This window comes from Pleurodeles waltl, chromosome 6 (assembly GCF_031143425.1).
Source record: "Pleurodeles waltl isolate 20211129_DDA chromosome 6, aPleWal1.hap1.20221129, whole genome shotgun sequence".
Taxonomy (NCBI): Eukaryota; Metazoa; Chordata; class Amphibia; order Caudata; family Salamandridae; genus Pleurodeles; species Pleurodeles waltl.
The window spans coordinates 460,494,004-460,638,182 of NC_090445.1; positions in this window are offsets into that span (position 1 = coordinate 460,494,004).

The following is a 144,179-nucleotide window of genomic DNA, read 5'->3' on the forward strand; positions in this document are numbered from 1 at the left end:
CCCAATTCTTCTGTTTGCAGATGATTCCCTCATTATTTCCAAATCACCAATGGGCCTGCAAATTCTTATTAATAGATTTAATTCCTTCTGCCACAAGTTCGGCCTAGAGCTGAACCACAAGAAAACTAAGCTAATGGCACTCCGTTTTGGAGCGTGGAAGAAATGCACTATCAGTCTGGAAGGCGAACTCTTGGATAAGGTCAGCTCTATCGATTATTTGGGCGTGAGGATTTCTGATAATTTGCATTGGGCAGATCAGGTTAACAAAAGTGCTGCCCGCTTGCAACATGACGCAGCGTCCATCGTCCGTTTTTTTCGAGGTACAACAACAAAAACTGTCTCCCCGGCAATAAAGATCTATATTGCCAGAGCACAAGGAGCCGCTGTCTATGGAGCGGAGGTCTGGGGCTTCTTCGATTGCAATAGGTTAACTATTGGAGAGAATAACTTTGCAAGGGCTTTATGTGCCTGCCCATCTAGTACTCCGCTGATTCCATTGTTTTTAGATCTGGGCCTGAGACGGATAGCAGACCTAATTATTTTAAGACCACTCCTTTATTGGGTTAGGCTATGGACTGTACCTGAATTAGGTGTTTACAAGTCCTCTCTTTGAGACCTGTTAAAATGCCCCAATTCCACCTCTATTCCTTGGGTAAAACATGTTTCCAAATGGTTTAACAACTTAGGCCTTGGAGACTTTTGGGAAAAACCACATAAACTTGTGAAAGTTCATTCTAAAGTGTTGAAACTAGTATATTGGTCCTATGTATGGAACGATTACATTATTCATAGATCTCATGGTTGTCTAACAAATCTTTTTGTAGACTTTAAATGGTATCCGCAATTTGAACTGTACTTAGATACTATACCAGATATCTTAGGCAAAAGTTTATATGCCAGATTTCGTTTCGGGTCGTTGCCATTGAAGTCTTTGACGTGCAGATGGGGTACAAAAACAATATCTGATAAATGTCCTGTATGTGGCACAACATCTGAAACAGTTGAACATTTTATGTTTTTTTGTCCCGCATATTCTTCTCCCAGGTCAAAGTGGATTTGTATCATGTGCCGGGAACTGGGGATTAGAGACTGCGCTTCTGCTTTGAGGGTCTTAAAAAGTCATCATTCTAAGGCCTTAATACAAGCCCTTAGCAAGTATTTGATAGCAGCATGGCGTATACGAAACTTTGCTATTAGCAATGAGCTTTGAACTTGAGTCGATAAGATTTTTACTGTGTATTTCTGTATGGGTTTTATTAAATCATATTTTATACTTTTCTGATTTTATATTTCTCTATTTATTATTGTACGTTGCTTTGATGATCTATTCGATCGAATAAAGCTTGTGTATTAGAAAACCTAGACAAATCCAGAAGTCCTCATAGGTAAGGCTGGGTATATTTTCTCAGGTAAGCTGAATTGATTCAAGGGCAAGGCTGCCTTTTCAGGTTTACCTTTCTATTTTATGGACAAATAAAATAGTGAACAGCTAAAGGTATACTATGGTGATCCATGAACTGTTAAGGGAATGCCTGCCTATCCCTCTAATCATAATCTGTGACAGGTCGAGCAAGGACAGTGCTAGGGTGAATGACTTATTACAAGCCAATCAAAAGGCTCTGAGCACAGCCTTCTCTTAAATGAATTCTATTCTGAATTGTAGCTTTCAAGCAATCAGAATAGCTCCCTGTGGTTAGACCCTTCTGATTGTAAGATGTGTACTCTTTCAGAGTAACAATGGACAGCACATGCCTCCATAAAAGAGTAATTTCTTCTATTCAGACAAGGAATCCAATTTCTTTTTGGGAGGCAGCCCATGAAGCAGTTATTTGTATACATTTTGTAGCTGTGATCTGCTCTGCAGATAAAATTAAATAAAGGTGGAATACTTCCGCACTTTGTCAAACGCGGTTTGCCCATTACTACTCAAGATCATCAAAAAGTAATACATCCCCATCCTGAAATTATCATGCAGTAAAACAAGCAGATGCCATCTTGGGGTAATACATCCCCATCATGACATTATCATCGTCTAGTAGAGCCCCATAGTAAAGTTATTCTGGGATCATCCTTGAGTAACACAGCACCATTGTGAAGTCATCAGAAGATAACTCTGTAGTAATACAGCCCTATCATGAAATACTCCAGGATCATCCTGGAGTAATGCAGCTCAATCTTGAAATCATCATGAGATCATATTGTAGTAGTAAATTATCATCATGTTTTCCACCAAAGTAATCTGGAACCCGCCCTGGAGTTATCCAGCCTAATCTTGAAATCAACATTGGAACATCATCTAGTAGTAAGTGATCATCACACTTTTTCCACTGAAGTAATCAGGATCCCATTCTGGAGTAGTTATTGTGATGACTCTTGAGTCATTTCATTTAAATACTTCATTCTATACACATTCTTCGATTGGCTTGGGATGACTTCCCCAGATAATTACAGGATTAGCCCAGCTGAAGTCATCGGATGAAGTCAGAATGACTCTAGGATGATCCTCCTTTTTGACTTGGGCTCAAGTGATGGTGACAACCTTCATGTCAGCAGATGGGGAGTGTCACTGCAAAGCGTTCGCACTGCAATGTCATTGTTCCATGCCTCTCCTCATCGCTATCATCTTCATTTGGATTCCCACCCAGTGGCACTGTATGCTCCCCCTCCTCTGGGATGTAAGGGATGTTCCTTCTCAGGGCAATGTTATGGAGCATGCAGCATGCCACGGTGATCTGACACACCTTCAGGGGTAAGTAGAGCAGGGCTCCCCCAGTCTTGCCCAGAAAGTGAAATCTGGCCTTCAAGAGCCCAGAAGCCCGCTCAATTGGCCCCGTGTTCTTCCATTGGCATCATTGACGCAGACTTTGCCTGGTGTTGTTAGATTCCTCAGCAGTGTTAACAATCAAGGATGGTTTGGATATCCTGAGTCTCCTGTTGTGTAATGAGACATAAGTGCCACAACAAGTCACACACTTCCTGATTGTAGCACCTGACATTGCACACACAAGATCACAACAGATGTAACTTACCAACAAGCTAGGCCCTTTCTGGTTGTAGTTTTGACATCAGCTGGGGCATGGTGCTGTTCCGCATAACAAAGTAATCATGGGCTGAAACAAGGAACTGGACACAGACGTATGAAATATAGAGCTCTCACTAGCAGACAACATGTACATTGATTGAATGGAAGTGCTTCTTGTTGCGATAGACTTGTTCACTGACATTCAGTGGCACAAATGCAATATGGGTGCCATCAATGGCTCCCACCGCATGTGGGGGGAGACCGAATCCATAGCAGTTAACTTTTACATTGGCTAAATCTTCACATCTGGGTAACCTGATATAGATGTCAATGTGTTTCATCATTGCTGATAGCAAGTATCTTAAAACACCACTGGACATAGGTTGTGACATACCACCAGATATAGCCACTGTATATTGAAATGACCCTATGGCCAGGAAATGTAATATGACCATTAGTCTCACAACGGGTGATATACAGGTTGGATAAGTCATTTGAGGCATAAGGTCTGGCTCCCACTGCCGAAATAGATCTTGGATTGTTTGCTTATTCTGACAGAACTGCTTTATTATGTCACATTCTTCCATGGTCTGAAGGTCTGGAAATAGATGTTAGACGGGAGATTGTCACATCCTCACTCTTGCAGGGCACCTAATTGTGGAATTAAATGATTTGGAGCATTAGTCACTGTATCCAGAAAAACAATTCTGATGAGTGACAACAAAGTCATGTGTCAAAACATCACTGACAGAAAAAACATTAACCCCTTCGCTGCCAGGCCTTTTCCCCCTCCTGTGCCGAGCCTTTTTTTACTATTTGGGGCAGTTTGCACTTAGGCCCTCATAACTTCCACATAAGCTAGCCAAGCCAAATTTGCGTCCTTTTTTTCCAACATCCTAGGGATTCTAGAGGTACCCAGACTTTGTGGGTTCCCCTGAAGGAGGCCAAGAAATTAGGCAAAATACAGTGAACATTTTGTTGTTTTTTAAAAAATGGGAAAAAGGGGCTGCAGAAGAAGGCTTGTGGTTTTTTCCTTGAAAATGGCATCAACAAAGAGTTTGCGGTGCTAAAATCACCAGCTTCCCAGCTTTCAGGAACAGGCAGACTTGAAACAGAAAACCCAATTTTTCAACACAATTTTGGCTTTTTACTGGGACATACCCAATTTTTACGATTTTTTGTGCTTTCAGCCTCCTTCCAGTTAGTGACAGAAATTGGCATGAAACCAATGCTGGATCCCAGAAACCGCAACATTTCTGAAAAGTAGATAAAATTCTGAATTCAGCAAGGGGTAATTTGTGTAGATCCTACAAGGGTTTCCTACAGAAAATGACAATTGAAAAAGAAAAATATTGAATTTGAGGTGAAAAAAACATCAATTTGTCTCTACGTTTTACTCTGTAACTTTTTCCTGCAATGTTAGATTTTCGAAAGCAATATACCGTTACGTCTGCTGGACTCCTCTGGTTGCGGGGATATATAGGGCTTGTAGGTTCATCAAGAACCCTAGGTACCCAGAGCCAATAAATGAGCTGCACCCTGCAGTGCGTTTTCATTCTATACCGGGTATACAGCAATTCATTTGCTGAAATATAAAGAGTGAAAAATAGCTATCAAGAAAACCTTTGTATTTCCAAAAAGGGCACAAGATAAGGTGTTGAGGAGCAGTGGTTATTTGCACATCTCTGAATTCCGGGGTGACCATACTAGCATGTGAATTACAGGGCATTTCTCAAATAGATGTTTTTTTTACACACTCTCTTATATTTGGAAGGAAAAAATGTAGAGAAAGACAAAGGGCAATAACTCTTGTTTTGCTAATCTATGTTCCCCCAAGTCTCCCAATAAAAATGATACCTCACTTGTGTGGGTAGGCCTAGCGCCCGCGACAGGAAACGCCCCAAAATGCAACGTGGACACATCACATTTTTTTAAAGAAAACAGAGGTGTTTTTTGCAAAGTGCCTACCTGTAGATTTTGGCCTTTAGCTCAGCCGGCACCTAGGGAAACCTACCAAACCTGAGCATTTTCTAAAACTAGAGACCTAGGGGAATCCAAACTGGGGTGACTTGTGGGGCTCTGACCAGGTTCTGTTACCCTAAATCCTTTGCAAACCTCAAACTTTGGCTAAAAAAACACATTTTCCTCAAATTTTGGTGACAGAAAGTTCTGGAATCTGAGAGGAGCCACAAATTTCCCTCCTCCCAGCGTTCCCCCAAGTCTCCCGATAAAAATGATACCTCACATGTGTGAGTAGGCCTAGCGCCCGTGACAGGAAATGCCCCAAAACGCAACGTGGACACATCACATTTTTTTAAAGAAAACAGAGGTGTTTTTTGCAAAGAGCCTACCTGTAGATTTTGGCCTCTAGCTCATCCGAAACCTAGGGAAACCTACTAAACCTGTGCATTTTTGATAACTAGAGACCTAGGGGAATCCAAGATGGGGTGACTTGTGGGGCTCTGACCAGGTTCTGTTACCCAGAATCCTTTGCAAACTTCAAACTTTGGCTAAAAAAACACATTTTCCTCAAATTTTGGTGACAGAAAGTTCTGGAATCAGTGAGGAGCCACCAATTTCCTTCCACCCAGCGTTCCCCCAAGTCTCCCGATAAAAATGATACCTCACTTGTGTGGGTAGGCCTAGCGCCCGCGACAGGAAATGCCCCAAAACGCAACGTGGACACATCACATTTTTTGAAAGAAAACAGAGGTGTTTTTTGCAAAGTGCCTACCTGTAGATTTTGGCCTCTAGCTCAGCCGGCACCTAGGGAAACCTACCAAACCTGTGCATTTTTGAAAACTAGAGACCTAGGGGAATCCAATATGGGGTGACTTGTGGGGCTCTGACCAGGTTCTGTTACCCAGAGTCCTTTGCAAACCTCACAATTTGGCTAAAAAAACACGTTTTCCTCACATTTCAGTGACAGAAAGTTCTGGAATCTGAGAGGAGCCACAAATTTCCTTCCACCTAGCGTTCCCCCACGTCTCCCGACAAAAATGATACCTCACTTGTGTGGGTAGGCCTAGCGCCCGTGACAGGAAACGCCCCAAAACCCAACGTGGACACATCACATTTTTTTAAAGAAAACAGAGGTGTTTTTTGCAAAGTGCCTACCTGTAGATTTTGCCCTCTAGCTCAGCCGGCACCTAGGGAAACCTACCAAACCTGTGCATTTTTGAAAACTAGAGACCTAGGGGAATCCAAGATGGGGTGACTTGTGGGGCTCTGACCAGGTTCTGTTACCCAGAATCCTTTGCAAACCTCAAATTTTGGCGAAAAAACACGTTTTGCTCACATTTCGGTGGCAGAAAGTTCTGGAATCTGAGAGGAGCCACAAATTTCCTTCCACTCAGCGTTCCCCCAAGTCTCCCGATAAAAATGATACCTCACTTGTGTGGGTAGGCCTAGCACCCATGACAGGAAATGCCCCAAAACACAAAGTGGACACATCAAATTTTTTTAAAGAAAACAGAGGTGTTTTTTGCAAAGTGCCTACCTGTAGATTTTGGCCTCTAGCTCAGCCTGCACCTAGGGAAACCTACCAAACCTATGCATTTTTTAAAACTAGAGACCTAGGGGAATCCAAGATGGGGTGACTTGTGGGGCTCTGACCAGGTTCTGTTACCCAGAATCCTTTGCAAACCTCAAAATTTGGCTACAAAAACACGTTTTACTCACATTTCAGGGACAGAAAGTTCTGGAATCTGAGAAGAGCCACAAATTTCCTTCCACCCAGCGTTCCCCCAAGTCTACCAATAAAAATGATACTTCACTTGTGTGGGTAGGCCTAGCGCCCGTGACAGGAAATGCCCCAAAACACAACGTGGACACATCAAATTTTTTGAAAGAAAACAGAGGTGTTTTTTGCAAAGTGCTTACCTGTAGATTTTGGCCTCTAGCTCAGCCGGCACCTAGAGAAACCTACCAAACCTGTGCATTTTTGAAAACTAGAGACCTAGGGGAATCCAAGATGGGGTGACTTGTGGGGCTCTGACCAGGTTCTGTTACCCAGAATCCTTTGCAAACCTCAAAATTTGGCGAAAAAAACACGTTTTCCTCATATTTCGGTGACAGAAAGTTCTGGAATCTGAGAGGAGCCACAAATTTCCTTCCACCCAGCGTTCCCCCAAGTCTCCCGATAAAAATGATACCTCACTTGTGTGGGTAGGCCTAGCGCCCGCGACAGGAAATGGCCCAAAACACAACGTGGACACATCACATTTTTTCATAGAAAACAGTGCCTACCTGTGGATTTTGGCCTCTAGCTCAGCCGGCCCCAGGGGGGGCAGAAATGGCCTAAAATAAATTTGTCCCCCACCCCCCAAACCCCTACCCCAGGAGCGACCCTTGCCTACGGGGTCGCTCCCCCTGCGTGACATTGGCGCCAAAAAAAAAATCCCCGGTACCTAGTGGTTTCTGCCCCCTTGGGGGCAGATTGACCTACAATCGGCCAATCTGCCCCTAAGGGGGGCAGAAATTGTCTAAATACAATTTGCCCACCAGTGGAGCGATCCTTGCCTAATGGGTCGCTCCCCATCTCTAAAAAAACAAACAGACAAAAAAAAAAAAAAATAACAATAGGCCGATCTGCCTTCAGGGGGGGCAGAAATTGCCTAAAATAAATTGGCCCCCCATCCCCCCCGGGGAGCGACCCTTGCTTACAAGGTCGCTCCCCTTGCGTGACGGCGCAAAAAAAAGATCCCTGGTGCCTAGTGGTTGGGGCAGATTGACCTAAAATCGGCCTAAATACAATTTGCCCCTCCAGGGGAGCGACCCTTGTCCAAGGGGTCGCTCCGCATCTGTAAAACCAAAAAAACCAAAACATTCCTGGTGCCTAGTGGTTTCTGTCCCCCTTGGGGGAAGATCAGCCTAATCAAAACAGGCTGATCTACCCCCCAGGGGGGCAGAAATGGCCTAAAATAATTCCCCTCCCCACAGGGAGCGACCATTGCCTAAGGGGTCGCTCCCCTTGCGTGAAATTCACGTAAAAAAAAACAACTCCCTGGTGTCTAGTGGTTTCTGCCCCCCTTGGGGGCAGATTGGCCTCATCAAAATAGGCCAATCTGCCCCCAAAGGGGGCAGAGATGGCCTAAATATAATTTGCCCCCTAGGGGAGCGACCCTTGCCTATCGGGTTGCTCCCCACCTAAAACAGACCCAAAAAAAAAACAAAAAAAAAGATCCCTGGTGCCTAGAGGTTTCTGCCCCCCCTGGGGGCAGATCGGCCTATGACCCTTGCCTAAGGGGTCGCTCCCTTATGTCAATTTCCCCCCCCCCCAAAAAAAAATCCCTGGTGTCTAGTGGGGTTTCAAAAGCCGGATTGCAAGCAATCCGGCTTTTGAAACCCTAGGAGAGACTTCAAAGGGAAGGAAATACATTTCCTTCCCTTTGAAGCCTCTCCGGGCCTCCCCCACGTGACTGAAAGAGAAATGCTGAGCATTTCTCTTTCAATCCAGCGCGATGGGGGAGACCCTGTGACTAATCAGCGCACGCTCACGCGCTGACGTCACGGGGGTGGTCGGGGAGGGTCGGGGGTGGAAGAGGAAGGGCTTCCCCTTCCATCCCTGACTTTGGGGGGTGTGGGAAGCACACAGAGGGAGCGAGAGCGCTCCCTCTGGGCTGTGTGCCGAGGACGTAGTGGTTACGTCCTCAGCACAGCAGCACTGTGCCGAAGGACGTAACCACTACGTCCTCGGCACAGAAGGGGTTAAACCCATTACAAATGAAAACAGTCTGATACTCAAGGTCCAGCTATGATCCTCGTGGTGTCCAGACATGTGTCTACAACATATATGTGGAAACAACACACCCATCTGCTCCTTTTGTGCCCCTTGATATTGTAAAGTAATTTCTAACCACCAAAAATACTGTCAACGGCAGGTTACAATGCACTGCAGTATTATGGTACCTGTGACCAGCAACACACTACACTGATAATTTTGTAGGAGAATATAAATATCAAGGGATGTTGACATATTTAGAGATGTTAATGTATATTTCTACATGTTGTCTTCATTTTCCAATCTTCCAAACTGTAGTTTTCACGCCCCAAATGGTTGATGCCTGACCTCATTCATTAGACAATAACAACCTCCCCCTGCCGACTGAAGTCAACTCTGTGTATTTCAAATGATTATTGTGTAGTGTGATGTGTGATGAGCCCTAGATCCTCATTGTTTTGACTTCATATGTCTGTGCAAGTGAACTTTATAGACAAACAGTGATATATGTGTTGATCTGATGATGGTAAATGACACAGTAAATGTACTGGCATTGCAGCATGAGCTGTGTAAGAATACTGTGTATGAATACTGTTTGAGTCAGTTGAGGATGTTGGTAGCAATGTGGAAAGTACCATTGATCACTCAGCCCACATCTGGCCTTGGCAAACTGTGGTATGACAGCAAAGCAAATCTCATGGAGCCTTCAGAGTGCCACAACCCACCCTGAACTCACATATAGGAAGGCCACAGGATGTGCTGTCATGCATGGAAGTAATGAAAATATGATGGTCATTTAGGTTCAGTGTGCTTATCCTGCAGAGGGCAAGGCCTGTCAAAGTCTTTTCACAGTATGGGACGTAGCCCAAGCTGGTGCACAGTAAATGTGGTCATGTAACTGAGGCACCGGGGCCACTCGCTGTAGACTTTCAGATCCTCGGATGTGGCCAAAATATGAGTCTTAATAAGCAAGATTTGGCCAAAATGCTTTTACATTGACTACATTAGGAATTGTGATTGAGGTACCCACCTGACCTGGTACTCATTTCCCTTGACCCTCATTGTCAACATGTGATGATGGAATATGAAAGGCCCCTTAACCCACAGATATGTTGTCAGCTTTGCATTAGTCATGTTTGTGCAGTGCAGGCCTAGTGCACAAGTGACAAACACACAGGGGGTCATAATGAGTTTAGCGGTTGGAAAAGGCCGTCCTCCAACTCCAGCGGTCAGGTTACAGCCAGTGCGGTCCTCTATCTGCAGGCCCAATTATAAGCATTCTGCTGGGTCAGTGGATGGTAACAGAGTTTCCTCCCACTAGCCCAGCGGGAAACGGCCTACAACATTGACGCCGGCTCATAATAGAGCCAGCGGCAATGCTGTAGTGCATAGGGTGCACCAGCACCTGTCGCGATTTTCCCAGTCTGTTAATATTTGAAAACACATAAAGATAATTAAAAAACTATATTTTTACAACTATATCATTCAAAACCATATTAATAACAACATTTTTTAAAACAATTTTACTTACCTGAAAAACCGATATCCGTGACAATGATATTTCTGCATCACGATATTTGTGTATCACAATATTTTTAGTTCAATATTTTGTCCAAACACCAAAATAGTATCATAAAGAACCTAGTTCCAATTGAGATTATTTGGTAGTCCCAGACTTTGAAAAAGTCACAAGTTCAGGCTGACCATGATGGCACCCTGGCCCGTTACAGGGACCCAGTTTGGCCCGCTGAACAACACTACCTTGAATCCTGGTTGCGGGCGATGCAAATTCCTTGCGTTGAGTTGCTTTGGTTGGCGTGGAGAAACCGTTAGCATGGAGCTTGTGATGTGAAATCCTGCGCCAGGATGCCTCGCACCACAAAGTCAGTGACCGTCGAAGGGATCCTGCAATGGGAGGTCCTGCATTGTCATTGAGGAAGCACCTGGGGCTTTTGGACACTTGCACAGCTATGTGTCAGCACTGAAGTCAGGGTGCATCCAACTGAGTGGTGAAGCTGAAGGGACTTGCAAGGAATTGCGTTGAGATGCGTAGCGCTGCATTGAGCTGAGTGGGTTCTTGGCATCGAGATGTGTTTCCATGGGTCAGTCTCGCAACGCTACCTAGGTGATTTGTGGTCCTTTGTCAGAGCTGCGAGGATCTTGTGTCCACAGGGCAGATTGTCAGCATCAGGATCTGTCTTGCTGGATTAAGCTGGATGAGCTGTCGAGGTGATGCGCGATCCTACATCGAAGATGTGTGGCATAGAGAAACCTGTTGTGTCCTGGTGGCTTGAGAACAGGAGCTCAGTCAACTGACCCTTAGAGATCTTGGATTACTGGGACACTGGCAGGGTGGTTTCTGCAGGGCACCTCAAATTAATAAGTAATAATGAATTTTAAAAATTGTCATTTATTTATTACTTAATTCAATTACCTCACTATACTCCCATAAACCCACCAGCTGATAAAGTATAACTAAAATAAATACATTTAACACGATCAATGCAATTATTAAATCAAATATTGTTAAATATTTTAATGATGAATTATTAATATGTTATTTAATAACTAACTTTCCACGATATACCACTACAAACTCAGCAGCCTGCACCTAATATATAACTTAAAAATTGCAATTATTACACAATTTACATATTTACGAATCAAATAGATAATTATTAATGAATTAATTCATTATTCATTAATCATTACTTAACAAGCTTCCCACCATATACCACTACAACCCCAACAGTCCGTACCTAATATATACATGTTTATTAATCAATTCAAAAATGAAAAATAAATTCATTGTCATTATTGTTAATTAATCATTACTTAATTACCTTCCCACACTATACCCCAAAAAAACCAAGCTCTTGGCACCTAATATGGGCAAATATTACACATTTGACATAATTGACAATCAATTAATTAATTAAAATATGTTATCAATTAATTGTAGGTTGATTATTACTTAATTAACTTCCTATTCTACACCCCTACATACCTAGCAAACCGCTATGACAGTATAAATTACTCACAGCAGAAAAGTTATGCTGAAGCAACAGCAGTCCTTGGGCAGCAGAGCTATTTTTGGGCAACAAAGCAGGTTAGCAGGGGCAGACTTCACAGCTACACAGTTATTCCTGTTAGAGTCTAGAGGTCCATAAAAGACCTGAAGAGTTGAATATTTGTAGCTTTTGCCTTCTTTGAAGTGGGAGAAGCTCCTAGAGGATTCCCTTTGAAGTGCACAGGTTTCCTGCTTTCCCTGGCCTGGCTCCAGACAAATTATAAGGGGTATGTAGGTGAAAGAGGGGCTGTGCCTAGCTCCATTTCTTCATCCTGTCAATGATGATCCATCCAGGCATGCCTAAGCTCTGTATTGTATGTGCGGCTGTCTCAGAATAATACACAAGGACCAACTGCAAACTACTCATAGTCATGTGACCTAGAGACAGGTGTTTTCAAACACTTCATTGGAATCATAGAAGATTCCAGTTCATAGCTCTCTCATTAGTCTCTTGTCCACCCCTTCGTGCTTTACAAAACTTCTAAAGCCAGTGGTTTAGATATTAGGAGATTCGAACAATAGTGCACCTGTATGACATGTTGATTATGTGTCAAAGCAAAAGCAGGTTCAGATTTTTTGGTACTTTTACTAAGGTTTGTGATAAATCTGAAGAAGACTTTGTTGTTTCTGACTCACATGATTCAAATTCTAGGGTTTGTAATAGCCTCTTCAGTGTCTCAAGATACTCCATTTGAGAAAAGGGACGTCCATTCTCCGCTTTAGTTTCCATATCAGGAGATGCAAATAGGAGTTGGACTAGTGGCACATCGAAATGAAGGATTGGATAGGAAGTTCTCCTTTTGCCCTGTTCCCAATATCACATTAAAGTCAGACACAAGCAAGTCAAGTTTAGAGGCTTGTTATAGGGAGGTTGTTACTGGAAAAAAATGGCCACAAGAGGTGATTTGACACAATATACATGCTTTAGAGTTTCTCACAGGTTACTTTGACATAAATAGTTTAGTTCAAAGCTGGACCAACTGTTGTGTGCATTTATGAATGGAAAACATATCAGCAGTATGTTACATAAACAAACTGAGAGGACCTCATTGAAAAAGGCTAGCAGCTGTGGCAATAGATATTTTGGCATTGTCATCTAGACAGGAACATAATGGTTAATGCAGAGTATCTCCCGGGTATGGTGAAATCAGTAGCAGATTACAGATCTCAATATCTGCAGGACAGGAGTGACTGATCACTCCAAAGATCTACATCTTCATCGTCTCTGGAGCACTTACAGGTAGATCTGTTTGCATCTTGTCTAACTTTTAATTTCCTTGATTTTTTGGATTCTTTCCTTCAGTCCTGGTTCACATCTCAAAGAGTATGATTGTCTGCCTTTTGCAATGATTCTCTAAACATTAGTTCAGGTCAGGAGAAACATGGTTACCCTGGTCCTAGGTACACTTTTCTGCATTTTGCAGGTTTAGTATCCTCAACTTCTTGAACTCTCTGTAGACTTTCCTAGGCTTCTCTTGTGAAATCCACACTACCCACCCACATCATCTAATGACATGGAAGCTTTCAGGGGATCTTTAAGTGTCTTCTATCAAAGATTCCTGTGCTCCACTTACTAGAACATGTAGAAATATGCATGGTCAGTGTGGGTTCACTGATGTTTGGTTTGTAAGGTTGAGCCCATTTCAGCTCCTCCAGCTCAGTAGTTACATTTCTAACAGTCCTTTTTCTCTGAGAAAATCATCTAGAATGATTACCATATACCTTGCACTAAATCATTACCTGCTGATATAGCTATATCAGCAGGTAATGATTTAGTGCAAGGAAACCAATTGGCAAGCAATTTTTGTTTCTGATCTAAAGGTGTCATTTACTAAGATTTGGCATAGGACAGCGCTGCAAGTATTTTTGCTGCACTGCACTATGCCAAACCAAAAGGACACGATACGGTGCATTCCTGTCCATTCAGCCAGTGCTGGCACACAATTTGGTGCCTAGCGCCAACACAGTCACCCTTGCACCATGGTGCAAGGATGTCTGAGGTGTTGGCAGGATTGTTTTTATTCAGGAAGGGACACCTTCCCACCAAAAATAATCCATGGAGGTGTGTTTCTCATTTTTTGTGTGTTGAAGTATTCAGCACACTTGGCAAGAGGAAAGAACAAGGAGAAATTAAAACATTCCTCCTCATTACGCTTGCTCTGGGGGAGGTGTAAGGTTTTGACAAAGTACTAGGTTTATGTGATTTTGTAAATCTGGGGCAGTGTCAAAATCCATGGGTGTTGTGTGGGAACACCCACTGCAACACCCATGGGACGCCTCCTTGGTGCAGAGTAAGGCCAGGCAGAGCTTCCCATTGCCTTACCTTATTTCATATCTATGAGGTCATGCAAAGGCACGCAGGTTGGCTTTGCGTCACCTCATAGATATGATTGAGAGCCTTGCGCCACTAGAGCATCTGAATGTGATGCTCTGGTGGCACAGGTCTCTAGTAAATAACCCCCTGATTGTTTACGGTTCCTCCTAAACTCAGGTATTCTCTTAATGGGATGGTAAAAGGTTTTTGGATAATCATTTTAGTGGGTGATAACATTGATTTTTCATAAACACAGCTTGCAGCAAAGCAATCTATGCTCTTATGTTTAATTTCTATTGGAAAAATATCAGATAGTAAAGCCTGGGCTGTGTCTATGGATCTTATTTCATACAGGGTGTAATATTTTATATCATTAGAAGTGCTAAAGCTGTGTTAACGTTGGCTTTTATCCTTCCTTTCTGGACTGTGAAAAGGTGGGTGTAGAAATGTTCGAAATGCTACAAGAACCAAATTTTCACTTAGGCCCTCATTACGACCCTGGGTTCACTGATGTTTGGGTTGTAAGGTTGAGCCCATTTCAGCTCCTCCAGCTCAGTAGTTACATTTCTAACAGTCCTTTTTCTCAGGGAAAATCATATAGAATGATTACCATATATTGATCAGCTATATCAGCAGGTAATGATTTAGTGCAAAGAAACCAGTTGGCAAGCAATTTTTGTTTCTGATCTAAAGTTGTAATTTACAAAGATTTTGCATAGGGCAGCGCCGCAAGTCTTTTTGCTACACTGCACTAAGCCAAACCAAAAGGACAAGATACAGTGCATTCCTGTCCATTCAGCAAGCGCCGGCACACAATTTGGTGCCTATCGCCAACACAGTCACAAGACAGTGATAAAGTGGCGGTAATACTGCCAACAGGCCGGTGGTAACTACCAGCAAATTATGACTATGGCAGTAAGATCTCCGAAAGAAAGCCAATGTACCACACCGACCGCCAGAGTGGAAACGACAGTCACCACAGCGGCAGCGGCCTACAGCCAGGCGGAAGTCAAAGTTCTACCCTCCATATTATGATGACCAAATCCACCACCTTTTCTGGGGTGGTACCAACACAAGCCTGGTGGTACCATCAAAAGCCTGGCGGAAACAGAGCTCAGAAGTCAAAGGACTCACCATTGGAGACAAAGGGAAGGACCACGCTGCCATGGAATTCGAACTGCAAGTATTTTCCGATGATTTCTATGTTATGCTCCACCACAAACACCAACACCGGCGAGACAACGACGGTGAGTACAGCTGCCTAGCACACAAGGGAGGAGGGGGGGAACGAGAGTGATGCACACGTGCTCCATACACACCTCAGACACACACACCATACACACAACCAGCTGCACCAATAAACAATGTAACCCTATAAATAGGCTGAATAATGCAAGGACAAAAGTTATTGTAATAAGATCAACAAAAAATTAATAATACGATTTGCCAATGAAACAGATATGTACAAATGTACAAAAAAGGGACACTGACCAGTCTTCCTTTCACAGGGGTCACATGGCCACAGGGCTAAGTCCAAGGTCCCACTCGTTACCTGCACCAATACGGAGAGAACACTGCAGGGGCATCAGTTAGCAAATAGGCAAGCACCTCGGGGGGCACCTCAGCCGGATGTGGAAACAAGACCACTGGTTCTGGAGGAGGCAACATGCCCATTGCTGTGTCCTGGGGAGTGCAAGGCCACAGTCTCTCAAGTTGGTGACTTGTCACTGGTTCTGGAGGGGAGAGGCCGCACAGCAGCCCATGGAGGCTGGATCACATGGGGTCCACCAGAAGTGATGGCTGCACTGTGGTGGTGGTAGTGGGAGCCTCCTGCTCAGACCCTGCACCCTGCGATGGCTGCACTGTAATGGTGGTGGTGGTAGTGGGAGCCTCCTGCTCAGCTCCTGCACTCTGCGATTGCTGCACTGTGGTGGTGGTAGTGGGAGCCTCCTGTTCATCCCCTGCACCCTGCGATGACTGCACTATGGGGGTTGTCGTGGTAGTCGAAGCCTCCTGCTCAGACCCTGCATCCTGCGATGACTGCACTGTGGTATTGGTGGAGGTAGTGGGAGCCTCCTGCTCAGCCCCTGAACTCACTGATGGCTGCACAACCACGGCTGGGGGCTCTGTGACAGCTGCTGCTGCAGGCTCCTTCTCCTTCTTGCCTGCTGGTGCAGGTTCCTTCCCCTTCTTGCTGCCTGGTGCAGGCTCCTTCCCCTTTCTGCTGCCTGGTGCAGGCTCCTTCCCCTTTCTGCTACCTGGTACAGGCTCCGTTCCCTTTCTGCTGCCTGGTGCAGGCTCCTTCCCCTTTCTGCTGCCTGGTGCAGGCTCCTTCACCTTTCTGCTGCCTGGTGCAGGCTCCTTCCCCTTTCTGCTGCCTGGTGTAGGCTCCTTCCCCTTCAGTATTTGTGGCTTGGAATCCTTTCCATCATGAGTTGGTGCTGATGGAACTGGGCCTGTGGACTCTTTGGCTGAGGTGCTTGGCTTGGTTCTTGATACCCTGGCCATATGTGCAGGACGGGGGGGAGGGGTAGGGAAGAGGTCACTGGTGGAAAGGAAAAGCTTTTCAGGGACATTGGGGCAGGAAGAGGGAGAAGTAATTGGAGTAGAGGATGATGGAGTGGCTATTGGAGGTGTTTGTCTGCTGGATTTGGGTGCAAGTGCATGGGTTGTGTGCTGCTGTGAGGTGGATGGCTGTTGGGTGTCTGAGTGCTTGCATTTGTGCACCTTAGGAGGGGGGGGCAGACACGGTGGGAGAGGACACAGGGGACGTGTGTATGGATGTTGTGGAGGTGTCTGCCAGTGAGGTGTATGTTCTGCTTGGTGTGGTGATTATGCAGGTAGTGGATGATGATGTAGTGCATGCAGGTGTAAGTGTGAAAGTAACCGGGTGGGAGGTGGAGGAGGAGGAGACAGTGGAAATAGTGGATTTTGTTGTGTCTACAACTAAATGGTGTTTGTGTGAGTGTCTGTGGAATGACGTGCGGTGCTTGTGTTTGCCTGTGACATTCTTGGGTGTTGTCTTGTGTGCATGCTCGTCTGGCTGTGTGCTTGGAATGGGTGGGGGCTGAGGAGAATGGGACTGTAAAATGGAAGATGGAGAGGGGACAGTTGAAACAGGTACAATGGTTGCCATCAGAGAGGAGGCCAGAGCCTGGATCAATCTCTGTTGGGCTACCAATCCAGTGTTAATGCCCTCAAGGAATGCATTAGTTTGTTGCATCTGGGCTGCCAGCCCCTGGATGGTATTCACAATGGTTGATTGACCAACAGAGATGGATCTCAGAAGGTCAATAGCCTCCTCACTCAGGTCAGCAGAGCTCGCTGGGGCATGGCATGAGGTGCCTGGGGCGAAGGAGATGCCCACCCTCCTTGGTGAGCGGGCACGGGCAACTTGCTCAGTGGCAGCTAGGAGGGATGTGCTGGTATGGGGTGGCGGCTGTACCTGTAGCTGGGGTGGCCACAGAGGTGTCCGCCACCACCAGGGAGCTCCCATCGGAGGAGGTATCAGAGTCTGTATTGTCCCCTCCAGTCTCCGCCATGGTGCTCCCCTTGCCCTCTGTCCCACTGGTGCCCTCAGCATCAGTGGACTCTGCCTCCGGGGTCCTGTTGGATGCAGCTCCCTCCGCCGCTGGTGCCTCTGCTCCTCCGCCAGATGATGCCAATACACATAAGGACAGGATGACAAAACAAGAAAGGGGGGAGAGAGACAAAGGATACACTGGGTCAATGACTGCACCAACACCACAGTTGGCGTACACAGCACCCTCACACACAGGGGACAGGCCTACGCAGTGAGCATTGCACTACCAGTGATATTGCTAGCAACCAAGGCATGAGGAGGAGCACACACCGCCAACTGCAGCCCACCTGGGATCCACGCAGCCCTGGCCAGTAGTGAATGTTAACAAGCTATGTAGGCAGTATTATTCCTTCAGACCCTTAGCCACCAGAGGTCCTATGCTGCTCTGTCTGGCCTGGCCTAGGGGCACCCAAGGACACACAACCACCACCCAGATACCACCCCACTAGACGTACATTGCAATGATACCCACTGTGCTCACCCCCTTGTGGCTGCTGTGTTGCCCTGAAGCGCTCATCCGGCTCTGGATAGGCCACCGCCAGGGCTCAACGGACACCCCTTCCGTGTTGGGAGGCCATCCCCAGCTGGGCCTCCACTGTCTTCCGTGCCCAGCATCCAAGGTCCTCCCACCGTTTCCGGCAGTGGATGCTCCGCCTGCCATAGACCCTCAGTTTCTGCACCTACCTGGCGATGGCTTGCCATATACCCTTCTTTTGATGGGCACTGACCTGCAGAGGCAATGCAGACAGGAGAACACCATTAGACAAACAGTCCAGCCAGTTACACAAATGGCCCACCATACCCGTTTACAGCACTATTGGCACACAAATAGCCGAACATGTGTACTTAGCCAGGGGGACATCCCTCCCCCTTACACAATGCCTTCACACACACCTCCATTCATGCATTCCACATGCACTGTGCCCACAGTGTACTCACCTGTTGGTCTGGAGGCCCAAACAGCAGTCTGTATTGGGGTAGGACCCCATCCACCAGTCTCTCCAACTCCTCCGAAGTGAAGGCTGGAGCCCTTTCCCCAGTCACTCAAGCCATAGTAGTTTCCAGACACAGGTCACAGCAGCACATGCAGTGTAGGTCCTCTCCTATGGAAGGTCAGGAAACAAGTGAGGAATTTGATAGAAAATGGCGGTCACGTCCGCGGCGGTGCATACCGTCACCGCTAGCGTAGATCACCATCGGCAGCAGAAGTGGAAGGCTGTTCAGATGACAGGCTAGTGGTAGGGGCCCACTGGTGTGAGACTGCCTCTCTCCCTGGTACTGTCCCTCCTGCATCCGCCTGTTCTCCTGAACGTTGTCCAGGATCTGGCTCATCGTGTCCTGGGAATGCTGGTAGGCTCCCAGGATCTCAGAGAGTGCTTCCTGAAGAGTCGGTTCCCTTGGCCTGTCCTCCCCCCTGGCGCACACAGCAGTTCTCCCAGTGTCCCTGTTGGCCTGTGCCTCTGTCCTCTGAAGCCTGTGCTCACTGCCACTGACCCCAGGTCCCTGATTGTCTTAGGTGCGAGGTGTTGCCTGGGGTCCCTGTACAGGTGGGCACAGTGCTGATTGACATATCATGGGGACAGAGGTTTGGGTACACTGAGTGGGTGCTGTGATGTTGTTTCCTGATGGGTGAGGCTCTGTGGTGGTCTATGATTGGGCTTGGGTAACCGGCTGTCCAGTGGTCCCTGATAGGCCAGGTAGATCGTCCAGATCCTGAAGACCAGAGTTACTGTCATCACTGTGGGTCTCTTCTGTTGGGGGACTGGATGGTGCTGGCACCTCCTCTCCGGTGACATTGGCAGGGGAAACAGTGGGGATGTAAATGATGTTTTATGGTTAATGTGTATGACATATTGTACATCCCTGGCTTCCCCTCTATGGTTTGTGTTGCCCTTGTAGCTTTTACTTGTGTATGTTGGTGTGTGGTGGGAATGTTAGTTTCCCTATGCTGTACATGTGTTAGTGATAAGTGTCCATGCAGGGTTGTGAGGGGTGTCCATGCATTGGTACAGCATGCAGGGCTTGGCATTGGGATTAGTGAGATGTGATGGTGGAGTGTGTGGGATGGAGTGAAGTGATGGGAGTGAGGGTGAGGGTATGTGATGGCATGCAGGTATGGGGGGTGATAATTATTAAAGTTGACTTACCAGAGTCCAGTCCTCCTTCAACTCCAGCCAGGCCCTCAGGATGCAGTATTGCCAAGACTTGCTCCTCCCATGCTCTGAGTTGTTGGGGAGGAGGTGGGGGTCCACCGCCAGTCCTCTGTATAGCGAGCCCGTGTCTTGCTGTTATGGAACATACTTTCCCCTATAGGTCGTTCCTCCTCTTCCTGATGTCATCCCTTGTTCTTGTGTGCTGTCCCACGGCATTGACGCTTTCTGCGATTCTCCGCCATAGCTCCATCTTCCTTGCTATTGATATCTGCTGCATCTGCACTCCAAATAGCTGTGGCTCTAGCCTGACAATTTCCTCCACCATAACCCTTATCTCCTCCTCTGTGAAATGGGGGTGTCTTTGTGGTGCCATGGGTGTTATGTGAGGTGTGTTGATGAGGGGGTGTTGGGTAATGTTTTGGCCTGTGATGTGTAGTGCGTGAGTGGTGTATGGGTGTGGGTGGTGTGTGGCTCTAGTGGCTAAGTGGTCTTGGTGTCAGTCTCGTGCCAATGAATTGTATTCATAAGAGGTTGTGGGTAATGTGGGTGTGTGTTTTATAGTGGTGTGGGTGTGGTATGTGTATGGGTGCTAGGTGTGTGTTGTTTGAATTGTCCAATGTGTTTTTTTTTTTCTGGTTGTCCATTGTGAGCTCTGCAGTATGTACTGCCAATGGTTTACCGCCAATGAATGCCCTCTGTAGTGATTCGTGGGTCATAATGTGGAGGGCGTTGTTGTGTTGGCGTAACGGTGTGGGTTTTGATACCACCACCACTTTATCACTGAACTTTCGTCTGGTGGATTTGTGTCTGTGGCTGCATTCTGTCTAATTGGTGTGTGTGTGTGTCATAATATGGTGAACGGATATCGGCCGCCGCGGCGGTAAGTTGGCGGGATTTACCACAGGGTCATAATGAGGGCTTCCTTCAGCTTCACATTTGTTTATACCTATAAAAACACATTTCCTCCTTGTCACTTTATTTACTGTTGCCAGATAGTTTAAATGGATGATGGGAGGGACTGGGATAGACACCTGTATCTTTGGAGCCCATTCCTCAAGGGAGGCTATGTAATCTAAGGCATATTTGTCCGCGAGGCTTTTGAAAGATATCATGGGTGCGGTACTTTGGAGTAATGAGTCAATTTTTGTAACAAATTTTGTAAAACCTATTGCCAGAGTTTCGTGTTGCATTGTAGATGGACATTAAGCATGTTACAATTGAGCCTATGGTCTTGTAATAGAATGGGAAATCGTCCCCACTATTGTGACAAGAGGTTTAGATTGTTTTAAAGACACAAAGGTAAAGATTATCCAAACATACCTCTACCTTAATTCACTTTGGCGTGTTTTGTTTCCTGCCTGCAGTGAAAAAGACATCTGGATTAATCGAGAGAGGATTTAGAAGTGAATAACCCTAGGTGCATATTTGTTCAGGGTTCATGAGAACCTAATTTATGTTTGCTACATGGTTTCACTTATCGTTTTTGTTTGTTGTTCACTGGTGTTGTGATATTTTGCATCGGAATGAAATGCAGACAAATAAGCGTGCCCACAGCCAGGACAGTGTATTAAAGGGACACTGTAGTTACTGGTCCTTTATGATGTAATGTAGTTCTAAATGCCTAGTATGTTAACCTGTTTAACTTTATTGGATATAAAAGATCCAATGTTGTATTCATGATAAGCTTTTCATATTACTTTATCAACTTTGCTACTCCAAGTTTAAGTAAAGGTGTATCATAATGTTTTCATAGAATCCAAACCTCCTATCACTACAGTGGAGAAGATTTTATGTTAACAGAAATGAACTCTGACTGTGCAGTTCTGAGCCTAAGTTCATCTGGAGAGATGCTTGGTGGAAACTATATTATGACATAATGCTGGTTTCTAAAAGGCTGTTGTGTTCATCACTGGCTGCAACAATAGTGTGGAGTTTTCAGAGAGCTACATTGACACAGAACAATATGTATCAAGGCCCTTTTGAAATGACTCTGAGGTGGAATCGTTGTGGTATACAAAACAAAACCTTGGAGTAAAATAATACATCATCATCTTGTATGTTAATTCCATTGAAGAGACCAAGAATGTTACTGTCAAAGGTTGGATTTGTTAAATGAAAACCCACAAGTAGATGAATGACATTTAGGGGGTTATTCTAACTTTGGAGGAGTGTTAATCCGTCACAAAAGTGACGGTAAAGTGACGGATATACCACCAGCCGTATTACGAGTTCCATAGGATATAATGGACTCGTAATACGGCTGGTGGTAAATCCGTCACTTTTCCGTCACTTTTGGGACGGATTAACACCTCCTCCAAAGTTAGAATAACCCCCTTAATGTAGATAGAACAATCTTGCACAGTTTTAAGGTGTTTAAAAACTCTGCACAGGGTAAAAAGCCAGAATGGTTTGTTATGAATGTTGCTATGTTATATTATGTGTATTTGCAAAGTGCATTATCACCCCAACAGTATCCTGGGTCTGGTCAGGTGTGTGTGCCTATCCCTGCCTATAGTATGGTTAAATGAAAAAGCCAGGTCTTCAGCTTCTTATGGAATGCAAGAAGAGGGGAAGAGGCTGTATTGTATAATGGGAGACCGTGCAATGCTTTAGGAGCAATACAAAGGAACACCATCATCCTGAGTTGGTTTTGTGAATTTGTGAGATGTGTGCGAGCTTGTGTCCTGTGGAGTGTAGGTGTCTACGTGTAATGCATTCTAACTTTCACACACTACTGCAAACTAATGACACACATTGTAGCGTGAGTCATCAATGTGATGTAAATGGGTTATGTTTACTTTTGTGCTATGTTCCATGATCTCAATTGGAACGACAGTTAATGACGGTTCACAAGACTCTGCGCAGTGACATTCAGTTGCAGTCATGGCTTGTGCAAAATACTCTGCCCATTTTTTGCAAGGTTATGAACAAACTGTGGAACCTTTGAGTGCTTTGCTAAGAAAAGGTTCCAAATTCAATTATACAGATGAGATGCCTAGTGCCTTTGGCCGGATTAAAAAAATAATTGAAGATTCACCAGCCTTGCATTCAATTCATGATGGGCAAAAGTGTTTTGTGAGCGTGTGTTGGACTTTTGCTTTTGCAGGGTCATCCCCAGACTTTTTTGCCTCCTGCCTCCTATATTTTTCTGACATGTTGCTGTTGGCTTTTCAACTCTGAGCACTTTACCACTGCTAACCAGTGCTAAAGTGCATATGCTCTCCTGTTTAAATTGTATGTAAGTGGTTTATCCATGATTGGCATATTTGATTTACTAGTAAGTCCCTAGTAAGGTGCACTAGAGGTGCCAGGGCCTGTAAATCAAATGCTACTAGTGGGCCTGCAGCACTGGTTGTGCCACCCACATAAGTAGCTCTGTAATCATGTCTCAGACCTGCCACTGCAGTGTCTGTATGTGTATTTTTACACTGTAAATTCGACTTGGCAAGTGTACCCACTTGCCAGGCCTAAACCTTCCCTTTCCTTACATGTAAGGCACCCCTAAGGTATGCCCTAGGTAGCCCCAAGGGCAGGGTGCAGTGTATGGATAAGGTAGGACATATAGTAATGTGGTTTATATGTCCTGACAGTGAAATACTGCCAATTTCGTTTTCACTGTTGCAAGGTCTGTCTCTCTCTCATAGGATAATATGGGGGCTACCTTTAAATATGATTAAAGTGTAGATTCCCCTAGAGAGTAGATGGACATGTGGAGTTTGGGATCCCTGAACTCACAATTTAAAAATACATCTTTTAGTAAAGTTGATTTTAAGATTGTGCGTTTGGAAATGCCACTTTTAGAAAGTGAGCATTTTCTTGCTTAAACCATTCTGTGACTCTGCCTGGTTTGTGGATTCCCTGTCTGGGTCAGTTTGACAGTTGGGTTGTTTTTCACCTCCCACCAGACAGTGACACAAAGGGAGCTGGGGTGTGATCTGCATTTCCTGATTAGCCATCTCTGCTAGGAGGGAGGGGTGGAGTGGTCACTCTCATCTGAAAGGACTGTGCCTGCCTCTGACAATGCTGTCTCCAGCCCCCTGGTGTGTGTCTGAGGCCTTGCCTGGGCAAGGCAGGATTTCACAAGAAGGTGTGAGTCCCCTTTGAAGAAAGGTGACTTCAAAGACTAAAATGGGTATAAGAAGGGCACCCAAACTTACAAACTTCAGAAACACTTCTGGAATCAAGGGGAACCTCTGCCTGGAGAAGAGCTGATCGCTGAGGAACAAGTGCTGCCCTGCCTGTGACTGTGCTTTGTGGAGCTTTCCTGCAGTGCTGCTTCTGCCAGAGTAAGAGGGCAAAGACTGGACTTTGTGTGCCTTCCATCTTGAAGAAGAAATCTCCAAGGGCTTGATGTAGAGCTTGCCTCCTGTTGTTGAAGTCTCAGGGATAGCAAAGACTTCTTCCTGCCAGCACCTGGAGTCTCTGGAGAGACCCCTACTCTGCTCTGTGGTGCCCTTCCAGTTCCTGGGACCCTGAAAGGAGAGGCTGGCAGCCTAAGGACAAAAATACACGCACCGAGCGCCGTGCGGAGAAAAGATCGACGCGAATCCGATCGCGGCTGAGAAAACGACGCGACGCCGGCTCCGCAGCTGAGAAACGACGCCGCAGGAAACGCGACCGGAGAATCGACGCCCGGAGCAGGAGAAACGACGCGCAGCATCGCTGACGAAGGCTGAGAGATCGCAACCTGCGCCGCGGGACTTTCGGACCGTCGTGTGGCTGGCTGTTTCGACGCGCATCGCCGTGCCGAGTTGTTTTCGACGCATATAACCGTGGAGGGTTATTTTCGACGCGCACAGCCCGTGCGGGGTTATTTTTGACGCAAACCAGGTACATTTACACGCTAGCAGCGCTAGTGTGTTGTTACAACTACCTAAAGACTCTTTTTATTTTAAACCTTTTAAAAATCATAACTTGACTTGTGTATGTTGGATTTTTGTCGTTTTGGTCTTGTTTTGTTTAGATAAATATTTCCTATTTTTCTAAACTGGTGTTGTGTCATTTTGTAGTGTTTTCATTAAGTTACTGTGTGTGTTGGTACAAATACTTTACGCCCAGCACTCTGAGGTTAAGCCTACTGCTCTGCCAAGCTACCAAGGGGGTAAGCAGGGGTTAGCTGAGGGTGATTCTCTTTTATCCTAACTAGAGTGAGGGTCCTTGCTTGAACAGGGGGTAACCTGACTGTCAACCAAAGACCCCATTTCTAACATTGGTGGCAGCGGTGGGATTGGACTTGTATTTGTACTTGACATACAGTAATTAAGTGTACACTACTGTTTTGATCTCAGACAACTACGTGACCACATACTACTTGTCTTGTGATTCTGCTCTTTGTTCTCTGATGTCCTCCTGGAAGTATTGATGATATTTTTGGACTTTGTTTTTTGGTTGTGAAGCCTTTGCAGAAATGGAAGTCAATTTCTGGCACCTATCTATGTATAAAAAGTGGCAGCTTAAAGCATTCTGCATGGAAAGGGGACTGGCTGTGAACAAGGAATCCAGAAGGGAGGATCTTGAGTCAGCCCTGCTTCAGGATGAATTGAAACGTTGTCAGGCAACACCACCAAATGAGTCTGAGGAGGATAACTACTCTGAGGAGGAGGATTACTCCAAAGAGGAGGGCAGTGGCCCTGAGGAGGGAACAGAAAGAGATGATAGGCTCCTAGCTCGAATCCGGAGTCTGGAAGAGTTTAAGAGGGCCGAGGAGAAGAGAGCCTTAGCCCTGGCAGAAAGGAGGAGGGACTTAGAGATTAAAAAAATGATTTATGCTTACGAGCTTAAATTGAAAGAGCTGGAAGTCATGAGGGCTGAGTCCAGCTGGAATGGTGGCAGCAACAATTGTATATCCAGTGATGCTGCAGAAGTACACATGCCCAGAGAGGTGGTGCCCTACTTGAAGGAGGGAGTTAACACACGCCAGGAGGTTCAGGGGTATGAGGTAGCTCCAGTGATGCACAGGGTCCCTGAGGTGGATTGGGGAACTGGCATGGGGAGTCATATTCCTACTGGTGGGAGGGACACTCTACTGACTCTAGTTGAGAGTGACAGGGAGAGGGGTTCCCCCCAAGTAGAAGTCCTGGTTATGGAGTGTGAAGACATCCCAGAAGAGTGTGGGTTGAGTGTCAGGGACAGTCAGGTACTGTCTCACCAGTCTCAGGAGGGTGATGTGGGGTGCTTTGTCAAAGCAGAGTCACTGGATGGTTGGGTGAAGGGTACTTTGGTTAATTCATGTGAGGGGCTGAGTGATGTAATTGCTGGAGAGCATATGTCTAGTCCTTATTTTCCAGAGCTATGCCAACACCAGGTGGAGTGTGAGTTCTCTGACCCCAGGGAGCTTACAATGGAGGCAGACTTCTGGGTGAGTACCAGAGAGTCTGACGAGGCATTTGGGGGTGCTCCTGAGAGGAGTGGTCTAGGTAGTTCCCAACCAGGTGAGGTAGGGAAGGATTGTAGTGTCCCAGGTAGGTCCCAGTGTAGTGGGATGGGTGAGGGACCCCATGTCCAGTCTCAGAGGAGAGGGAATGGGGATGGGTTGAGGCCCAAGGTGCCCGAGATCCGGTCCCAGGTCCTGGAGGGTTCCCTGCGGGAACCCCAGGAGGGGAGCCTAGCCTGTACCATAGGGCCATCTGTTGAGGGAGACCCCACAGTGTCAGGAGAACTTGGGGGGGCCGCTGTAGCCAGCGTCCCACCAGTTCTGGTGTCTGGCAGTACCACTCCTAGTGGGGGGGTGCAGAAGTCCAGACAGAGGGTTGAGAGGGGGTTGCGGACCCCAGTGGAGAACCTGGAGGGTCAGGGGTCAGCTCTGAGAGCAGAGCCCCCCACGAATGACCTTGGTGAGACCATTTCTGGGTTGGGGGGAATCCAGACTCTGTCAGATGGGCAGAGGTCAGGAGACCTGCGCCAGCCAGACTCTTGTGTGGCCCTTCGGGACAGTGTGTCCCTTGAGGGGGGTAAGTGTGCCCCCCTGGAAGTCCTGGTGTGCCAGGCAATGGTTCAACCGCAGGGTGGTGACTCGGGGTTGAATAATCAGGTTCAGGGGGTAAACTCTGACCTGATGGGGGGTAAGTGTGCTCCCCAGGAAGTCCTGGTGTGCCAGGCAGTGGTTCAACCGCAGGGTGGTGACCCTGGGTTGGATGACCAGGTTCAGAGGGTAAACTCTGACCTGGTAGGGGGTAGGTATGCCCCCCAGGAAGTCCTGGGTTGCCAGGCAGTGATCCAGTCTGTGGGTACAGGCCCTGGATTGGGAGGCCAGGTTAAGGGTGTCCCCCCTGACCTGGAGGAAGGGGCTACTGCTAACAGTGCCCCTACCATGTTGTCTTCTGGGGGAGCCGCTCCTAGTTGGGTGGTTCAGGACCCCAGAAGAGAGGGCAGGGGGAGGGAAGCCTCACCCCTGGCCCTGGTCCAACCTGAAGGTACAGACCCCAGGTGGGAGGATCAGTTGCAGGTTAACATCCCTGCACTGATGGAAGAATTGTGCAGGACTGCTTCTACAAGCACCCTGACAGTTTTTGACTCTGGGGGTGCCGCTTCTGCAGGGAGGGTACAGAGCCCCAGAGGGGAGGACCAGGGTCAGGTTGTCATCCCTGACCTGGTGGAAGAGAGAGTGGTCAAAGGGTGCCAGGCACCTGGGGCTACCACCCCCCACTCTCCACAGTCACAGTGGTTAGAGAGGCCTGAGGTCGGGCTCTCATCCCTGACAGTTGTCTGGGGCCACTGTGGCTTGCTGTCCTGGTGGACAGAGTTGCCCCTGGGGGGGGAAGGACGAGAGTCACACCCCAGGGGTGGAGTGGGCAACACCATTGTGTTAGCCCTGGTGGTACTATCTGCCCATTGCAATACATCTGTGAGCAAAGTAAAGTTAGGTGTTGCACAGATGGTGTCTGTAGATGTGGAGAAGGGTTCCCCATGGGTTAGCTTAGTGGGCCCTGAGAGTATGGACAGAGGGATCCAACTGGAGTCAGGAAGGCGTAGAACTGGAGCATGCCCCTGCTGTTGTGGGCCTGGGTCCCTGTTCTATCGCCCCAATCAGGGAAGTACATCAAGGTATTGATTGTTCTCCCCTGGCTTTAGGCTGGTAGGGGGTCGTGTTGGACTTTTGCTTTTGCAGGGTCATCCCCAGACTTTTTTGCCTCCTGCCTCCTATATTTTTCTGACATGTTGCTGTTGGGTTTTCAACTCTGAGCACTTTACCACTGCTAACCAGTGCTAAAGTGCATATGCTCTCCTGTTTAAATTGTATGTAAGTGGTTTATCCATGATTGGCATATTTGATTTACTAGTAAGTCCCTAGTAAGGTGCACTAGAGGTGCCAGGGCCTGTAAATCAAATGCTACTAGTGGGCCTGCAGCACTGGTTGTGCCACCCACATAAGTAGCTCTGTAATCATGTCTCAGACCTGCCACTGCAGTGTCTGTATGTGTATTTTTACACTGTAAATTCGACTTGGCAAGTGTACCCACTTGCCAGGCCTAAACCTTCCCTTTCCTTACATGTAAGGCACCCCTAAGGTATGCCCTAGGTAGCCCCAAGGGCAGGGTGCAGTGTATGGATAAGGTAGGACATATAGTAATGTGGTTTATATGTCCTGACAGTGAAATACTGCCAATTTCGTTTTCACTGTTGCAAGGTCTGTCTCTCTCTCATAGGATAATATGGGGGCTACCTTTAAATATGATTAAAGTGTAGATTCCCCTAGAGAGTAGATGGACATGTGGAGTTTGGGATCCCTGAACTCACAATTTAAAAATACATCTTTTAGTAAAGTTGATTTTAAGATTGTGCGTTTGGAAATGCCACTTTTAGAAAGTGAGCATTTTCTTGCTTAAACCATTCTGTGACTCTGCCTGGTTTGTGGATTCCCTGTCTGGGTCAGTTTGACAGTTGGGTTGTTTTTCACCTCCCACCAGACAGTGACACAAAGGGAGCTGGGGTGTGATCTGCATTTCCTGATTAGCCATCTCTGCTAGGAGGGAGGGGTGGAGTGGTCACTCTCATCTGAAAGGACTGTGCCTGCCTCTGACAATGCTGTCTCCAGCCCCCTGGTGTGTGTCTGAGGCCTTGCCTGGGCAAGGCAGGATTTCACAAGAAGGTGTGAGTCCCCTTTGAAGAAAGGTGACTTCAAAGACTAAAATGGGTATAAGAAGGGCACCCAAACTTACAAACTTCAGAAACACTTCTGGAATCAAGGGGAACCTCTGCCTGGAGAAGAGCTGATCGCTGAGGAACAAGTGCTGCCCTGCCTGTGACTGTGCTTTGTGGAGCTTTCCTGCAGTGCTGCTTCTGCCAGAGTAAGAGGGCAAAGACTGGACTTTGTGTGCCTTCCATCTTGAAGAAGAAATCTCCAAGGGCTTGATGTAGAGCTTGCCTCCTGTTGTTGAAGTCTCAGGGATAGCAAAGACTTCTTCCTGCCAGCACCTGGAGTCTCTGGAGAGACCCCTACTCTGCTCTGTGGTGCCCTTCCAGTTCCTGGGACCCTGAAAGGAGAGGCTGGCAGCCTAAGGACAAAAATACACGCACCGAGCGCCGTGCGGAGAAAAGATCGACGCGAATCCGATCGCGGCTGAGAAAACGACGCGACGCCGGCTCCGCAGCTGAGAAACGACGCCGCAGGAAACGCGACCGGAGAATCGACGCCCGGAGCAGGAGAAACGACGCGCAGCATCGCTGACGAAGGCTGAGAGATCGCAACCTGCGCCGCGGGACTTTCGGACCGTCGCGTGGCTGGCTGTTTCGACGCGCATCGCCGTGCCGAGTTGTTTTCGACGCATATAACCGTGGAGGGTTATTTTCGACGCGCACAGCCCGTGCGGGGTTATTTTTGACGCAAACCAGGTACATTTACACGCTAGCAGCGCTAGTGTGTTGTTACAACTACCTAAAGACTCTTTTTATTTTAAACCTTTTAAAAATCATAACTTGACTTGTGTATGTTGGATTTTTGTCGTTTTGGTCTTGTTTTGTTTAGATAAATATTTCCTATTTTTCTAAACTGGTGTTGTGTCATTTTGTAGTGTTTTCATTAAGTTACTGTGTGTGTTGGTACAAATACTTTACGCCCAGCACTCTGAGGTTAAGCCTACTGCTCTGCCAAGCTACCAAGGGGGTAAGCAGGGGTTAGCTGAGGGTGATTCTCTTTTATCCTAACTAGAGTGAGGGTCCTTGCTTGAATGGATTGGAGACAAAGAGCAGACTGTTGCATTTACCTCCAGAACACTGCAATCTCCTGAGACATGATATAGTACCATAGAACGAGAGGCCCTAACACTTGTGTTTGGGCAATACAAAAATTCAGGTATTACATTTGCGGACGTGAATTTGAGCTAAACACTGATTAAAAACCACTCATGGCAGTGGTGCTAATAAAATATCACCCAGATTAACCGATTTATTGTCCAAGATGCAAGAATATAATTTTGTCATTAAACACTTACCAGGTGGTAAGAGTTTCAGAGCAGACTGTCTGTCAAGAATGGCTCTAGAAAGTGAACAAGATGAGCGTGACGATTAATATTGTGTAATAGCCGGAATAGATGCAGTTTTAGAATGTGGGCCTGTTTCGGAAAACAAATGGAAACAAGCATATTTAATGAATCAGGTTCTTGCACAGGTTGAAAATTTCATAATTTCAGGGTGGCCTGAGAGTTGCAATCTAACTGATGAATTAAGAAGTTTTGTGCAGTTATTTGATGAATTGTCAATTGTTGATCAGATGATATTGCACCATGACCTCTCTGTCCCTCCACATAATTTACATACAGGCATCCTTCAAGTAGCACACAAAGGCCATTTCGGGCCCACTAAAATATCTCAACATATTAAGTAATATTATTGGTAGGCTTCTTTGGAAGAGCATGTGAACATTATACTTGGGCAATGTACTTAATGTTTATTGTCTGATAAACTATGAAAAACCATGAGTGAACCACTTTATCCTGTACCTTTTCCACAAGAACCATCCAAAAAGGTTGGTCTTGATTTTCCTGGACCGTTCAACATTTTATCCGCTTCAAGTAATTTTTTAATCAAATTCTTGTATTAAAGGGGGCATCCAAAACCATAGTCACCAACAATGGCACATATTTCTTATCACAACGAATGCATGAATGTCTTAAGCAATATGATATTTAACATCTCAAAGTTGCATTATTCTCTTCTTCCTCTAATGGACTTGTTGAGAGAAGAAATAGAGTCTTAAAGGAGGGCATACAGCACAGCTTTGTCTTCTCGGCAAAATATACAGGAATTTCCATGCAACAAAATATGGTCTTATAATACCACATCGCATTGTACTACAGTGAGGCTCCTTTCACACTAAGAAGAAGTAGAAAGGTGCACACTGGTCTATTTTCCAACTGGTTAAGTAAAAAAAATTGTTCAAGAGCTTAAGCCTCTAGACCTCATCACAACACGTGTCAATCATAAGCAAGGAGTCATGATAACACAGCATGATAGTGCTAAGCAAATTTATGACGTGCAGTTGAAGAAGGCAGTTTGCGATTGCATAACCCCAAGAAAGTACTAAAAGGGATTTTCCTCACCAGTTCTAGTGAAACAAGTGAGTACAGGTTCTGCACTTTTAGAAAATAAAGGGGTGGTGGAACAAGAGATGTTTAGAGTGGCTCACCAAATCTCAGGCAGATATCATGAATAAAAACACTAAGCAAAATAATGATCAATGTGAATGGTTTAATGGTTTACAACATAACTAACTGCACTCAGCCTCGGGATCCACTCCCAATGTTGAATTTAATAACAATGCCACAACCACATGTGACCTCACTGGTGGGGATTGGCATAAAAGTTTAAAATGACAAAGGAGATTACCTACTAAATTTAAGGATTATGTAGTAGGGTGATCTATTGGTGAAATATGGATATTTTAACTTTGTTCACACTAAGGGGGTCATTCTGACCCTGGCGGCCGGTGGCCGCCAGGGCCACCAACCACGGGAGCACCGCCAACAGGCTGGCGGTGCTCCCGAGGGCATTCTGACCGCGGCGGTTCAGCCGCGGTCAGAAAGGGTAAACCGGCGGTCTCCCGCCGGTTTACCACTGCCCGTTGGAATCCTCCAAGGCGGCGCAGCTTGCTGCGCCGCTGAGGGGATTCTGACACCCCCTACCGCCATCCTGTTCCTGGCGGTTCGCCCGCCAGGAACAGGATGGCGGTAGGGGGTGTCGCGGGGCCCCTGGGGGCCCCTGCAGTGCCCATGCCAGTGGCATGGGCACTGCAGGGGCCCCTGTAAGAGGGCCCGCTTGTATTTCACTGTCTGCTTAGCAGACAGTGAAATATGCGACGGGTGCAGTAGCACCCGTCGCACCTTCCTACTCCGCCGGCTCGATTACGAGCCGGCTTCATCGTGGGAAGGACGTTTTCCCCTGGGCTGGCGGGCGGCCTTTTGGAGGCCGCCCGCCAGCCCAGGGGAAACCTCAAAATACCCACCGCGGTCTTCCGACCGCGGTACGGTATTTTGGCGGCTCCCGCCGGGCGCGCGGTGACCGCGCCCGGCGGGAGTCAGAATGACCCCCTAAGATTTTATGCTGAGATTTTTATCAGTTTCTCTTTTATTGATTAATCTTTATACAGTTATTCCTTGTTTAGAATTTTGTTCGCACTTTTGTGTGGTTTGTTCACATTTGCATTGTGAATGCTCCCTGAGGTGTGGTGTGATGGGAGTTTTGTGTGAAAGGTTGAGGATGAGCCTGGCTGCAAAGTTCTGAATGGTTTGTAGTTTTCTACTGAGTTGTTCAGTGATCATGTTATGGAAGGTGTTCTCGTAATCCAACTTGTTGGTGACTAGGGCATAAGTGACAGTAGAAAATCCAGTGATGTCACTTCCTTGGCAGATGGATGATGAGAGATTCAGTGAAGTTACTTTCTGTGGTGATGGGTGATGGGAAATGAAGTCATCTTGCTTTACTTTTTCTTTTAAGATTATTTCGGTGGAAAATGAGTTCTGTCACTTCCTGTGCAGCTGGATGATGGGAGTCCCAGTGATGTCGCTGTTTTGACAGTTTGGTTTTTCAGGTAGAAAATATAATTGACGGTCAAAGCTACATGAAGAAGCCAGACAGTCCTCAGGCTCATGGACTGTTGTCAGAGACACTGATTACCGAGGGAATGGGATTTTCAGTTTTGAGCTTTAATACCTCTGCCACTAGGGATAAGTATGCCCACTAGAACTCAATTTCAACTTCAAAATATTATTTCTGTTAGAGATATATTCAATTTTGTATATTTTAATCAGATGTCTAATAGGCCAGACTGAACACCATTTGTTGAGTTCGAGAGGATGTTGTTTATGTGTAGGGGAGGGTATGGGGTTGGGCTCAAAGAGGTACCAAGAGGTGGACCAGAAGGTTGTCTGTAGACAGGCAACCAAACATTGTACCACACAACAGAATGTGCCAAATCTAGCTTGTAAGACTAGAACACTTATAGGGATAATAGACAGCAATGGGTTTTTAAGATTCTTCCATATGCAACAAGAGTGGTGTCCGCTGTGTTTCTAGGAAAATAAAGAAAGGAGTGTGATAATTGAACATGCTCTTGGAGGGTTGGTCATCCTACATTTTAGGTCTGGCGTTAGCAAAGTCCTTTTGATTTTACAAAAATTATATTTATAATGTACTTACACAAAGGGGCCTACAGCCAGCTCTCTTCATTCATTGGTCTATTGTTGCATCATTCCCATTTTGATTATGCCCACTATAGCATATAGCAAGGGGTAGTGAGTCAGCCTACTTCAGCTACTGGCTAACTTTACTTGGAATGATAAGGCAGTTATCCTCAATGTCAGTGTTTTTGTTTGTATTTAATTATTACTTTAGTGTTGCCTCTGTGTTTAAAGCCTGATGTGGTCAGACATTTTCTACCAGCTCTTCACAGAACAGGACATATTCCAGCTTTAGCTGCTCCTGCCTCCTGCTAGTGGTGTCATAAATTGTTTTTTGGAACTGCCTTTTCATCTGGTTCCTGCTATTTCAAAGTTTATCAGATTGTGTCCATTTGAATTTATTCTTTATGAAGTAATTCTCATTTTGGATGCACACAATGAAATGTATCTATGACTGCACTCCTGTATGTATTTAAATGAAGTTGACTACATCTATGCTTATAATCAATTTCGTCTGTATGTCAAACATGTAGGTCTTTCCAGTTTGTTTTTAATGCTCTTGTATGTTGTACTTATCTAGATATTTAACTATTATTTTACTATTTGAATGTGCTATCAATCTATCTTGCTCTCTGTCTGTCTCTCTCTCTCTGTCAGTCTGTCTATCTATATATCCATCACCCTGTCTTTCTAGCTATCTATACAGCTGCTTCTGTCTGCCTTTGTGAGCCTTCTCTGTCTTTTTTTGCAAGCTTCTCCATGTATCTTTTCAAACCTCGTTAACTATTTATAATAAACAGTTACTAAAACAGTCTAAAAAAGCATTAGCAAAGGCAAGAGGCTGGCAGCCAACACTAAAGTTTTTGGCATTTCAAAATCAGGTGTCCATTTGGCATTCTGAATCTACTAAAATGATATATCTAACATCATTATTTATAGGGGTTTTCAGCAAGACTTCATTCATAAGTCTGTTGTTGTATCATTCACATGGGTCTTCTACCTACAGCCCACGTCAGCCATTGTTTTACTTCACTGTGAGTTACAACATTATTAATTTTCATCCACACTCAGAGTAGTTCCTCTTAGTGGCAAGGACTACTATGGTAAAGTGTGCCTTTTTGGACCAAAACCTTTTTCATTTTCTCAATGTTTTTTAGCTTGATGAGGGCCTAGCAGTTTCCCCAACAATAATGTTTTGCAAAGAAAATGACAGAAAAAAAACAAGAGTTGCCAAAGTCAGATTGCTGGTGGACCAACGCCAGACCTTGTGGTTTAACAAATGCTTCTTTATATTATGCAATGCTTTATTGCACTAGCACGCAAACATAAGCTGTGAATGTTCATATATGTAGAAGTTCATATAGTGGTATTTTCATTTAGCAAATGGTAGCTTGGAGTTACGAGGACAATCTTTTAAATGTAACAGATAGATACATTTCACCTTATGCTGTGCCACCACAAAGATGTAAGGAAACCATATAGGTTTAGCAAATTGACTGTGAGTTCAGTAAATTGAAGTCCAGTCACTAATGACTACCAATTATGCCCACTGGCTTTGTCCCCCGAAAAATGTATCCTGATTCCATGAGATAAAGTTGGGGTACGTGTAATGAGGCACAGAGGAGATGGCCATGCCTGGTAGACAGCCAGTTACTGGAGTGTTCTAACCCTACATATTCCATCTGACACCGCTGTGAAGCCAAGGAGGGGCAATTAAGCTATTTCTCTGTACTGGGGACCTATTGTTTTAGATTCTACAGGCAGAGCATGGTTAGGCACATTTGATCGCACGTGAGTGCTGACCCTCTAAGTTGTGAAACAGAGAGGACACACCCATTTGAATGCTTGTGAGGGGCACTTGTCTTTTCCACTGAAGTTCAGGAAGTGTGTGCTACAGTTTTATTGGGAGCCCCTAAACCTTACTGAGCTGAGAATATGTAATACAAAGACAGGAGAAAGGGGGACACGTACTCCTGCCTCAACCACACAATAAGCAATGGGAGGGGAGTGTTTGAGAAACAGCATTTTTTCTGCAGCTTAAACCCCACAATGTGAGCAAGAGAAGGAGATTCCAACTGCCATATTCCCTTGCTATCAGAAGTGCAGAAATTGCAGCAGCGATGTCAGCATTGTGGCCTGACGTGCATGTGTTATTGTTGTCTTGATGTTTGACCGTACTGACCTGCAAGTGTGATTTTATGTTGGTGTGAGGCTTGGAGCTGAAATTACAGTGAGGAGGATGTCCAAAGAGAGGAGACAAAGGGTAGAGTGTTTGAGGCAGGCACAAGGTGGCTGGCAGGATGTGCATTTTGAGAACCCTCTCCATTTGTTTGTTGGCAACATTACTGAAAGCGTTCATTGCTGCTTTATTTGACTCTGCAGTCCTCATTAATACTCATTATTTCTGTCAGCCATAATATTATTTAAAAAGTTGCTGACACACTCCTAATGCTTTTGATTGTTTGCTGTTAGAGACATCAAATAAATGCTGTGCAGCCTTAAGCAAACAAAAGGTGATGAACACAACAGAGCACTTGTTCCTTGAAGCACTGATAAGAGCAAACACACTTGGAAGAAGCATTGGTAAATGCAAGAATATAGTGCTACTGCCAGTAGAAACAGTTGTAAAGTAAGTGTTAAGTGCAGTAAGCCATAAATAACAAAGGTAATGTATGTATATATATATATATATATACATATATATATATATATATATATATAGCGTCATACCAAAACGAGTTGGCCGTGACTAAGTTCAAGTTTGTTTAGCCTAATGAAAGAATCTCTTTTTAAATCATTTGGATCCATGCCTTATATTGTGTTTATGGTGGTGCAGCTGTCCGTTGGTTGCATGGTGGTGATATCTATATATATTACAGATTATTTAACACCCATTTTTTAAATTGCTGTTTATTTAAACAAGTACATCACTTAATTTTGAATAATTGTGCTATATACAGTGAACTTTGTTTATTGCAACAAATACAGGGGGTCATTCTGACCCTGGCGGCCGGTGATAAAGCGGCGGCCAACCCGCCAACAGGCAGGCGGTCAAAAAAAAGGTATTCTGACCCTGGCGGGAACCGCCAACACAGCCCGCCACTTTAACACTCCGACCGCCACAGCGGGACAGACAAACAGCTCGGCGGTCACCGCCAACAGCCAGGCGGCAGACAATGTACCGCCCACCCTATCACGACCCACCAATCCGCCACCTTTTCCGGGGCGGGAGCCCCGCCGATAAAAACACGGCGGAAACAGACTACGAACGGGAAAACGCTCACCTATACACACTCCACGAGGAAGGAGGACAGCATGGAGCCCGAATTACACATCCTACCGGCTATTGTCTACCTGCTCATCTACCACGAGTACGAACGCCGGCGCAGACGACAACGGTGAGTACTGCACCTACGACACAGGGGAGGGGGGAGGAGGAAAGCTTACGGGCACACACATATGCGCCCCCCCCCAACTATCTACACACCAATGCAGAGCACCAAGTCACAGTGACACCACCCAAACTCCCCGGAATAATGCAAAGACATAATTAAAGTGAGAAACAACATTTATGTATATAAGAGGCTCTTTGAAGTCATGGTAAAATAGCAATATGAATAGTAAAAAAACAAGTAAGAAAATAACGAAACCGATAAACATAGGCAATAAGTCCTGCACAGTCACCTAAATTTCCACTGTCCGTGGGCCAAAGTGCATCAACACATGGGCAAAGCCCACACAGGAGACCTGAGTCCGTTGGAGAGAGCACTGCTGGGGCATCAGATGACAAAACTACAGGCACCTCAGGGGGAAGGGAAGGGGGGGCACCTCAGCCACATGAGTCCACGACGCCAGATCCACGAAGGGTCCACCATGCCCACTGTGCCATCCTGGGGAGTGCAAAGCCACAGTCTCACAAGTCTCTACAGTGGGTGGGTTGCCCACCGTGCCATCCTGGGAGTGCAAAGCCACAGTCTCACAAGTCTCTACAGTGGGTGGGTTGCCCACCGTGCCATCCTGGGGAGTGCAAAGCCACAGTCTCACAAGTCTCTACAGTGGGTGGATTGCCCACTGTTACATCCTGGAGAGTGCAAAGCCACAGTCCATCAGGTGGATTACAGAGACCACTGGTCATGGAAGAGCCATGGTGGGCAGAGTGCGGCGTGAAGGCCTGCCCGACACAGAACCGGGACTGCCAATGGGCCAGCGGTGCTTGAGACGGCGGGGCCCAGCGGAGCGGTGCTTGACAGGAAGGGCCCAGCGGAGCGGTGCTTGAGACGGCGGGGCCCAGCGGAGCGGTGCTTGACAGGAAGGGCCCAGCGGAGCGGTGCTTGACAGGAAGGGCCCAGCGGAGCGGTGCTTGAGACGGCGGGCCCAGCGGAGCGGTGCTTGACAGGAAGGGCCCAGCGGAGCGGTGCTTGACAGGAAGGGCCCAGCGGAGCGTTGCTTGAAAGGAAGGGCCCAGCAGAGCGGTGCTTGACAGGAAGGGCCCAGCGGAGCGGTGCATGAGACGGCGGGGCCCAGCGTAGTGGTGCTTGACAGGAAGGGCCCAGCGGAGCGGTGCTTGAGACGGCGGGGCCCAGCGGAGCGGTGCTTGACAGGAAGGGCCCAGCGGAGCGGTGCTTGAGACGGCGGGGCCCAGCGGAGCGGTGCTTGACAGGAAGGGACCAGCACAGCGGTGCTTGACAGGAAGGGCCCAGCGGAGCGGTGCTTGAGACGGCGGGGCCCAGCAGAGCGGTGCTTGAGACGGCGGGGCCCAGCGGAGCGGTGTCTTTCTGCACGGCGGGGCCCTCTTCAGCGGTGTCTTTCTGCATGGCGGGGCCCTCCTCAGCGGTGTCTTTCTGCATGGCGGGGCCCTCTTCAGCTGTGTCTTTCTGCACGGCGGGGCCCTCTTCAGCGGTGCCTCTCTGCACGGCGGGGCCCTCTTCAGCGGTGTCTTTCTGCACGGCGGGGCCCTCTTCAGCGGTGTCTTTCTGCACGGCGGGGCCCTCTTCAGCGGTGTCTTTCTGCACGGCGGGGCCCTCTTCAGCGGTGTCTTTCTGCACGGCGGGGCCCTCTTCAGCGGTGCCTCTCTGCATGGCGGGGCCCTCTTCAGCGGTGTCTTTCTGCACGGCGGGGCCCTCTTCAGCGGTGTCTTTCTGCACGGCGGGGCCCTCTTCAGCGGTGTCTTTCTGCATGGTGGGGCCCTCTTCAGCGGTGCCTCTCTGCACGGCGGGGCCCTCTTCAGCGGTGTCTTTCTGCACGGCGGGGCCCTCTTCAGCGGTGTCTTTCTGCACGGCGGGGCCCTCTTCAGCGGTGTCTTTCTGCACGGCGGGGCCCTCTTCAGCGGTGTCTTTCTGCACGGCGGGGCCCTCTTCAGCGGTTTCTTTCTGCACGGCGGGGCCCTCTTCAGCGGTGTCTTTCTGCACGGCGGGGCCCTCTTCAGCGGTGTCTTTCTGCACGGCGGGGCCCTCTTCAGCGGTGTCTTTCTGCACGGCGGGGCCCTCTTCAGCGGTGTCTTTCTGCACGGCGGGGCCCTCTTCATCGGTGTCTTTCTGCACGGCGGGGCCCTCTTCAGCGGTGTCTTTCTGAACGGCGGGCCCTCTTCAGCGGTGCCTCTCTGCACGGCGGGGCCCTCTTCAGCGGTGCCTCTCTACACGGCGGGGCCCTCTTCTGCGGAGTCTTTCTGCACGGCGGGGCCCTCTTCAGCGGTGTCTTTCTGCACGGCGGGGCCCTCTTCAGCGTTGTCTTTCTGCACGGCGGGGCCCTCTTCAGCGGTGTCTTTCTGCACGGCGGGGCCCTCTTCAGCGGTGTCTCTCTGCACGGCGGGGCCCTCTTCAGCGGTGTCTTTCTGCACGGCGGGGCCCTCTTCAGTGGTGCCTCTCTGCACGGCGGGGCCCTCTTCAGCGGTGTCTTTCTGCACGGTGGGGCCCTCTTCAGCGGTGTCTTTCTGCACGGCAATGCCCTCTTCAGCGGTGTCTTTCTGCACGGCGGGGCCCTCTTCAGCGGTGTCTTTCTGCACGGCGGGGCCCTCTTCAGCGGTGCCTCTCTGCACGGCAGGGCCCTCTTCAGCGGTGCTTGTCCAGTCATCCCAGGGAGCCAGACCTGGCCAGGACTCCCTGCTTAGTCGCCCTCCGACCGTGCAGTTGCTGGACCCTTCTGTGACGGAGTCCTGGGCCCATGGGTGTCCTCCCTCACACCCGGGATGGGGCTTGTGGGGCCCTCCTGGTCCACGCCCCTGCTGGCTGACTTCTCCGCCCTGCTGCCCTTGCCCTCCTTCGATGAGGCTCTCTGGCCCTTGCCTCCCCTGGATGTTGTGGCAGGTGAGGGCCCAGGACTTCGCTCCTTGGGGGCAGCCGTGTCAGTCTTCTCGCGGCGGCCCCTGATTTTACAGGTCCTCTTCCCAGGGGGGCGGCTGGCTGTTCCCTTGCTGCTGGCCGATGTATCTGTGCTGGGGAAGGGTGGACTCCAAAACCCCTGCACAATGGTGACACTTGAAGCAGGGCTGGTGGTGGCTGAGGTGCTCTTGGGACTCTTGGCAGATGGAGGGGGTGGGTCAGGTGGGGCAAAGAGGTTAAGTTTGGAGAGGTAAAGTTTTTTAGGACCAATGTAAAGGGTAGGTGTAGTGGGCATGGGAGTGGGAGTGGAGGAAGAGGATGTGGTTGTAGGAGAGTCAGGTGTGCTGTCTTTGGGTGCAGGTGCTTGTGACGTAGGCTGTCGTGAGGTGGTTGGCTGTTGGGTGGGTGGCTGCCTGCGTTTGTGTGTCTTGGAAGAGGGGGTGACAGACACAGTGGGAGAGGACACAGGGGACGTGTAAATGGCAGTGGGGGTGGTGACTGCACGTGGGCGGACTGTACTGGAGGGTGTGCTGGTGATGGAAGTACTGGCTTATGGTGGTGTGCATGCAGGTGTGAGTGGAGACGTCACAGGGAGGGAGGAGGGAGACGAGGAGGTGGGGGACACAGGGCTGGTAGTGACTGTTGGCATGTCTGCATCTGGGTGTTGCTTGGGTGAATGCTTGTGGGATCTGTGGTGCTTATGTCTGGATGAGCTGCCCTTGGGTGTTGAGGTGTGTGCAGGCTGGTCTGATGGTGTGGATAGGATAGGCTGAGGAACAGGAGACAGAGACAGGGTGGAGGCAGATAGAAGAGGGAGGCTGGAAACAGGGACAATGGCTGCCGTCAGTGCTGAGGCCAGAGCAGTGAACGATCGTTGATGGGCAGCCTGACCCGAATGAATGCCCTCCAGGTATGCATTGCTCCGATGCACCTCCCTCTCTACCCCCTGGATGGCATTCAAAAGGGTAGACTTCCCAACAATGATGGTCTGTAGGAGGTCAATGACCTCCGCACTGAGGGCAGCAGGGGTAACGGGGGCAGGGCCTGAGGTGCCTGGGGCGAAGGAGATGCCCGCCTTCTTGGGCGAGCGGGCACGGAGCGAAGGCTGGGGGGCTGCTGGGAGGGCGGAGCTGGTGCGCTGGGTGGCGGCTGTACCTGTAAAGGCGGGGGGCCCGGATGTTGCCGCCACCGCTAGGGAGCTCCCTTCCGAGGACGTGTCGGTGTCGCTGGTGTCACCACGGGTCCCCGTTGTGGTGCTCCCCTCGCCCTCCGTATCGCTGGTGACCTCGGTGTCTGTACCATGGCCCACCGGGGCCTTGTGAGTTGCAGCTCCCTCGTGTTCCGATGCCAATTCTCTTCCGCCTGATGATGCTAATGCACACATGCACAAGAAGACAAAGAAAAAGGGTGGGGGGAGAAATAAAAACAGGTTGAGTGCATGCATTGTCAACACCGTTGGCGGAGAGGACAGACACAGGACCCTCATGCACTACGCCGCGCAATCGGGGTACACTACTCAGTACTTGTGACTAGGCCAACAAGTCTCTGGACAACATATGTGCACATGGGTGATGCAGGACCATGGATTGCTGTACTTGGCACCCTACAGAGGTGGGGGGCGGGGGCACAGGGCCATGCCTAAAGGAGGGGACTACACTACAGAAAGCGCCCTGGCCTAATGTCACCCACAGCCCTCCTCCCCCACCCAGGCACCTCCAGTGCGCGTAAAGATAGCAGTATGTGCTGGTACTCACCCCCTTGTGTCTGCTGTGATGTCCTCACGCGCCCATCCAATTCGGGGTAGGCCACCGCCAGGATCCGGGACATCAGGGGGGTCAAGGTACGACTGGCACCCCTCCTACGTTGGGAGGCCATCCCCAGCAGTGACTCGGCGGTCTTCCTGGTCCCGCGGCGGATGTCCTCCCACCTCTTTCGGCAGTGGGTGCCCCGTCTTGTGTGGACCCCCAGGGCCCGGACCTCCTTGTCGATGGCACGCCAAATGTCGACTTTCTGATGGGCGCTGACCTATTTGACATGTACAGGGTGGGAAAGGAAATTTCTACATTTTTCTGCATGTTAGATGTGATTGCCCCCCCCTCCCCAACCCTGCCATGTGGCACATGCTCTCATCTGTCGTGCCTTGCACTCCTCATTTGCTCCCCACCCCACCATCTTACATCCACTATACATGACCCAGGCATAGCCCATTCAACGTGCACCCAGTGTACTTACCTGTTGGTCTGGAGGACCGTAGAGTAGCGCATACTGGGGTAGGACCCCGTCCACAAGTTTCTCCAACTCTTCTGAAGTGAAGGCAGGGGCCCTTTCCCCAGTCGCAGCAGCCATTGTATCTCCCAGACCGAGGTCACAGCAGCACTTGCAGTATAGGTCCTCTCCTGTGGATGATCAGGTCTTGAGTGATTAAGCAGATAGAAAATGGCGGTCACGCCCGCGGCGGTGCGTACCGCGGCGGTGCGTACCGCGACCGCCGGCGCACATCGTCATTGGCTCCTGAGACCCATAGGGTTCAATGTTAACCAATGCTGCTTTGCACCGCGGTCTTCGACCGCCTACCGCCACGGTGAACCACGCCAGCGCAGTGACCTCACATCCCACTGTCACACTTCACAGGTCAGGCAGCCGCCATTTCAAGGGCCCACATGGCCTGATTTCTACTGCGTCACACAGGCCTAGGCCTTGCATTGCCACTCATACAAGCCATTCAATGCATAGCGAATCGTGTAATGTGCAAGCTGTGGGAACAAACCTGAGGGTTGCTTGACTCTGTGCTCCATGTTGTCCTTCCTAGGCACCGTCCGCTGGGACTTGCGAGGAGAAGGATGAATCCTCCCGTGTACCGACCGCTGGTGGACCTGTCGACAATGGAAGAACGACATATTATACTTCGATACCGACTTGACCGAGCCACTATACATGAACTGTGTGCCCAGCTGGAGCCAGACCTGATGTCCCCCATCCGCCAACCCACAGGGATTCCCCCTCTGGTGCAGGTTCTGTCAGTACTCCATTTTTTGGCTAGTGGCTCTTTTCAGACAACAGTGACCATGTCATCAGGGATGTCTCAGCCTATGTTTTCTAAGGTTTTGTCCAGAGTGTTGTCTGCCCTGATGAAATACATGCGGAGATACATTGTTTTCCCTGAGGAGGGTGATTTGGCCACTGTGAAGGGTGATTTTTTATGCCCTTGGACATATCCCCAACATCATTGGTGCCATTGATGGGACCCATGTGGCTTTAGTACCCCCAAAAGACAATGAGCAGATGTACAGAAATAGAAAAAGTTACCATTCGATGAATGTCCAGGTGGTCTGTTTGGCTGACCAGAACATCTCCCATGTAAATGCCAAGTTCCCTGGGTCAGTGCATGACGCGTATGTCATGCGAAATAGCAGCATCCCTTATGTGATGGAACAGCTACAGAGACACCGTGTGTGGCTAATAGGTGACTCTGGTTACCCCAACCTGCCTTGGCTATTGACCCCAGTGAGGAATCCCCGGACCAGGGCAGAGGAACGGTACAATGAGGCCCATGGGCGAACTAGGAGGATCATAGAAAGGACCTTCGGGGTCCTGAAGGCCAGGTTTAGGTGCCTGCATATGACAGGGGGATCCCTCATGTACTCACCAAAGAAGGTGTGTCATATCATCGTGGCCTGCTGTATGCTTCACAACCTGGCTTTGCGACGCCAGGTGCCTTTCCTGCAGGAGGATGGTCCAGATGGTGGTGTTGTAGCAGCTGTGGAGCCTGTGGAGAGTGAAGAGGAGGAAGACGACGGGGACGACACGGACAACAAGGACACAGTTATACAACAGTATTTTCAGTAGCACCCAGGTAAGAATCATCCACGCCATTTTACATTTACTTCTGGCCTCCTGCATCTCTACTTTCTGTGTTTCCCCCCAGTTCCTTTTCACTGAATTTTGACTTTCCCTTCCCTTTTCAGAGCTGTATGACCCACAGCGTGACTTCTGCTTTGTTTGCCCATGGACTAATGCTTCTTGACACTGGTATGTTGTCATCACAATGTAAAAGAACATTATTGCACCGTTATGTGTAATACATTTGTAAAGAATACAAGCAGACTCCTGACATTTGAAGTGCAATTGGTGATTTATTTTAAGTGCTGCGTATAGGTCCGTGATAGTAAAACGGTGATGGGTGGGGGTGGAGTAATGTCCATGGCAGAGTCCAGTTCTCAGTAGCACAGGTGCGATGTCCATATGCCTGTGGAAGGATGGAGCAGGGGCAGTTCAAGGTTGGACAGGGTGCCAATGTGGGACAGTGGGATGACATCAGGGGGTATCTTAGGCTGGCGGGGTCTTGGCATCCTACTCTGTCTTCTTGTGTGATCTCAGGTTCCGCTTGCGGGGTGGTTGATCTTCAGCAGGAGGTGGGGTTCTGGTGGCCTGTCGGGGTGTGGGGGCCTCCTGTCCACTTGCGCCGGCGGAGGTGGTAGGCTGTTCATCGTCCGGGCTGGTGACAGGGGCCCTTTGGGGTGCCACATGGTCCCGCAATGTGGTGACTATCTAGTTGAGGGCCAGGACGATGGTCCCCATTGCGGTCCCGATGTGCCGGAGTTCGTCTCGGAACCCCATGTACCGTTCCTCCTGCTGTGCCTGGATCTCCTGGAACCTGGCCAGTACCGTCGCCATCGTCTCCTGGGAGCGGTGGTATGCTCCCATGATGGTGGTGAGGGCCTCTTGGAGAGTGGGTTCCCTGGGCCGGTCAACCCCCTCTGGCACAGCAGCCCTCCCAGTTGCCCGGTTTCCCCGGGCCTCTGTCCCCTGGACGGTGTGCCCACTACCACTGCCCCCAGGTCCCTGTTGTTGTTGGGGTGGTGGGTCAGCCTGGGTGCCCTGTAGTGGCGGACACACCGCTGATTGACGCGTCCTGGAGACAGTGGCATGGGCCCGCTGGGTGGGAGCTGTGCTGGTATTCCCAGAGGGGGTTGGGTCTGCTGCGGCCTGTGTCTGTGTGTGGGGAACCAACTGTCCAGAGGTCCCCGATGGTCCGGGCTGGTCATCAGGTTCCAGGTCGATAGAGCTGCTGTCATCACTGGGGGCCTGTTCTGGGGGCGGGATGGACAAATCTGGACCCTCCTGGCCGGTGTGTTGGCATTCGGGCCCTGCAGGGGTAAAAGAGTATGGTTATTGCTTCTGTGTGTGCCATGGCGTGCGATTTGTGGGTGCCCTTGTCCCCCAGTGCTGGCATTCCCTTGTGGGAGGAGTTGTGAGGGTGGTTGGGGGGGGGTTGGGTATGTGCAGTGGTCATGCTTGGGTGATGTGTGTCCATGGTTTGTGTTGGCATTCAGGGATTGGTGTTGTGTTGGGTGGGTTGTGCTGGTGAGACATTGGCAGGGTGGAAGTGTGCTGGGGGGTTGGGGGTGAGGGTGGGGGTGCGGGTTGGCATGCTGGTGGTTGGGGGGGGTGAAGTGTTTGGGATTAGACTTACCAGAGTCCATTCCTCCGCCTACTCCAGCGAGGCCCGCAGGATGCAGGATGTTCAAGACCTCTTGCTCCCATGATGTGAATTCGGGTGGAGTGGGTGTGGGTCCGCCGCCAGTCTTCTGCACAGCGATGTTGTGTCTTGACACCATCGACCGCACCTTCCCCCGTAGGTCGTTCCACCGCTTTCGGATGTCTTCCCGGTTTCTGGGATGCTTTCCCACAGCGTTGACCCTGTCGACGATCCTTTGCCATAGCTCCGCCTTCCTGGCTATTGTGGTGTGCTGCACCTGTGTGCCGAATAGCTGGGGCTCTACCCAGATTATTTCCTCCACCATTACCCTGAGTTCTTGGTCCGAGAACCTGGGGTGTCTTTGGGGTGCCATGGGGTGGTGTGGGGTGGTGTTTGTGGTGATGAGTGTGGTGTGTGTGGTGGTGTGTGGTGTTTTGTGCGTGGATGTGGTGTGGGTGATGATGTTGTGTTCCTCTGTGTGTTGGGGTTTGCGTTAGCTGTGCTCTCTCTCTCTCTCTCTCTCTCTCTCTCTTTCATATCTTTTGGCCATTGAACACATGCATAGTGACATGAGTAATCTTAATGAAAGTTCCTATTTGAAATCGAAAATCAGTTCCTTCTCTCTATAATGTTATTTTTATGAAACCTGAGGAGTCTTTTATGGTAATAGATTTGACAAATGTTTCTTGTCCATCAATTAGTATTTTTTAAAATTCTTCCTAAAAAGCGAAACAAAAATTAAAAGTTAATATATATGAACTGTTGTATTAAGGATTATATAAATGTTGTTATTGTTTTATAGTTTGTATTTCAGTACTATGCAACTTTTACATGCATGATGGACTTTATTTGTTTTTTAGAAGAATGAGAGGATATTGTAAGAGACGTTTAGTGGGAGAGGGATTGCTGTAAATTGGATTTTATAATATTAGGAAACTGTTATAAAAATGTTTGTTTTAAATTTGCTAAACCGTTAATGGTTTATCAAATTAAAGCAAACATTTTCATACCATTTTTCCAATATTTGCAATCCAGTTAGGTAGAAAGAAAAAACAAAGGTAAAACCTGTTAACATGTCAGCATGCAAAGAAGAAAGAAGACAGCCATAAAAAAGAAGACAGCAGGAAAAAAGAAAGAAGACAGCTGTGAAGAAAGAAGGCAGAAGACGATATGCGGTAAAGTAAAAAGAAGACAGCAGTAAACAAAGATGAGAGAAGAGTGTATGTGGGCTAGAAGGAGAAAGAAGACAGCAGTAAAAAAAGAAGACAAAAGACATTACGCGATAAGGCAGAAAAAAGACGTCAGTAATGAAAGAAGATAGAAGATGGTATGTGGTGAAGAACAATGGAAACAGTAGTGAAGGAAGAAGACAGAAAATGGAACACAATAAAGAAGAAAGAAAATGGCAGTGAAGAAAGAATGCATGATAAAGCATGTGGTAAAGACGAAAGAAGACAGTAATGAAGAAAGAAGAAAGAAAACACAGTGGAGAAATAAAACTGAAGGCGGCATGCGGTGAGGACAAAAGAAGAGGGCAGAGTAGAAAGAAGATGGCATGTGGCAAAGAAAAAAGAAGACTGTAGCAAAGAAAGAATACAGAGAAGTTGGTTGCAAAGAAAGAAGACAACACTGGAGAAAGAAGATGGTATGCAGAAAGAAAAAAGAAGAACCTTGAGCGTCATAGCCAGAAAGAAATGACACTGGCCAGAGTCCAATGGGAAGAACATGGAAGGAGTACTTGGTCCAGAGGAAACCAGACAAGAAGAATGGTCAAGAGGACAAAGGAGACAAAGAAGACCACAGGAAGTGAAGCAGGTTGACATGCAGATGACATGCTGGCCACTCAGAGGCATGGAAATTATAGCAATGTTGGTCTAAGCCAATGGTAAGTGCAGGTAATTAAGAAGCCGGTTTTAAGGCCCTTATTAAGTTTTTTTTTATTAACAATAGATTTCACAAGCCTTCCAACACTTTTAGAGTAGCTCACAGCTTTTAGTTTAATTTTACATAAGCAGCCTTCTATTTGTTTTTCAAAGTGAAGGGAAGGCAGTGTTTATGGTGCTACATTATATTTAGTCTTTAGATATACATTAGTCTGTAGATAAAAGGGCCTTGTAGCGAGCTGTGTTTCACTCAGATTTATGACCTAAGGCACAGAGGTGAAGAACTGAAGCATTGAGGTAAGTTCATTTCAAACAAAAAACATTTGCCAACTTAATAATGTAGCCTTGTACCTAAAAGATGTATGTGAATGCTTGGAATTATATTATGAAAATGAAGAAATGACCTATGGATAAGTAATCATTGTTATTTTAATGTTATCCTTTTTCAAAGTGTTGCATGTACAAACAGTAGGCATTTTGCCCTTAGTGGGCAGGCGATACTTGGACATATTTATAACTGCAGCTAATGGTAGCAGGGTAGTGTTTTTAGGTATGGATGAATATAACATTTGTTTGTTTCATTTATTTTTGGTAACACCATATTATAAGCAAGTCTTAGGAAATCATTTAGAGAGTATTAAGGGACTTTTGGTAAAGGTTAGAGATGCATTTTGGCTTTCTGAAGAGGATCTTTAAAGCTATAAACATTTAATCCTTGTGTATAAACTAGGGGACATATTTACAAGACCCTAGAGCCTCCTTCTGCCACATTAGCATAGTCTGTTTTTACAATAATGCAGCTCAAGAAGGACATTTTTGCCACGCCAGATTTACAAAGAGGTGCAATGCATGCATTGCACCACTTTGCCCCCCCTTGCACCACATTATGCCTATGTCAGGCATAATGTACGCAAGGGGGGCATCCAGGCATGTGGAGGGCCACAAAAGTGTTGCAGTGAAATCCACAAGATTTCACTCCACCATTTTTGGCATCACTTTTAATGCCTGCTCAAAGCAGGCATTAAAATGATGCAGCCTTGGAAACCTCTGAGCCTTCTTGCACTTTGCTGCACTAGCATCAACATTTTTGACACTAGTGTAGCAAAACACCACAATAGTGTCAAAAATGTTGATGCTATTGGCTTAACGACCACCATGGTGTGCCGTATTGTAAATATGGCACATACATGGTATCATTAGGTGGGGAAGGAGCGACGCCAGATAAGTGGCTCATCAGGACTGATGCACCATTTTCTTGTACATATGCACCTTGGTGTCCTCAATTAGATTATTGTGAGGTAACAGTAGCTCACAGTCACATTTAGAGTAGTGTACAACTGAGAGTTGTTTTGTAAATAAGCACTGGCTTATGTTTTCTTTTTAAAGTGAAGGGTAAGCTGTGTTTATTTTACAATGTCATATTTAGGCTGTGGATAGCAGGGTCTAATAATGAGTATTGTTGGACTCCGATCTATGACCTAGGACAGGGTCCTGAAAAGTCGGTCCTGGAGAGCCGGGTCCATGCCAGACTTTTAGCATATCCACATTTAGAAAAATGTAGATTTCTGAAACATCTTTTTTCTAAATGTGGATATGCAAAAAATCTGGCATGGACCCGGCTCTCCAGGACTTACTTTGCAGAACCCTGACCTAGGACACATAGATGAAGAATGATGCACTAAGGTATGAACATTTTTAATAAAAATCATTGTTAATTTAATATTGTTTCATGAGATTGAAAGGTTTGATTCTGAATGATTTTATTTTTTAGATTATTAAAATGAACAGTTTACTTATTGATTTAGTTAACTCTTTATTTATATTTTATCCTCGTTCAGATTTATATTGAGTTAAGGTTTTTTCATTTTCAATTCAGCTAATTACGTCTTAATATTTTGGGAAGCATTTTTTTCCAATGTATATTTCACCTTTTTACATAAATGTCTGTATTTTTCTGTTTGTATATGGCAATGATACCTCAGGCCTCGGGGTGCAAAAAGGCTATTTTGTAAATGCAATACTTTGAAATGGGACCAAATTTAATTTCTGAGTTTTATGGAATTCATGTAAAACAAAGTCTTCAGTTTTATTTTCTCCCATTTCAATGTTTTGCATTTGTATACAGAAGGCATAGCAGTGGTTCGTTGACACAGTGTTATATTTATAACTGAAAACTGCTGCCATTTTTGTAAGTGTGATAAACTTAAAATGCTAAAAAGTGTTCTATAGTATGTTCTTTTTTTGCAGAACATTGTTTTGTACATTAAATTCCTCCCATTTTCAAAAAATAGTTATAAATTCCTGTTATAAATTTAACAGTGCCAGCTATAGTGAAAGTACCATAAGTGCACACAACACAGACTCTTATTCATCCATACACATATCCCATTTATATGCACACATGCTCATACATCCTTAAGCATAGTTTTCTGCTAGCTGAATAAATATTCCCGTTGATGTCATTAGTGTTTTCACATTGGCTTGTTTTATGGTTGTGATTGCTGATGCTGGTGCTGGTGGAGCTAGTAAATATTCTGCTTCTTGTTTAATTTTGTTTGTTAGCATTATTGTAGTTATTCTTGTTACTTTAGATTGTTTTGTAATAATAAGTATATTGTTTTTCACCAGAAAATTCCTTATTAGTATGCCATCATTTTCTTTGGCTTGGGTATATTAGGTATTAATGATAGCAAGTGGCCTTTATTGTTGCTGTGTTGTTCGCTAAAGCCAAATGACACAATACTTTGTTTTCTTGATGGCCATTTTTGTAGTGTTCCTTTTCTGAGCATCTTATTAGATTAACGAGTATTGTTTTTTCATACAGTTTATTGGTATCCAAAGTTATTTTGTTGAGAGTTTCTTGAATGGAAAGCATCTGAAATGCAAATGGTAAGTTGTAAACTTTATATATTGTTTCAGTTTTATCATTGAAATGCTATACATAATGGTTTGTGGTCAAAGTAGTATGATTCTAATATTCCATAATGTTGTGCTGTGGTTTTAGAATATATGTGATCCAAAATAGGGCCATGATCAACTGTGTAAGTTGTAATAAAGTGTGAACAATTAACCACTTTGCTGCCAGGCCTTTTCCCCCTCCTGTGCCAGGCCTTTTTTTGCCTATTTGGGGCACTTCGCGCTTAGGCCCTCATAACTTTTTGTCCACATAAGCTAACCAAGCCAAATTTGCGTCCTTTTTTTCCAACATCCTAGGGATTGTAGAGGTACCCAGACTTTGTGGGTTCCCCTGAAGGAGGCCAAGAAATTGGCCAAAATACAGTGAAAATTTCGTTTTTTTCAAAAAAATTGGAAAAAGTGGCTGCAGAAGAAGGCTTGTGGTTTTTCCCCTGAAAATGGCATCAACAAAGGGTTTGCGGTGCTAAACTCAGCAGCTTCCCAGCTTTCAGGAACAGGCAGGCTTGAATCAGGAAACCCAATTTTTCAACACAATTTTGGCATTTTACTGGGACATACCCCATTTTTGCAATTTTTTGTGATTTCAGCCTCCTTCCAGTCAGTGACAGAAATGGGCATGAAAACAATGCTGGATCCCAGAAACCTAAACATTTTTTAAAAGTAGACAAAATTCTGAATTCAGCAAGGGGTCATTTGTGTAGATCCTACAGAAAATAACAACTGAAAAAGAAAAATATTGAAATTGAGGTGAAAAAAACATAAATGTTTCTCTACGTTTTACTCTGTAACTTTTCACTGCAATGTCAGATTATCGAAAGCAATATACCGTTACGTCTGCTGGACTCCTCTGGTTGCGGGAATATATAGGGCTTGTAGGTTCATCAAGAACCCAAGGAACCCAGAGCCAATAAATGAGCTGCACCCTGCAGTGCGTTTTCATTCTATACCGGGTACATATCAATTCATTTGCTGAAATATAAAGAGTAAAAAATTGCTATCAAGAAAACCTTTGTATTTCCAAAAAGGGCACAAGATAAGGTGTTGAGGAGCAGTGGTTATTTGCACATCTCTGAATTCCGGGATGACCATACTAGCATGTGAATTACAGGGCATTTCTCAAATAGATGTTTTTTTTACCCACTCTCCTATATTTGGAAGGAAAAAATGTAGAGAAAGACAAGGGGCAATAACACTTGTTTTGCTAATCTATGTTCCCCCAAGTCTCCCGATAAAAATGATACCTCACTTGTGTGGGTAGGCCTAGCGCCCGCGACAGGAAACGGCCCAAAGCGCAACGTGGACACATCCAAATTTTTGGAAGAAAACAGAGGTGTTTTTTGCGAAGTGCCTACCTGTAGATTTTGGCCTCTAGCTCAGCCGGCACCTTGGGAAACCTACCAAACCTGTGCATTTCTGAAAACTAGAGACCTAGGGGAATCCAAGGAGGGGTGACTTGCGGGGCTCGGACCAGGTTCTGTTACCCAGAATCCTTTGCAAACCTCAATATTTGGCTAAAAAAACACATGTTCCTCACATTTCTGTGGCAGAAAGTACTGGAATCTGAGAGGAGCCACAAATTTCCTTCCACCCAGCGTTCCCCCAAGTCTCCCGATAAAAATGATACCTCACTTGTGTGGGTAGGCCTAGCGCCCGCGACAGGAAACGCCCCAAAGCGCAACGTGGACACATCCAAATTTTTGGAATAAAACAGAGGTGTTTTTTGCGAAGTGCCTACCTGTAGATTTTGGCCTCTAGCTCAGCCGGCACCTAGGGAAACCTACCAAATATGTGCATTTCTGAAAACTAGAGACCTAGGGGAATCCAAGGAGGGGTGACTTGCGGGGCTCGGACCAGGTTCTGTTACCCAGAATCCTTTGCAAACCTCAAAATTTGGCTAAAAAAACACATGTTCCTCACATTTCTGTGGCAGAAAGTTCTGGAATCTGAGAGGAGCCACAAATTTCCTTCCACCCAGCGTTCCCCTAAGTCTCCCGATAAAAATGATACCCCACTTGTGTGGGTAGGCCTAGCGCCCGCGACAGGAAACGCCCCAAAGCGTAACGTGGACACATCCAAATTTTTGGAAGAAAACAGAGGTGTTTTTTGCAAAGTGCCTACCTGCAGATTTTGGCCTTTAGCTCAGCCGGCACCTAGGGAAACCTACCAAACCTGTGCATTTCTGAAAACTAGAGACCTAGGGGAATCCAAGGAGGGGTGACTTGCGGGGCTCGGACCAGGTTCTGTTACCCAGAGTCCTTTGCAAACCTCAAAATTTGGCTAAAAAAACACATGTTCCTCACATTTCTGTGGCAGAAAGTTCTGGAATCTGAGAGGAGCCACAAATTTCCTTCCACCCAGCGTTCCCCCAAGTCTCCCGATAAAAATGATACCTCACTTGTGTGGGTAGGCCTAGCGCCCGCGACAGGAAACGCCCCAAAGCGCAACATGGACACATCCAAATTTTTGGAAGAAAACAGAGGTGTTTTTTGCGAAGTGCCTACCTGTAGATTTTGGCCTCTAGCTCAGCCGGCACTTATGGAAACCTACCAAACCTGTGCATTTCTGAAAACTAGAGACCTAGGGGAATCCAAGGAGGGGTGACTTGCGGGTCTCGTACCAGGTTCTGTTACCCAGAATCCTTTGCAAACCTCAAAATTTGGCTGAAAAAACACATGTTCCTCACATTTCTGTGGCAGACAGTTCTGGAATCTGAGAGGAGCCACAAATTTCCTTCCACCCAGCGGTTCCCCAAGTCTCCCGATAAAAATGATACCTCACTTGTGTGGGTAGGCCTAGCGCCCGCGACAGGAAACGCCCCAAAGCGCAACGTGGACACATCCAAATTTTTGGAAGAAAACAGAGGTGTTTTTTGCGAAGTGCCTACCTGTAGATTTTGGCCTCTAGCTCAGCCGACACCTAGGGAAACCTACCAAACCTGTGCATTTCTGAAAACTAGAGACCTAGGGGAATCCAAGGAGGGGTGACTTGCGGGGCTCGGACCAGGTTCTGTTACCCAGGATCCTTTGCAAACCTCAAAATTTGGCTAAAATAACACATGTTCCTCACATTTATGTGGCAGAAAGTACTGGAATCTGAGAGGAGCCACAAATTTCCTTCCACCCAGCGTTCCCCCAAGTCTCCCGATAAAAATGATACCTCACTTGTGTGGGTAGGCCTAGCGCCTGCGACAGGAAACGCCCCAAAGCGCAAAGTGGACACATCCAAATTTTTGGAAGAAAACAGAGGTGTTTTTTGCGAAGTGCCTACCTGTAGATTTTGGCCTCTACCTCAGCCGGCACCTAGGGAAACCTACCAAACCTGTGCATTTCTGAAAACTAGAGACCTAGGGGAATCCAAGGGGGGGTGACTTGCGGGGCTCGGACCAGGTTCTGTTACCCAGAATCCTTTGCAAACCTCAAAATTTGGCTAAAAAAACACATGTTCCTCACATTTCTGTGGCAGAAAGTTCTGGAATCTGAGAGGAGCCACAAATTTCCTTCCACCCAGCGTTCCCCCAAGTCTCCCGATAAAAATGATACCTCCCTTGTGTGGGTAGGCCTAGCGCCCGCGACAGGAAACGCCCCAAAGCGCAACGTGGACACATCCAAATTTTTGGAAGAAAACAGAGGTGTTTTTTGCGAAGTGCCTACCTGTAGATTTTGGCCTCTAGCTCAGCCGACACCTAGGGAAACCTACCAAACCTGTGCATTTCTGAAAACTAGAGACCTAGGGGAATCCAAGGAGGGGTGACTTGCGGGGCTCGGACCAGGTTCTGTTACCCAGGATCCTTTGCAAACCTCAAAATTTGGCTAAAAAAAACACATGTTCCTCATATTTATGTGGCAGAAAGTACTGGAATCTGAGAGGAGCCACGAATTTCCTTCCACCCAGCCTTCCCCCAAGTCTCCCGATAAAAATGATACCTCACTTGTGTGGGTAGGCCTAGCGCCTGCGACAGGAAACGCCCCAAAGCGCAACGTGGACACATCCAAATTTTTGGAAGAAAACAGAGGTGTTTTTTGCGAAGTGCCTACCTGTAGATTTTGGCCTCTAGCTCAGCCGGCACCTAGGGAAACCTACCAAACCTGTGCATTTCTGAAAACTAGAGACCTAGGGGAATCCAAGGGGGGTGACTTGCGGGGCTCGGACCAGGTTCTGTTACCCAGAATCCTTTGCAAACCTCAAAATTTGGCTAAAAAAACACATGTTCCTCATATTTCTGTGGCAGAAAGTTCTGGAATCTGAGAGGAGCCACAAATTTCCTTCCACCCAGCGTTCCCCCAAGTCTCCCGATAAAAATGATACCTCACTTGTGTGGGTAGGCCTAGCGCCCGCGACAGGAAACACCCCAAAGCGCAACGTGGACACATCCAAATTTTTTGAAGAAAACAGAGGTGTTTTTTTGCGAAGTGCCTACCTGTAGATTTTGGCCTCTAGCTCAGCCGGCACCTAGGGAAACCTACCAGACCTGTGCATTTCTGAAACCTAGAGACCTAGGGGAATCCAAGGAGGGGTGACTTGCGGGGCTCGGACCAGGTTCTGTTACCCAGAATCCTTTGCAAACCTCAAAATTTGGCTAAAAAAACACATGTTCCTCACATTTCTGTGGCAGAAAGTTCTGGAATCTGAGAGGAGCCACAAATTTCCTTCCACCCAGCGTTCCCCCAAGTCTCCCAATAAAAATGATACCTCACTTGTGTGGGTAGGCCTAGCGCCCGCGACAGGAAATGCCCCAAAGCGCAACGTGGACACATCCAAATTTTTGGAAGAAAACAGAGTTGTTTTTTGCGAAGTGCCTACCTGTAGATTTTGGCCTCTAGCTCAGCCGGCACCTAGGGAAACCTAAAAAACCTGTGCATTTCTGGAAACTAGAGACCTAGGGGAATCCAAGGAGGGGTGACTTGCGGGGCTCGGACCAGGTTCTGTTACCCAGAATCCTTTGCAAACCTCAAAATTTGGCTAAAAAAACACATGTTCCTCACATTTCTGTGGCAGAAAGTACTGGAATCTGAGGGGAGCCACAAATTGCCTTCCACCCAGCGTTCCCCCAAGTCTCCCGATAAAAATGATACCTCACTTGTGTGGGTAGGCCTAGCGCCCGCGACAGGAAACGCCCCAAAGCGCAACGTGGACACATCCAAATTTTTGGAAGAAACAGAGGTGTTTTTTGCGAAGTGCCTACCTGTAGATTTTGGCCTCTAGCTCAGCCGACACCTAGGGAAACCTACCAAACCTGTGCATTTCTGAAAACTAGAGACCTAGGGGAATCCAAGGAGGGGTGACTTGCGGGGCTCGGACCAGGTTCTGTTACCCAGGATCCTTTGCAAACCTCAAAATTTGGCTAAAAAAACACATGTTCCTCATATTTATGTGGCAGAAAGTACTGGAATCTGAGAGGAGCCACAAATTTCCTTCCACCCAGCGTTTCCTCAAGTCTCCCGATAAAAATGATACCTCACTTGTGTGGGTAGGCCTAGCGCCCGCGACAGGAAACACCCCAAAGCGCAACGTGGACACATCCACATTTTTTGAAGAAAACAGAGGTGTTTTTTGCGAAGTGCCTACCTGTAGATTTTGGCCTCTAGCTCAGCCGGCACCTAGGGAAACCTACCAAACCTGTGCATTTCTGAAAACTAGAGACCTAGGGGAATCCAAGGAGGGGTGACTTGCGGGGCTCGGACCAGGTTCTGTTACCCAGAATCCTTTGCAAACCTCAAAATTTGGCTAAAAAAACACATGTTCCTCACATTTCTGTGGCAGAAAGTTCTGGAATCTGAGAGGAGCCACAAATTTCCTTCCACCCAGCGTTCCCCCAAGTCTCCCAATAAAAATGATACCTCACTTGTGTGGGTAGGCCTAGCGCCCGCGACAGGAAATGCCCCAAAGCGCAACGTGGACACATCCAAATTTTTGGAAGAAAACAGAGTTGTTTTTTGCGAAGTGCCTACCTGTAGATTTTGGCCTCTAGCTCAGCCGGCACCTAGGGAAACCTAAAAAACCTGTGCATTTCTGGAAACTAGAGACCTAGGGGAATCCAAGGAGGGGTGACTTGCGGGGCTCGGATCAGGTTCTGTTACCCAGAATCCTTTGCAAACCTCAAAATTTGGCTAAAAAAACACATGTTCCTCACCTTTCTGTGGCAGAAAGTACAGGAATCTGAGGGGAGCCACAAATTGCCTTCCACCCAGCGTTCCCCCAAGTCTCCCGATAAAAATGATACCTCACTTGTGTGGGTAGGCCTAGCGCCCGCGACAGGAAACGCCCCAAAGCGCAACGTGGACACATCCAAATTTTTGGAAGAAACAGAGGTGTTTTTTGCGAAGTGCCTACCTGTAGATTTTGGCCTCTAGCTCAGCTGGCCCCTAGTGAAACCTACCAAACCTGTGCATTTCTGAAAACTAGAGACCTAGGGGAATCCAAGGAGGGGTGACTTGCGGGGCTCGGACCAGGTTCTGTTACCCAGGATCCTTTGCAAACCTCAAAATTTGGCTAAAAAAACACATGTTCCTCATATTTATGTGGCAGAAAGTACTGGAATCTGAGAGGAGCCACAAATTTCCTTCCACCCAGCCTTCCCCCAAGTCTCCCGATAAAAATGATACCTCACTTGTATGGGTAGGCCTAGCGCCTGTGACAGGAAACGCCCCAAAGCGCAACGTGGACACATCCAAATTTTTGGAAGAAAACAGAGGTGTTTTTTGCGAAGTGCCTACCTGTAGATTTTGGCCTCTAGCTCAGCCGGCACCTAGGGAAACCTACCAAACCTGTGCATTTCTGAAAACTAGAGACCTAGGGGAATCCAAGGGGGGTGACTTGCGGGGCTCGGACCAGGTTCTGTTACCCAGAATCCTTTGCAAACCTCAAAATTTGGCTAAAAAAACACATTTTCCTCATATTTATGTGGCAGAAAGTTCTGGAATCTGAGAGGAGCCACAAATTTCCTTCCACCCAGCGTTCCCCCAAGTCTCCCGATAAAAATGATACCTCACTTGTGTGGGTAGGCCTAGCGCCCGCGACAGGAAACACCCCAAAGCGCAACGTGGACACATCCAAATATTTTGAAGAAAACAGAGGTGTTTTTTGCGAAGTGCCTACCTGTAGATTTTGGCCTCTAGCTCAGCCGGCACCTAGGGAAACCTACCAAACCTGTGCATTTCTGAAAACTAGAGACCTAGGGGAATCCAAGGAGGGGTGACTTGCGGGGCTCGGACCAGTTTCTGTTACCCAGAATCCTTTGCAAACCTCAAAATTTGGCTAAAAAAACACATGTTCCTCACATTTCTGTGGCAGAAAGTTCTGGAATCTGAGAGGAGCCACAAATTTCCTTCCACCCAGCGTTCCCCCAAGTCTCCCAATAAAAATGATACCTCACTTGTGTGGGTAGGCCTAGCGCCCGCGACAGGAAATGCCCCAAAGCGCAACGTGGACACATCCAAATTTTTGGAAGAAAACAGAGTTGTTTTTTGCGAAGTGCCTACCTGTAGATTTTGGCCTCTAGCTCAGCCGGCACCTAGGGAAACCTAAAAAACCTGTGCATTTCTGGAAACTAGAGACCTAGGGGAATCCAAGGAGGGGTGACTTGCGGGGCTCGGACCAGGTTCTGTTACCCAGAATCCTTTGCAAACCTCAAAATTTGGCTAAAAAAACACATGTTCCTCACATTTCTGTGGCAGAAAGTACTGGAATCTGAGGGGAGCCACAAATTGCCTTCCACCCAGCGTTCCCCCAAGTCTCCCGATAAAAATGATACCTCACTTGTGTGGGTAGGCCTAGCGCCCGCGACAGGAAACGCCCCAAAGCGCAACGTGGACACATCCAAATTTTTGGAAGAAACAGAGGTGTTTTTTGCGAAGTGCCTACCTGTAGATTTTGGCCTCTAGCTCAGCTGGCCCCTAGTGAAACCTACCAAACCTGTGCATTTCTGAAAACTAGAGACCTAGGGGAATCCAATGAGGGGTGACTTGCGGGGCTCGCACCAGGTTCTGTTACCCAGAATCCTTTCCAAACCTCAAAATTTGGCAAAAAAAACACATGTTCCTCACATTTCTGTGGCAGAAAGTTCTGGAATCTGAGAGGAGCCACAAATTTCCTTCCACCCAGCGTTTCCCCAAGTCTCCCGATAAAAATGATACCTCACTTGTGTGGGTAGGCCTAGCGCCCGCGACAGGAAAAGCCCCAAAGCGCAACTTTGGACACATCCAAATTTTTGGAAGAAAACAGAGGTGTTTTTTGCGAAGTGACTACCTGTAGATTTTGGCCTCTAGCTCAGCCGGCACCTAGGGAAACCTACCAAACCTGTGCATTTCTGAAAACTAGAGACCAAGGGGAATCCAAGGAGGGGTGACTTGCGGGGCTCGGACCAGGTTCTGTTACCCAGAATCCTTTGCAAACCTCAAAATTTGGCTAAAAAAACACATGTTCCTCACATTTCTGTGGCAGAAAGTTTGGGAATCTGAGAGGAGGCACAAATTTCCTTCCACCCAGCGTTCCCCCAAGTCTCACGATAAAAATGATACCTCACTTGTGTGGGTAGGCCAAGCGCCCGTGACAGGAAACGCCCCAAAGCGCAACGTGGACACATCCAAATTTTTGGAAGAAAACAGAGGTGTTTTTTGCGAAGTGCCTACCTGTAGATTTTGGCCTCTACCTCAGCCGGCACCTAGGGAAACCTACCAAACCTGTGCATTTCTGAAAACTAGAGACCTAGGGGAATCCAAGGGGGGGTGACTTGCGGGGCTCGGACCAGGTTCTGTTACCCAGGATCCTTTGCAAACCTCAAAATTTGGCTAAAAAAACACATGTTCCTCATATTTATGTGGCAGAAAGTACTGGAATCTGAGAGGAGCCACAAATTTCCTTCCACCCAGCCTTCCCACAAGTCTCCCGATAAAAATGATACCTCACTTGTGTGGGTAGGCCTAGCGCCTGCGACAGGAAACGCCCCAAAGCGCAACGTGGACACATCCAAATTTTTGGAAGAAAACAGAGGTGTTTTTTGCGAAGTGCCTACCTGTAGATTTTGGCCTCTAGCTCAGCCGGCACCTTGGGAAACCTACCAAACCTGTGCATTTCTGAATACTAGAGACCTAGGGGAATCCAAGGAGGGGTGACTTGCGGGGCTCGGACCAGGTTCTGTTACCCAGGATCCTTTGCAAACCTCAAAATTTGGCCAGAAAAACACATGTTCCTCATATTTATGTGGCAGAAAGTACTGGAATCTGAGAGGAGCCACAAATTTCCTTCCACCCAGCCTTCCCCCAAGTCTCCCGATAAAAATGATACCTCACTTGTGTGGGTAGGCCTAGCGCCTGCGACAGGAAACGCCCCAAAGCGCAACGTGGACACATCCAAATTTTTGGAAGAAAACAGAGGTGTTTTTTGCGAAGTGCCTACCTGTAGATTTTGGCCTCTAGCTCAGCCGGCACATAGGGAAACCTACCAAACCTGTGCATTTCTGAAAACTAGAGACATAGGGGAATCCAAGGGGGTGTGACTTGCGGGGCTCGGACCAGGTTCTGTTACCCAGAATCCTTTGCAAACCTCAAAATTTGGCTAAAAAAACACATGTTCCTCATATTTCTGTGGCAGAAAGTTCTGGAATCTGAGAGGAGCCACAAATTTCCTTCCACCCAGCGTTCCCCCAAGTCTCACGATAAAAATGATACCTCACTTGTGTGGGTAGGCCTAGCGCCCGCGACAGGAAACACCCCAAAGCGCAAAGTGGACACATCCAAATTTTTTGAAGAAAACAGAGGTGTTTTTTGAGAAGTGCCTACCTGTAGATTTTGGCCTCTAGCTCAGCCGGCACCTAGGGAAACCTACCAAACCTGTGCATTTCTGAAAACTAGAGACCTAGGGGAATCCAAGGGGGGGTGACTTGCGGGGCTCGGACCAGGTTCTGTTACCCAGAATCCTTTGCAAACCTCAAAATTTGGCTAAAAAAACACATGTTCCTCACATTTCTGCGGCAGAAAGTTCTGGAATCTGAGAGGAGCCACAAATTTCCTTCCACCCAGCGTTCCCCCAAGTCTCCCGATAAAAATGATACCTCACTTGTGTGGGTAGGCCTAGCGCCTGCGACAGGAAACACCCCAAAGTGCAACGTGGACACATCAAAATTTTTTGAAGAAAACAGAGGTGTTTTTTGCGAAGTGCCTACCTGTAGATTTTGGCCTCTAGCTCAGCCGGCACCTAGGGAAACCTACCAAACCTGTGCATTTCTGAAAACTAGAGACCTAGGGGAATCCAAGGAGGGGTGACTTGCGGGGCTCGGACCAGGTTCTGTTACCCAGGATCCTTTGCAAACCTCAAAATTTGGCTAAAAAAAACACATGTTCCTCATATTTATGTGGCAGAAAGTACTGGAATCTGAGAGGAGCCACGAATTTCCTTCCACCCAGCCTTCCCCCAAGTCTCCCGATAAAAATGATACCTCACTTGTGTGGGTAGGCCTAGCGCCTGCGACAGGAAACGCCCCAAAGCGCAACGTGGACACATCCAAATTTTTGGAAGAAAACAGAGGTGTTTTTTGCGAAGTGCCTACCTGTAGATTTTGGCCTCTAGCTCAGCCGGCACCTAGGGAAACCTACCAAACCTGTGCATTTCTGAAAACTAGAGACCTAGGGGAATCCAAGGGGGGTGACTTGCGGGGCTCGGACCAGGTTCTGTTACCCAGAATCCTTTGCAAACCTCAAAATTTGGCTAAAAAAACACATGTTCCTCATATTTCTGTGGCAGAAAGTTCTGGAATCTGAGAGGAGCCACAAATTTCCTTCCACCCAGCGTTCCCCCAAGTCTCCCGATAAAAATGATACCTCACTTGTGTGGGTAGGCCTAGCGCCCGCGACAGGAAACACCCCAAAGCGCAACGTGGACACATCCAAATTTTTTGAAGAAAACAGAGGTGTTTTTTTGCGAAGTGCCTACCTGTAGATTTTGGCCTCTAGCTCAGCCGGCACCTAGGGAAACCTACCAGACCTGTGCATTTCTGAAACCTAGAGACCTAGGGGAATCCAAGGAGGGGTGACTTGCGGGGCTCGGACCAGGTTCTGTTACCCAGAATCCTTTGCAAACCTCAAAATTTGGCTAAAAAAACACATGTTCCTCACATTTCTGTGGCAGAAAGTTCTGGAATCTGAGAGGAGCCACAAATTTCCTTCCACCCAGCGTTCCCCCAAGTCTCCCAATAAAAATGATACCTCACTTGTGTGGGTAGGCCTAGCGCCCGCGACAGGAAATGCCCCAAAGCGCAACGTGGACACATCCAAATTTTTGGAAGAAAACAGAGTTGTTTTTTGCGAAGTGCCTACCTGTAGATTTTGGCCTCTAGCTCAGCCGGCACCTAGGGAAACCTAAAAAACCTGTGCATTTCTGGAAACTAGAGACCTAGGGGAATCCAAGGAGGGGTGACTTGCGGGGCTCGGACCAGGTTCTGTTACCCAGAATCCTTTGCAAACCTCAAAATTTGGCTAAAAAAACACATGTTCCTCACATTTCTGTGGCAGAAAGTACTGGAATCTGAGGGGAGCCACAAATTGCCTTCCACCCAGCGTTCCCCCAAGTCTCCCGATAAAAATGATACCTCACTTGTGTGGGTAGGCCTAGCGCCCGCGACAGGAAAAGCCCCAAAGCGCAACGTGGACACATCCACATTTTTGGAAGAAAACAGAGGTGTTTTTTGCGAAGTGCCTACCTGTAGATTTTGGCCTCTAGCTCAGCCGGCACCTAGGGAAACCTACCAAACCTGTGCATTTCTGAAAACTAGAGACCGAGGGGAATCCAAGGAGGGGTGACTTGCGGGGCTCGCACCAGGTTCTGTTACCCAGAATCCTTTCCAAACCTCAAAATTTGGCAAAAAAACACATGTTCCTCACATTTCTGTGGCAGAAAGTTCTGGAATCTGAGAGGAGCCACAAATTTCCTTCCACCCAGCGTTTCCCCAAGTCTCCCGATAAAAATGATACCTCACTTGTGTGGGTAGGCCTAGCGCCCGCGACAGGAAAAGCCCCAAAGCGCAACGTGGACACATCCAAATTTTTGGAAGAAAACAGAGGTGTTTTTTGCGAAGTGCCTACCTGTAGATTTTGGCCTCTAGCTCAGCCGGCACCTAGGGAAACCTACCAAACCTGTGCATTTCTGAAAACTAGAGACCAAGGGGAATCCAAGGAGGGGTGACTTGCGGGGCTCGGACCAGGTTCTCTTACCCAGAATCCTTTGCAAACCTCAAAATTTGGCTAAAAAAACACATGTTCCTCACATTTCTGTGGCAGAAAGTTTGGGAATCTGAGAGCAGCCACACATTTCCTTCCACCCAGCGTTCCCCCAATGCTCACGATAAAAATGATACCTCACTTGTGTGGGTAGGCCTAGCGCCCGTGACAGGAAACGCCCCAAAGCGCAACGTGGACACATCCAAATTTTTGGAAGAAAACAGAGGTGTTTTTTGCGAAGTGCCTACCTGTAGATTTTGGCCTCTAGCTCAGCCGGCACCTTGGGAAACCTACCAAACCTGTGCATTTCTGAATACTAGAGACCTAGGGGAATCCAAGGAGGGGTGACTTGCGGGGCTCGGACCAGGTTCTGTTACCCAGAATCCTTTGCAAACCTCAAAATTTGGCAAAAAAACACATGTTCCTCACATTTCTGTGGCAGAAAGTTCTGGAATCTGAGAGGAGCCACAAATTTCCTTCCACCCAGCGTTTCCCCAAGTCTCCCGATAAAAATGATACCTCACTTGTGTGGGTAGGCCTAGCGCCTGCGACAGGAAACGCCCCAAAGCGCAACGTGGACACATCCAAATTTTTGGAAGAAAACAGAGTTGTTTTTTGCGAAGTGCCTACCTGTAGATTTTGGCCTCTAGCTCAGCCGGCACCTAGGGAAACCTAAAAAACCTGTGCATTTCTGGAAACTAGAGACCTAGGGGAATCCAAGGAGGGGTGACTTGCGGGGCTCGGACCAGGTTCTGTTACCCAGAATCCTTTGCAAACCTCAAAATTTGGCTAAAAAAACACATGTTCCTCACATTTCTGTGGCAGAAAGTACTGGAATCTGAGGGGAGCCACAAATTGCCTTCCACCCAGCGTTCCCCCAAGTCTCCCGATAAAAATGATACCTCACTTGTGTAGGTAGGCCTAGCGCCCGCGACAGGAAACGCCCCAAAGCGCAACGTGGACACATCCAAATTTTTGGAAGAAACAGAGGTGTTTTTTGCGAAGTGCCTACCTGTAGATTTTGGCCTCTAGCTCAGCTGGCACCTAGTGAAACCTACCAAATCTGTGCATTTCTGAAAACTAGAGACCTAGGGGAATCCAATGAGGGGTGACTTGCGGGGCTCGCACCAGGTTCTGTTACCCAGAATCCTTTCCAAACCTCAAAATTTGGCAAAAAAACACATGTTCCTCACATTTCTGTGGCAGAAAGTTCTGGAATCTGAGAGGAGCCACAAATTTCCTTCCACCCAGCGTTTCCCCAAGTCTCCCGATAAAAATGATACCTCACTTGTGTGGGTAGGCCTAGCGCCCGCGACAGGAAAAGCCCCAAAGCGCAACGTGGACACATCCAAATTTTTGGAAGAAAAAAGAGGTGTTTTTTGCGAAGTGCCTACCTGTAGATTTTGGCCTCTAGCTCAGCCGGCACCTTGGGAAACCTACCAAACCTGTGCATTTCTGAAAACTAGAGACCAAGGGGAATCCAAGGAGGGGTGACTTGCGGGGTTCGGACCAGGTTCTGTTACCCAGAATCCTTTGCAAACCTCAAAATTTGGCTAAAAAAACACATGTTCCTCACATTTCTGTGGCAGAAAGTTTGGGAATCTGAGAGGAGCCACAAATTTCCTTCCACCCAGCGTTCCCCCAAGTCTCACGATAAAAATGATACCTCACTTGTGTGGGTAGGCCTAGCGCCCGTGACAGGAAACGCCCCAAAGCGCAACGTGGACACATCCAAATTTTTGGAAGAAAACAGAGGTGTTTTTTGCGAAGTGCCTACCTGTAGATTTTGGCCTCTAGCTCAGCCGGCACCTTGGGAAACCTACCAAACCTGTGCATTTCTGAATACTAGAGACCTAGGGGAATCCAAGGAGGGGTGACTTGCGGGGCTCGGACCAGGTTCTGTTACCCAGGATCCTTTGCAAACCTCAAAATTTGGCTAAAAAAACACATGTTCCTCATATTTATGTGGCAGAAAGTACTGGAATCTGAGAGGAGCCCAAAATTTCCTTCCACCCAACCTTCCCCCAAGTCTCCCGATAAAAATGATACCTCACTTGTGTGGGTAGGCCTAGCGCCTGCGACAGGAAACGCCCCAAAGCGCAACGTGGACACATCCAAATTTTTGGAAGAAAACAGAGGTGTTTTTTGAGAAGTGCCTACCTGTAGATTTTGGCCTCTAGCTCAGCCGGCACATAGGGAAACCTACCAAACCTGTGCATTTCTGAAAACTAGAGACCTAGGGGAATCCAAGGGGGGGTGACTTGCGGGGCTCGGACCAGGTTCTGTTACCCAGAATCCTTTGCAAACCTCAAAATTTGGCTAAAAAAACACATGTTCCTCATATTTCTGTGGCAGAAAGTTCTGGAATCTGAGAGGAGCCACAAATTTCCTTCCACCCAGCGTTCCCCCAAGTCTCCCGATAAAAATGATACCTCACTTGTGTGGGTAGGCCTAGCGCCCGCGACAGGAAACACCCCAAAGCGCAACGTGGACACATCCAAATTTTTTGAAGAAAACAGAGGTGTTTTTTGAGAAGTGCCTACCTGTAGATTTTGGCCTCTAGCTCAGCCGGCACCTAGGGAAACCTACCAAACCTGTGCATTTCTGAAAACTAGAGACCTAGGGGAATCCAAGGAGGGGTGACTTGCGGGGCTCGGACCAGGTTCTGTTACCCAGAGTCCTTTGCAAACCTCAAAATTTGGCTAAAAAAACACATGTTCCTCACATTTCTGTGGCAGAAAGTTCTGGAATCTAAGAGGAGCCACAAATTTCCTTCCACCCAGCGTTCCCCCAAGTCTCCCAATAAAAATGATACCTCACTTGTGTGGGTAGGCCTAGCGCCCGCGACAGGAAATGCCCCAAAGCGCAACGTGGACACATCCAAATTTTTGGAAGAAAACAGAGTTGTTTTTTGCGAAGTGCCTACCTGTAGATTTTGGCCTCTAGCTCAGCCGGCACCTAGGGAAACCTAAAAAACCTGTGCATTTCTGGAAACTAGAGACCTAGCGGAATCCAAGGAGGGGTGACTTGCGGGGCTCGGACCAGGTTCTGTTACCCAGAATCCTTTGCAAACCTCAAAATTTGGCTAAAAAAACACATGTTCCTCACATTTCTGTGGCAGAAAGTACTGGAATCTGAGGGGAGCCCCAAATTGCCTTCCACCCAGCGTTCCCCCAAGTCTCCCGATAAAAATGATACCTCACTTGTGTGGGTAGGCCTAGCGCCCGCGACAGGAAACGCCCCAAAGCGCAACGTGGACACATCCAAATTTTTGGAAGAAACAGAGGTGTTTTTTGCGAAGTGCCTACCTGTAGATTTTGGCCTCTAGCTCAGCTGGCACCTAGTGAAACCTACCAAACCTGTGCATTTCTGAAAACTAGAGACCTAGGGGAATCCAATGAGGGGTGACTTGCGGGGCTCGCACCAGGTTCTGTTACCCAGAATCCTTTCCAAACCTCAAAATTTGGCAAAAAAACACATGTTCCTCACATTTCTGTGGCAGAAAGTTCTGGAATCTGAGAGGAGCCACAAATTTCCTTCCACCCAGCGTTTCCCCAAGTCTCCCGATAAAAATGATACCTCACTTGTGTGGGTAGGCCTAGCGCCCGCGACAGGAAAAGCCCCAAAGCGCAACGTGGACACATCCAAATTTTTGGAAGAAAACAGAGGTGTTTTTTGCGAAGTGCCTACCTGTAGGTTTTGGCCTCTAGCTCAGCCGGCACCTAGGGAAACCTACCAAACCTGTGCATTTCTGAAAACTAGAGACCGAGGGGAATCCAAGGAGGGGTGACTTGCGGGGCTCGCACCAGGTTCTGTTACCCAGAATCCTTTCCAAACCTCAAAATTTGGCAAAAAAACACATGTTCCTCACATTTCTGTGGCAGAAAGTTCTGGAATCTGAGAGGAGCCACAAATTTCCTTCCACCCAGCGTTTCCCCAAGTCTCCCGATAAAAATGATACCTCACTTGTGTGGGTAGGCCTAGCGCCCGCGACAGGAAAAGCCCCAAAGCGCAACGTGGACACATCCAAATTTTTGGAAGAAAACAGAGGTGTTTTTTGCGAAGTGCCTACCTGTAGATTTTGGCCTCTAGCTCAGCCGGCACCTAGGGAAACCTACCAAACCTGTGCATTTCTGAAAACTAGAGACCAAGGGGAATCCAAGGAGGGGTGACTTGCGGGGCTCGGACCAGGTTCTCTTACCCAGAATCCTTTGCAAACCTCAAAATTTGGCTAAAAAAACACATGTTCCTCACATTTCTGTGGCAGAAAGTTTGGGAATCTGAGAGCAGCCACAAATTTCCTTCCACCCAGCGTTCCCCCAAGTCTCACGATAAAAATGATACCTCACTTGTGTGGGTAGGCCTAGCGCCCGTGACAGGAAACGCCCCAAAGCGCAACGTGGACACATCCAAATTTTTGGAAGAAAACAGAGGTGTTTTTTGCGAAGTGCCTACCTGTAGATTTTGGCCTCTAGCTCAGCCGGCACCTTGGGAAACCTACCAAACCTGTGCATTTCTGAATACTAGAGACCTAGGGGAATCCAAGGAGGGGTGACTTGCGGGGCTCGGACCAGGTTCTGTTACCCAGAATCCTTTGCAAACCTCAAAATTTGGCAAAAAAACACATGTTCCTCACATTTCTGTGGCAGAAAGTTCTGGAATCTGAGAGGAGCCACAAATTTCCTTCCACCCAGCGTTTCCCCAAGTCTCCCGATAAAAATGATACCTCACTTGTGTGGGTAGGCCTAGCGCCTGCGACAGGAAACGCCCCAAAGCGCAACGTGGACACATCCAAATTTTTGGAAGAAAACAGAGTTGTTTTTTGCGAAGTGCCTACCTGTAGATTTTGGCCTCTAGCTCAGCCGGCACCTAGGGAAACCTAAAAAACCTGTGCATTTCTGGAAACTAGAGACCTAGGGGAATCCAAGGAGGGGTGACTTGCGGGGCTCGGACCAGGTTCTGTTACCCAGAATCCTTTGCAAACCTCAAAATTTGGCTAAAAAAACACATGTTCCTCACATTTCTGTGGCAGAAAGTACTGGAATCTGAGGGGAGCCACAAATTGCCTTCCACCCAGCGTTCCCCCAAGTCTCCCGATAAAAATGATACCTCACTTGTGTAGGTAGGCCTAGCGCCCGCGACAGGAAACGCCCCAAAGCGCAACGTGGACACATCCAAATTTTTGGAAGAAACAGAGGTGTTTTTTGCGAAGTGCCTACCTGTAGATTTTGGCCTCTAGCTCAGCTGGCACCTAGTGAAACCTACCAAATCTGTGCATTTCTGAAAACTAGAGACCTAGGGGAATCCAATGAGGGGTGACTTGCGGGGCTCGCACCAGGTTCTGTTACCCAGAATCCTTTCCAAACCTCAAAATTTGGCAAAAAAAACACATGTTCCTCACATTTCTGTGGCAGAAAGTTCTGGAATCTGAGAGGAGCCACAAATTTCCTTCCACCCAGCGTTTCCCCAAGTCTCCCGATAAAAATGATACCTCACTTGTGTGGGTAGGCCTAGCGCCCGCGACAGGAAAAGCCCCAAAGCGCAACGTGGACACATCCAAATTTTTGGAAGAAAAAAGAGGTGTTTTTTGCGAAGTGCCTACCTGTAGATTTTGGCCTCTAGCTCAGCCGGCACCTAGGGAAACCTACCAAACCTGTGCATTTCTGAAAACTAGAGACCAAGGGGAATCCAAGGAGGGGTGACTTGCGGGGCTCGGACCAGGTTCTGTTACCCAGAATCCTTTGCAAACCTCAAAATTTGGCTAAAAAAACACATGTTCCTCACATTTCTGTGGCAGAAAGTTTGGGAATCTGAGAGGAGCCACAAATTTCCTTCCACCCAGCGTTCCCCCAAGTCTCACAATAAAAATGATACCTCACTTGTGTGGGTAGGCCTAGCGCCCGTGACAGGAAACGCCCCAAAGCGCAACGTGGACACATCCAAATTTTTGGAAGAAAACAGAGGTGTTTTTTGCGAAGTGCCTACCTGTAGATTTTGGCCTCTAGCTCAGCCGGCACCTTGGGAAACCTACCAAACCTGTGCATTTCTGAATACTAGAGACCTAGGGGAATCCAAGGAGGGGTGACTTGCGGGGCTCGGACCAGGTTCTGTTACCCAGGATCCTTTGCAAACCTCAAAATTTGGCTAAAAAAACACATGTTCCTCATATTTATGTGGCAGAAAGTACTGGAATCTGAGAGGAGCCCCAAATTTCCTTCCACCCAACCTTCCCCCAAGTCTCCCGATAAAAATGATACCTCACTTGTGTGGGTAGGCCTAGCGCCTGCGACAGGAAACGCCCCAAAGCGCAACGTGGACACATCCAAATTTTTGGAAGAAAACAGAGGTGTTTTTTGAGAAGTGCCTACCTGTAGATTTTGGCCTCTAGCTCAGCCGGCACATAGGGAAACCTACCAAACCTGTGCATTTCTGAAAACTAGAGACCTAGGGGAATCCAAGGGGGGGTGACTTGCGGGGCTCGGACCAGGTTCTGTTACCCAGAATCCTTTGCAAAACTCAAAATTTGGCTAAAAAAACACATGTTCCTCATATTTCTGTGGCAGAAAGTTCTGGAATCTGAGAGGAGCCACAAATTTCCTTCCACCCAGCGTTCCCCCAAGTCTCCCGATAAAAATGATACCTCACTTGTGTGGGTAGGCCTAGCGCCCGCGACAGGAAACACCCCAAAGCGCAACGTGGACACATCCAAATTTTTTGAAGAAAACAGAGGTGTTTTTTGAGAAGTGCCTACCTGTAGATTTTGGCCTCTAGCTCAGCCGGCACCTAGGGAAACCTACCAAACCTGTGCATTTCTGAAAACTAGAGACCTAGGGGAATCCAAGGAGGGGTGACTTGCGGGGCTCGGACCAGGTTCTGTTACCCAGAATCCTTTGCAAACCTCAAAATTTGGCTAAAAAAACACATGTTCCTCACATTTCTGTGGCAGAAAGTTCTGGAATCTGAGAGGAGCCACAAATTTCCTTCCACCCAGCGTTCCCCCAAGTCTCCCAATAAAAATGATACCTCACTTGTGTGGGTAGGCCTAGCGCCCGCGACAGGAAATGCCCCAAAGCGCAACGTGGACACATCCAAATTTTTGGAAGAAAACAGAGTTGTTTTTTGCGAAGTGCCTACCTGTAGATTTTGGCCTCTAGCTCAGCCGGCACCTAGGGAAACCTAAAAAACCTGTGCATTTCTGGAAACTAGAGACCTAGGGGAATCCAAGGAGGGGTGACTTGCGGGGCTCGGACCAGGTTCTGTTACCCAGAATCCTTTGCAAACCTCAAAATTTGGCTAAAAAAACACATGTTCCTCACATTTCTGTGGCAGAAAGTACTGGAATCTGAGGGGAGCCCCAAATTGCCTTCCACCCAGCGTTCCCCCAAGTCTCCCGATAAAAATGATACCTCACTTGTGTGGGTAGGCCTAGCGCCCGCGACAGGAAACGCCCCAAAGCGCAACGTGGACACATCCAAATTTTTGGAAGAAACAGAGGTGTTTTTTGCGAAGTGCCTACCTGTAGATTTTGGCCTCTAGCTCAGCTGGCACCTAGTGAAACCTACCAAACCTGTGCATTTCTGAAAACTAGAGACCTAGGGGAATCCAATGAGGGGTGACTTGCGGGGCTCGCACCAGGTTCTGTTACCCAGAATCCTTTCCAAACCTCAAAATTTGGCAAAAAAACACATGTTCCTCACATTTCTGTGGCAGAAAGTTCTGGAATCTGAGAGGAGCCACAAATTTCCTTCCACCCAGCGTTTCCCCAAGTCTCCCGATAAAAATGATACCTCACTTGTGTGGGTAGGCCTAGCGCCCGCGACAGGAAAAGCCCCAAAGCGCAACGTGGACACATCCAAATTTTTGGAAGAAAACAGAGGTGTTTTTTGCGAAGTGCCTACCTGTAGATTTTGGCCTCTAGCTCAGCCGGCACCTAGGGAAACCTACCAAACCTGTGCATTTCTGAAAACTAGAGACCGAGGGGAATCCAAGGAGGGGTGACTTGCGGGGCTCGCACCAGGTTCTGTTACCCAGAATCCTTTCCAAACCTCAAAATTTGGCAAAAAAACACATGTTCCTCACATTTCTGTGGCAGAAAGTTCTGGAATCTGAGAGGAGCCACAAATTTCCTTCCACCCAGCGTTTCTCCAAGTCTCCCGATAAAAATGATACCTCACTTGTGTGGGTAGGCCTAGCGCCCGCGACAGGAAAAGCCCCAAAGCGCAACGTGGACACATCCAAATTTTTGGAAGAAAACAGAGGTGTTTTTTGCGAAGTGCCTACCTGTAGATTTTGGCCTCTAGCTCAGCCGGCACCTAGGGAAACCTACCAAACCTGTGCATTTCTGAAAACTAGAGACCAAGGGGAATCCAAGGAGGGGTGACTTGCGGGGCTCGGACCAGGTTCTCTTACCCAGAATCCTTTGCAAACCTCAAAATTTGGCTAAAAAAACACATGTTCCTCACATTTCTGTGGCAGAAAGTTTGGGAATCTGAGAGCAGCCACAAATTTCCTTCCACCCAGCGTTCCCCCAAGTCTCACGATAAAAATGATACCTCACTTGTGTGGGTAGGCCTAGCGCCCGTGACAGGAAACGCCCCAAAGCGCAACGTGGACACATCCAAATTTTTGGAAGAAAACAGAGGTGTTTTTTGCGAAGTGCCTACCTGTAGATTTTGGCCTCTAGCTCAGCCGGCACCTTGGGAAACCTACCAAACCTGTGCATTTCTGAATACTAGAGACCTAGGGGAATCCAAGGAGGGGTGACTTGCGGGGCTCGGACCAGGTTCTGTTACCCAGAATCCTTTGCAAACCTCAAAATTTGGCTAAAAAAACACATGTTCCTCACATTTCTGTGGCAGAAAGTTCTGGAATCTGAGAGGAGCCACAAATTTCCTTCCACCCAGCGTTTCCCCAAGTCTCCCGATAAAAATGATACCTCACTTGTGTGGGTAGGCCTAGCGCCTGCGACAGGAAACGCCCCAAAGCGCAACGTGGACACATCCAAATTTTTGGAAGAAAACAGAGTTGTTTTTTGCGAAGTGCCTACCTGTAGATTTTGGCCTCTAGCTCAGCCGGCACCTAGGGAAACCTAAAAAACCTGTGCATTTCTGGAAACTAGAGACCTAGGGGAATCCAAGGAGGGGTGACTTGCGGGGCTCGGACCAGGTTCTGTTACCCAGAATCCTTTGCAAACCTCAAAATTTGGCTAAAAAAACACATGTTCCTCACATTTCTGTGGCAGAAAGTACTGGAATCTGAGGGGAGCCACAAATTGCCTTCCACCCAGCGTTCCCCCAAGTCTCCCGATAAAAATGATACCTCACTTGTGTAGGTAGGCCTAGCGCCCGCGACAGGAAACGCCCCAAAGCGCAACGTGGACACATCCAAATTTTTGGAAGAAACAGAGGTGTTTTTTGCGAAGTGCCTACCTGTAGATTTTGGCCTCTAGCTCAGCTGGCACCTAGTGAAACCTACCAAATCTGTGCATTTCTGAAAACTAGAGACCTAGGGGAATCCAATGAGGGGTGACTTGCGGGGCTCGCACCAGGTTCTGTTACCCAGAATCCTTTCCAAACCTCAAAATTTGGCAAAAAAACACATGTTCCTCACATTTCTGTGGCAGAAAGTTCTGGAATCTGAGAGGAGCCACAAATTTCCTTCCACCCAGCGTTTCCCCAAGTCTCCCGATAAAAATGATACCTCACTTGTGTGGGTAGGCCTAGCGCCCGCGACAGGAAAAGCCACAAAGCGCAACGTGGACACATCCAAATTTTTTGAAGAAAAAAGAGGTGTTTTTTGCGAAGTGCCTACCTGTAGATTTTGGCCTCTAGCTCAGCCGGCACCTAGGGAAACCTACCAAACCTGTGCATTTCTGAAAACTAGAGACCAAGGGGAATCCAAGGAGGGGTGACTTGCGGGGCTCGGACCAGGTTCTGTTACCCAGAATCCTTTGCAAACCTCAAAATTTGGCTAAAAAAACACATGTTCCTCACATTTCTGTGGGAGAAAGTTTGGGAATCTGAGAGGAGCCACAAATTTCCTTCCACCCAGCGTTCCCCCAAGTCTCACAATAAAAATGATACCTCACTTGTGTGGGTAGGCCTAGCGCCCGTGACAGGAAACGCCCCAAAGCGCAACGTGGACACATCCAAATTTTTGGAAGAAAACAGAGGTGTTTTTTGCGAAGTGCCTACCTGTAGATTTTGGCCTCTAGCTCAGCCGGCACCTTGGGAAACCTACCAAACCTGTGCATTTCTGAATACTAGAGACCTAGGGGAATCCAAGGAGGGGTGACTTGCGGGGCTCGGACCAGGTTCTGTTACCCAGGATCCTTTGCAAACCTCAAAATTTGGCTAAAAAAACACATGTTCCTCATATTTATGTGGCAGAAAGTACTGGAATCTGAGAGGAGCCCCAAATTTCCTTCCACCCAACCTTCCCCCAAGTCTCCCGATAAAAATGATACCTCACTTGTGTGGGTAGGCCTAGCGCCTGCGACAGGAAACGCCCCAAAGCGCAACGTGGACACATCCAAATTTTTGGAAGAAAACAGAGGTGTTTTTTGAGAAGTGCCTACCTGTAGATTTTGGCCTCTAGCTCAGCCGGCACATAGGGAAACCTACCAAACCTGTGCATTTCTGAAAACTAGAGACCTAGGGGAATCCAAGGGGGGGTGACTTGCGGGGCTCGGACCAGGTTCTGTTACCCAGAATCCTTTGCAAACCTCAAAATTTGGCTAAAAAAACACATGTTCCTCATATTTCTGTGGCAGAAAGTTCTGGAATCTGAGAGGAGCCACAAATTTCCTTCCACCCAGCGTTCCCCCAAGTCTCCCGATAAAAATGATACCTCACTTGTGTGGGTAGGCCTAGCGCCCGCGACAGGAAACACCCCAAAGCGCAACGTGGACACATCCAAATTTTTTGAAGAAAACAGAGGTGTTTTTTGAGAAGTGCCTACCTGTAGATTTTGGCCTCTAGCTCAGCCGGCACCTAGGGAAACCTACTAAACCTGTGCATTTCTGAAAACTAGAGACCTAGGGGAATCCAAGGAGGGGTGACTTGCGGGGCTCGGACCAGGTTCTGTTACCCAGAGTCCTTTGCAAACCTCAAAATTTGGCTAAAAAAACACATGTTCCTCACATTTCTGTGGCAGAAAGTTCTGGAATCTGAGAGGAGCCACAAATTTCCTTCCACCCAGCGTTCCCCCAAGTCTCCCAATAAAAATGATACCTCACTTGTGTGGGTAGGCCTAGCGCCCGCGACAGGAAATGCCCCAAAGCGCAACGTGGACACATCCAAATTTTTGGAAGAAAACAGAGTTGTTTTTTGCGAAGTGCCTACCTGTAGATTTTGGCCTCTAGCTCAGCCGGCACCTAGGGAAACCTAAAAAACCTGTGCATTTCTGGAAACTAGAGACCTAGGGGAATCCAAGGAGGGGTGACTTGCGGGGCTCGGACCAGGTTCTGTTACCCAGAATCCTTTGCAAACCTCAAAATTTGGCTAAAAAAACACATGTTCCTCACATTTCTGTGGCAGAAAGTACTGGAATCTGAGGGGAGCCCCAAATTGCCTTCCACCCAGCGTTCCCCCAAGTCTCCCGATAAAAATGATACCTCACTTGTGTGGGTAGGCCTAGCGCCCGCGACAGGAAACGCCCCAAAGCGCAACGTGGACACATCCAAATTTTTTGAAGAAAACAGAGGTGTTTTTTGAGAAGTGCCTACCTGTAGATTTTGGCCTCTAGCTCAGCCGGCACCTAGGGAAACCTACCAAACCTGTGCATTTCTGAAAACTAGAGACCTAGGGGAATCCAAGGAGGGGTGACTTGCGGGGCTCGGACCAGGTTCTGTTACCCAGAGTCCTTTGCAAACCTCAAAATTTGGCTAAAAAAACACATGTTCCTCACATTTCTGTGGCAGAAAGTTCTGGAATCTGAGAGGAGCCACAAATTTCCTTCCACCCAGCGTTCCCCCAAGTCTCCCAATAAAAATGATACCTCACTTGTGTGGGTAGGCCTAGCGCCCGCGACAGGAAATGCCCCAAAGCGCAACGTGGACACATCCAAATTTTTGGAAGAAAACAGAGTTGTTTTTTGCGAAGTGCCTACCTGTAGATTTTGGCCTCTAGCTCAGCCGGCACCTAGGGAAACCTAAAAAACCTGTGCATTTCTGGAAACTAGAGACCTAGGGGAATCCAAGGAGGGGTGACTTGCGGGGCTCGGACCAGGTTCTGTTACCCAGAATCCTTTGCAAACCTCAAAATTTGGCTAAAAAAACACATGTTCCTCACATTTCTGTGGCAGAAAGTACTGGAATCTGAGGGGAGCCCCAAATTGCCTTCCACCCAGCGTTCCCCCAAGTCTCCCGATAAAAATGATACCTCACTTGTGTGGGTAGGCCTAGCGCCCGCGACAGGAAACGCCCCAAAGCGCAACGTGGACACATCCAAATTTTTGGAAGAAACAGAGGTGTTTTTTGCGAAGTGCCTACCTGTAGATTTTGGCCTCTAGCTCAGCTGGCACCTAGTGAAACCTACCAAACCTGTGCATTTCTGAAAACTAGAGACCTAGGGGAATCCAATGAGGGGTGACTTGCGGGGCTCGCACCAGGTTCTGTTACCCAGAATCCTTTCCAAACCTCAAAATTTGGCAAAAAAACACATGTTCCTCACATTTCTGTGGCAGAAAGTTCTGGAATCTGAGAGGAGCCACAAATTTCCTTCCACCCAGCGTTTCCCCAAGTCTCCCGATAAAAATGATACCTCACTTGTGTGGGTAGGCCTAGCGCCCGCGACAGGAAAAGCCCCAAAGCGCAACGTGGACACATCCAAATTTTTGGAAGAAAACAGAGGTGTTTTTTGCGAAGTGCCTACCTGTAGATTTTGGCCTCTAGCTCAGCCGGCACCTAGGGAAACCTACCAAACCTGTGCATTTCTGCAAACTAGAGACCGAGGGGAATCCAAGGAGGGGTGACTTGCGGGGCTCGCACCAGGTTCTGTTACCCAGAATCCTTTCCAAACCTCAAAATTTGGCAAAAAAACACATGTTCCTCACATTTGTGTGGCAGAAAGTTCTGGAATCTGAGAGGAGCCACAAATTTCCTTCCACCCAGCGTTTCCCCAAGTCTCCCGATAAAAATGATACCTCACTTGTGTGGGTAGGCCTAGCGCCCGCGACAGGAAAAGCCCCAAAGCGCAACGTGGACACATCCAAATTTTTGGAAGAAAACAGAGGTGTTTTTTGCGAAGTGCCTACCTGTAGATTTTGGCCTCTAGCTCAGCCGGCACCTAGGGAAACCTACCAAACCTGTGCATTTCTGAAAACTAGAGACCAAGGGGAATCCAAGGAGGGGTGACTTGCGGGGCTCGGACCAGGTTCTCTTACCCAGAATCCTTTGCAAACCTCAAAATTTGGCTAAAATAACACATGTTCCTCACATTTCTGTGGCAGAAAGTTTGGGAATCTGAGAGCAGCCACAAATTTCCTTCCACCCAGCGTTCCCCCAAGTCTCACGATAAAAATGATACCTCACTTGTGTGGGTAGGCCTAGCGCCCGTGACAGGAAACGCCCCAAAGCGCAACGTGGACACATCCAAATTTTTGGAAGAAAACAGAGGTGTTTTTTGCGAAGTGCCTACCTGTAGATTTTGGCCTCTAGCTCAGCCGGCACCTTGGGAAACCTACCAAACCTGTGCATTTCTGAATACTAGAGACCTAGGGGAATCCAAGGAGGGGTGACTTGCGGGGCTCGGACCAGGTTCTGTTACCCAGAATCCTTTGCAAACCTCAAAATTTGGCTAAAAAAACACATGTTCCTCACATTTCTGTGGCAGAAAGTTTGGGAATCTGAGAGCAGCCACAAATTTCCTTCCACCCAGCGTTCCCCCAAGTCTCACGATAAAAATGATACCTCACTTGTGTGGGTAGGCCTAGCGCCCGTGACAGGAAACGCCCCAAAGCGCAATGTGGACACATCCAAATTTTTGGAAGAAAACAGAGTTGTTTTTTGCGAAGTGCCTACCTGTAGATTTTGGCCTCTAGCTCAGCCGGCACCTAGGGAAACCTAAAAAACCTGTGCATTTCTGGAAACTAGAGACCTAGGGGAATCCAAGGAGGGGTGACTTGCGGGGCTCGGACCAGGTTCTGTTACCCAGAATCCTTTGCAAACCTCAAAATTTGGCTAAAAAAACACATGTTCCTCACATTTCTGTGGCAGAAAGTACTGGAATCTGAGGGGAGCCACAAATTGCCTTCCACCCAGCGTTCCCCCAAGTCTCACGATAAAAATGATACCTCACTTGTGTAGGTAGGCCTAGCGCCCGCGACAGGAAACGCCCCAAAGCGCAACGTGGACACATCCAAATTTTTGGAAGAAACAGAGGTGTTTTTTGCGAAGTGCCTACCTGTAGATTTTGGCCTCTAGCTCAGCTGGCACCTAGTGAAACCTACCAAATCTGTGCATTTCTGAAAACTAGAGACCTAGGGGAATCCAATGAGGGGTGACTTGCGGGGCTCGCACCAGGTTCTGTTACCCAGAATCCTTTCCAAACCTCAAAATTTGGCAAAAAAACACATGTTCCTCACATTTCTGTGGCAGAAAGTTCTGGAATCTGAGAGGAGCCACAAATTTCCTTCCACCCAGCGTTTCCCCAAGTCTCCCGATAAAAATGATACCTCACTTGTGTGGGTAGGCCTAGCGCCCGCGACAGGAAAAGCCCCAAAGCGCAACGTGGACACATCCAAATTTTTGGAAGAAAAAAGAGGTGTTTTTTGCAAAGTGCCTACCTGTAGATTTTGGCCTCTAGCTCAGCCGGCACCTAGGGAAACCTACCAAACCTGTGCATTTCTGAAAACTAGAGACCAAGGGGAATCCAAGGAGGGGTGACTTGCGGGGCTCGGACCAGGTTCTGTTACCCAGAATCCTTTGCAAACCTCAAAATTTGGCTAAAAAAACACATGTTCCTCACATTTCTGTGGCAGAAAGTTTGGGAATCTGAGAGGAGCCACAAATTTCCTTCCACCCAGCGTTCCCCCAAGTCTCACGATAAAAATGATACCTCACTTGTGTGGGTAGGCCTAGCGCCCGCGACAGGAAACACCCCAAAGCGCAACGTGGACACATCCAAATTTTTTGAAGAAAACAGAGGTGTTTTTTGAGAAGTGCCTACCTGTAGATTTTGGCCTCTAGCTCAGCCGGCACCTAGGGAAACCTACCAAACCTGTGCATTTCTGAAAACTAGAGACCAAGGGGAATCCAAGGAGGGGTGACTTGCGGGGCTCGGACCAGGTTCTGTTACCCAGAGTCCTTTGCAAACCTCAAAATTTGGCTAAAAAAACACATGTTCCTCACATTTCTGTGGCAGAAAGTTCTGGAATCTGAGAGGAGCCACAAATTTCCTTCCACCCAGCGTTCCCCCAAGTCTCCCGATAAAAATGATACCTCACTTGTGTGGGTAGGCCTAGCGCCCGTGACAGGAAACGCCCCAAAGCGCAACGTGGACACATCCAAATTTTTTGAAGAAAACAGAGGTGTTTTTTGAGAAGTGCCTACCTGTAGATTTTGGCCTCTAGCTCAGCCGGCACCTAGGGAAACCTACCAAACCTGTGCATTTCTGAAAACTAGAGACCTAGGGGAATCCAAGGAGGGGTGACTTGCGGGGCTCGGACCAGGTTCTGTTACCCAGAGTCCTTTGCAAACCTCAAAATTTGGCTAAAAAAACACATGTTCCTCACATTTCTGTGGCAGAAAGTTCTGGAATCTGAGAGGAGCCACAAATTTCCTTCCACCCAGCGTTCCCCCAAGTCTCCCAATAAAAATGATACCTCACTTGTGTGGGTAGGCCTAGCGCCCGCGACAGGAAATGCCCCAAAGCGCAACGTGGACACATCCAAATTTTTGGAAGAAAACAGAGTTGTTTTTTGCGAAGTGCCTACCTGTAGATTTTGGCCTCTAGCTCAGCCGGCACCTAGGGAAACCTAAAAAACCTGTGCATTTCTGGAAACTAGAGACCTAGGGGAATCCAAGGAGGGGTGACTTGCGGGGCTCGGACCAGGTTCTGTTACCCAGAATCCTTTGCAAACCTCAAAATTTGGCTAAAAAAACACATGTTCCTCACATTTCTGTGGCAGAAAGTACTGGAATCTGAGGGGAGCCCCAAATTGCCTTCCACCCAGCGTTCCCCCAAGTCTCCCGATAAAAATGATACCTCACTTGTGTGGGTAGGCCTAGCGCCCGCGACAGGAAACGCCCCAAAGCGCAACGTGGACACATCCAAATTTTTGGAACAAACAGAGGTGTTTTTTGCGAAGTGCCTACCTGTAGATTTTGGCCTCTAGCTCAGCTGGCACCTAGTGAAACCTACCAAACCTGTGCATTTCTGAAAACTAGAGACCTAGGGGAATCCAATGAGGGGTGACTTGCGGGGCTCGCACCAGGTTCTGTTACCCAGAATCCTTTCCAAACCTCAAAATTTGGCAAAAAAACACATGTTCCTCACATTTCTGTGGCAGAAAGTTCTGTAATCTGAGAGGAGCCACAAATTTCCTTCCACCCAGCGTTTCCCCAAGTCTCCCGATAAAAATGATACCTCACTTGTGTGGGTAGGCCTAGCGCCCGCGACAGGAAAAGCCCCAAAGCGCAACGTGGACACATCCAAATTTTTGGAAGAAAACAGAGGTGTTTTTTGCGAAGTGCCTACCTGTAGATTTTGGCCTCTAGCTCAGCCGGCACCTAGGGAAACCTACCAAACCTGTGCATTTCTGAAAACTAGAGACCGAGGGGAATCCAAGGAGGGGTGACTTGCGGGGCTCGCACCAGGTTCTGTTACCCAGAATCCTTTCCAAACCTCAAAATTTGGCAAAAAAACACATGTTCCTCACATTTGTGTGGCAGAAAGTTCTGGAATCTGAGAGGAGCCACAAATTTCCTTCCACCCAGCGTTTCCCCAAGTCTCCCGATAAAAATGATACCTCACTTGTGTGGGTAGGCCTAGCGCCCGCGACAGGAAAAGCCCCAAAGCGCAACGTGGACACATCCAAATTTTTGGAAGAAAACAGAGGTGTTTTTTGCGAAGTGCCTACCTGTAGATTTTGGCCTCTAGCTCAGCCGGCACCTAGGGAAACCTACCAAACCTGTGCATTTCTGAAAACTAGAGACCAAGGGGAATCCAAGGAGGGGTGACTTGCGGGGCTCGGACCAGGTTCTCTTACCCAGAATCCTTTGCAAACCTCAAAATTTGGCTAAAATAACACATGTTCCTCACATTTCTGTGGCAGAAAGTTTGGGAATCTGAGAGCAGCCACAAATTTCCTTCCACCCAGCGTTCCCCCAAGTCTCACGATAAAAATGATACCTCACTTGTGTGGGTAGGCCTAGCGCCCGTGACAGGAAACGCCCCAAAGCGCAACGTGGACACATCCAAATTTTTTGAAGAAAACAGAGGTGTTTTTTGCGAAGTGCCTACCTGTAGATTTTGGCCTCTAGCTCAGCCGGCACCTTGGGAAACCTACCAAACCTGTGCATTTCTGAATACTAGAGACCTAGGGGAATCCAAGGAGGGGTGACTTGCGGGGCTCGGACCAGGTTCTGTTACCCAGAATCCTTTGCAAACCTCAAAATTTGGCTAAAAAAACACATGTTCCTCACATTTCTGTGGCAGAAAGTTTGGGAATCTGAGAGCAGCCACAAATTTCCTTCCACCCAGCGTTCCCCCAAGTCTCACGATAAAAATGATACCTCACTTGTGTGGGTAGGCCTAGCGCCCGTGACAGGAAACGCCCCAAAGCGCAATGTGGACACATCCAAATTTTTGGAAGAAAACAGAGTTGTTTTTTGCGAAGTGCCTACCTGTAGATTTTGGCCTCTAGCTCAGCCGGCACCTAGGGAAACCTAAAAAACCTGTGCATTTCTGGAAACTAGAGACCTAGGGGAATCCAAGGAGGGGTGACTTGCGGGGCTCGGACCAGGTTCTGTTACCCAGAATCCTTTGCAAACCTCAAAATTTGGCTAAAAAAACACATGTTCCTCACATTTCTGTGGCAGAAAGTACTGGAATCTGAGGGGAGCCACAAATTGCCTTCCACCCAGCGTTCCCCCAAGTCTCACGATAAAAATGATACCTCACTTGTGTAGGTAGGCCTAGCGCCCGCGACAGGAAACGCCCCAAAGCGCAACGTGGACACATCCAAATTTTTGGAAGAAACAGAGGTGTTTTTTGCGAAGTGCCTACCTGTAGATTTTGGCCTCTAGCTCAGCTGGCACCTAGTGAAACCTACCAAATCTGTGCATTTCTGAAAACTAGAGACCTAGGGGAATCCAATGAGGGGTGACTTGCGGGGCTCGCACCAGGTTCTGTTACCCAGAATCCTTTCCAAACCTCAAAATTTGGCAAAAAAACACATGTTCCTCACATTTCTGTGGCAGAAAGTTCTGGAATCTGAGAGGAGCCACAAATTTCCTTCCACCCAGCGTTTCCCCAAGTCTCCCGATAAAAATGATACCTCACTTGTGTGGGTAGGCCTAGCGCCCGCGACAGGAAAAGCCCCAAAGCGCAACGTGGACACATCCAAATTTTTGGAAGAAAAAAGAGGTGTTTTTTGCAAAGTGCCTACCTGTAGATTTTGGCCTCTAGCTCAGCCGGCACCTAGGGAAACCTACCAAACCTGTGCATTTCTGAAAACTAGAGACCAAGGGGAATCCAAGGAGGGGTGACTTGCGGGGCTCGGACCAGGTTCTGTTACCCAGAATCCTTTGCAAACCTCAAAATTTGGCTAAAAAAACACATGTTCCTCACATTTCTGTGGCAGAAAGTTTGGGAATCTGAGAGGAGCCACAAATTTCCTTCCACCCAGCGTTCCCCCAAGTCTCACGATAAAAATGATACCTCACTTGTGTGGGTAGGCCTAGCGCCCGCGACAGGAAACACCCCAAAGCGCAACGTGGACACATCCAAATTTTTTGAAGAAAACAGAGGTGTTTTTTGAGAAGTGCCTACCTGTAGATTTTGGCCTCTAGCTCAGCCGGCACCTAGGGAAACCTACCAAACCTGTGCATTTCTGAAAACTAGAGACCAAGGGGAATCCAAGGAGGGGTGACTTGCGGGGCTCGGACCAGGTTCTGTTACCCAGAGTCCTTTGCAAACCTCAAAATTTGGCTAAAAAAACACATGTTCCTCACATTTCTGTGGCAGAAAGTTCTGGAATCTGAGAGGAGCCACAAATTTCCTTCCACCCAGCGTTCCCCCAAGTCTCACAATAAAAATGATACCTCACTTGTGTGGGTAGGCCTAGCGCCCGTGACAGGAAACGCCCCAAAGCGCAACGTGGACACATCCAAATTTTTGGAAGAAAACAGAGGTGTTTTTTGCGAAGTGCCTACCTGTAGATTTTGGCCTCTAGCTCAGCCGGCACCTTGGGAAACCTACCAAACCTGTGCATTTCTGAATACTAGAGACCTAGGGGAATCCAAGGAGGGGTGACTTGCGGGGCTCGGACCAGGTTCTGTTACCCAGGATCCTTTGCAAACCTCAAAATTTGGCTAAAAAAACACATGTTCCTCATATTTATGTGGCAGAAAGTACTGGAATCTGAGAGGAGCCCCAAATTTCCTTCCACCCAACCTTCCCCCAAGTCTCCCGATAAAAATGATACCTCACTTGTGTGGGTAGGCCTAGCGCCTGCGACAGGAAACGCCCCAAAGCGCAACGTGGACACATCCAAATTTTTGGAAGAAAACAGAGGTGTTTTTTGAGAAGTGCCTACCTGTAGATTTTGGCCTCTAGCTCAGCCGGCACATAGGGAAACCTACCAAACCTGTGCATTTCTGAAAACTAGAGACCTAGGGGAATCCAAGGGGGGGTGACTTGCGGGGCTCGGACCAGGTTCTGTTACCCAGAATCCTTTGCAAACCTCAAAATTTGGCTAAAAAAACACATGTTCCTCATATTTCTGTGGCAGAAAGTTCTGGAATCTGAGAGGAGCCACAAATTTCCTTCCACCCAGCGTTCCCCCAAGTCTCCCGATAAAAATGATACCTCACTTGTGTGGGTAGGCCTAGCGCCCGCGACAGGAAACACCCCAAAGCGCAACGTGGACACATCCAAATTTTTTGAAGAAAACAGAGGTGTTTTTTGAGAAGTGCCTACCTGTAGATTTTGGCCTCTAGCTCAGCCGGCACCTAGGGAAACCTACTAAACCTGTGCATTTCTGAAAACTAGAGACCTAGGGGAATCCAAGGAGGGGTGACTTGCGGGGCTCGGACCAGGTTCTGTTACCCAGAGTCCTTTGCAAACCTCAAAATTTGGCTAAAAAAACACATGTTCCTCACATTTCTGTGGCAGAAAGTTCTGGAATCTGAGAGGAGCCACAAATTTCCTTCCACCCAGCGTTCCCCCAAGTCTCCCAATAAAAATGATACCTCACTTGTGTGGGTAGGCCTAGCGCCCGCGACAGGAAATGCCCCAAAGCGCAACGTGGACACATCCAAATTTTTGGAAGAAAACAGAGTTGTTTTTTGCGAAGTGCCTACCTGTAGATTTTGGCCTCTAGCTCAGCCGGCACCTAGGGAAACCTAAAAAACCTGTGCATTTCTGGAAACTAGAGACCTAGGGGAATCCAAGGAGGGGTGACTTGCGGGGCTCGGACCAGGTTCTGTTACCCAGAATCCTTTGCAAACCTCAAAATTTGGCTAAAAAAACACATGTTCCTCACATTTCTGTGGCAGAAAGTACTGGAATCTGAGGGGAGCCCCAAATTGCCTTCCACCCAGCGTTCCCCCAAGTCTCCCGATAAAAATGATACCTCACTTGTGTGGGTAGGCCTAGCGCCCGCGACAGGAAACGCCCCAAAGCGCAACGTGGACACATCCAAATTTTTTGAAGAAAACAGAGGTGTTTTTTGAGAAGTGCCTACCTGTAGATTTTGGCCTCTAGCTCAGCCGGCACCTAGGGAAACCTACCAAACCTGTGCATTTCTGAAAACTAGAGACCTAGGGGAATCCAAGGAGGGGTGACTTGCGGGGCTCGGACCAGGTTCTGTTACCCAGAGTCCTTTGCAAACCTCAAAATTTGGCTAAAAAAACACATGTTCCTCACATTTCTGTGGCAGAAAGTTCTGGAATCTGAGAGGAGCCACAAATTTCCTTCCACCCAGCGTTCCCCCAAGTCTCCCAATAAAAATGATACCTCACTTGTGTGGGTAGGCCTAGCGCCCGCGACAGGAAATGCCCCAAAGCGCAACGTGGACACATCCAAATTTTTGGAAGAAAACAGAGTTGTTTTTTGCGAAGTGCCTACCTGTAGATTTTGGCCTCTAGCTCAGCCGGCACCTAGGGAAACCTAAAAAACCTGTGCATTTCTGGAAACTAGAGACCTAGGGGAATCCAAGGAGGGGTGACTTGCGGGGCTCGGACCAGGTTCTGTTACCCAGAATCCTTTGCAAACCTCAAAATTTGGCTAAAAAAACACATGTTCCTCACATTTCTGTGGCAGAAAGTACTGGAATCTGAGGGGAGCCCCAAATTGCCTTCCACCCAGCGTTCCCCCAAGTCTCCCGATAAAAATGATACCTCACTTGTGTGGGTAGGCCTAGCGCCCGCGACAGGAAACGCCCCAAAGCGCAACGTGGACACATCCAAATTTTTGGAAGAAACAGAGGTGTTTTTTGCGAAGTGCCTACCTGTAGATTTTGGCCTCTAGCTCAGCTGGCACCTAGTGAAACCTACCAAACCTGTGCATTTCTGAAAACTAGAGACCTAGGGGAATCCAATGAGGGGTGACTTGCGGGGCTCGCACCAGGTTCTGTTACCCAGAATCCTTTCCAAACCTCAAAATTTGGCAAAAAAACACATGTTCCTCACATTTCTGTGGCAGAAAGTTCTGTAATCTGAGAGGAGCCACAAATTTCCTTCCACCCAGCGTTTCCCCAAGTCTCCCGATAAAAATGATACCTCACTTGTGTGGGTAGGCCTAGCGCCCGCGACAGGAAAAGCCCCAAAGCGCAACGTGGACACATCCAAATTTTTGGAAGAAAACAGAGGTGTTTTTTGCGAAGTGCCTACCTGTAGATTTTGGCCTCTAGCTCAGCCGGCACCTAGGGAAACCTACCAAACCTGTGCATTTCTGAAAACTAGAGACCGAGGGGAATCCAAGGAGGGGTGACTTGCGGGGCTCGCACCAGGTTCTGTTACCCAGAATCCTTTCCAAACCTCAAAATTTGGCAAAAAAACACATGTTCCTCACATTTCTGTGGCAGAAAGTTCTGGAATCTGAGAGGAGCCACAAATTTCCTTCCACCCAGCGTTTCTCCAAGTCTCCCGATAAAAATGATACCTCACTTGTGTGGGTAGGCCTAGCGCCCGCGACAGGAAAAGCCCCAAAGCGCAACGTGGACACATCCAAATTTTTGGAAGAAAACAGAGGTGTTTTTTGCGAAGTGCCTACCTGTAGATTTTGGCCTCTAGCTCAGCCGGCACCTAGGGAAACCTACCAAACCTGTGCATTTCTGAAAACTAGAGACCAAGGGGAATCCAAGGAGGGGTGACTTGCGGGGCTCGGACCAGGTTCTCTTACCCAGAATCCTTTGCAAACCTCAAAATTTGGCTAAAAAAACACATGTTCCTCACATTTCTGTGGCAGAAAGTTTGGGAATCTGAGAGCAGCCACAAATTTCCTTCCACCCAGCGTTCCCCCAAGTCTCACGATAAAAATGATACCTCACTTGTGTGGGTAGGCCTAGCGCCCGTGACAGGAAACGCCCCAAAGCGCAACGTGGACACATCCAAATTTTTGGAAGAAAACAGAGGTGTTTTTTGCGAAGTGCCTACCTGTAGATTTTGGCCTCTAGCTCAGCCGGCACCTTGGGAAACCTACCAAACCTGTGCATTTCTGAATACTAGAGACCTAGGGGAATCCAAGGAGGGGTGACTTGCGGGGCTCGGACCAGGTTCTGTTACCCAGAATCCTTTGCAAACCTCAAAATTTGGCTAAAAAAACACATGTTCCTCACATTTCTGTGGCAGAAAGTTCTGGAATCTGAGAGGAGCCACAAATTTCCTTCCACCCAGTGTTTCCCCAAGTCTCCCGATAAAAATGATACCTCACTTGTGTGGGTAGGCCTAGCGCCTGCGACAGGAAACGCCCCAAAGCGCAACGTGGACACATCCAAATTTTTGGAAGAAAACAGAGTTGTTTTTTGCGAAGTGCCTACCTGTAGATTTTGGCCTCTAGCTCAGCCGGCACCTAGGGAAACCTAAAAAACCTGTGCATTTCTGGAAACTAGAGACCTAGGGGAATCCAAGGAGGGGTGACTTGCGGGGCTCGGACCAGGTTCTGTTACCCAGAATCCTTTGCAAACCTCAAAATTTGGCTAAAAAAACACATGTTCCTCACATTTCTGTGGCAGAAAGTACTGGAATCTGAGGGGAGCCACAAATTGCCTTCCACCCAGCGTTCCCCCAAGTCTCCCGATAAAAATGATACCTCACTTGTGTAGGTAGGCCTAGCGCCCGCGACAGGAAACGCCCCAAAGCGCAACGTGGACACATCCAAATTTTTGGAAGAAACAGAGGTGTTTTTTGCGAAGTGCCTACCTGTAGATTTTGGCCTCTAGCTCAGCTGGCACCTAGTGAAACCTACCAAATCTGTGCATTTCTGAAAACTAGAGACCTAGGGGAATCCAATGAGGGGTGACTTGCGGGGCTCGCACCAGGTTCTGTTACCCAGAATCCTTTCCAAACCTCAAAATTTGGCAAAAAAACACATGTTCCTCACATTTCTGTGGCAGAAAGTTCTGGAATCTGAGAGGAGCCACAAATTTCCTTCCACCCAGCGTTTCCCCAAGTCTCCCGATAAAAATGATACCTCACTTGTGTGGGTAGGCCTAGCGCCCGCGACAGGAAAAGCCACAAAGCGCAACGTGGACACATCCAAATTTTTTGAAGAAAAAAGAGGTGTTTTTTGCGAAGTGCCTACCTGTAGATTTTGGCCTCTAGCTCAGCCGGCACCTAGGGAAACCTACCAAACCTGTGCATTTCTGAAAACTAGAGACCAAGGGGAATCCAAGGAGGGGTGACTTGCGGGGCTCGGACCAGGTTCTGTTACCCAGAATCCTTTGCAAACCTCAAAATTTGGCTAAAAAAACACATGTTCCTCACATTTCTGTGGGAGAAAGTTTGGGAATCTGAGAGGAGCCACAAATTTCCTTCCACCCAGCGTTCCCCCAAGTCTCAAAATAAAAATGATACCTCACTTGTGTGGGTAGGCCTAGCGCCCGTGACAGGAAACGCCCCAAAGCGCAACGTGGACACATCCAAATTTTTGGAAGAAAACAGAGGTGTTTTTTGCGAAGTGCCTACCTGTAGATTTTGGCCTCTAGCTCAGCCGGCACCTTGGGAAACCTACCAAACCTGTGCATTTCTGAATACTAGAGACCTAGGGGAATCCAAGGAGGGGTGACTTGCGGGGCTCGGACCAGGTTCTGTTACCCAGGATCCTTTGCAAACCTCAAAATTTGGCTAAAAAAACACATGTTCCTCATATTTATGTGGCAGAAAGTACTGGAATCTGAGAGGAGCCCCAAATTTCCTTCCACCCAACCTTCCCCCAAGTCTCCCGATAAAAATGATACCTCACTTGTGTGGGTAGGCCTAGCGCCTGCGACAGGAAACGCCCCAAAGCGCAACGTGGACACATCCAAATTTTTGGAAGAAAACAGAGGTGTTTTTTGAGAAGTGCCTACCTGTAGATTTTGGCCTCTAGCTCAGCCGGCACATAGGGAAACCTACCAAACCTGTGCATTTCTGAAAACTAGAGACCTAGGGGAATCCAAGGGGGGGTGACTTGCGGGGCTCGGACCAGGTTCTGTTACCCAGAATCCTTTGCAAACCTCAAAATTTGGCTAAAAAAACACATGTTCCTCATATTTCTGTGGCAGAAAGTTCTGGAATCTGAGAGGAGCCACAAATTTCCTTCCACCCAGCGTTCCCCCAAGTCTCCCGATAAAAATGATACCTCACTTGTGTGGGTAGGCCTAGCGCCCGCGACAGGAAACACCCCAAAGCGCAACGTGGACACATCCAAATTTTTTGAAGAAAACAGAGGTGTTTTTTGAGAAGTGCCTACCTGTAGATTTTGGCCTCTAGCTCAGCCGGCACCTAGGGAAACCTACTAAACCTGTGCATTTCTGAAAACTAGAGACCTAGGGGAATCCAAGGAGGGGTGACTTGCGGGGCTCGGACCAGGTTCTGTTACCCAGAGTCCTTTGCAAACCTCAAAATTTGGCTAAAAAAACACATGTTCCTCACATTTCTGTGGCAGAAAGTTCTGGAATCTGAGAGGAGCCACAAATTTCCTTCCACCCAGCGTTCCCCCAAGTCTCCCAATAAAAATGATACCTCACTTGTGTGGGTAGGCCTAGCGCCCGCGACAGGAAATGCCCCAAAGCGCAACGTGGACACATCCAAATTTTTGGAAGAAAACAGAGTTGTTTTTTGCGAAGTGCCTACCTGTAGATTTTGGCCTCTAGCTCAGCCGGCACCTAGGGAAACCTAAAAAACCTGTGCATTTCTGGAAACTAGAGACCTAGGGGAATCCAAGGAGGGGTGACTTGCGGGGCTCGGACCAGGTTCTGTTACCCAGAATCCTTTGCAAACCTCAAAATTTGGCTAAAAAAACACATGTTCCTCACATTTCTGTGGCAGAAAGTACTGGAATCTGAGGGGAGCCCCAAATTGCCTTCCACCCAGCGTTCCCCCAAGTCTCCCGATAAAAATGATACCTCACTTGTGTGGGTAGGCCTAGCGCCCGCGACAGGAAACGCCCCAAAGCGCAACGTGGACACATCCAAATTTTTTGAAGAAAACAGAGGTGTTTTTTGAGAAGTGCCTACCTGTAGATTTTGGCCTCTAGCTCAGCCGGCACCTAGGGAAACCTACCAAACCTGTGCATTTCTGAAAACTAGAGACCTAGGGGAATCCAAGGAGGGGTGACTTGCGGGGCTCGGACCAGGTTCTGTTACCCAGAGTCCTTTGCAAACCTCAAAATTTGGCTAAAAAAACACATGTTCCTCACATTTCTGTGGCAGAAAGTTCTGGAATCTGAGAGGAGCCACAAATTTCCTTCCACCCAGCGTTCCCCCAAGTCTCCCAATAAAAATGATACCTCACTTGTGTGGGTAGGCCTAGCGCCCGCGACAGGAAATGCCCCAAAGCGCAACGTGGACACATCCAAATTTTTGGAAGAAAACAGAGTTGTTTTTTGCGAAGTGCCTACCTGTAGATTTTGGCCTCTAGCTCAGCCGGCACCTAGGGAAACCTAAAAAACCTGTGCATTTCTGGAAACTAGAGACCTAGGGGAATCCAAGGAGGGGTGACTTGCGGGGCTCGGACCAGGTTCTGTTACCCAGAATCCTTTGCAAACCTCAAAATTTGGCTAAAAAAACACATGTTCCTCACATTTCTGTGGCAGAAAGTACTGGAATCTGAGGGGAGCCCCAAATTGCCTTCCACCCAGCGTTCCCCCAAGTCTCCCGATAAAAATGATACCTCACTTGTGTGGGTAGGCCTAGCGCCCGCGACAGGAAACGCCCCAAAGCGCAACGTGGACACATCCAAATTTTTGGAAGAAACAGAGGTGTTTTTTGCGAAGTGCCTACCTGTAGATTTTGGCCTCTAGCTCAGCTGGCACCTAGTGAAACCTACCAAACCTGTGCATTTCTGAAAACTAGAGACCTAGGGGAATCCAATGAGGGGTGACTTGCGGGGCTCGCACCAGGTTCTGTTACCCAGAATCCTTTCCAAACCTCAAAATTTGGCAAAAAAACACATGTTCCTCACATTTCTGTGGCAGAAAGTTCTGGAATCTGAGAGGAGCCACAAATTTCCTTCCACCCAGCGTTTCCCCAAGTCTCCCGATAAAAATGATACCTCACTTGTGTGGGTAGGCCTAGCGCCCGCGACAGGAAAAGCCCCAAAGCGCAACGTGGACACATCCAAATTTTTGGAAGAAAACAGAGGTGTTTTTTGCGAAGTGCCTACCTGTAGATTTTGGCCTCTAGCTCAGCCGGCACCTAGGGAAACCTACCAAACCTGTGCATTTCTGCAAACTAGAGACCGAGGGGAATCCAAGGAGGGGTGACTTGCGGGGCTCGCACCAGGTTCTGTTACCCAGAATCCTTTCCAAACCTCAAAATTTGGCAAAAAAACACATGTTCCTCACATTTGTGTGGCAGAAAGTTCTGGAATCTGAGAGGAGCCACAAATTTCCTTCCACCCAGCGTTTCCCCAAGTCTCCCGATAAAAATGATACCTCACTTGTGTGGGTAGGCCTAGCGCCCGCGACAGGAAAAGCCCCAAAGCGCAACGTGGACACATCCAAATTTTTGGAAGAAAACAGAGGTGTTTTTTGCGAAGTGCCTACCTGTAGATTTTGGCCTCTAGCTCAGCCGGCACCTAGGGAAACCTACCAAACCTGTGCATTTCTGAAAACTAGAGACCAAGGGGAATCCAAGGAGGGGTGACTTGCGGGGCTCGGACCAGGTTCTCTTACCCAGAATCCTTTGCAAACCTCAAAATTTGGCTAAAATAACACATGTTCCTCACATTTCTGTGGCAGAAAGTTTGGGAATCTGAGAGCAGCCACAAATTTCCTTCCACCCAGCGTTCCCCCAAGTCTCACGATAAAAATGATACCTCACTTGTGTGGGTAGGCCTAGCGCCCGTGACAGGAAACGCCCCAAAGCGCAACGTGGACACATCCAAATTTTTGGAAGAAAACAGAGGTGTTTTTTGCGAAGTGCCTACCTGTAGATTTTGGCCTCTAGCTCAGCCGGCACCTTGGGAAACCTACCAAACCTGTGCATTTCTGAATACTAGAGACCTAGGGGAATCCAAGGAGGGGTGACTTGCGGGGCTCGGACCAGGTTCTGTTACCCAGAATCCTTTGCAAACCTCAAAATTTGGCTAAAAAAACACATGTTCCTCACATTTCTGTGGCAGAAAGTTTGGGAATCTGAGAGCAGCCACAAATTTCCTTCCACCCAGCGTTCCCCCAAGTCTCACGATAAAAATGATACCTCACTTGTGTGGGTAGGCCTAGCGCCCGTGACAGGAAACGCCCCAAAGCGCAATGTGGACACATCCAAATTTTTGGAAGAAAACAGAGTTGTTTTTTGCGAAGTGCCTACCTGTAGATTTTGGCCTCTAGCTCAGCCGGCACCTAGGGAAACCTAAAAAACCTGTGCATTTCTGGAAACTAGAGACCTAGGGGAATCCAAGGAGGGGTGACTTGCGGGGCTCGGACCAGGTTCTGTTACCCAGAATCCTTTGCAAACCTCAAAATTTGGCTAAAAAAACACATGTTCCTCACATTTCTGTGGCAGAAAGTACTGGAATCTGAGGGGAGCCACAAATTGCCTTCCACCCAGCGTTCCCCCAAGTCTCACGATAAAAATGATACCTCACTTGTGTAGGTAGGCCTAGCGCCCGCGACAGGAAACGCCCCAAAGCGCAACGTGGACACATCCAAATTTTTGGAAGAAACAGAGGTGTTTTTTGCGAAGTGCCTACCTGTAGATTTTGGCCTCTAGCTCAGCTGGCACCTAGTGAAACCTACCAAATCTGTGCATTTCTGAAAACTAGAGACCTAGGGGAATCCAATGAGGGGTGACTTGCGGGGCTCGCACCAGGTTCTGTTACCCAGAATCCTTTCCAAACCTCAAAATTTGGCAAAAAAACACATGTTCCTCACATTTCTGTGGCAGAAAGTTCTGGAATCTGAGAGGAGCCACAAATTTCCTTCCACCCAGCGTTTCCCCAAGTCTCCCGATAAAAATGATACCTCACTTGTGTGGGTAGGCCTAGCGCCCGCGACAGGAAAAGCCCCAAAGCGCAACGTGGACACATCCAAATTTTTGGAAGAAAAAAGAGGTGTTTTTTGCAAAGTGCCTACCTGTAGATTTTGGCCTCTAGCTCAGCCGGCACCTAGGGAAACCTACCAAACCTGTGCATTTCTGAAAACTAGAGACCAAGGGGAATCCAAGGAGGGGTGACTTGCGGGGCTCGGACCAGGTTCTGTTACCCAGAATCCTTTGCAAACCTCAAAATTTGGCTAAAAAAACACATGTTCCTCACATTTCTGTGGCAGAAAGTTTGGGAATCTGAGAGGAGCCACAAATTTCCTTCCACCCAGCGTTCCCCCAAGTCTCACGATAAAAATGATACCTCACTTGTGTGGGTAGGCCTAGCGCCCGCGACAGGAAACACCCCAAAGCGCAACGTGGACACATCCAAATTTTTTGAAGAAAACAGAGGTGTTTTTTGAGAAGTGCCTACCTGTAGATTTTGGCCTCTAGCTCAGCCGGCACCTAGGGAAACCTACCAAACCTGTGCATTTCTGAAAACTAGAGACCAAGGGGAATCCAAGGAGGGGTGACTTGCGGGGCTCGGACCAGGTTCTGTTACCCAGAGTCCTTTGCAAACCTCAAAATTTGGCTAAAAAAACACATGTTCCTCACATTTCTGTGGCAGAAAGTTCTGGAATCTGAGAGGAGCCACAAATTTCCTTCCACCCAGCGTTCCCCCAAGTCTCCCGATAAAAATGATACCTCACTTGTGTGGGTAGGCCTAGCGCCCGTGACAGGAAACGCCCCAAAGCGCAACGTGGACACATCCAAATTTTTTGAAGAAAACAGAGGTGTTTTTTGAGAAGTGCCTACCTGTAGATTTTGGCCTCTAGCTCAGCCGGCACCTAGGGAAACCTACCAAACCTGTGCATTTCTGAAAACTAGAGACCTAGGGGAATCCAAGGAGGGGTGACTTGCGGGGCTCGGACCAGGTTCTGTTACCCAGAGTCCTTTGCAAACCTCAAAATTTGGCTAAAAAAACACATGTTCCTCACATTTCTGTGGCAGAAAGTTCTGGAATCTGAGAGGAGCCACAAATTTCCTTCCACCCAGCGTTCCCCCAAGTCTCCCAATAAAAATGATACCTCACTTGTGTGGGTAGGCCTAGCGCCCGCGACAGGAAATGCCCCAAAGCGCAACGTGGACACATCCAAATTTTTGGAAGAAAACAGAGTTGTTTTTTGCGAAGTGCCTACCTGTAGATTTTGGCCTCTAGCTCAGCCGGCACCTAGGGAAACCTAAAAAACCTGTGCATTTCTGGAAACTAGAGACCTAGGGGAATCCAAGGAGGGGTGACTTGCGGGGCTCGGACCAGGTTCTGTTACCCAGAATCCTTTGCAAACCTCAAAATTTGGCTAAAAAAACACATGTTCCTCACATTTCTGTGGCAGAAAGTACTGGAATCTGAGGGGAGCCCCAAATTGCCTTCCACCCAGCGTTCCCCCAAGTCTCCCGATAAAAATGATACCTCACTTGTGTGGGTAGGCCTAGCGCCCGCGACAGGAAACGCCCCAAAGCGCAACGTGGACACATCCAAATTTTTGGAACAAACAGAGGTGTTTTTTGCGAAGTGCCTACCTGTAGATTTTGGCCTCTAGCTCAGCTGGCACCTAGTGAAACCTACCAAACCTGTGCATTTCTGAAAACTAGAGACCTAGGGGAATCCAATGAGGGGTGACTTGCGGGGCTCGCACCAGGTTCTGTTACCCAGAATCCTTTCCAAACCTCAAAATTTGGCAAAAAAACACATGTTCCTCACATTTCTGTGGCAGAAAGTTCTGTAATCTGAGAGGAGCCACAAATTTCCTTCCACCCAGCGTTTCCCCAAGTCTCCCGATAAAAATGATACCTCACTTGTGTGGGTAGGCCTAGCGCCCGCGACAGGAAAAGCCCCAAAGCGCAACGTGGACACATCCAAATTTTTGGAAGAAAACAGAGGTGTTTTTTGCGAAGTGCCTACCTGTAGATTTTGGCCTCTAGCTCAGCCGGCACCTAGGGAAACCTACCAAACCTGTGCATTTCTGAAAACTAGAGACCGAGGGGAATCCAAGGAGGGGTGACTTGCGGGGCTCGCACCAGGTTCTGTTACCCAGAATCCTTTCCAAACCTCAAAATTTGGCAAAAAAACACATGTTCCTCACATTTGTGTGGCAGAAAGTTCTGGAATCTGAGAGGAGCCACAAATTTCCTTCCACCCAGCGTTTCCCCAAGTCTCCCGATAAAAATGATACCTCACTTGTGTGGGTAGGCCTAGCGCCCGCGACAGGAAAAGCCCCAAAGCGCAACGTGGACACATCCAAATTTTTGGAAGAAAACAGAGGTGTTTTTTGCGAAGTGCCTACCTGTAGATTTTGGCCTCTAGCTCAGCCGGCACCTAGGGAAACCTACCAAACCTGTGCATTTCTGAAAACTAGAGACCAAGGGGAATCCAAGGAGGGGTGACTTGCGGGGCTCGGACCAGGTTCTCTTACCCAGAATCCTTTGCAAACCTCAAAATTTGGCTAAAATAACACATGTTCCTCACATTTCTGTGGCAGAAAGTTTGGGAATCTGAGAGCAGCCACAAATTTCCTTCCACCCAGCGTTCCCCCAAGTCTCACGATAAAAATGATACCTCACTTGTGTGGGTAGGCCTAGCGCCCGTGACAGGAAACGCCCCAAAGCGCAACGTGGACACATCCAAATTTTTTGAAGAAAACAGAGGTGTTTTTTGCGAAGTGCCTACCTGTAGATTTTGGCCTCTAGCTCAGCCGGCACCTTGGGAAACCTACCAAACCTGTGCATTTCTGAATACTAGAGACCTAGGGGAATCCAAGGAGGGGTGACTTGCGGGGCTCGGACCAGGTTCTGTTACCCAGAATCCTTTGCAAACCTCAAAATTTGGCTAAAAAAACACATGTTCCTCACATTTCTGTGGCAGAAAGTTTGGGAATCTGAGAGCAGCCACAAATTTCCTTCCACCCAGCGTTCCCCCAAGTCTCACGATAAAAATGATACCTCACTTGTGTGGGTAGGCCTAGCGCCCGTGACAGGAAACGCCCCAAAGCGCAATGTGGACACATCCAAATTTTTGGAAGAAAACAGAGTTGTTTTTTGCGAAGTGCCTACCTGTAGATTTTGGCCTCTAGCTCAGCCGGCACCTAGGGAAACCTAAAAAACCTGTGCATTTCTGGAAACTAGAGACCTAGGGGAATCCAAGGAGGGGTGACTTGCGGGGCTCGGACCAGGTTCTGTTACCCAGAATCCTTTGCAAACCTCAAAATTTGGCTAAAAAAACACATGTTCCTCACATTTCTGTGGCAGAAAGTACTGGAATCTGAGGGGAGCCACAAATTGCCTTCCACCCAGCGTTCCCCCAAGTCTCACGATAAAAATGATACCTCACTTGTGTAGGTAGGCCTAGCGCCCGCGACAGGAAACGCCCCAAAGCGCAACGTGGACACATCCAAATTTTTGGAAGAAACAGAGGTGTTTTTTGCGAAGTGCCTACCTGTAGATTTTGGCCTCTAGCTCAGCTGGCACCTAGTGAAACCTACCAAATCTGTGCATTTCTGAAAACTAGAGACCTAGGGGAATCCAATGAGGGGTGACTTGCGGGGCTCGCACCAGGTTCTGTTACCCAGAATCCTTTCCAAACCTCAAAATTTGGCAAAAAAACACATGTTCCTCACATTTCTGTGGCAGAAAGTTCTGGAATCTGAGAGGAGCCACAAATTTCCTTCCACCCAGCGTTTCCCCAAGTCTCCCGATAAAAATGATACCTCACTTGTGTGGGTAGGCCTAGCGCCCGCGACAGGAAAAGCCCCAAAGCGCAACGTGGACACATCCAAATTTTTGGAAGAAAAAAGAGGTGTTTTTTGCAAAGTGCCTACCTGTAGATTTTGGCCTCTAGCTCAGCCGGCACCTAGGGAAACCTACCAAACCTGTGCATTTCTGAAAACTAGAGACCAAGGGGAATCCAAGGAGGGGTGACTTGCGGGGCTCGGACCAGGTTCTGTTACCCAGAATCCTTTGCAAACCTCAAAATTTGGCTAAAAAAACACATGTTCCTCACATTTCTGTGGCAGAAAGTTTGGGAATCTGAGAGGAGCCACAAATTTCCTTCCACCCAGCGTTCCCCCAAGTCTCACGATAAAAATGATACCTCACTTGTGTGGGTAGGCCTAGCGCCCGCGACAGGAAACACCCCAAAGCGCAACGTGGACACATCCAAATTTTTTGAAGAAAACAGAGGTGTTTTTTGAGAAGTGCCTACCTGTAGATTTTGGCCTCTAGCTCAGCCGGCACCTAGGGAAACCTACCAAACCTGTGCATTTCTGAAAACTAGAGACCAAGGGGAATCCAAGGAGGGGTGACTTGCGGGGCTCGGACCAGGTTCTGTTACCCAGAGTCCTTTGCAAACCTCAAAATTTGGCTAAAAAAACACATGTTCCTCACATTTCTGTGGCAGAAAGTTCTGGAATCTGAGAGGAGCCACAAATTTCCTTCCACCCAGCGTTCCCCCAAGTCTCACAATAAAAATGATACCTCACTTGTGTGGGTAGGCCTAGCGCCCGTGACAGGAAACGCCCCAAAGCGCAACGTGGACACATCCAAATTTTTGGAAGAAAACAGAGGTGTTTTTTGCGAAGTGCCTACCTGTAGATTTTGGCCTCTAGCTCAGCCGGCACCTTGGGAAACCTACCAAACCTGTGCATTTCTGAATACTAGAGACCTAGGGGAATCCAAGGAGGGGTGACTTGCGGGGCTCGGACCAGGTTCTGTTACCCAGGATCCTTTGCAAACCTCAAAATTTGGCTAAAAAAACACATGTTCCTCATATTTATGTGGCAGAAAGTACTGGAATCTGAGAGGAGCCCCAAATTTCCTTCCACCCAACCTTCCCCCAAGTCTCCCGATAAAAATGATACCTCACTTGTGTGGGTAGGCCTAGCGCCTGCGACAGGAAACGCCCCAAAGCGCAACGTGGACACATCCAAATTTTTGGAAGAAAACAGAGGTGTTTTTTGAGAAGTGCCTACCTGTAGATTTTGGCCTCTAGCTCAGCCGGCACATAGGGAAACCTACCAAACCTGTGCATTTCTGAAAACTAGAGACCTAGGGGAATCCAAGGGGGGGTGACTTGCGGGGCTCGGACCAGGTTCTGTTACCCAGAATCCTTTGCAAACCTCAAAATTTGGCTAAAAAAAACACATGTTCCTCATATTTCTGTGGCAGAAAGTTCTGGAATCTGAGAGGAGCCACAAATTTCCTTCCACCCAGCGTTCCCCCAAGTCTCCCGATAAAAATGATACCTCACTTGTGTGGGTAGGCCTAGCGCCCGCGACAGGAAACACCCCAAAGCGCAACGTGGACACATCCAAATTTTTTGAAGAAAACAGAGGTGTTTTTTGAGAAGTGCCTACCTGTAGATTTTGGCCTCTAGCTCAGCCGGCACCTAGGGAAACCTACTAAACCTGTGCATTTCTGAAAACTAGAGACCTAGGGGAATCCAAGGAGGGGTGACTTGCGGGGCTCGGACCAGGTTCTGTTACCCAGAGTCCTTTGCAAACCTCAAAATTTGGCTAAAAAAACACATGTTCCTCACATTTCTGTGGCAGAAAGTTCTGGAATCTGAGAGGAGCCACAAATTTCCTTCCACCCAGCGTTCCCCCAAGTCTCCCAATAAAAATGATACCTCACTTGTGTGGGTAGGCCTAGCGCCCGCGACAGGAAATGCCCCAAAGCGCAACGTGGACACATCCAAATTTTTGGAAGAAAACAGAGTTGTTTTTTGCGAAGTGCCTACCTGTAGATTTTGGCCTCTAGCTCAGCCGGCACCTAGGGAAACCTAAAAAACCTGTGCATTTCTGGGAAACTAGAGACCTAGGGGAATCCAAGGAGGGGTGACTTGCGGGGCTCGGACCAGGTTCTGTTACCCAGAATCCTTTGCAAACCTCAAAATTTGGCTAAAAAAACACATGTTCCTCACATTTCTGTGGCAGAAAGTACTGGAATCTGAGGGGAGCCCCAAATTGCCTTCCACCCAGCGTTCCCCCAAGTCTCCCGATAAAAATGATACCTCACTTGTGTGGGTAGGCCTAGCGCCCGCGACAGGAAACGCCCCAAAGCGCAACGTGGACACATCCAAATTTTTTGAAGAAAACAGAGGTGTTTTTTGAGAAGTGCCTACCTGTAGATTTTGGCCTCTAGCTCAGCCGGCACCTAGGGAAACCTACCAAACCTGTGCATTTCTGAAAACTAGAGACCTAGGGGAATCCAAGGAGGGGTGACTTGCGGGGCTCGGACCAGGTTCTGTTACCCAGAGTCCTTTGCAAACCTCAAAATTTGGCTAAAAAAACACATGTTCCTCACATTTCTGTGGCAGAAAGTTCTGGAATCTGAGAGGAGCCACAAATTTCCTTCCACCCAGCGTTCCCCCAAGTCTCCCAATAAAAATGATACCTCACTTGTGTGGGTAGGCCTAGCGCCCGCGACAGGAAATGCCCCAAAGCGCAACGTGGACACATCCAAATTTTTGGAAGAACAGAGTTGTTTTTTGCGAAGTGCCTACCTGTAGATTTTGGCCTCTAGCTCAGCCGGCACCTAGGGAAACCTAAAAAACCTGTGCATTTCTGGAAACTAGAGACCTAGGGGAATCCAAGGAGGGGTGACTTGCGGGGCTCGGACCAGGTTCTGTTACCCAGAATCCTTTGCAAACCTCAAAATTTGGCTAAAAAAACACATGTTCCTCACATTTCTGTGGCAGAAAGTACTGGAATCTGAGGGGAGCCCCAAATTGCCTTCCACCCAGCGTTCCCCCAAGTCTCCCGATAAAAATGATACCTCACTTGTGTGGGTAGGCCTAGCGCCCGCGACAGGAAACGCCCCAAAGCGCAACGTGGACACATCCAAATTTTTGGAAGAAACAGAGGTGTTTTTTGCGAAGTGCCTACCTGTAGATTTTGGCCTCTAGCTCAGCTGGCACCTAGTGAAACCTACCAAACCTGTGCATTTCTGAAAACTAGAGACCTAGGGGAATCCAATGAGGGGTGACTTGCGGGGCTCGCACCAGGTTCTGTTACCCAGAATCCTTTCCAAACCTCAAAATTTGGCAAAAAAACACATGTTCCTCACATTTCTGTGGCAGAAAGTTCTGTAATCTGAGAGGAGCCACAAATTTCCTTCCACCCAGCGTTTCCCCAAGTCTCCCGATAAAAATGATACCTCACTTGTGTGGGTAGGCCTAGCGCCCGCGACAGGAAAAGCCCCAAAGCGCAACGTGGACACATCCAAATTTTTGGAAGAAAACAGAGGTGTTTTTTGCGAAGTGCCTACCTGTAGATTTTGGCCTCTAGCTCAGCCGGCACCTAGGGAAACCTACCAAACCTGTGCATTTCTGCAAACTAGAGACCGAGGGGAATCCAAGGAGGGGTGACTTGCGGGGCTCGCACCAGGTTCTGTTACCCAGAATCCTTTCCAAACCTCAAAATTTGGCAAAAAAACACATGTTCCTCACATTTGTGTGGCAGAAAGTTCTGGAATCTGAGAGGAGCCACAAATTTCCTTCCACCCAGCGTTTCCCCAAGTCTCCCGATAAAAATGATACCTCACTTGTGTGGGTAGGCCTAGCGCCCGCGACAGGAAAAGCCCCAAAGCGCAACGTGGACACATCCAAATTTTTGGAAGAAAACAGAGGTGTTTTTTGCGAAGTGCCTACCTGTAGATTTTGGCCTCTAGCTCAGCCGGCACCTAGGGAAACCTACCAAACCTGTGCATTTCTGAAAACTAGAGACCAAGGGGAATCCAAGGAGGGGTGACTTGCGGGGCTCGGACCAGGTTCTCTTACCCAGAATCCTTTGCAAACCTCAAAATTTGGCTAAAATAACACATGTTCCTCACATTTCTGTGGCAGAAAGTTTGGGAATCTGAGAGCAGCCACAAATTTCCTTCCACCCAGCGTTCCCCCCAAGTCTCACGATAAAAATGATACCTCACTTGTGTGGGTAGGCCTAGCGCCCGTGACAGGAAACGCCCCAAAGCGCAACGTGGACACATCCAAATTTTTGGAAGAAAACAGAGGTGTTTTTTGCGAAGTGCCTACCTGTAGATTTTGGCCTCTAGCTCAGCCGGCACCTTGGGAAACCTACCAAACCTGTGCATTTCTGAATACTAGAGACCTAGGGGAATCCAAGGAGGGGTGACTTGCGGGGCTCGGACCAGGTTCTGTTACCCAGAATCCTTTGCAAACCTCAAAATTTGGCTAAAAAAACACATGTTCCTCACATTTCTGTGGCAGAAAGTTTGGGAATCTGAGAGCAGCCACAAATTTCCTTCCACCCAGCGTTCCCCCAAGTCTCACGATAAAAATGATACCTCACTTGTGTGGGTAGGCCTAGCGCCCGTGACAGGAAACGCCCCAAAGCGCAATGTGGACACATCCAAATTTTTGGAAGAAAACAGAGTTGTTTTTTGCGAAGTGCCTACCTGTAGATTTTGGCCTCTAGCTCAGCCGGCACCTAGGGAAACCTAAAAAACCTGTGCATTTCTGGAAACTAGAGACCTAGGGGAATCCAAGGAGGGGTGACTTGCGGGGCTCGGACCAGGTTCTGTTACCCAGAATCCTTTGCAAACCTCAAAATTTGGCTAAAAAAACACATGTTCCTCACATTTCTGTGGCAGAAAGTACTGGAATCTGAGGGGAGCCACAAATTGCCTTCCACCCAGCGTTCCCCCAAGTCTCACGATAAAAATGATACCTCACTTGTGTAGGTAGGCCTAGCGCCCGCGACAGGAAACGCCCCAAAGCGCAACGTGGACACATCCAAATTTTTGGAAGAAACAGAGGTGTTTTTTGCGAAGTGCCTACCTGTAGATTTTGGCCTCTAGCTCAGCTGGCACCTAGTGAAACCTACCAAATCTGTGCATTTCTGAAAACTAGAGACCTAGGGGAATCCAATGAGGGGTGACTTGCGGGGCTCGCACCAGGTTCTGTTACCCAGAATCCTTTCCAAACCTCAAAATTTGGCAAAAAAACACATGTTCCTCACATTTCTGTGGCAGAAAGTTCTGGAATCTGAGAGGAGCCACAAATTTCCTTCCACCCAGCGTTTCCCCAAGTCTCCCGATAAAAATGATACCTCACTTGTGTGGGTAGGCCTAGCGCCCGCGACAGGAAAAGCCCCAAAGCGCAACGTGGACACATCCAAATTTTTGGAAGAAAAAAGAGGTGTTTTTTGCAAAGTGCCTACCTGTAGATTTTGGCCTCTAGCTCAGCCGGCACCTAGGGAAACCTACCAAACCTGTGCATTTCTGAAAACTAGAGACCAAGGGGAATCCAAGGAGGGGTGACTTGCGGGGCTCGGACCAGGTTCTGTTACCCAGAATCCTTTGCAAACCTCAAAATTTGGCTAAAAAAACACATGTTCCTCACATTTCTGTGGCAGAAAGTTTGGGAATCTGAGAGGAGCCACAAATTTCCTTCCACCCAGCGTTCCCCCAAGTCTGACGATAAAAATGATACCTCACTTGTGTGGGTAGGCCTAGCGCCCGCGACAGGAAACACCCCAAAGCGCAACGTGGACACATCCAAATTTTTTGAAGAAAACAGAGGTGTTTTTTGAGAAGTGCCTACCTGTAGATTTTGGCCTCTAGCTCAGCCGGCACCTAGGGAAACCTACCAAACCTGTGCATTTCTGAAAACTAGAGACCAAGGGGAATCCAAGGAGGGGTGACTTGCGGGGCTCGGACCAGGTTCTGTTACCCAGAGTCCTTTGCAAACCTCAAAATTTGGCTAAAAAAACACATGTTCCTCACATTTCTGTGGCAGAAAGTTCTGGAATCTGAGAGGAGCCACAAATTTCCTTCCACCCAGCGTTCCCCCAAGTCTCCCGATAAAAATGATACCTCACTTGTGTGGGTAGGCCTAGCGCCCGTGACAGGAAACGCCCCAAAGCGCAACGTGGACACATCCAAATTTTTTGAAGAAAACAGAGGTGTTTTTTGAGAAGTGCCTACCTGTAGATTTTGGCCTCTAGCTCAGCCGGCACCTAGGGAAACCTACCAAACCTGTGCATTTCTGAAAACTAGAGACCTAGGGGAATCCAAGGAGGGGTGACTTGCGGGGCTCGGACCAGGTTCTGTTACCCAGAGTCCTTTGCAAACCTCAAAATTTGGCTAAAAAAACACATGTTCCTCACATTTCTGTGGCAGAAAGTTCTGGAATCTGAGAGGAGCCACAAATTTCCTTCCACCCAGCGTTCCCCCAAGTCTCCCAATAAAAATGATACCTCACTTGTGTGGGTAGGCCTAGCGCCCGCGACAGGAAATGCCCCAAAGCGCAACGTGGACACATCCAAATTTTTGGAAGAAAACAGAGTTGTTTTTTGCGAAGTGCCTACCTGTAGATTTTGGCCTCTAGCTCAGCCGGCACCTAGGGAAACCTAAAAAACCTGTGCATTTCTGGAAACTAGAGACCTAGGGGAATCCAAGGAGGGGTGACTTGCGGGGCTCGGACCAGGTTCTGTTACCCAGAATCCTTTGCAAACCTCAAAATTTGGCTAAAAAAACACATGTTCCTCACATTTCTGTGGCAGAAAGTACTGGAATCTGAGGGGAGCCCCAAATTGCCTTCCACCCAGCGTTCCCCCAAGTCTCCCGATAAAAATGATACCTCACTTGTGTGGGTAGGCCTAGCGCCCGCGACAGGAAACGCCCCAAAGCGCAACGTGGACACATCCAAATTTTTGGAACAAACAGAGGTGTTTTTTGCGAAGTGCCTACCTGTAGATTTTGGCCTCTAGCTCAGCTGGCACCTAGTGAAACCTACCAAACCTGTGCATTTCTGAAAACTAGAGACCTAGGGGAATCCAATGAGGGGTGACTTGCGGGGCTCGCACCAGGTTCTGTTACCCAGAATCCTTTCCAAACCTCAAAATTTGGCAAAAAAACACATGTTCCTCACATTTCTGTGGCAGAAAGTTCTGTAATCTGAGAGGAGCCACAAATTTCCTTCCACCCAGCGTTTCCCCAAGTCTCCCGATAAAAATGATACCTCACTTGTGTGGGTAGGCCTAGCGCCCGCGACAGGAAAAGCCCCAAAGCGCAACGTGGACACATCCAAATTTTTGGAAGAAAACAGAGGTGTTTTTTGCGAAGTGCCTACCTGTAGATTTTGGCCTCTAGCTCAGCCGGCACCTAGGGAAACCTACCAAACCTGTGCATTTCTGAAAACTAGAGACCGAGGGGAATCCAAGGAGGGGTGACTTGCGGGGCTCGCACCAGGTTCTGTTACCCAGAATCCTTTCCAAACCTCAAAATTTGGCAAAAAAACACATGTTCCTCACATTTGTGTGGCAGAAAGTTCTGGAATCTGAGAGGAGCCACAAATTTCCTTCCACCCAGCGTTTCCCCAAGTCTCCCGATAAAAATGATACCTCACTTGTGTGGGTAGGCCTAGCGCCCGCGACAGGAAAAGCCCCAAAGCGCAACGTGGACACATCCAAATTTTTGGAAGAAAACAGAGGTGTTTTTTTGCGAAGTGCCTACCTGTAGATTTTGGCCTCTAGCTCAGCCGGCACCTAGGGAAACCTACCAAACCTGTGCATTTCTGAAAACTAGAGACCAAGGGGAATCCAAGGAGGGGTGACTTGCGGGGCTCGGACCAGGTTCTCTTACCCAGAATCCTTTGCAAACCTCAAAATTTGGCTAAAATAACACATGTTCCTCACATTTCTGTGGCAGAAAGTTTGGGAATCTGAGAGCAGCCACAAATTTCCTTCCACCCAGCGTTCCCCCAAGTCTCACGATAAAAATGATACCTCACTTGTGTGGGTAGGCCTAGCGCCCGTGACAGGAAACGCCCCAAAGCGCAACGTGGACACATCCAAATTTTTTGAAGAAAACAGAGGTGTTTTTTGCGAAGTGCCTACCTGTAGATTTTGGCCTCTAGCTCAGCCGGCACCTTGGGAAACCTACCAAACCTGTGCATTTCTGAATACTAGAGACCTAGGGGAATCCAAGGAGGGGTGACTTGCGGGGCTCGGACCAGGTTCTGTTACCCAGAATCCTTTGCAAACCTCAAAATTTGGCTAAAAAAACACATGTTCCTCACATTTCTGTGGCAGAAAGTACTGGAATCTGAGGGGAGCCACAAATTGCCTTCCACCCAGCGTTCCCCCAAGTCTCACGATAAAAATGATACCTCACTTGTGTAGGTAGGCCTAGCGCCCGCGACAGGAAACGCCCCAAAGCGCAACGTGGACACATCCAAATTTTTGGAAGAAACAGAGGTGTTTTTTGCGAAGTGCCTACCTGTAGATTTTGGCCTCTAGCTCAGCTGGCACCTAGTGAAACCTACCAAATCTGTGCATTTCTGAAAACTAGAGACCTAGGGGAATCCAATGAGGGGTGACTTGCGGGGCTCGCACCAGGTTCTGTTACCCAGAATCCTTTCCAAACCTCAAAATTTGGCAAAAAAACACATGTTCCTCACATTTCTGTGGCAGAAAGTTCTGGAATCTGAGAGGAGCCACAAATTTCCTTCCACCCAGCGTTTCCCCAAGTCTCCCGATAAAAATGATACCTCACTTGTGTGGGTAGGCCTAGCGCCCGCGACAGGAAAAGCCCCAAAGCGCAACGTGGACACATCCAAATTTTTGGAAGAAAAAAGAGGTGTTTTTTGCAAAGTGCCTACCTGTAGATTTTGGCCTCTAGCTCAGCCGGCACCTAGGGAAACCTACCAAACCTGTGCATTTCTGAAAACTAGAGACCAAGGGGAATCCAAGGAGGGGTGACTTGCGGGGCTCGGACCAGGTTCTGTTACCCAGAATCCTTTGCAAACCTCAAAATTTGGCTAAAAAAACACATGTTCCTCACATTTCTGTGGCAGAAAGTTTGGGAATCTGAGAGGAGCCACAAATTTCCTTCCACCCAGCGTTCCCCCAAGTCTCACGATAAAAATGATACCTCACTTGTGTGGGTAGGCCTAGCGCCCGCGACAGGAAACACCCCAAAGCGCAACGTGGACACATCCAAATTTTTTGAAGAAAACAGAGGTGTTTTTTGAGAAGTGCCTACCTGTAGATTTTGGCCTCTAGCTCAGCCGGCACCTAGGGAAACCTACCAAACCTGTGCATTTCTGAAAACTAGAGACCAAGGGGAATCCAAGGAGGGGTGACTTGCGGGGCTCGGACCAGGTTCTGTTACCCAGAGTCCTTTGCAAACCTCAAAATTTGGCTAAAAAAACACATGTTCCTCACATTTCTGTGGCAGAAAGTTCTGGAATCTGAGAGGAGCCACAAATTTCCTTCCACCCAGCGTTCCCCCAAGTCTCACAATAAAAATGATACCTCACTTGTGTGGGTAGGCCTAGCGCCCGTGACAGGAAACGCCCCAAAGCGCAACGTGGACACATCCAAATTTTTGGAAGAAAACAGAGGTGTTTTTTGCGAAGTGCCTACCTGTAGATTTTGGCCTCTAGCTCAGCCGGCACCTTGGGAAACCTACCAAACCTGTGCATTTCTGAATACTAGAGACCTAGGGGAATCCAAGGAGGGGTGACTTGCGGGGCTCGGACCAGGTTCTGTTACCCAGGATCCTTTGCAAACCTCAAAATTTGGCTAAAAAAACACATGTTCCTCATATTTATGTGGCAGAAAGTACTGGAATCTGAGAGGAGCCCCAAATTTCCTTCCACCCAACCTTCCCCCAAGTCTCCCGATAAAAATGATACCTCACTTGTGTGGGTAGACCTAGCGCCTGCGACAGGAAACGCCCCAAAGCGCAACGTGGACACATCCAAATTTTTGGAAGAAAACAGAGGTGTTTTTTGAGAAGTGCCTACCTGTAGATTTTGGCCTCTAGCTCAGCCGGCACATAGGGAAACCTACCAAACCTGTGCATTTCTGAAAACTAGAGACCTAGGGGAATCCAAGGGGGGGTGACTTGCGGGGCTCGGACCAGGTTCTGTTACCCAGAATCCTTTGCAAACCTCAAAATTTGGCTAAAAAAACACATGTTCCTCATATTTCTGTGGCAGAAAGTTCTGGAATCTGAGAGGAGCCACAAATTTCCTTCCACCCAGCGTTCCCCCAAGTCTCCCGATAAAAATGATACCTCACTTGTGTGGGTAGGCCTAGCGCCCGCGACAGGAAACACCCCAAAGCGCAACGTGGACACATCCAAATTTTTGGAAGAAAACAGAGGTGTTTTTTGCGAAGTGCCTACCTGTAGATTTTGGCCTCTAGCTCAGCCGGCACCTTGGGAAACCTACCAAACCTGTGCATTTCTGAATACTAGAGACCTAGGGGAATCCAAGGAGGGGTGACTTGCGGGGCTCGGACCAGGTTCTGTTACCCAGAATCCTTTGCAAACCTCAAAATTTGGCAAAAAAACACATGTTCCTCATATTTCTGTGGCAGAAAGTTCTGGAATCTGAGAGGAGCCACAAATTTCCTTCCACCCAGCGTTTCCCCAAGTCTCCCGATAAAAATGATACCTCACTTGTGTGGGTAGGCCTAGCGCCTGCGACAGGAAACGCCCCAAAGCGCAACGTGGACACATCCAAATTTTTGGAAGAAAACAGAGTTGTTTTTTGCGAAGTGCCTACCTGTAGATTTTGGCCTCTAGCTCAGCCGGCACCTAGGGAAACCTAAAAAACCTGTGCATTTCTGGAAACTAGAGACCTAGGGGAATCCAAGGAGGGGTGACTTGCGGGGCTCGGACCAGGTTCTGTTACCCAGAATCCTTTGCAAACCTCAAAATTTGGCTAAAAAAACACATGTTCCTCACATTTCTGTGGCAGAAAGTACTGGAATCTGAGGGGAGCCACAAATTGCCTTCCACCCAGCGTTCCCCCAAGTCTCACGATAAAAATGATACCTCACTTGTGTAGGTAGGCCTAGCGCCCGCGACAGGAAACGCCCCAAAGCGCAACGTGGACACATCCAAATTTTTGGAAGAAACAGAGGTGTTTTTTGCGAAGTGCCTACCTGTAGATTTTGGCCTCTAGCTCAGCTGACACCTAGTGAAACCTACCAAATCTGTGCATTTCTGAAAACTAGAGACCTAGGGGAATCCAATGAGGGGTGACTTGCGGGGCTCGCACCAGGTTCTGTTACCCAGAATCCTTTCCAAACCTCAAAATTTGGCAAAAAAACACATGTTCCTCACATTTCTGTGGCAGAAAGTTCTGGAATCTGAGAGGAGCCACAAATTTCCTTCCACCCAGCGTTTCCCCAAGTCTCCCGATAAAAATGATACCTCACTTGTGTGGGTAGGCCTAGGGCCCGCGACAGGAAAAGCCCCAAAGCGCAACGTGGACACATCCAAATTTTTTGAAGAAAAAAGAGGTGTTTTTTGCAAAGTGCCTACCTGTAGATTTTGGCCTCTAGCTCAGCCGGCACCTAGGGAAACCTACCAAACCTGTGCATTTCTGAAAACTAGAGACCAAGGGGAATCCAAGGAGGGGTGACTTGCGGGGCTCGGACCAGGTTCTGTTACCCAGAATCCTTTGCAAACCTCAAAATTTGGCTAAAAAAACACATGTTCCTCACATTTCTGTGGCAGAAAGTTTGGGAATCTGAGAGGAGCCACAAATTTCCTTCCACCCAGCGTTCCCCCAAGTCTCACGATAAAAATGATACCTCACTTGTGTGGGTAGGCCTAGCGCCCGTGACAGGAAACGCCCCAAAGCGCAACGTGGACACATCCAAATTTTTGGAAGAAAACAGAGGTGTTTTTTGCGAAGTGCCTACCTGTAGATTTTGGCCTCTAGCTCAGCCGGCACCTTGGGAAACCTACCAAACCTGTGCATTTCTGAATACTAGAGACCTAGGGGAATCCAAGGAGGGGTGACTTGCGGGGCTCGGACCAGGTTCTGTTACCCAGGATCCTTTGCAAACCTCAAAATTTGGCTAAAAAAACACATGTTCCTCATATTTATGTGGCAGAAAGTACTGGAATCTGAGAGGAACCCCAAATTTCCTTCCACCCAACCTTCCCCCAAGTCTCCCGATAAAAATGATACCTCACTTGTGTGGGTAGGCCTAGCGCCTGCGACAGGAAACGCCCCAAAGCGCAACGTGGACACATCCAAATTTTTGGAAGAAAACAGAGGTGTTTTTTGAGAAGTGCCTACCTGTAGATTTTGGCCTCTAGCTCAGCCGGCACATAGGGAAACCTACCAAACCTGTGCATTTCTGAAAACTAGAGACCTAGGGGAATCCAAGGGGGGGTGACTTGCGGGGCTCGGACCAGGTTCTGTTACCCAGAATCCTTTGCAAACCTCAAAATTTGGCTAAAAAAACACATGTTCCTCATATTTCTGTGGCAGAAAGTTCTGGAATCTGAGAGGAGCCACAAATTTCCTTCCACCCAGCGTTCCCCCAAGTCTCCCGATAAAAATGATACATCACTTGTGTGGGTAGGCCTAGCGCCCGCGACAGGAAACACCCCAAAGCGCAACGTGGACACATCCAAATTTTTTGAAGAAAACAGAGGTGTTTTTTGAGAAGTGCCTACCTGTAGATTTTGGCCTCTAGCTCAGCCGGCACCTAGGGAAACCTACCAAACCTGTGCATTTCTGAAAACTAGAGACCTAGGGGAATCCAAGGAGGGGTGACTTGCGGGGCTCGGACCAGGTTCTGTTACCCAGAGTCCTTTGCAAACCTCAAAATTTGGCTAAAAAAACACATGTTCCTCACATTTCTGTGGCAGAAAGTTCTGGAATCTGAGAGGAGCCACAAATTTCCTTCCACCCAGCGTTCCCCCAAGTCTCCCAATAAAAATGATACCTCACTTGTGTGGGTAGGCCTAGCGCCTGCGACAGGAAACGCCCCAAAGCGCAACGTGGACACATCCAAATTTTTGGAAGAAAACAGAGGTGTTTTTTGCGAAGTGCCTACCTGTAGATTTTGGCCTCTACCTCAGCCGGCACCTAGGGAAACCTACCAAACCTGTGCATTTCTGAAAACTAGAGACCTAGGGGAATCCAAGGGGGGGTGACTTGCGGGGCTCGGACCAGGTTCTGTTACCCAGAATCCTTTGCAAACCTCAAAATTTGGCTAAAAAAACACATGTTCCTCACATTTCTGTGGCAGAAAGTTCTGGAATCTGAGAGGAGCCACAAATTTCCTTCCACCCAGCGTTCCCCCAAGTCTCCCGATAAAAATGATACCTCCCTTGTGTGGGTAGGCCTAGCGCCCGCGACAGGAAACGCCCCAAAGCGCAACGTGGACACATCCAAATTTTTGGAAGAAAACAGAGGTGTTTTTTGCGAAGTGCCTACCTGTAGATTTTGGCCTCTAGCTCAGCCGACACCTAGGGAAACCTACCAAACCTGTGCATTTCTGAAAACTAGAGACCTAGGGGAATCCAAGGAGGGGTGACTTGCGGGGCTCGGACCAGGTTCTGTTACCCAGGATCCTTTGCAAACCTCAAAATTGGGCTAAAAAAACACATGTTCCTCATATTTATGTGGCAGAAAGTACTGGAATCTGAGAGGAGCCACAAATTTCCTTCCACCCAGCCTTCCCCCAAGTCTCCCGATAAAAATGATACCTCACTTGTGTGGGTAGGCCTAGCGCCTGCGACAGGAAACGCCCCAAAGCGCAACGTGGACACATCCAAATTTTTGGAAGAAAACAGAGGTGTTTTTTGCGAAGTGCCTACCTGTAGATTTTGGCCTCTAGCTCAGCCGGCACCTAGGGAAACCTACCAAACCTGTGCATTTCTGAAAACTAGAGACCTAGGGGAATCCAAGGGGGGTGACTTGCGGGGCTCGGACCAGGTTCTGTTACCCAGAATCCTTTGCAAACCTCAAAATTTGGCTAAAAAAACACATGTTCCTCATATTTCTGTGGCAGAAAGTTCTGGAATCTGAGAGGAGCCACAAATTTCCTTCCACCCAGCGTTCCCCCAAGTCTCCCGATAAAAATGATACCTCACTTGTGTGGGTAGGCCTAGCGCCCACGACAGGAAACACCCCAAAGCGCAACGTGGACACATCCAAGTTTTTTGAAGAAAACAGAGGTGTTTTTTGCGAAGTGCCTACCTGTAGATTTTGGCCTCTAGCTCAGCCGGCACCTAGGGAAACCTACCAAACCTGTGCATTTCTGAAAACTAGAGACCTAGGGGAATCCAAGGAGGGGTGACTTGCGGGGCTCGGACCAGGTTCTGTTACCCAGAATCCTTTGCAAACCTCAAAATTTGGCTAAAAAAACACATGTTCCTCACATTTCTGTGGCAGAAAGTTCTGGAATCTGAGAGGAGCCACAAATTTCCTTCCACCCAGCGTTCCCCCAAGTCTCCCAATAAAAAGGATACCTCACTTGTGTGGGTAGGCCTAGCGCCCGCGACAGGAAATGCCCCAAAGCGCAACGTGGACACATCCAAATTTTTGGAAGAAAACAGAGTTGTTTTTTGCGAAGTGCCTACCTGTAGATTTTGGCCTCTAGCTCAGCCGGCACCTAGGGAAACCTAAAAAACCTGTGCATTTCTGGAAACTAGAGACCTAGGGGAATCCAAGGAGGGGTGACTTGCGGGGCTCGGACCAGGTTCTGTTACCCAGAATCCTTTGCAAACCTCAAAATTTGGCTAAAAAAACACATGTTCCTCACATTTCTGTGGCAGAAAGTACTGGAATCTGAGGGGAGCCCCAAATTGCCTTCCACCCAGCGTTCCCCCAAGTCTCCCGATAAAAATGATACCTCACTTGTGTGGGTAGGCCTAGCGCCCGCGACAGGAAACGCCCCAAAGCGCAACGTGGACACATCCAAATTTTTGGAAGAAACAGAGGTGTTTTTTGCGAAGTGCCTACCTGTAGATTTTGGCCTCTAGCTCAGCTGGCACCTAGTGAAACCTACCAAACCTGTGCATTTCTGAAAACTAGAGACCTAGGGGAATCCAATGAGGGGTGACTTGCGGGGCTCGCACCAGGTTCTGTTACCCAGAATCCTTTCCAAACCTCAAAATATGGCAAAAAAACACATGTTCCTCACATTTCTGTGGCAGAAAGTTCTGGAATCTGAGAGGAGCCACAAATTTCCTTCCACCCAGCGTTTCCCCAAGTCTCCCGATAAAAATGATACCTCACTTGTGTGGGTAGGCCTAGCGCCTGCGACAGGAAAAGCCCCAAAGCGCAACGTGGACACATCCAAATTTTTGGAAGAAAACAGAGGTGTTTTTTGCGAAGTGCCTACCTGTAGATTTTGGCCTCTAGCTCAGCCGGCACCTAGGGAAACCTACCAAACCTGTGCATTTCTGAAAACTAGAGACCTAGGGGAATCCAATGAGGGGTGACTTGCGGGGCTCGCACCAGGTTCTGTTACCCAGAATCCTTTCCAAACCTCAAAATTTGGCAAAAAAACACATGTTCCTCACATTTCTGTGGCAGAAAGTTCTGGAATCTGAGAGGAGCCACAAATTTCCTTCCACCCAGCGTTCCCCCAAGTCTCCCGATAAAAATGATACCTCACTTGTGTGGGTAGGCCTAGCGCCCGCGACAGGAAACGCCCTAAAGCGCAACGTGGACACATCCAAATTTTTGGAAGAAAACAGAGGTGTTTTTTGCGAAGTGCCTATCTGTAGATTTTGGCCTCTAGCTCAGCCGGCACCTAGGGAAACCTACCAAACCTGTGCATTTCTGAAACCTAGAGACCTAGGGGAATCCAAGGAGGGGTGACTTGCGGGGCTCGGACCAGGTTCTGTTACCCAGAATCCTTTGCAAACCTCAAAAATTGGCTAAAAAAACACATGTTCCTCACATTTCTGTGGCAGAAAGTTCTGGAATCTGAGAGGAGCCACAAATTTCCTTCCACCCAGCGTTCCCCCAAGTCTCCCAATAAAAATGATACCTCACTTGTGTGGGTAGGCCTAGCGCCTGCGACAGGAAACGCCCCAAAGCGCAACGTGGACACATCCAAATTTTTGGAAGAAAACAGAGGTGTTTTTTGCGAAGTGCCTACCTGTAGATTTTGGCCTCTACCTCAGCCGGCACCTAGGGAAACCTACCAAACCTGTGCATTTCTGAAAACTAGAGACCTAGGGGAATCCAAGGGGGGGTGACTTGCGGGGCTCGGACCAGGTTCTGTTACCCAGAATCCTTTGCAAACCTCAAAATTTGGCTAAAAAAACACATGTTCCTCACATTTCTGTGGCAGAAAGTTCTGGAATCTGAGAGGAGCCACAAATTTCCTTCCACCCAGCGTTCCCCCAAGTCTCCCGATAAAAATGATACCTCCCTTGTGTGGGTAGGCCTAGCGCCCGCGACAGGAAACGCCCCAAAGCGCAACGTGGACACATCCAAATTTTTGGAAGAAAACAGAGGTGTTTTTTGCGAAGTGCCTACCTGTAGATTTTGGCCTCTAGCTCAGCCGACACCTAGGGAAACCTACCAAACCTGTGCATTTCTGAAAACTAGAGACCTAGGGGAATCCAAGGAGGGGTGACTTGTGGGGCTCGGACCAGGTTCTGTTACCCAGGATCCTTTGCAAACCTCAAAATTTGGCTAAAAAAACACATGTTCCTCATATTTATGTGGCAGAAAGTACTGGAATCTGAGAGGAGCCACAAATTTCCTTCCACCCAGCCTTCCCCCAAGTCTCCCGATAAAAATGATACCTCACTTGTGTGGGTAGGCCTAGCGCCTGCGACAGGAAACGCCCCAAAGCGCAACGTGGACACATCCAAATTTTTGGAAGAAAACAGAGGTGTTTTTTGCGAAGTGCCTACCTGTAGATTTTGGCCTCTAGCTCAGCCGGCACCTAGGGAAACCTACCAAACCTGTGCATTTCTGAAAACTAGAGACCTAGGGGAATCCAAGGGGGGTGACTTGCGGGGCTCGGACCAGGTTCTGTTACCCAGAATCCTTTGCAAACCTCAAAATTTGGCTAAAAAAACACATGTTCCTCATATTTCTGTGGCAGAAAGTTCTGGAATCTGAGAGGAGCCACAAATTTCCTTCCACCCAGCATTCCCCCAAGTCTCCCGATAAAAATGATACCTCACTTGTGTGGGTAGGCCTAGCGCCCGCGACAGGAAACACCCCAAAGAGCAACGTGGACACATCCAAGTTTTTTGAAGAAAACAGAGGTGTTTTTTGCGAAGTGCCTACCTGTAGATTTTGGCCTCTAGCTCAGCCGGCACCTAGGGAAACCTACCAAACCTGTGCATTTCTGAAAACTAGAGACCTAGGGGAATCCAAAGAGGGGTGACTTGCGGGGCTCGGACCAGGTTCTGTTACCCAGAATCCTTTGCAAACCTCAAAATTTGGCTAAAAAAACACATGTTCCTCACATTTCTGTGGCAGAAAGTTCTGGAATCTGAGAGGAGCCACAAATTTCCTTCCACCCAGCGTTCCCCCAAGTCTCCCAATAAAAAGGATACCTCACTTGTGTGGGTAGGCCTAGTGCCCGCGACAGGAAATGCCCCAAAGCGCAACGTGGACACATCCAAATTTTTGGAAGAAAACAGAGTTGTTTTTTGCGAAGTGCCTACCTGTAGATTTTGGCCTCTAGCTCAGCCGGCACCTAGGGAAACCTAAAAAACCTGTGCATTTCTGGAAACTAGAGACCTAGGGGAATCCAAGGAGGGGTGACTTGCGGGGCTCGGACCAGGTTCTGTTACCCAGAATCCTTTGCAAACCTCAAAATTTGGCTAAAAAAACACATGTTCCTCACATTTCTGTGGCAGAAAGTACTGGAATCTGAGGGGAGCCACAAATTGCCTTCCACCCAGCGTTCCCCCAAGTCTCCCGATAAAAATGATACCTCACTTGTGTGGGTAGGCCTAGCACCCGCGACAGGAAACTCCCCAAAGCGCAACGTGGACACATCCAAATTTTTGGAAGAAACAGAGGTGTTTTTTGCGAAGTGCCTACCTGTAGATTTTGGCCTCTAGCTCAGCTGGCACCTAGTGAAACCTACCAAACCTGTGCATTTCTGAAAATTAGAGACCTAGGGGAATCCAATGAGGGGTGACTTGCGGGGCTCGCACCAGGTTCTGTTACCCAGAATCCTTTCCAAACCTCAAAATTTGGCAAAAAAACACATGTTCCTCACATTTCTGTGGCAGAAAGTTCTGGAATCTGAGAGGAGCCACAAATTTCCTTCCACCCAGCGTTCCCCCAAGTCTCCCGATAAAAATGATACCTCACTTGTGTGGGTAGGCCTAGCGCCCGCGACAGGAAACGCCCTAAAGCGCAACGTGGACACATCCAAATTTTTGGAAGAAAACAGAGGTGTTTTTTGCGAAGTGCCTATCTGTAGATTTTGGCCTCTAGCTCAGCCGGCACCTAGGGAAACCTACCAAACCTGTGCATTTCTGAAACCTAGAGACCTAGGGGAATCCAAGGAGGGGTGACTTGCGGGGCTCGGACCAGGTTCTGTTACCCAGAATCCTTTGCAAACCTCAAAAATTGGCTAAAAAAACACATGTTCCTCACATTTCTGTGGCAGAAAGTTCTGGAATCTGAGAGGAGCCACAAATTTCCTTCCACCCAGCGTTCCCCCAAGTCTCCCAATAAAAATGATACCTCACTTGTGTGGGTAGGCCTAGCGCCTGCGACAGGAAACGCCCCAAAGCGCAACGTGGACACATCCAAATTTTTGTGAGAAAACAGAGGTGTTTTTTGCGAAGTGCCTACCTGTAGATTTTGGCCTCTACCTCAGCCGGCACCTAGGGAAACCTACCAAACCTGTGCATTTCTGAAAACTAGAGACCTAGGGGAATCCAAGGGGGGGTGACTTGCGGGGCTCGGACCAGGTTCTGTTACCCAGAATCCTTTGCAAACCTCAAAATTTGGCTAAAAAAACACATGTTCCTCACATTTCTGTGGCAGAAAGTTCTGGAATCTGAGAGGAGCCACAAATTTCCTTCCACCCAGCGTTCCCCCAAGTCTCCCGATAAAAATGATACCTCCCTTGTGTGGGTAGGCCTAGCGCCCGCGACAGGAAACGCCCCAAAGCGCAACGTGGACACATCCAAATTTTTGGAAGAAAACAGAGGTGTTTTTTGCGAAGTGCCTACCTGTAGATTTTGGCCTCTAGCTCAGCCGACACCTAGGGAAACCTACCAAACCTGTGCATTTCTGAAAACTAGAGACCTAGGGGAATCCAAGGAGGGGTGACTTGCGGGGCTCGGACCAGGTTCTGTTACCCAGGATCCTTTGCAAACCTCAAAATTTGGCTAAAAAAACACATGTTCCTCATATTTATGTGGCAGAAAGTACTGGAATCTGAGAGGAGCCACAAATTTCCTTCCACCCAGCCTTCCCCCAAGTCTCCCGATAAAAATGATACCTCACTTGTGTGGGTAGGCCTAGCGCCTGCGACAGGAAACGCCCCAAAGCGCAACGTGGACACATCCAAATTTTTGGAAGAAAACAGAGGTGTTTTTTGCGAAGTGCCTACCTGTAGATTTTGGCCTCTAGCTCAGCCGGCACCTAGGGAAACCTACCAAACCTGTGCATTTCTGAAAACTAGAGACCTAGGGGAATCCAAGGGGGGTGACTTGCGGGGCTCGGACCAGGTTCTGTTACCCAGAATCCTTTGCAAACCTCAAAATTTGGCTAAAAAAACACATGTTCCTCATATTTCTGTGGCAGAAAGTTCTGGAATCTGAGAGGAGCCACAAATTTCCTTCCACCCAGCGTTCCCCCAAGTCTCCCGATAAAAATGATACCTCACTTGTGTGGGTAGGCCTAGCGCCCGCGACAGGAAACACCCCAAAGCGCAACGTGGACACATCCAAGTTTTTTTAAGAAAACAGAGGTGTTTTTTGCGAAGTGCCTACCTGTAGATTTTGGCCTCTAGCTCAGCCGGCACCTAGGGAAACCTACCAAACCTGTGCATTTCTGAAAACTAGAGACCTAGGGGAATCACAAGGAGGGGTGACTTGCGGGGCTCGGACCAGGTTCTGTTACCCAGAATCCTTTGCAAACCTCAAAATTTGGCTAAAAAAACACATGTTCCTCACATTTCTGTGGCAGAAAGTTCTGGAATCTGAGAGGAGCCACAAATTTCCTTCCACCCAGCGTTCCCCCAAGTCTCCCAATAAAAAGGATACCTCACTTGTGTGGGTAGGCCTAGCGCCCGCGACAGGAAATGCCCCAAAGCGCAACGTGGACACATCCAAATTTTTGGAAGAAAACAGAGTTGTTTTTTGCGAAGTGCCTACCTGTAGATTTTGGCCTCTAGCTCAGCCGGCACCTAGGGAAACCTAAAAAACCTGTGCATTTCTGGAAACTAGAGACCTAGGGGAATCCAAGGAGGGGTGACTTGCGGGGCTCGGACCAGGTTCTGTTACCCAGAATCCTTTGCAAACCTCAAAATTTGGCTAAAAAAACACATGTTCCTCACATTTCTGTGGCAGAAAGTACTGGAATCTGAGAGGAGCCACAAATTGCCTTCCACCCAGCGTTCCCCCAAGTCTCCCGATAAAAATGATACCTCACTTGTGTGGGTAGGCCTAGCACCCGCGACAGGAAACGCCCCAAAGCGCAACGTGGACACATCCAAATTTTTGGAAGAAACAGAGGTGTTTTTTGCGAAGTGCCTACCTGTAGATTTTGGCCTCTAGCTCAGCTGGCACCTAGTGAAACCTACCAAACCTGTGCATTTCTGAAAACTAGAGACCTAGGGGAATCCAATGAGGGGTGACTTGCGGGGCTCGCACCAGGTTCTGTTACCCAGAATCCTTTCCAAACCTCAAAATTTGGCAAAAAAACACATGTTCCTCACATTTCTGTGGCAGAAAGTTCTGGAATCTGAGAGGAGCCACAAATTTCCTTCCACCCAGCGTTTCCCCAAGTCTCCCGATAAAAATGATACCTCACTTGTGTGGGTAGGCCTAGCGCCTGCGACAGGAAAAGCCCCAAAGCGCAACGTGAACACATCCAAATTTTTGGAAGAAAACAGAGGTGTTTTTTGCGAAGTGCCTACCTGTAGATTTTGGCCTCTAGCTCAGCCGGCACCTAGGGAAACCTACCAAACCTGTGCATTTCTGAAAACTAGAGACCAAGGGGAATCCAAGGAGGGGTGACTTGCGGGGCTCGGACCAGGTTCTGTTACCCAGAATCCTTTGCAAACCTCAAAATTTGGCTAAAAAAACACATGTTCCTCACATTTCTGTGGCAGAAAGTTTGGGAATCTGAGAGGAGCCACAAATTTCCTTCCACCCAGCGTTCCCCCAAGTCTCACGATAAAAATGATACCTCACTTGTGTGGGTAGGCCTAGCGCCCGTGACAGGAAACGCCCCAAAGCGCAACGTGGACACATCCAAATTTTTGGAAGAAAACAGAGGTGTTTTTTGCGAAGTGCCTACCTGTAGATTTTGGCCTCTAGCTCAGCCGGCACCTTGGGAAACCTACCAAACCTGTGCATTTCTGAATACTAGAGACCTAGGGGAATCCAAGGAGGGGTGACTTGCGGGGCTCGGACCAGGTTCTGTTACCCAGGATCCTTTGCAAACCTCAAAATTTGGCTAAAAAAACACATGTTCCTCATATTTATGTGGCAGAAAGTACTGGAATCTGAGAGGAGATACAAATTTCCTTCCACCCAGCCTTCCCCCAAGTCTCCCGATAAAAATGATACCTATCTTGTGTGGGTAGGCCTAGCGCCTGCGACAGGAAACGCCCCAAAGCGCAACGTGGACACATCCAAATTTTTGGAAGAAAACAGAGGTGTTTTTTGCGAAGTGCCTACCTGTAGATTTTGGCCTCTAGCTCAGCCGGCACATAGGGAAACCTACCAAACCTGTGCATTTCTGAAAACTAGAGACCTAGGGGAATCCAAGGGGGGGTGACTTGCGGGGCTCGGACCAGGTTCTGTTACCCAGAATCCTTTGCAAACCTCAAAATTTGGCTAAAAAAACACATGTTCCTCATATTTCTGTGGCAGAAAGTTCTGGAATCTGAGAGGAGCCACAAATTTCCTTCCACCCAGCGTTCCCCCAAGTCTCCCGATAAAAATGATACCTCACTTGTGTGGGTAGGCCTAGCGCCCGCGACAGGAAACACCCCAAAGCGCAACGTGGACACATCCAAATTTTTTGAAGAAAACAGAGGTGTTTTTTGAGAAGTGCCTACCTGTAGATTTTGGCCTCTAGCTCAGCCGGCACCTAGGGAAACCTACCAAACCTGTGCATTTCTGAAAACTAGAGACCTAGGGGAATCCAAGGAGGGGTGACTTGCGGGGCTCGGACCAGGTTCTGTTACCCAGAATCCTTTGCAAACCTCAAAATTTGGCTAAAAAAACACATGTTCCTCACATTTCTGTGGCAGAAAGTTCTGGAATCTGAGAGGAGCCACAAATTTCCTTCCACCCAGCGTTCCCCCAAGTCTCCCAATAAAAATGATACCTCACTTGTGTGGGTAGGCCTAGTGCCCGCGACAGGAAATGCCCCAAAGCGCAACGTGGACACATCCAAATTTTTGGAAGAAAACAGAGGTGTTTTTTGCGAAGTGCCTACCTGTAGATTTTGGCCTCTAGCTCAGCCGGCACCTAGGGAAACCTAAAAAACCTGTGCATTTCTGGAAACTAGAGACCTAGGGGAATCCAAGGAGGGGTGACTTGCGGGGCTCGGACCAGGTTCTGTTACCCAGAATCCTTTGCAAACCTCAAAATTTGGCTAAAAAAACACATGTTCCTCACATTTCTGTGGCAGAAAGTACTGGAATCTGAGGGGAGCCACAAATTGCCTTCCACCCAGCGTTCCCCCAAGTCTCCCGATAAAAATGATACCTCACTTGTGTGGGGAGGCCTAGCGCCCGTGAGAGGAAACGCCCCAAAGCGCAACGTGGACACATCCAAATTTTTTGAAGAAACAGAGGTGTTTTTTGCGAAGTGCCTACCTGTAGATTTTGGCCTCTAGCTCAGCTGGCACCTAGTGAAACCTACCAAACCTGTGCATTTCTGAAAACTAGAGACCTAGGGGAATCCAATGAGGGGTGACTTGCGGGGCTCGCACCAGGTTCTGTTACCCAGAATCCTTTCCAAACCTCAATATTTGGCAAAAAAACACATGTTCGTCACATTTCTGTGGCAGAAAGTTCTGGAATCTGAGAGGAGCCACAAATTTCCTTCCACCCAGCGTTCCCCCAAGTCTCCCGATAAAAATGATACCTCACTTGTGTGGGTAGGCCTAGCGCCCGCGACAGGAAACACCCCAAAGCGCAACGTGGACACATCCAAATTTTTTGAAGAAAACAGAGGTGTTTTTTGAGAAGTGCCTACCTGTAGATTTTGGCCTCTAGCTCAGCCGGCACCTAGGGAAACCTACCAAACCTGTGCATTTCTGAAAACTAGAGACCTAGGGGAATCCAAGGAGGGGTGACTTGCGGGGCTCGGACCAGGTTCTGTTACCCAGAATCCTTTGCAAACCTCAAAATTTGGCTAAAAAAACACATGTTCCTCACATTTCTGTGGCAGAAAGTTCTGGAATCTGAGAGGAGCCACAAATTTCCTTCCACCCAGCGTTCCCCCAAGTCTCCCAATAAAAATGATACCTCACTTGTGTGGGTAGGCCTAGTGCCCGCGACAGGAAATGCCCCAAAGCGCAACGTGGACACATCCAAATTTTTGGAAGAAAACAGAGGTGTTTTTTGCGAAGTGCCTACCTGTAGATTTTGGCCTCTAGCTCAGCCGGCACCTAGGGAAACCTAAAAAACCTGTGCATTTCTGGAAACTAGAGACCTAGGGGAATCCAAGGAGGGGTGACTTGCGGGGCTCGGACCAGGTTCTGTTACCCAGAATCCTTTGCAAACCTCAAAATTTGGCTAAAAAAACACATGTTCCTCACATTTCTGTGGCAGAAAGTACTGGAATCTGAGGGGAGCCACAAATTGCCTTCCACCCAGCGTTCCCCCAAGTCTCCCGATAAAAATGATACCTCACTTGTGTGGGGAGGCCTAGCGCCCGTGAGAGGAAACGCCCCAAAGCGCAACGTGGACACATCCAAATTTTTTGAAGAAACAGAGGTGTTTTTTGCGAAGTGCCTACCTGTAGATTTTGGCCTCTAGCTCAGCTGGCACCTAGTGAAACCTACCAAACCTGTGCATTTCTGAAAACTAGAGACCTAGGGGAATCCAATGAGGGGTGACTTGCGGGGCTCGCACCAGGTTCTGTTACCCAGAATCCTTTCCAAACCTCAATATTTGGCAAAAAAACACATGTTCGTCACATTTCTGTGGCAGAAAGTTCTGGAATCTGAGAGGAGCCACAAATTTCCTTCCACCCAGCGTTTCCCCAAGTCTCCCGATAAAAATGATACCTCACTTGTGTGGGTAGGCCTAGCGCCCGTGACAGGAAACGCCCCAAAGCACAACGTGGACACATCCAAATTTTTGGAAGAAAACAGAGGTGTTTTTTGCGAAGTGCCTACCTGTAGATTTTGGCCTCTAGCTCAGCCGGCACCTAGGGAAACCTACCAAACCTGTGCATTTCTGAAAACTAGAGACCAAGGGGAATCCAAGGAGGGGTGACTTGCGGGGCTCGGACCAGGTTCTGTTACCCAGAATCCTTTGCAAACCTCAAAATGTGGCTAAAAAAACACATGTTCCTCACATTTCTGTGGCAGAAAGTTCGGGAATCTGAGAGGAGCCACAAATTTCCTTCCACCCAGCGTTCCCACAAGTCTCCCGATAAAAATGATACCTCACTTGTGTGGGTAGGCCTAGCGCCCGCGACAGGAAACGCCCCACAGCACAACGTGGACACATCCAAATTTTTGGAAGAAAACAGAGGTGTTTTTTGCGAAGTGCCTACCTGTAGATTTTGGCCTCTACTCAGCTGGCATCTAGGGAAACCTACCAAACCTGTGCATTTCTGAAAACTAGAGACCTAGGGGAATCCAAGGAGGGGTGACTTGCGGGGCTCGGACCAGGTTCTGTTACCCAGAATCCTTTGCAAACCTCAAAATTTGGCTAAAAAAACACATGTTCCTCACATTTCTGTGGCAGAAAGTTCTGGAATCTGAGAGGAGCCACAAATTTCCTTCCACCCAGCGTTCCCCCAATAAAAATGATACCTCACTTGTGTGGGTAGGCCTAGCGCCCGCGACAGGAAACGCCCCAAAGCGCAACGTGGACACATCCAAATTTTTGGAAGAAAACAGAGGTGTTTTTTGCGAAGTGCCTACCTGTAGATTTTGGCCTCTAGCTCAGCCGGCACCTAGGGAAACCTACCAAACCTGTGCATTTCTGAAAACTAGAGACCAAGGGGAATCCAAGGAGGGGTGACTTGCGGGGCTCGGACCAGGTTCTGTTACCCAGAATCCTTTGCAAACCTCAAAATTTGGCTAAAAAAACACATGTTCCTCACATTTCTGTGGCAGAAAGTTTGGGAATCTGAGAGGAGCCACAAATTTCCTTCCACCCAGCGTTCCCCCAAGTCTCACGATAAAAATGATACCTCACTTGTGTGGGTAGGCCTAGCGCCCGTGACAGGAAACGCCCCAAAGCGCAACGTGGACACATCCAAATTTTTGGAAGAAAACAGAGGTGTTTTTTGCGAAGTGCCTACCTGTAGATTTTGGCCTCTAGCTCAGCTGGCACCTTGGGAAACCTACCAAACCTGTGCATTTCTGAATACTAGAGACCTAGGGGAATCCAAGGAGGGGTGACTTGCGGGGCTCGGACCAGGTTCTGTTACCCGGAATCCTTTGCAAACCTCAAAATGTGGCTAAAAAAACACATGTTCCTCACATTTCTGTGGCAGAAAGTTCGGGAATCTGAGAGGAGCCACAAATTTCCTTCCACCCAGCGTTCCCACAAGTCTCCCGATAAAAATGATACCTCACTTGTGTGGGTAGGCCTAGCGCCCACGACAGGAAACGCCCCACAGCACAACGTGGACACATCCAAATTTTTGGAAGAAAACAGAGGTGTTTTTTGCGAAGTGCCTACCTCTAGATTTTGGCCTCTACTCAGCTGGCATCTAGGGAAACCTACCAAACCTGTGCATTTCTGAAAACTAGAGACCTAGGGGAATCCAAGGAGGGGTGACTTGCGGGGCTCGGACCAGGTTCTGTTACCCAGAATCCTTTGCAAACCTCAAAATTTGGCTAAAAAAACACATGTTCCTCACATTTCTGTGGCAGAAAGTTCTGGAATCTGAGAGGAGCCACAAATTTCCTTCCACCCAGCGTTCCCCCAATAAAAATTATACCTCACTTGTGTGGGTAGGCCTAGCGCCCGCGACAGGAAACGCCCCAAAGCGCAACGTGGACACATCCAAATTTTTGGAAGAAAACAGAGGTGTTTTTTGCGAAGTGCCTACCTGTAGATTTTGGCCTCTAGATCAGCCGGCACCTAGGGAAACCTACCAAACCTGTGCATTTCTGAAAACTAGAGACCTAGGGGAATCCAAGGAGGGGTGACTTGCGGGGCTCGGACCAGGTTCTGTTACCCAGAATCCTTTGCAAACCTCAAAATTTGGCTAAAAAAACACATGTTCCCCACATTTCTGTGGCAGAAAGTACTGGAATCTGAGGGGAGCCACAAATTTCCTTCCACCCAGCGTTCCCCCAAGTCTCCCGATAAAAATTATACCTCACTTGTGTGGGTAGGCCTAGCGCCCGCGACAGGAAACGCCCCAAAGCGCAACGTGGACACATCCAAATTTTGGGAAGAAAACAGTGCCTACCTGTGGATATTGGCCTGTAGCTCAGCCGGCACCTAGGGAAACCTACCAACCCTGTCCATTGTTGAAAACTAGAGACCTAGGGGAATCCAAGATGTGGTGACTTGTGGGGCTCTGACCAGGTTCTGTTACCCAGAATCCTTTGCAAACCTCAAAATTTGGCTAAAAAAACACATGTTCTCATATTTCTGTGGCAGAAAGTTCTGGAATCTGAGAGGAGCCACAAATTTCCTTCCACCCAGCGTTCCCCCAAGTCTCCCGATAAAAATGATACCTCCCTTGTGTGGGTAGGCCTAGCGCCCGCGACAGGAAACGCCCCAAAGCGCAACGTGGACACATCCAAATTTTTGGAAGAAAACAGAGGTGTTTTTTGCGAAGTGCCTACCTGTAGATTTTGGCCTCTAGCTCAGCCGACACCTAGGGAAACCTACCAAACCTGTGCATTTCTGAAAACTAGAGACCTAGGGGAATCCAAGGAGGGGTGACTTGCGGGGCTCGGACCAGGTTCTGTTACCCAGGATCCTTTGCAAACCTCAAAATTGGGCTAAAAAAACACATGTTCCTCATATTTATGTGGCAGAAAGTACTGGAATCTGAGAGGAGCCACAAATTTCCTTCCACCCAGCCTTCCCCCAAGTCTCCCGATAAAAATGATACCTCACTTGTGTGGGTAGGCCTAGCGCCTGCGACAGGAAACGCCCCAAAGCGCAACGTGGACACATCCAAATTTTTGGAAGAAAACAGAGGTGTTTTTTGCGAAGTGCCTACCTGTAGATTTTGGCCTCTAGCTCAGCCGGCACCTAGGGAAACCTACCAAACCTGTGCATTTCTGAAAACTAGAGACCTAGGGGAATCCAAGGGGGGTGACTTGCGGGGCTCGGACCAGGTTCTGTTACCCAGAATCCTTTGCAAACCTCAAAATTTGGCTAAAAAAACACATGTTCCTCATATTTCTGTGGCAGAAAGTTCTGGAATCTGAGAGGAGCCACAAATTTCCTTCCACCCAGCGTTCCCCCAAGTCTCCCGATAAAAATGATACCTCACTTGTGTGGGTAGGCCTAGCGCCCACGACAGGAAACACCCCAAAGCGCAACGTGGACACATCCAAGTTTTTTGAAGAAAACAGAGGTGTTTTTTGCGAAGTGCCTACCTGTAGATTTTGGCCTCTAGCTCAGCCGGCACCTAGGGAAACCTACCAAACCTGTGCATTTCTGAAAACTAGAGACCTAGGGGAATCCAAGGAGGGGTGACTTGCGGGGCTCGGACCAGGTTCTGTTACCCAGAATCCTTTGCAAACCTCAAAATTTGGCTAAAAAAACACATGTTCCTCACATTTCTGTGGCAGAAAGTTCTGGAATCTGAGAGGAGCCACAAATTTCCTTCCACCCAGCGTTCCCCCAAGTCTCCCAATAAAAAGGATACCTCACTTGTGTGGGTAGGCCTAGCGCCCGCGACAGGAAATGCCCCAAAGCGCAACGTGGACACATCCAAATTTTTGGAAGAAAACAGAGTTGTTTTTTGCGAAGTGCCTACCTGTAGATTTTGGCCTCTAGCTCAGCCGGCACCTAGGGAAACCTAAAAAACCTGTGCATTTCTGGAAACTAGAGACCTAGGGGAATCCAAGGAGGGGTGACTTGCGGGGCTCGGACCAGGTTCTGTTACCCAGAATCCTTTGCAAACCTCAAAATTTGGCTAAAAAAACACATGTTCCTCACATTTCTGTGGCAGAAAGTACTGGAATCTGAGGGGAGCCCCAAATTGCCTTCCACCCAGCGTTCCCCCAAGTCTCCCGATAAAAATGATACCTCACTTGTGTGGGTAGGCCTAGCGCCCGCGACAGGAAACGCCCCAAAGCGCAACGTGGACACATCCAAATTTTTGGAAGAAACAGAGGTGTTTTTTGCGAAGTGCCTACCTGTAGATTTTGGCCTCTAGCTCAGCTGGCACCTAGTGAAACCTACCAAACCTGTGCATTTCTGAAAACTAGAGACCTAGGGGAATCCAATGAGGGGTGACTTGCGGGGCTCGCACCAGGTTCTGTTACCCAGAATCCTTTCCAAACCTCAAAATATGGCAAAAAAACACATGTTCCTCACATTTCTGTGGCAGAAAGTTCTGGAATCTGAGAGGAGCCACAAATTTCCTTCCACCCAGCGTTTCCCCAAGTCTCCCGATAAAAATGATACCTCACTTGTGTGGGTAGGCCTAGCGCCTGCGACAGGAAAAGCCCCAAAGCGCAACGTGGACACATCCACATTTTTGGAAGAAAACAGAGGTGTTTTTTGCGAAGTGCCTACCTGTAGATTTTGGCCTCTAGCTCAGCCGGCACCTAGGGAAACCTACCAAACCTGTGCATTTCTGAAAACTAGAGACCTAGGGGAATCCAATGAGGGGTGACTTGCGGGGCTCGCACCAGGTTCTGTTACCCAGAATCCTTTCCAAACCTCAAAATTTGGCAAAAAAACACATGTTCCTCACATTTCTGTGGCAGAAAGTTCTGGAATCTGAGAGGAGCCACAAATTTCCTTCCACCCAGCGTTCCCCCAAGTCTCCCGATAAAAATGATACCTCACTTGTGTGGGTAGGCCTAGCGCCCGCGACAGGAAACGCCCTAAAGCGCAACGTGGACACATCCAAATTTTTGGAAGAAAACAGAGGTGTTTTTTGCGAAGTGCCTATCTGTAGATTTTGGCCTCTAGCTCAGCCGGCACCTAGGGAAACCTACCAAACCTGTGCATTTCTGAAACCTAGAGACCTAGGGGAATCCAAGGAGGGGTGACTTGCGGGGCTCGGACCAGGTTCTGTTACCCAGAATCCTTTGCAAACCTCAAAAATTGGCTAAAAAAACACATGTTCCTCACATTTCTGTGGCAGAAAGTTCTGGAATCTGAGAGGAGCCACAAATTTCCTTCCACCCAGCGTTCCCCCAAGTCTCCCAATAAAAATGATACCTCACTTGTGTGGGTAGGCCTAGCGCCTGCGACAGGAAACGCCCCAAAGCGCAACGTGGACACATCCAAATTTTTGGAAGAAAACAGAGGTGTTTTTTGCGAAGTGCCTACCTGTAGATTTTGGCCTCTACCTCAGCCGGCACCTAGGGAAACCTACCAAACCTGTGCATTTCTGAAAACTAGAGACCTAGGGGAATCCAAGGGGGGGTGACTTGCGGGGCTCGGACCAGGTTCTGTTACCCAGAATCCTTTGCAAACCTCAAAATTTGGCTAAAAAAACACATGTTCCTCACATTTCTGTGGCAGAAAGTTCTGGAATCTGAGAGGAGCCACAAATTTCCTTCCACCCAGCGTTCCCCCAAGTCTCCCGATAAAAATGATACCTCCCTTGTGTGGGTAGGCCTAGCGCCCGCGACAGGAAACGCCCCAAAGCGCAACGTGGACACATCCAAATTTTTGGAAGAAAACAGAGGTGTTTTTTGCGAAGTGCCTACCTGTAGATTTTGGCCTCTAGCTCAGCCGACACCTAGGGAAACCTACCAAACCTGTGCATTTCTGAAAACTAGAGACCTAGGGGAATCCAAGGAGGGGTGACTTGTGGGGCTCGGACCAGGTTCTGTTACCCAGGATCCTTTGCAAACCTCAAAATTTGGCTAAAAAAACACATGTTCCTCATATTTATGTGGCAGAAAGTACTGGAATCTGAGAGGAGCCACAAATTTCCTTCCACCCAGCCTTCCCCCAAGTCTCCCGATAAAAATGATACCTCACTTGTGTGGGTAGGCCTAGCGCCTGCGACAGGAAACGCCCCAAAGCGCAACGTGGACACATCCAAATTTTTGGAAGAAAACAGAGGTGTTTTTTGCGAAGTGCCTACCTGTAGATTTTGGCCTCTAGCTCAGCCGGCACCTAGGGAAACCTACCAAACCTGTGCATTTCTGAAAACTAGAGACCTAGGGGAATCCAAGGGGGGTGACTTGCGGGGCTCGGACCAGGTTCTGTTACCCAGAATCCTTTGCAAACCTCAAAATTTGGCTAAAAAAACACATGTTCCTCATATTTCTGTGGCAGAAAGTTCTGGAATCTGAGAGGAGCCACAAATTTCCTTCCACCGAGCATTCCCCCAAGTCTCCCGATAAAAATGATACCTCACTTGTGTGGGTAGGCCTAGCGCCCGCGACAGGAAACACCCCAAAGAGCAACGTGGACACATCCAAGTTTTTTGAAGAAAACAGAGGTGTTTTTTGCGAAGTGCCTACCTGTAGATTTTGGCCTCTAGCTCAGCCGGCACCTAGGGAAACCTACCAAACCTGTGCATTTCTGAAAACTAGAGACCTAGGGGAATCCAAAGAGGGGTGACTTGCGGGGCTCGGACCAGGTTCTGTTACCCAGAATCCTTTGCAAACCTCAAAATTTGGCTAAAAAAACACATGTTCCTCACATTTCTGTGGCAGAAAGTTCTGGAATCTGAGAGGAGCCACAAATTTCCTTCCACCCAGCGTTCCCCCAAGTCTCCCAATAAAAAGGATACCTCACTTGTGTGGGTAGGCCTAGCGCCCGCGACAGGAAATGCCCCAAAGCGCAACGTGGACACATCCAAATTTTTGGAAGAAAACAGAGTTGTTTTTTGCGAAGTGCCTACCTGTAGATTTTGGCCTCTAGCTCAGCCGGCACCTAGGGAAACCTAAAAAACCTGTGCATTTCTGGAAACTAGAGACCTAGGGGAATCCAAGGAGGGGTGACTTGCGGGGCTCGGACCAGGTTCTGTTACCCAGAATCCTTTGCAAACCTCAAAATTTGGCTAAAAAAACACATGTTCCTCACATTTCTGTGGCAGAAAGTACTGGAATCTGAGGGGAGCCACAAATTGCCTTCCACCCAGCGTTCCCCCAAGTCTCCCGATAAAAATGATACCTCACTTGTGTGGGTAGGCCTAGCACCCGCGACAGGAAACTCCCCAAAGCGCAACGTGGACACATCCAAATTTTTGGAAGAAACAGAGGTGTTTTTTGCGAAGTGCCTACCTGTAGATTTTGGCCTCTAGCTCAGCTGGCACCTAGTGAAACCTACCAAACCTGTGCATTTCTGAAAATTAGAGACCTAGGGGAATCCAATGAGGGGTGACTTGCGGGGCTCGCACCAGGTTCTGTTACCCAGAATCCTTTCCAAACCTCAAAATTTGGCAAAAAAACACATGTTCCTCACATTTCTGTGGCAGAAAGTTCTGGAATCTGAGAGGAGCCACAAATTTCCTTCCACCCAGCGTTCCCCCAAGTCTCCCGATAAAAATGATACCTCACTTGTGTGGGTAGGCCTAGCGCCCGCGACAGGAAACGCGCTAAAGCGCAACGTGGACACATCCAAATTTTTGGAAGAAAACAGAGGTGTTTTTTGCGAAGTGCCTATCTGTAGATTTTGGCCTCTAGCTCAGCCGGCACCTAGGGAAACCTACCAAACCTGTGCATTTCTGAAACCTAGAGACCTAGGGGAATCCAAGGAGGGGTGACTTGCGGGGCTCGGACCAGGTTCTGTTACCCAGAATCCTTTGCAAACCTCAAAAATTGGCTAAAAAAACACATGTTCCTCACATTTCTGTGGCAGAAAGTTCTGGAATCTGAGAGGAGCCACAAATTTCCTTCCACCCAGCGTTCCCCCAAGTCTCCCAATAAAAATGATACCTCACTTGTGTGGGTAGGCCTAGCGCCTGCGACAGGAAACGCCCCAAAGCGCAACGTGGACACATCCAAATTTTTGTGAGAAAACAGAGGTGTTTTTTGCGAAGTGCCTACCTGTAGATTTTGGCCTCTACCTCAGCCGGCACCTAGGGAAACCTACCAAACCTGTGCATTTCTGAAAACTAGAGACCTAGGGGAATCCAAGGGGGGGTGACTTGCGGGGCTCGGACCAGGTTCTGTTACCCAGAATCCTTTGCAAACCTCAAAATTTGGCTAAAAAAACACATGTTCCTCACATTTCTGTGGCAGAAAGTTCTGGAATCTGAGAGGAGCCACAAATTTCCTTCCACCCAGCGTTCCCCCAAGTCTCCCGATAAAAATGATACCTCCCTTGTGTGGGTAGGCCTAGCGCCCGCGACAGGAAACGCCCCAAAGCGCAACGTGGACACATCCAAATTTTTGGAAGAAAACAGAGGTGTTTTTTGCGAAGTGCCTACCTGTAGATTTTGGCCTCTAGCTCAGCCGACACCTAGGGAAACCTACCAAACCTGTGCATTTCTGAAAACTAGAGACCTAGGGGAATCCAAGGAGGGGTGACTTGCGGGGCTCGGACCAGGTTCTGTTACCCAGGATCCTTTGCAAACCTCAAAATTTGGCTAAAAAAACACATGTTCCTCATATTTATGTGGCAGAAAGTACTGGAATCTGAGAGGAGCCACAAATTTCCTTCCACCCAGCCTTCCCCCAAGTCTCCCGATAAAAATGATACCTCACTTGTGTGGGTAGGCCTAGCGCCTGCGACAGGAAACGCCCCAAAGCGCAACGTGGACACATCCAAATTTTTGGAAGAAAACAGAGGTGTTTTTTGCGAAGTGCCTACCTGTAGATTTTGGCCTCTAGCTCAGCCGGCACCTAGGGAAACCTACCAAACCTGTGCATTTCTGAAAACTAGAGACCTAGGGGAATCCAAGGGGGGTGACTTGCGGGGCTCGGACCAGGTTCTGTTACCCAGAATCCTTTGCAAACCTCAAAATTTGGCTAAAAAAACACATGTTCCTCATATTTCTGTGGCAGAAAGTTCTGGAATCTGAGAGGAGCCACAAATTTCCTTCCACCCAGCGTTCCCCCAAGTCTCCCGATAAAAATGATACCTCACTTGTGTGGGTAGGCCTAGCGCCCGCGACAGGAAACACCCCAAAGCGCAACGTGGACACATCCAAGTTTTTTGAAGAAAACAGAGGTGTTTTTTGCGAAGTGCCTACCTGTAGATTTTGGCCTCTAGCTCAGCCGGCACCTAGGGAAACCTACCAAACCTGTGCATTTCTGAAAACTAGAGACCTAGGGGAATCCAAGGAGGGGTGACTTGCGGGGCTCGGACCAGGTTCTGTTACCCAGAATCCTTTGCAAACCTCAAAATTTGGCTAAAAAAACACATGTTCCTCACATTTCTGTGGCAGAAAGTTCTGGAATCTGAGAGGAGCCACAAATTTCCTTCCACCCAGCGTTCCCCCAAGTCTCCCAATAAAAAGGATACCTCACTTGTGTGGGTAGGCCTAGCGCCCGCGACAGGAAATGCCCCAAAGCGCAACGTGGACACATCCAAATTTTTGGAAGAAAACAGAGTTGTTTTTTGCGAAGTGCCTACCTGTAGATTTTGGCCTCTAGCTCAGCCGGCACCTAGGGAAACCTAAAAAACCTGTGCATTTCTGGAAACTAGAGACCTAGGGGAATCCAAGGAGGGGTGACTTGCGGGGCTCGGACCAGGTTCTGTTACCCAGAATCCTTTGCAAACCTCAAAATTTGGCTAAAAAAACACATGTTCCTCACATTTCTGTGGCAGAAAGTACTGGAATCTGAGAGGAGCCACAAATTGCCTTCCACCCAGCGTTCCCCCAAGTCTCCCGATAAAAATGATACCTCACTTGTGTGGGTAGGCCTAGCACCCGCGACAGGAAACGCCCCAAAGCGCAACGTGGACACATCCAAATTTTTGGAAGAAACAGAGGTGTTTTTTGCGAAGTGCCTACCTGTAGATTTTGGCCTCTAGCTCAGCTGGCACCTAGTGAAACCTACCAAACCTGTGCATTTCTGAAAACTAGAGACCTAGGGGAATCCAATGAGGGGTGACTTGCGGGGCTCGCACCAGGTTCTGTTACCCAGAATCCTTTCCAAACCTCAAAATTTGGCAAAAAAACACATGTTCCTCACATTTCTGTGGCAGAAAGTTCTGGAATCTGAGAGGAGCCACAAATTTCCTTCCACCCAGCGTTTCCCCAAGTCTCCCGATAAAAATGATACCTCACTTGTGTGGGTAGGCCTAGCGCCTGCGACAGGAAAAGCCCCAAAGCGCAACGTGAACACATCCAAATTTTTGGAAGAAAACAGAGGTGTTTTTTGCGAAGTGCCTACCTGTAGATTTTGGCCTCTAGCTCAGCCGGCACCTAGGGAAACCTACCAAACCTGTGCATTTCTGAAAACTAGAGACCAAGGGGAATCCAAGGAGGGGTGACTTGCGGGGCTCGGACCAGGTTCTGTTACCCAGAATCCTTTGCAAACCTCAAAATTTGGCTAAAAAAACACATGTTCCTCACATTTCTGTGGCAGAAAGTTTGGGAATCTGAGAGGAGCCACAAATTTCCTTCCACCCAGCGTTCCCCCAAGTCTCACGATAAAAATGATACCTCACTTGTGTGGGTAGGCCTAGCGCCCGTGACAGGAAACGCCCCAAAGCGCAACGTGGACACATCCAAATTTTTGGAAGAAAACAGAGGTGTTTTTTGCGAAGTGCCTACCTGTAGATTTTGGCCTCTAGCTCAGCCGGCACCTTGGGAAACCTACCAAACCTGTGCATTTCTGAATACTAGAGACCTAGGGGAATCCAAGGAGGGGTGACTTGCGGGGCTCGGACCAGGTTCTGTTACCCAGGATCCTTTGCAAACCTCAAAATTTGGCTAAAAAAACACATGTTCCTCATATTTATGTGGCAGAAAGTACTGGAATCTGAGAGGAGATACAAATTTCCTTCCACCCAGCCTTCCCCCAAGTCTCCCGATAAAAATGATACCTATCTTGTGTGGGTAGGCCTAGCGCCTGCGACAGGAAACGCCCCAAAGCGCAACGTGGACACATCCAAATTTTTGGAAGAAAACAGAGGTGTTTTTTGCGAAGTGCCTACCTGTAGATTTTGGCCTCTAGCTCAGCCGGCACATAGGGAAACCTACCAAACCTGTGCATTTCTGAAAACTAGAGACCTAGGGGAATCCAAGGGGGGGTGACTTGCGGGGCTCGGACCAGGTTCTGTTACCCAGAATCCTTTGCAAACCTCAAAATTTGGCTAAAAAAACACATGTTCCTCATATTTCTGTGGCAGAAAGTTCTGGAATCTGAGAGGAGCCACAAATTTCCTTCCACCCAGCGTTCCCCCAAGTCTCCCGATAAAAATGATACCTCACTTGTGTGGGTAGGCCTAGCGCCCGCGACAGGAAACACCCCAAAGCGCAACGTGGACACATCCAAATTTTTTGAAGAAAACAGAGGTGTTTTTTGAGAAGTGCCTACCTGTAGATTTTGGCCTCTAGCTCAGCCGGCACCTAGGGAAACCTACCAAACCTGTGCATTTCTGAAAACTAGAGACCTAGGGGAATCCAAGGAGGGGTGACTTGCGGGGCTCGGACCAGGTTCTGTTACCCAGAATCCTTTGCAAACCTCAAAATTTGGCTAAAAAAACACATGTTCCTCACATTTCTGTGGCAGAAAGTTCTGGAATCTGAGAGGAGCCACAAATTTCCTTCCACCCAGCGTTCCCCCAAGTCTCCCAATAAAAATGATACCTCACTTGTGTGGGTAGGCCTAGTGCCCGCGACAGGAAACGCCCCAAAGCGCAACGTGGACACATCCAAATTTTTGGAAGAAAACAGAGGTGTTTTTTGCGAAGTGCCTACCTGTAGATTTTGGCCTCTAGCTCAGCCGGCACCTAGGGAAACCTAAAAAACCTGTGCATTTCTGGAAACTAGAGACCTAGGGGAATCCAAGGAGGGGTGACTTGCGGGGCTCGGACCAGGTTCTGTTACCCAGAATCCTTTGCAAACCTCAAAATTTGGCTAAAAAAACACATGTTCCTCACATTTCTGTGGCAGAAAGTACTGGAATCTGAGGGGAGCCACAAATTGCCTTCCACCCAGCGTTCCCCCAAGTCTCCCGATAAAAATGATACCTCACTTGTGTGGGGAGGCCTAGCGCCCGTGAGAGGAAACGCCCCAAAGCGCAACGTGGACACATCCAAATTTTTTGAAGAAACAGAGGTGTTTTTTGCGAAGTGCCTACCTGTAGATTTTGGCCTCTAGCTCAGCTGGCACCTAGTGAAACCTACCAAACCTGTGCATTTCTGAAAACTAGAGACCTAGGGGAATCCAATGAGGGGTGACTTGCGGGGCTCGCACCAGGTTCTGTTACCCAGAATCCTTTCCAAACCTCAATATTTGGCAAAAAAACACATGTTCGTCACATTTCTGTGGCAGAAAGTTCTGGAATCTGAGAGGAGCCACAAATTTCCTTCCACCCAGCGTTTCCCCAAGTCTCCCGATAAAAATGATACCTCACTTGTGTGGGTAGGCCTAGCGCCCGTGACAGGAAACGCCCCAAAGCACAACGTGGACACATCCAAATTTTTGGAAGAAAACAGAGGTGTTTTTTGCGAAGTGCCTACCTGTAGATTTTGGCCTCTAGCTCAGCCGGCACCTAGGGAAACCTACCAAACCTGTGCATTTCTGAAAACTAGAGACCAAGGGGAATCCAAGGAGGGGTGACTTGCGGGGCTCGGACCAGGTTCTGTTACCCAGAATCCTTTGCAAACCTCAAAATGTGGCTAAAAAAACACATGTTCCTCACATTTCTGTGGCAGAAAGTTCGGGAATCTGAGAGGAGCCACAAATTTCCTTCCACCCAGCGTTCCCACAAGTCTCCCGATAAAAATGATACCTCACTTGTGTGGGTAGGCCTAGCGCCCGCGACAGGAAACGCCCCACAGCACAACGTGGACACATCCAAATTTTTGGAAGAAAACAGAGGTGTTTTTTGCGAAGTGCCTACCTGTAGATTTTGGCCTCTACTCAGCTGGCATCTAGGGAAACCTACCAAACCTGTGCATTTCTGAAAACTAGAGACCTAGGGGAATCCAAGGAGGGGTGACTTGCGGGGCTCGGACCAGGTTCTGTTACCCAGAATCCTTTGCAAACCTCAAAATTTGGCTAAAAAAACACATGTTCCTCACATTTCTGTGGCAGAAAGTTCTGGAATCTGAGAGGAGCCACAAATTTCCTTCCACCCAGCGTTCCCCCAATAAAAATGATACCTCACTTGTGTGGGTAGGCCTAGCGCCCGCGACAGGAAACGCCCCAAAGCGCAACGTGGACACATCCAAATTTTTGGAAGAAAACAGAGGTGTTTTTTGCGAAGTGCCTACCTGTAGATTTTGGCCTCTAGCTCAGCCGGCACCTAGGGAAACCTACCAAACCTGTGCATTTCTGAAAACTAGAGACCAAGGGGAATCCAAGGAGGGGTGACTTGCGGGGCTCGGACCAGGTTCTGTTACCCAGAATCCTTTGCAAACCTCAAAATTTGGCTAAAAAAACACATGTTCCTCACATTTCTGTGGCAGAAAGTTTGGGAATCTGAGAGGAGCCACAAATTTCCTTCCACCCAGCGTTCCCCCAAGTCTCACGATAAAAATGATACCTCACTTGTGTGGGTAGGCCTAGCGCCCGTGACAGGAAACGCCCCAAAGCGCAACGTGGACACATCCAAATTTTTGGAAGAAAACAGAGGTGTTTTTTGCGAAGTGCCTACCTGTAGATTTTGGCCTCTAGCTCAGCTGGCACCTTGGGAAACCTACCAAACCTGTGCATTTCTGAATACTAGAGACCTAGGGGAATCCAAGGAGGGGTGACTTGCGGGGCTCGGACCAGGTTCTGTTACCCGGAATCCTTTGCAAACCTCAAAATGTGGCTAAAAAAACACATGTTCCTCACATTTCTGTGGCAGAAAGTTCGGGAATCTGAGAGGAGCCACAAATTTCCTTCCACCCAGCGTTCCCACAAGTCTCCCGATAAAAATGATACCTCACTTGTGTGGGTAGGCCTAGCGCCCACGACAGGAAACGCCCCACAGCACAACGTGGACACATCCAAATTTTTGGAAGAAAACAGAGGTGTTTTTTGCGAAGTGCCTACCTCTAGATTTTGGCCTCTACTCAGCTGGCATCTAGGGAAACCTACCAAACCTGTGCATTTCTGAAAACTAGAGACCTAGGGGAATCCAAGGAGGGGTGACTTGCGGGGCTCGGACCAGGTTCTGTTACCCAGAATCCTTTGCAAACCTCAAAATTTGGCTAAAAAAACACATGTTCCTCACATTTCTGTGGCAGAAAGTTCTGGAATCTGAGAGGAGCCACAAATTTCCTTCCACCCAGCGTTCCCCCAATAAAAATTATACCTCACTTGTGTGGGTAGGCCTAGCGCCCGCGACAGGAAACGCCCCAAAGCGCAACGTGGACACATCCAAATTTTTGGAAGAAAACAGAGGTGTTTTTTGCGAAGTGCCTACCTGTAGATTTTGGCCTCTAGATCAGCCGGCACCTAGGGAAACCTACCAAACCTGTGCATTTCTGAAAACTAGAGACCTAGGGGAATCCAAGGAGGGGTGACTTGCGGGGCTCGGACCAGGTTCTGTTACCCAGAATCCTTTGCAAACCTCAAAATTTGGCTAAAAAAACACATGTTCCCCACATTTCTGTGGCAGAAAGTACTGGAATCTGAGGGGAGCCACAAATTTCCTTCCACCCAGCGTTCCCCCAAGTCTCCCGATAAAAATTATACCTCACTTGTGTGGGTAGGCCTAGCGCCCGCGACAGGAAACGCCCCAAAGCGCAACGTGGACACATCCAAATTTTGGGAAGAAAACAGTGCCTACCTGTGGATATTGGCCTGTAGCTCAGCCGGCACCTAGGGAAACCTACCAACCCTGTCCATTGTTGAAAACTAGAGACCTAGGGGAATCCAAGATGTGGTGACTTGTGGGGCTCTGACCAGGTTCTGTTACCCAGAATCCTTTGCAAACCTCAAAATTTGGCTAAAAAAACACATGTTCTCATATTTCTGTGGCAGAAAGTTCTGGAATCTGAGAGGAGCCACAAATTTCCTTCCACCCAGCGTTCCCCCAAGTCTCCCAATAAAAAGGATACCTCACTTGTGTGGGTAGGCCTAGCGACGCGACAGGAAATGCCCCAAAGCGCAACGTGGACACATCCAAATTTTTGGAAGAAAACAGAGTTGTTTTTTGCGAAGTGCCTACCTGTAGATTTTGGCCTCTATCTCAGCCGGCACCTAGGGAAAGCTAAAAAACCTGTGCATTTCTGGAAACTAGAGACCTAGGGGAATCCAAGGAGGGGTGACTTGCGGGGCTCGGACCAGGTTCTGTTACCCAGAATCCTTTGCAAACCTCAAAATTTGGCTAAAAAAAACATGTTCCTCACATTTCTGTGGCAGAAAGTACTGGAATCTGAGGGGAGCCACAAATTGCCTTCCACCCAGCGTTCCCCCAAGTCTCCCGATAAAAATGATACCTCACTTGTGTGGGTAGGCCTAGCGCCCGCGACAGGAAACGCCCCAAAGCGCAACGTGGACACATCCAAATTTTTGGAAGAAAACAGAGGTGTTTTTTGCGAAGTGCCTACCTGTAGATTTTGGCCTCTAGCTCAGCCGGCACCTAGGGAAACCTACCAAACCTGTGCATTTCTGAAAACTAGAGACCTAGGGGAATCCAAGGAGGGGCAACTTGCGGGGCTCGGACCAGGTTCTGTTACCCAGAATCCTTTGCAAACCTCAAAATGTGGCTAAAAAAACACATGTTCCTCACATTTCTGTGGCAGAAAGTTCGGGAATCTGAGAGGAGCCACAAATTTCCTTCCACCCAGCGTTCCCCCAAGTCTCCCAATAAAAATGATACCTCACTTGTGTGGGTAGGCCTAGCGCCCGCGACAGGAAACGCCCCAAAGCACAACGTGAACACATCCAAATTTTTGAAAGAAAACAGTGCCTACCTGTGGATATTGGCCTGTAGCTCAGCCGGCACCTAGGGAAACCTACCAACCCTGTCCATTTTTTAAAACTAGAGACCTAGGGGAATCCAAGATGTCGTGACTTGTGGGGCTCGGACCAGGTTCTGTTACCCAGAATCCTTTGCAAACCTCAAAATTTGGATAAAAAAAACACATGTTCCTCACATTTCTGTGGCAGAAAGTTCTGGAATCTGAGAGGAGCCACAAATTTCCTTCCACCCAGCATTCCCCTAAGTCTCTCGATAAACATGGTACCTCACTTCTGTGGGTAGGCCTAGCGCCCACGAAAGGAAATGGCCCAAAACACAACGTGGACACAACATATTTTTTCACAGAAAACAGAGGTGTTTTTTGCAAAGTGCCTACCTGTGGAGTTTGGCCTCTAGCTCAGCCGGCCCCGGGAGGGGGGGGCAGAAATGCCCTAAAATAAATTTGACCCCCCCCACCCCCCCCAAGCCCCCCCTGCCAGGGAACGACCCTTGCCTACGGGGTCGCTCCCCCTGCGTGACATTGGCACCAAAAAACAAATCCCAGGTGCCTAGTGGTTTCTGCCCCCCTTGGGGGCAGATTGACCTAAAATCGGCCAATCTGCCCCCAAGGGGGGAAGAAATGGCCTAAATACAATTTGCCCCCCAGGGGAGCGACCCTTGCCTGATGGGTCGCTCCCCATCTCTAAAAAAAACAAACAAACAAAAAAAAAACACAAAAAAAAAATTTGCCCTTGTGCCTAGAGGGTTCTGCCCCTCCGGGGGCAGATCGGCCTATTATTAGGCCGATCTGCCCCCAGGGGGGACAGAAATGGCCTAAAATAAATTTGCCCCCAGCCCCCCCGGGAGCGACCCTTGCCTACGGGGTCGCTCCCCCTGCGTGACATTGGCGCCAAAAAACAAATCTCAGATGCCTAGTGGTTTCTGCCCCCTTGGGGACAGATTGACCTAAAATCAGCCAATCTGCCACCGAGGGTGGCAGAAATGGCCTAAATACAATTTGCCCCCCAGGGGAGCGACCCTTGCCTGATGGGTCGCTCCCCATCTCTAAAAAAACAAACAAACAAAAAAAAACACAACAAAAAAAATTGCCCTGGTGCCCTGAGGGTTCTGCTTCCCCCTGGGGCAGTTCGGCCTAATAATAGGCCGATATGCCCCCAGGGGTGGCAGAAATGGCCTAAAATAAATTTGCCCCCCCCAACTCCCACCCCCCCGGAGCGACCCTTGCCTGATGGGTCGCTCCCCATCTAAAAAAACAAAAACAAAATCAAAAAAAAAAAAAAAAAAAGAATTTGCCCTGGTGCCCTGAGGGTCCTGCTCCCCCCTGGGGGCAGTTCGGCCTAATAATAGGCCGATCAACCCCCAGGGGGGGCAGAAATGGCCTAAAATAAATTTGCCTCTCAGCCCCCACCCCCCCCCGGGAGCGACCCTTGCCTACGGGGTCGCTCCCCCTGCCTGACATTGGCGCCAAAAAACAAATCCCAGGTGGCTAGTGGTTTCTGCCCCCTTGGGGGTAGATTGACCTAAAATCGGCCAATCTGCCCCCAGGGGGGCCAGAAATGGCCTAAAATAAATTTGATCCCCCAACACCCAACCCCCACCCACTCCCGGGAGCGATCCTCTCCTACGGGGTCGCTCCCCCTGCGTGACATTGGCGCAAAAAACAAATCCCAGGTGCCTAGTGGTTTCTGCCCCCTTAGGGGCAGATAGACCTAAAATCGGCCAATCTGCCCCCAAGTGGTGAAGAAATGGCCTAAATACAATTTGCCCCCCAGGGGAGCGACCCTTGCCTGATGGGTCGCTCCCCATCTCTAAAAAAACAAACAAACAAAAAAAAAAACACAACAAAAAAATTTGCCCTGGTGCCCTGAGGGTTCTGCCCCCCCCGGGGGCAGTTTGGGCCTAATAATAGGCCGATCTGCCCCCAGGGGGGACAGAAATGGCCTAAAATAAATTTGCCCCCAGCCCCCCCAGGAGCGACCCTTGCCTACTTGGTCGCTCCCTCTGCGTGACATTGGCGCCAAAAAACAAATCCCAGGTGCCTAGTGGTTTCTGCCCCCTTGGGGGTAGATTGACCTAGAATCGGCCAATCTGCCCCCAGGGGGGACAGAAATGGCCTAAAATAAATTTGCCCCCACCCCCCTGGAGCGACCCTTGCCTACGGGGTCGCTCCCCCTGCGTGACATTGGCGCCAAAAAACAAATCCCAGGTGCCTAGTGGTTTCTGCCCCTTTGGGGGCAGATTGACCTAAAATCGGCCAATCTGCCCCCAAGGGGGGCAGAAATGGCCTAAATACAATTTGCCCCCCAGGGAGCGACCCTTGCCTGATGGGTCGCTCCCCATCTCTAAAAAAAACAAACAAACAAAAAAAAAACACAACAAAAAAATTTGCCCTGGTGCCCTGAGGGTTCTGCTCCCCCCTGGGGGCAGTTCGGCCTACTAATAGGCTGATCTGCCCCAGGGGGGCAGAAATGGCCTAAAATAAATTTGCCCCCCAGCCCCCACCCCCCCCGGAGCGACCCTTGCCTACGGGGTCGCTCCCGCTGCGTGACATTGGCGCCAAAAAACAAATCCCAGGTGGCTAGTGGTTTCTGCCCCCTTGGGGGGTAGATTGACCTAAAATCGGCCAATCTGCCCCCAGGGGGGCCAGAAATGGCCTAAAATAAATTTGACCCCCCAACGCCCACCCCCCAACCCCAACCCCCCCCCCCGGAGCGACCCTTGCCTACGGGGTCGCTCCCCCTGCGTGACATTGGCGCCAACAAACAAATCCCAGGTGCCTAGTGGTTTCTGCCCCTTAGGGGCAGATTGACCTAAAATCGGCCAATCTGCCCCCAAGGGGGGAAGAAATGGCCTAAATACAATTTGCCCCCCAGTGGAGCGACCCTTGCCTGATGGGTCGCTCCCCATCTCTAAAAAAACAAACAAACAAAAAAAAAACACAACAAAAAAATTTGCCCTGGTGCCCTAAGGGTTCTGCTCCCCCGGGGGCAGTTCGGCCTAATAATAGGCCGATCTGCCCCCAGGGGGGACAGAAATGTCCTAAAATAAATTTGCCCCCAGCCCCCCCCCCGGAGCGACCCTTGCCTACGGGGTCGCTCCCCCTGCGTGACATTGGCGCCAAAAAACAAATCCCAGGTGCCTAGTGGTTTCTGCCCCCTTGGGGCAGATTGACCTAAAATCAGCCAATCTGCCCCCAAGGGGGGCAGAAATGGCCTAAATACAATTTGCCCCCCAGGGGAGCGACCCTTGCCTGATGGGTCGCTCCCCATCTCTAAAAAAACAAACAAACAAAAAAAAAACACAACAAAAAAATTTGCCCTGGTGCCCTGAGGGTCCTGCTCCCCCCTGGGGGCAGTTCGGCCTAATAATAGGCCGATCTACCCCCAGGGGGGGCATAAATGGCCTAAATAAATTTGCCCTCTCAGCCCCCCCCCCCCCCCGGAAGCGACCCTTGCCTACGGGGTCGCTCCCCCTGCGTGACATTGGCGCCAAAAAACAAATCCCAGGTGGCTAGTGGTTTCTGCCCCCCTTGGGGGTAGATTGACCTAACATCGGCCAATCTGCCCCCAGGGGGGCCAGAAATGGCCTAAAATAAATTTGACCCCCTAACCCCCACCCCCCCCGTGAGCGACCCTTGCCTACGGGGTCGCTCCCCCTGCGTGACATTGGCGCCAAAAAACAAATCCCAGGTGCCTAGTGGTTTCTGCCCCCTTAGGGGCAGATTGACCTAAAATCGGCCAATCTGCCCCCAAGGGGGGAAGAAATGGCCTAAATACAATTTGCCCCCCAGGGGAGCGACCCTTGCCTGATGGGTCGCTCCCCATCTCTAAAAAAAACAAACAAACAAAAAAAAAACACAACAAAAAAATTTGCCCTGGTGCTCTGAGGGTTCTGCCCCCCCGGGGGCAGTTCGGCCTAATAATAGGCCCGATCTGCCCCCAGGGGGGACAGAAATGGCCTAAAATAAATTTGCCCCCAGCCCCCCCGGGAGCGACCCTTGCCTACGGGGTCACTCCCCCTGCGTGACATTGGCGCCAAAAAACAAATCCCAGGTGGCTAGTGGTTTCTGCCCCCTTGGGGGTAGATTGACCTAAAATCGGCCAATCTGCCCCCAGGGGGGCCAGAAATGGCCTAAAATAAATTTGACGCCCCAACGCCCACCCCCCAACCCCAACCCCCCCCCCGGAGCGACCCTTGCCTACGGGGTCGCTCCCCCTGTGTGACATTGGCGCCAACAAACAAATCCCAGGTGCCTAGTGGTTTCTGCCCCCTTAGGGGCAGATTGACCTAAAATCGGCCAATCTGCCCCCAAGGGGGGAAGAAATGGCCTAAATACAATTTGCCCCCCAGGGGAGCGACCCTTGCCTGATGGGTCGCTCCCCATCTCTAAAAAAAACAAACAAACAAAAAAAAAACACAACACAAAAAAATTTGCCCTGGTGCCCTGAGGGTTCTGCTCCCCGGGGGCAGTTCGGCCTAATAATAGGCCGATCTGCCCCCCATGGGGGACAGAAATGTCCTAAAATAAATTTGCCCCCAGCCCCCCCCCGGGAGCAACCTTTGCCTACGGGGTCGCTCCCCCTGCGTGACATTGGCGCCAAAAAACAAATCCCAGGTGCCTAGTGGTTTTCTGCCCCCCTTAGGGGCAGATTGACCTAAAATCGGCCAATCTGCCCCCAAGGGGGGAAGAAATGGCCTAAATACAATTTGCCCCCCAGGGGAGCGACCCTTGCCTGATGGGTCGCTCCCCATCTCTAAAAAAACAAACAACAAAAAAAAAACACAACAAAAAAATTTGCCCTGGTGCCCTGAGGGTTCTGCCCCCCCGGGGGCAGTTCGGCCTAATAATAGGCCGATCTGCCCCCAGGGGGGACAGAAATGGCCTAAAATAAATTTGCCCCAGCCCCCCCGGGAGAGACCCTTGCCTACGGGGTCGCTCCCCCCTGCGTGACATTGGCGCCAAAAAACAAATCCCAGGTGCCTAGTGGTTTTCTGCCCCCTTGGGGGTAGATTGACCTAAAATCGGCCAATCTGCCCCCAGGGGGGACAGAAATGGGCTAAAATAAATTTGCCCCCACCCCCCCCGGAGCGACCCTTGCCTACGGGGTCGCTCCCCCTGCGTGACATTGGCACCAAAAAACAAATCCCAGTTGCCCAGTGGTTTCTGCCCCTTTGGGGGCAGATTGACCTAAAATCGGCCAAATCTGCCCCCAAGGGGGGCAGAAATGGCCTAAATACAATTTGCCCTCCAGGGAAGCGACCCTTGCCTGATGGGTCCGCTCCCCATCTCTAAAAAACAAACAAACAAAAAAAAAACACAACAAAAAAATTTGCCCTGGTGCCCTGAGGGTTCTGCTCCCCCCCTGGGGCAGTTCAGCCTACTAATAGGCCGATCTGCCCCCAGGGGGGGCAGAAATGGCCTAAAATAAAATTTGCCCCCCAGCCCCCACCCCCCCCGGAGCGACCCTTGCCTACGGGGTCGCTCCCCCGGCGTGACATTGGCGCCAAAAAACAAATCCCCAGGTGGCTAGTGGTTTCTGCCCCCTTGGGGGTAGATTGACCTAAAATCGGCCAATCTGCCCCCAGGGGGGCCAGAAATGGCCTAAATACAATTTGCCCCCCAGGGGAGCGACCCTTGCCTGATGGGTCGCTCCCCATCTCTAAAAAAAACAAACAAACAAAAAAAATTAAAAAAAAAAAAAATTGCCCTGGTGTCTAGAGGGTTCTGCCCCCCCGGGGGCAGTTCGGCCAAATAATGGGCCGATCTGCCCCCAGGGGGGACAGAAATGGCCTAAAATAAATTTGCCGCCACCCCCCGGAGCGACCCTTGCCTACTGGGTTGCTCCCCCTGCGTGACATTGGCGCCAAAAAACAAATCCCAGGTGCCTAGTGGTTTCTGCTCCTTTGGGGGCAGATTTACCTAAAATCGGCCAATCTGCCCCCAAGGGGGGCAGAAATGGCCTAAATACAATTTGCCCCCCAGGGGAGCGACCCTTGCCTGATGGTTCGCTCCCCATCTCTAAAAAAACAAACAAACAAAAAAAAAAAACACAAACAAAAAAATTTACCCTGATGCCTAGAGGGTTCTGCTCCCCCCTGGGGGTAGTTCGGCCTAATAATAGGCCGATCTGCCCCCAGGGGAGGCAGAAATGGCCTAAAATAAATTTGCCCCCCCACACCCCCCCGGGAGCGACCCTTGCCTAGGGGGTCGCTCCCCCTGCGTGACATTGGTGCCAAAAAACAAATCCCAGGTGCCTAGTGGTTTCAGCCCCCTTGGGGGCAGATTGACCTAAAATCAGCCAATCTGCCCCATGGGGGGCAGAAATGGCCTAAATACAATTTGCCCCCAAGGGGAGCGACCCTTGCCTGATGGTTCGCTCCCCATCTCTAAAAAAGCAAACAAACAAAAAAAAAAACACAACAAAAAAAAGTGCCCTGGTGCCCTGAGGGTTCTGCTCCCCCCTGGGGGCAGTTCGGCCTAATGATAGGCCGATCTTCCCCCAGGGAGGGCAGAAATGGCCTAAAATAAATTTGCCCCCCCCACACACCCCCGGAAGCGACCCTTGCCTACGGGGTCGCTCCCCCTGCGTGACATTGGCGCCAAAAAACAAATCCCAGGTGCCTAGTGGGTTCTGCCCCCTTGGGGCAGATTGACCTAAAAGCGGTCAATCTGCCCCCAAGGGGGGCAGAAATGTCCTAAATACAATTTGCCCCCCAGGGGAGCGACCCTTGCCTGATGGGTCGCTCCCCATCTCTAAAAAAAACAAACAAACAAAAAAAAAACACAAAAAAAAATTTGCCCTGGTGCCCTGAGGGTTCTGCTCCCCCGGGGGCAGTTCGGCCTAATAATAGGCCGATCTGCCCCCAGGGGGGACAGAAATGTCCTAAAATAAATTTGCCCCCAGCCCCCCCCCGGAGCGACCCTTGCCTACGGGGTCGCTCCCCCTGCGTGACATTGGCGCCAAAAAACAAATCCCAGGTGCCTAGTGGTTTCTGCCCCCTTGGGGGCAGATTGACCTAAAATCAGCCAATCTGCCCCCAAGGGGGGCAGAAATGGCCTAAATACAATTTGTCCCCCAGGGGAGCGACCCTTGCCTGATGGGTCGCTCCCCATCTCTAAAAAAACAAACAAACAAAAAAAAAACACAACAAAAAAAATTTGCCCTGGTGCCCTGAGGGTCTTGCTCCCCCCTGGGGGCAGTTCGGCCTAATAATAGGCCGATCTACCCCAGGGGGGGCATAAATGGCCTAAAATAAATTTGCCCTCTCAGCCCCCCCCCCCCCCGGAAGCGACCCTTGCCTACGGGGTCGCTCCCACTGCGTGACATTGGCGCCAAAAAACAAATCCCTGGTGGCTAGTGGTTTCTGCCCCCTTGGGGGTAGATTGACCTAACATCGACCAATCTGCCCCCCAGGGGGGCCAGAAATGGCCTAAAATAAATTTGACCCCCTAACCCCCACCCCCCCGTGAGCGACCCTTGCCTACGGGGTCGCTCCCCCTGCGTGACATTGGCGCCAAAAAACAAATCCCAGGTGCCTAGTGGTTTCTGCCCCCTTAGGGGCAGATTGACCTAAAATCGGCCAATCTGCCCCCAAGGGGGGAAGAAATGGCCTAAATACAATTTGCCCCCCAGGGGAGCGACCCTTGCCTGATGGGTCCGCTCCCCATCTCTAAAAAAACAAACAAACAAAAAAAAAACACAACAAAAAAATTTGCCCTGGTGCCCTGAGGGTTCTGCCCCCCCGGGGGCAGTTCGGCCTAATTAATAGGCCGATCTGCCCCCAGGGGGGACAGAAATGGCCTAAAATAAATTGCCCCCAGCCCCCCCGGGAGCGACCCTTGCCTACGGGGTCACTCCCCCTGCGTGACATTGGCGCCAAAAAACAAAATCCAGGTGGCTAGTGGTTTCTGCCCCCTTGGGGGTAGATTGACCTAAAATCGGCCAATCTGCCCCCAGGGGGGCCAGAAATGGCCTAAAATAATTTGACCCCCCAACGCCCACCCCCCAACCCCAACCCCCCCCCCCCGGAGCGACCCTTGCCTACGGGGTCGCTCCCCCTGCGTGACATTGGCGCCAACAAACAAATCCCAGGTGCCTAGTGGTTTCTGCCCCCTTAGGGGCAGATTGACCTAAAATCGGCCAATCTGCCCCCAAGGGGGGGAAGAAATGGCCTAAATACAATTTGCCCCCCAGGGGAGCGACCCTTGCCTGATGGGTCGCTCCCCATCTCTAAAAAAACAAACAAACAAAAAAAAACACAACAAAAAAATTTGCCCTGGTGCCCTGAGGGTTCTGCTCCCCCGGGGGCAGTTCGGCCTAATAATAGGCCGATCTGCCCCCAGGGGGGACAGAAATGTCCTAAAATAAATTTGCCCCCAGCCCCCCCCGGGAGCGACCCTTGCCTACGGGGTCGCTCCCCCTGCGTGACATTGGCGCCAAAAAACAAATCCCAGGTGCCTAGTGGTTTCTGCCCCCTTAGGGGCAGATTGACCTAAAATCGGCCAATCTGCCCCCAAGGGGGGAAGAAATGGCCTAAATACAATTTGCCCCCCAGGGGAGCGACCCTTGCCTGATGGGTCGCTCCCCATCTCTAAAAAAACAAACAAACAAAAAAAAAACACAACAAAAAATTTGCCCTGGTGCCCTGAGGGTTCTG